At 40.6% G+C, this 124086-nt stretch overlaps 3 protein-coding genes across 3 annotated transcripts; 2 read left to right on the top strand and 1 right to left on the bottom strand.

Annotated features, from left to right (window-relative positions):
- Positions 1-38849: 38849 nt before the first annotated feature.
- Positions 38850-58451, top strand: LOC133040202 (acidic mammalian chitinase). The gene is made up of 11 exons (XM_061119955.1): positions 38850-38874; positions 40303-40332; positions 40894-41095; positions 50159-50215; positions 51185-51350; positions 55065-55189; positions 55603-55726; positions 56012-56197; positions 56928-57047; positions 57135-57276; positions 58210-58451. Exons 1-11 carry the CDS (start codon positions 38850-38852, stop codon positions 58449-58451), a joined length of 1419 nt encoding a protein of 472 aa, XP_060975938.1.
- A 16536-nt stretch (positions 58452-74987) lies between these two features.
- Positions 74988-81339, top strand: CIMAP3 (ciliary microtubule associated protein 3). Its single transcript, XM_061119953.1, has 6 exons — positions 74988-75006; positions 75266-75408; positions 76019-76117; positions 76873-77003; positions 78451-78568; positions 80581-81339. Exons 1-6 carry the CDS (start codon positions 74988-74990, stop codon positions 80647-80649), a joined length of 579 nt encoding a protein of 192 aa, XP_060975936.1. The 3' UTR covers positions 80650-81339.
- Positions 81340-83683: 2344 nt separating this feature from the next.
- Positions 83684-112497, bottom strand: LOC133040200 (acidic mammalian chitinase-like). The gene is given in 11 exon segments (XM_061119952.1): positions 83684-84018; positions 85627-85765; positions 87193-87309; positions 88277-88459; positions 88625-88748; positions 89375-89499; positions 93147-93312; positions 95038-95094; positions 95420-95624; positions 96691-96720; positions 112387-112497. Coding segments are annotated over 10 exon segments (1431 nt in total). The 5' UTR covers positions 96701-96720; positions 112387-112497; the 3' UTR covers positions 83684-83713.
- Positions 112498-124086: the final 11589 nt, after the last annotated feature.

Raw genomic sequence — 124086 nt, 5'->3', positions numbered from 1 at the left:
ATTTTTGATGAAAAATTCCATGGACAGAGGCACCTGGTGGGCTATAATCCATGGGATCACAGAGTTGGACACAACTGAGTGACTGAGTACACACATACCCATTTAGCAGAATTTCCTCTGAGCATCTGTAAGGAGAGTATTCCTCAATTAAAAATTTCCTGGCCTACAAAGAAAAATCAGTAGAGTTATTGTGGACTGAATTGTATCACTCCAAAATGCATATGTTGAAGTGCTAATCCTAAGTACCTCAGACTGACTGTACTTGGAGATAAGGCCCTTAAAGAGGTAATTGAGGTAAAACAAGGTCATTAGGGTGACCCGTAATCCAACATGACTGGTTTCCTTATGAAAGATTAGGACACACACACACAGACAAACAGAGGAAAGACCATGTGAAGACACACGGAGAAGACGGGCATCTATAAACCAAAGAGAGAGGCCTCAGAAGAAGCCAACCCAGCAGATACCTTGAGCTCAGACTTCTAGCCTCTAGAACTATGAGGAAATAAAGTTCTATTGTATCTAGACTGTGGCATTTTGTTGTGGCAGCCCTAGCAATCTCACACCAAAGGTATCAACATCTTTGAAATGATAATCATGAAAAGCAATTTTAAAGATTTCAAGCAACATTATAAAAAATAATAAAACCATACTGAAAAATCTTTATTCTTCAGAAAAATGCCAGTAACACCTTACTTAGAAATATGGCTAAGAAATTGATTGATGTTTGTGAATATATAGCAAGAATAATTTTTTAAAATTTTAAATATTTATTTACTGTGCATACATACTCACTTTTTAGAAAAAAAATCTTTGCGAATAGTTTTAACAGAACTATTTAAGTTCATTTGTATAAGCAAAACACTAAGCAAAAGTAAACGTTTCAAAAATTACATATTTCTTTTTTTAATAGGCATTAGAATTTTATTAATTTTTATTGGAGTATAGTTGCTTTTAAAAATTATGTATTTCTAATGCCCCTTTCACTCTCAAGCATGTCTGGGTTTGGATGATGAATCGTGTGAAAGGACTCAGAATTGTTGATCAGATATTCCATTGTAAACTGAATGTCCTTATAAGCTTGCAGAAAAGAAGATCCCAGATGTATACAGAGTGGGGACCCAGTCATTTTGTAAACGAACTAAAAAGGGAAAACTTGAACTTAAGTTTTTGTGGATCTGACATATTTCACAGCCATTACAGCACCTCTGGCCCAGAGATCCTCATCCCTCTGTGATCCCCGCTTTAGCCTTCTGTAATGAGTCTGGATTGCTGTCTTTATCTGGAGAGTCCACACACCACATGGCTCCTTATCTCATTGCTCTGGCTCTGCCAGGAAGGAAGTCACCCTCGGTATTCCCCCCAGAACTCTCTCCAAGTCCCTTCCTGCTGCTTTATTTATTTAACCAATATTTACATAGCACTCTATGAACAGGCCCGGTCCTCAGCACTCTAATAAACATCAAGTCGCTGGATTTCCGCGAGAACCCCCTGCGGTAGTCACGGGTGATTATTCCCACTTTACAGGAAATCGGCACAGAGAGGCTGAGAGACTTGCCTAAGGTCAAAGGGCTGGAAAATGCTTTTCAAAGCTGGCGGCATGACTCAGGTGTTCGTGATCTTAGCCCACACTCTGCTCTTTGGCCCAACCACACCCTGAGGCCACTCTTCATCCCAGTCCAGGCTCCAATCTTTGGATCACACTCAGACCTGAGGGGGAAAGCGAAGTGGGGCGGTCAGGGTGGTTAGCACTAGGTATTTTAGGACCTGGTCCCCTGACTTCAGCACACCCCTTTCAGGAATCTGAAGTCATCACGCTGCGCCTGACTGTCTGATCGCCCTTGGGGCGGGGAAAGGACCGCCAAGCGGGAGCCGGGATGGTTTGGAGTAAAATAACAGATGGTGACCCAACTGCGCTGCCCCAGGCGACCCGGCGGAGCAGTCGGTTGCCCAGAGCTGTATTGCGGAGAACCACCAGCACCCGCTCCCGCAAGGAAAGATGCACTCCGCGCGCCGGCGGGAAAGCGGCTGCCCTCTTCCCCCTCACCTCTGCCCTCCCTTCCCCACCCCCGGCCCCTGGGCGCTGGAGCCCAGACGGAGCGACCCCAAGTGGCTTCTCTGGCGAGCGCACTTGCAGGCACCTAGGCGATCTCTCCTTTCTTCTGTGTCCCACCCCACATCTTCCCTCACTCCCCTTTCGCAGGCCGAGGGGTGTGTAGGTGGAGGCCCGCAGAGCAGAGGTAAAGGGGAGAGCGTTTGTCGACTAAAAAAAGATGTACAACTTGAGAGTTGTGAGTTAAGTTTTATTTGGGGCAAAATGAGGACTGCAGCTGGGGAGGCAGCAACTCAGATAGCTTAGAGACTGCTCCAAAGCGGCAGTGGAGGAAAGTCAATATATAAGGTTTTGGTGAAGGGGGAGTTCAATACCATGAAACACTCGATTTACAAAGGGTTTTTTTGTTAGTCATGAGGGTCAGATGACACCATGAAGGGATTTAGTGCTTCTCTAGATGTGAAGAGATGCAAGGATTGAGATCATAAAATCTGTTCCTAAAAACATCCAACTAACATCCATCTAAAGACCTGCCCCACCAGATTGTCTGGAGCACAGAGTGCCTCACTCCACCCTGCACTCCCTCAGGGGTTGTTGAAGGTCCACAGCTAGAGCACCATGGGGTTCAATCTTCATAGAGGCAGGTGGCAAATGCCTTTGTTGTTCAGTCATTGGCAATGCTCTTGGTAAGTGCCAATTTGTAGCTGACAGGTTAAAGAAAGCCTGTTTGCTGTCATGGCTGCCCTGGACTGCACGCAAAGGGTGGGGGTGTTGCCCAGTGAGGAAATCCCCATCCCTGTTCCCAGAAGGAGACAAGTGACAGGGCGTTGGAGGTGTCAGTGATTTATATCTCTTGCCCTTCACAATTCTCCCAGCTACCTGCGCTCTTCATCCACAGCACTGGGTGATCCAGTGCTAAAGATTGGCAGTTCCCGCCCCAGGGCGTCGTGTGTTGGCTTGAGCTGTCAAGGTCAGAATCCAAAGGTGGATTCTTGGCTGGAGGGAGCGTCCTGTCCTGGGTCCTGCCCTGGGAAAATCACCAGGGAAGTGAGGACCCTCTCAGCTGCAGGGCCCCTGGACTCCTAAGGCTGCTTGGTTCTGGCTGCTGGGGTTCCCTTCCAACCAGTCAATTTGGGCCACCACAGACTAGCCGGAGTGAGCTGCCACCATTTCCAGCAATGAGAAACAGGTGGGCCATACCCTGGCTAGAAAGAAAGAAAGTGAAGTTGCTCAGTCGTGTCTGACTCTTTGTAACCCTATGGCCTATAGCCTACCAGGCTCCTCTATCCATGGAATTTTCCAGGCAAGAGTACTGGAGTGGGTTGCCATTTCCTTCTCCAGGAGCTCTTCCCAACCCAGGGATCGAACCCGGGTCTCCCGTATTGCAGGCAGACGCTTTACCGTCTGAGCCACCAGGGAAGGTGTTTTTTAAAAACCTCCTGGCTAGAAGCTCTGAGAACCCAGATGGAAGGCAGGAAGTCTATTGGACCAGGTGCTCAGACCTTGCCCATTATTCCTGACCATGGATGTTCACCTGCCCCACTCTTGTTCTCCTGTCTCTAGTTGCTCACTCCATCACCAGTTTTTTGTTTTTTTTAAATCAGTGTTATCATTTGGATCTGACAAGTGACTGTTCCAATCAGCTGCAGTATCTCACAAAACATGCACTGAAGAACACCAGTGGTTTGCAAACTGATAATAAACAGAACACATTTGGGGAAATGTATCCTATATTCATACTATGTGTAGGCCTCAGATTTGATTCTACATTTCTAGTAGCCAGTAAAATATAGAAAAAGAAATTAGTTACACAATATATAATGTCTGAAAGATCAGAACAAACCAACAAGACAAGTCCAACTATTTTAAATTCTAAGAACAAAAACAGGCTTCTCCCCAGGATTTTCATAAAGAGAACATTGTATAACGGGAAGATGAACATCCTCCCAGTAAACACAAGGTCTTTTTTATAGACAGTTGCCTCCTATGCTGCTGCTAAGTTGCTTCAGTCGCCTCTGACTCTGTGCGACCCCATAGACAGCAGCCCACCAGGCTCTGCCATCTCTGGGATTCTCCAGGCAAGAACACTGGAGTGGGTTGCCATAGCCTTCTCCAATGCATGAAAGTGAAAAGTGAAAGTGAAGTCGCTCAGTCGTGTCCGACTCTCAGCAATCCCATGAACTGCAGCCTACCAGGCTCCTCCGTCCATGGGATTTTTTTCCAGGCAAGAGTACTGGAGTGTGATGCCACTGCTTTCTCCAATTGCCTCCTATCGGTTCATTTCAGTTGCTCAGTTGTGTCCGACTGTTTGTGACCCCATGAATCGCAGCACGCCAGGCCTCCCTGTCCATCACCAACTCCCGGAGTCTACTCAAACCCATGTCCATCGAGTCGGTGATGCCATCCAACCATCTCATCCTCTGTCGTCCCCTTCTCCTCCTGCCCCCAATCCCTCCCAGCATCAGGGTCTTTTCCAATGAGTCAGCTCTTTGCATGAGGTGGCCAAAGTATTGGAGTTTCAGCTTCAGCATCAGTCCTTCCAATGAACACCCAGGACTGATCTCCTTCAGGATGGACTGGTTGGATCTCCTGCAGTCCAAGGGACTCTCAAGATTCTTCTCCCACACCACAGTTCAAAAGCATCAAGTTTTTGGCTCTCAGCTTAGTATCCCTCAAAAGAAGGGAAGGGCCTAAGTCGCAAATGCAATCAATCAGAGACAACCAATAGCAAGCCTGTAACATCAGAGCCAAACCTGGCCTTTCTGCTGGGCTCTCTGGAGATGGGCTGTCCAAAAATAGTAGCCATGAGTCACAGGTGACTACTCAGCACTTGAAACGTGGCTCATCCAAACTGAGATGTATATTTAAGCTGAAATACACACCAGCTTTGGAAGACTCACTAAAGGAAAAAAGAGTAAAATATCCGAGTGACTTTTATATAATTGACACAAATGAGTAGTCCCATGATAAAATGATATTATAGATCAATTATATAAAATATTGTTAAATTAACTTTACCTGTTTCTTTTTACTTTTCTAATGTGGCTATTAAAAATTTTAGAGTTATATGTGGGGCTCCCAATATATTTCTATTAGGCAGATGCAATATTACTTATACTATATTCTATATATAATGAATATAAAAATATATAATATGATATAATTATATTTAATATATATGCAGCATTTCCCCAACATATTCAACCAAAGAACTTTTTTCATCCTGAACACAACACTCATTGACACAACTCTGAAGGGCCGTTGAGGGAACACTGGCCTAAACAATAAGTCTCACAGGACTTACCCTGGTCCTCAAGTCTCTTGTGTGGCTTGTAGTTTAACTCTGAAGTCTCTTCTCTTGCTATTTCCTCCGACTAATATCTAAACCAATATTTTCACCAGATTTCAAGTCTTTATCCCAGACTTAATGAATCAAACCCTTTGAGACTACCCTTTTTATATCAGTTAACTTTTACTGCATGATAAACCTTCCTCAAATATAGTGGCTTATAATAGTGACCATTTTACATGCTACACCATGGGTGAACTTTGCGGAGTGAAATAAACCCATCACAAAAAGACAAATAATGTATGTTTTCCCTTACAGGAGGTATCTAGAGTAGTGAAAAGCGTGGACACAGAAAGTAGACTGTGGTTACAGGGAACTGTAGGGAGGGGAAAATGGGGAGTTTTGTTCAGTTGGTATGGAGTTTCAACTTGGGAAAATGAACATTCTCTAGAGAGCTGTTATGTAACAAAGTGATTATAGTAAACACTACTGAACTGGACATTAAATGTGGTTAAGAGGGTGAATATTACAGCACATGTTTTCTATCACAATTCAAAAAATTTAAATTAAAAAAAAAACACCAGCAACAATGAATTTAGTTCTCAATTCTATGAATCAATGATTTGGGCTAGGATGGGCTGGGTATTCCTTCTACTGGTCTTGGCTGGGCTGACATATGCCTCTATGGTCAGCGGACAGTCAGCAGCCTGGCCCCATTGTTGGGGTTGCCTGGCTATCAGCTAAGGCCAGTAAAGTGACAGGCCACATGTTTCTTGTCTTCCCTCAGGCTAGCCCTGCTCACATGGCAGTCTCAGCATTCTAAGATTGTGAGAGAAAAAACCACATGGCCTCTTCAAAACTAGACCAGGAACTCACATTATTATCCCTCCAGCTGCTTTCTGTCAATCAAAGCAAATAGCAAGGCCAAATCAAATCCTGATGCAAACAGCTATAAACCAGCATGGCTATTTTCACAATGGTCCACACTTGTTCTGTAGTTCCATTTTCCAGAATAATCCATTATCACTTTGTTAAGCTTCCCTTGCCCCCATCTTTCCTGGATCTCAGTAAATGCAGGATATTCTCAAGATGATCTTATCCAAATACATCTTATTGATTCCCTCTAACTACCTCTGTCCCTTTCCTTTGGAATCCTTAACTCCAGATGCAGAGCTGCCCACTCCTCAAGCTGGGCTCCCTTTTATTTGGCTCTAATAGTTGGACCCAATTAAATCCAGACCAATTTGTCTTATAGAACTTAATTCACCAGATCATAATTTTCCACTTATTTACCTATCTGTACCAGTGACAGTGAGCCCTATGTCTTGTTTACTTATATAACCAAGCATCCTCATGGTACCTGGCACAAGGTAGGCATTCGTTCAGTCATTATTAAATAAATGAACATTAATGAATAGTTTGATACAGGTACGGGCCCATGATTTTCACTGTGAGTACGGTGTCTCTCTACAAGGTTATAAGGGTTGGGAACTGCACCTCCTCCCTTTATTTCTTCCAACTTGTGACTAACCTTTTACTGGAAGAATGCCTTCTTTTAATACCTCTTACCTGGTTTCCCATATGCTCATTCCTATGGCAACACTTTCAGATTGCTGTGTACACATCTGTGAGTACCACCTGTTAGATTCTGTCTCTTTATCAGAATATTTCTTCTTTGGATGTACTTTAAATGATGGGAACTCTCTGGAAACAACTATCGCTACTCTCCTTATTCCTTCTTGTACACTTGGAAAGCATGATTGTGCGACTGTGGATACAGTGATTTATGTATGCAAATTAGGTCAAATTTATTAATAATCCACTCAGATCTAGACACTGACTTTTCTATGTTCTGTTAAAGTGGAGAGATGCTTTAACATCTCACTGTGTGATTGTGAACTGTCAATTTCTCCTTTCAGTTTTGTCATTTTATATATGATAGAGATTTTCAATTTTGATATCTTCTTGTTGGATCAATTATTATAATAATAGATCTAATATTTATTATTATTATACTAATTAATATTATATAATAATTCATAATAATTATAAAGTGTCCTTCTTTATTCTCAAAGACTACTTATTATCTTAAAATCTACTCTTTCTGATAGCAATATAGCTATACCAACTTCCTTTGGCTAGTGTTTACATTGTATTTTTTTCCCATCCTTATACTTCAGTCTTGCTGTATATTTGTGGTATGTGTCTCATAAGCAGCATACTTTTAAGCAGTTTTAAAATAAGAAAATAAATGAACAATCTTTGACTTATGCCTATTTAGCCCACTTACATTCACTGTGATTACTGATATAGTTAAGGTTTGCATGTGGCCTGCTAAGTCGCTTTAATCGTGGCCAACTCTTTGCAACCCTGTGGACTATAGCCTGCCAGGATCCTCTGTCCATGGGATTCTCCAGGCAAGAATACTGGAGTGGGTTGCCATGCCCTCCTCCAGGGGATCTTCCCAACCCAGGGATCAAACTCACGTGTCTTAGGTGTCCTGCATTGGCAGATGGGTTCTTTACCACTAGCGCCACCAGGGGACGCCCCATAGTTAAGTTATAGTTAAGTTTAAATTTGCAATCCTTGTTTTTTGCTGCTCCAGTCAACTTAAAGGAAACTTTGTTGAGACCCAAGGCTAGTGGAATACCACCCTACAGAGCAGGAGGGGTTGTAATGGACCTTCTTCTTGAGGGGCAGGTTGTTGGTACAGCTTGTAACATTTGGCAGTGTAGGTGTGCAGATGAGGAAGCCCTTGGGACAGATTACCTTGTCAAAGTGATATTTCTGGTCTAACTAGTGGAAGTAATGCCACCTGGTAGGTGAAGGAACAAGTTCAGAGTGAATTTTTTCTGGATGTTGTAGTCTGAGTGAGTATTGAAACCCTCCAGCTGTTTGCCCATGGAAATTGGAAGCTGTTGGATAGGTGGGATGCCCTCTTTGTCTTGAATTTTGCCTTTGACATTCCTTTGACACCTTTGACATGGTCACTGGGCTCAACCTCAAGATCAAAGACCCCATCAGTATCTCAAAAAGATTTGCATTTCTGCATCTTCTTACTGGCTGCCTCATTGAAGAGAAAGAGCTAAACCTACAATCTTTGTGACCCACATGCTTTATATTGTTTTCTTTCTCCATTGAGAAGAACAACAATTGTGAAAAAGGGGAAGCAAAGAAGGAAAATCTTCAGATTATAAACTTCATTTTCAGGCAGATGAATTCTAGTGGCAAGTACATAGGAAATTTGAGAATCTGGAATTTGTTCCATTCAAAAGTATTGTTAGATATTCTAGCATCAAAAGTGAAGGCACAGGGGAAAGGGAGACAGAGTGAAGCATGTTAATCTGCTTCTGGGACTATTAGTTGCTTCAGTCGTGTCCATTCTTTGCAACCACATGGATTTTAGCCCACCAGCCTCTCTGTCCATGGAATTCTCCAGGCAAGAACACTGGAACGGGTTGTCATTCCTTCTGAGAGGGACCATTGAGATAGTTTGCTACAAATGCATGAGCTAGGAAGCCAGCAGGATTAAGTGACTTCCTCAAGCCCTCAGTGTTAGTGGTAGAGGTTGCACTAGACTTCTCCCAAATTCCAAGTCCAGGATGTGTTCTCATCCATTATACCCTGTACTTGGATTAAGGGTTGTACCTGCATTTCGCCCTCCTCCTTCACCCTACCCCCATCTCCACTATAGTCCTAGTCCTTACAGTCCTTTGAGACTGCTCTAGAATCATACTCTGCTTTAGAATCATAGGCTGGCTTTACTGATGAAAAAAGGCCAGAATGAAAGAACATTAATAACCCTGTAAGGGCTTTCTCCTTTTTGCAAAATTCAGAATTAAATTGAAGAAAGTAGGGAAAACCACTAGGTCATTCAGGTATGACCTCAATCAAATCTCTTATGATTATATGGTGAAAGTGACAAATAGATCCAAGGGATTAGCTCTGATGGACAGAGTGCCTGAAGAATTATGGACAGAGATTCATAACATTGTATGGGAGGCAGTGATCAAAACCATCTGCAAGAAAAAGAAATGCAACAAGGCAAAATAGTTGTCTGAGGAGGCCTTACAAATAGCTGAGAAAAGAAGAGAAGTGAAAGGAAAAGGAGAAAAGGAAAGATATAGACATCTGAATGCAGAGTTCCAAAGAACAGTAGGAAGAGATAAGAAAACCTTCCTAAGTGATCAATGCAAGGAAACAGAGGAAAACAGAATGGGAAAGAACAGAGATCTGTTCAAGAAAATTAGAGATGCCAAGGGAACATTTCATGCAAAGATGGGCACAATAAAGGACAGAAATGGTATGGACCTAAGGAAAGGAGAAGATATTAAGAAGAGATGGCAAGAACACACAGAAGAATGATACAAAAAAGATCTTAATGACCCAGATAACCAGGACGGTGTGATCACTCACCTAAAGCCATACATCCTAGAGTGTGAAGTCAAGTGGACCTTCAGTTCAGTTCAGTTCAGTTCAGTCGCTCAGTCGTGTCCAACTCTTTGTGACCCCATGAATCGCAGCACACCAGGCCTCCCTGTCCATCAACAACTCCCAGAGATTACTCAAACTCATGTCCATCGAGTCGGTGATGCCATCCAACCATCTCATCCTCTGTCGTCCCCATCTCCTCCTGCTCCCAATCCCTCCCAGCATCAGGGTCTTTTCCAATGAGGCAACTCTTGGCATGAGGTGGCCAAAATATTGGAGTTTCAGCTTCTTTCACTTTCATCAAGAGGCTCTTCAGTTCTTCGTTACTTTCTGCCATAAGGGTGGTGTCATCTTCTTATCTGAGGTTATTGATATTTCTCCTGGCAATCTTGATTCCAGCTTGTGCTTCATCCAGCCCAGCATTTCTCATGATGTTCTCTGCATACAAGTTAAATAAGCAGGGTGACAATATATAGCCTTGACCTACTCCTTTTCCTATTTGGAACCAGTCTGTTGTTCCATGTCCAGTTCCAACTGTTGCTTCCTGACCTGCATATAGGTATCTCAAGAGGCAGGTCAGGTGGTCTGGTATTCCCATCTCTTCCAGAATTTTCCACAGTTTATTGTAATCCACACAGTCAAAGTCTTTGGCATAGTCAATAAAGCAGAAATAGATGTTTTTCTGGAACTCTCTTGCTTTTTTGATGATCCAGCAGATGTTGGCAATTTGATCTCTGGTTCCTCTGCCTTTTCTAAAACCAGATTGAACATCTGGAAGTTCACGGTTCACATATTGCTGAAGCCAGGCTTGGAGAATTTTGAGCATTACTTTACTAGTGTGTGAGATGAGTGCAATTGTGCAGTAGTTTGAGCATTCTTTGGGATTGCCTTTCTTAGGGATTGGAATGAAAACTGAACTTTTCCAGTCCTGTGGCCACTGCTGAGTTTTCCAAATTTGCTGGCATATTGAGTGCAGCACTTTCACAGCATCATCTTTCAGGATTTGAAATAGCTCAACTGGAATCCCATCACCTCTACTAGCTTTGTTCATAGTGATGCTTCCTAAGGCCCACTTGACTTCACTTTCCAGGATGTCTGGCTCTAGGTCAGTGATCACACCATCGTGATTATCTGGGTCATGAAGATCTTTTTTGTAGTTTTTCTGTGTATTCTTGCCACCTCTTCTTAATATCTTCTGCTTCTGTTAGGTTCATACCATTTCTGTCCTTTATCGAACCCATCTTTGCATAAAATGTTCCCTTGGTATCCCTAATTTTCTTGAAGAGATCTCTAGTCTTTCCCATTCTGTTGTTTTCCTCTATTTCTTTGCATTGATTGCTGAGGAAGGCTTTCTTATCTCTCCTTGCTATTCTTTGGAACTCTGCATTCAAATGGGAATATCTTTCCTTTTCTCCTTTGCTTTTCACTTCTCTTCTTTTCACAGCTATTTGTGAGGCCTCCTCAGACAGCCATTTTGCTTTTTTGCATTTCTTTTCCATGGAGATGGTCTTAATCACCATCTCCTGTACAATGTCACAAACCTCCGTCCATAGTTCATCAGGTACTCTGTTTATCAGATCTAGTCCCTTAAATCTATTTCTCACTTCCACTGGATAGTCATAAGGGATTTGATTTAGGTCATACCTGGATGGTCTAGTGGTTTTCCCTACTTTCTTCAATTTAAGTCTGAATTTGGCAATAAGGAGTTCATGATTTGAGCCACAGTCAACTCCCGGTCTTGTTTTTGCTGACTGTGTAGAGCTTCTCCGTCTTTGGCTGCAAAGAATATAATCAATCTGATTTCAGTGTTGACCATCTGGTGATGTCCATGTGTAGAATCTTCTCCTGTGACAAACAAAGCTGGTGGAGGTGATGGAATTCCAGCTGAACTATTTCAAATCCTAAAAGATGATGCTGTGAAAGTGCTGCACTCCATATGCCAGCAAATATGCAAAACTCAGCAGTAGCCTCAGGACTGGGAAAGGTCAGTTTTCATTCCATTTGAAAAGAAGGGCAATGCCAAACAGTGTTCAAACTACCACACAACTGAACTCATTTCACATGCTAGCAAGGTCATGCTCAAAGTCCTCCAAACTAGGCTTCAACAGTACGTGAACTGAGAACTTCTAGATGTTCAAGCTGGATTTAGAAAAGACAGAGGAACCAGATCAAACTGCCAACATCTGTAGGATCATAGAAAAAGCAAGAAAATTCCAGAAACATATCTAGCTTTGCTTAATTGACTGTTTAGATCACAACAAATGGTGAAAATTTCTTTAAGAGATGGGAATACCAGACCACCTTACCTGCCTCCTGAAAAACCTGTATGCAGGTCAAGAAGCAGCAATTAATACTGGACATGGAACAACAGACTGGTTCAAAATTGGGAAAGGAGTACATCAAGGCTGTATATTGTCACCCTGCTTATTTAACCTCTATGCAGAGTACATCATGTGAAATGCCAGGCTGGATGAAGCACAAGCTGGAATCAAGATTACCAGGAGAAATATTAATAGCCTCAGATATGCAGATGACACCACCCTAATGGCAGAAAGCAAAGAGGAAATAAAGAGCCTCTTGATGAAGGTGAAAGAGGGGAGTGAAAAAGCTGGCTTAAAACTCAACATTCAAAAAATGAAGATCATGGCATCCAGTCCCATCACTTCATGGCAAATAAATGGGGAAACAATGGAAATAGTGGCAGACTTTATTTTCTTGGGTTCCAAAATCACTGAGGACAGTGACTGCAGCTATGCAATTAAAAGAAACTTATTCCTCCTGGAGGAATCAACCTGCCTGACTTCAGACTATACTACAAAGCTACAGTCATCAAGACAGTATGGTACTGGTACAAAGACAGAAATATAGATCAATGGAACAAAATAGAAAGCCCAGAGATAAATCCGCACACCTATTGACACCTTATCTTTGACAAAGGAGGCAAGAATGTAAAATGGAGAAAAGACGATCTCTTTAACCAGTGATGCTGAGAAAACTGGTCAACCACTTGTAAAAGAATGAAACTAGAACACGTTCTAACACCATACACAAAAATAAACTCATTTAAAGATCTAAATGTAAGGCCAGAAACTATAAAACTCCTAGAGGAAAACATAGGCAAAACACTCTCCAACATAAATCACAGCAGGATCCTCTATGACCCACCTCCCAGAGTAATGGAAATAAAAGCAAAACTAAACAAATGGGGCCTAATTAAACTTACAAACTTTTGCACAACAAAGGAAACTATAAGCAAGGTGAAAAGACAGCCTTCAGAATGGGAGAAAATAGTAGCAAATGAAGCAACTGACAAAGAATTAATCTCAAAAGTATATAAGCAACTCCTGCAGCTCAATTCCAGAAAAATAAGTGACCCAATCAAAAATGGGCCAAAGAACTGAACAGACATTTCTCCAAAGAAGACATACAGATGGCTAACAAAGACATGAAAAGATGCTCAACATCCCTCATTATCAGAGAAATTCATATCAAAACCACAATGAGGTACCATATCACACCGGTCAGAATGGCTGCTATCCAAAAGTCTACAAACAATAAATGCTGGAGAGGGTGCACAGAAAGGGGAACCCTCTTACACTGTTGGTGGGAATGCAAACTAGTACAGCCACTATGGAGAACAGTGTGGAGATTCCTTAAAAAACTGGAAATAGAACTGCCATATGACCCAGCAATCCCACTGTTGGGCACACACACAGAGGAAACCAGAATTGAAAGAGACACGTGCACCCCAGTGTTCATTTCAGCACTGTTTACAATAGCTAGTAATGGAAGAAACCTAGATGTTCATCAGCAGATGAATGGATAAGAAAGCTGTGGTATATATACACAATGGAATATTTCTCAGCTATTAAAAAGAATGCATTTGAATCAATTCTAATGAGGTGGATGAAATTGGAGTCTATTATACATAGTGAAGTACATCAGAAAGAAAAATACCAATAGAGTGTATTAATGCATATATATGGAATTTAGAAAGATGGTAACGATGACCCTGTATACAAGATAGCACAAGAGACACAGATGTAAAGAACAGACTTTTGAACTCTGAGGGAGAAGGTGAGGGTGGGATGATTTGAGAGAATAGCACTGAAACATGTATATTAACATATGTGAAATAGACTACCAGTCCAGGTTCGATGCATGAGACAGGGTGCTCAGGGCTGGTGCACTTGATGACCCTGAGGGATGAGATGGGGAGGGAGGTGGCAGGGGGGCTCAGGCTGGGGGACACATGTACTCCCATGGCTGATTCATGTGAATGTATAGCAAAAACCACCACAATATTGTAAAGTAATTAGCCTCCAATTAAAATAAATTAATTACTTTTTAAAAAAGACACTTGTTCCTTGGAAGAAAAGTTATGACAAACCTAGACAGTGTATTAAGAAGTAGAGACATTACTTTGTCAATAAAGGTCCATAGAGTCAAAGCTATGGTTTTTTCCAGTAGTCATGTATGGATGTGACAGTTGGACCATAAAGAAGGCTGAGGGCTGAAGGATTGATGTTTTGGAACTGCAGTGTTTTGAGAAGACTCTTGAGAGTCTCTTGGACTGCAAGCAGATCAAACTAGTCAATCCTAAAGGAAACCAACCCTGAATATTCATTGGAAGGACTGATGCTGAAGCTGAAGCTCCAATGCTTTGGCCACCTGATGCAAAAAGTCGACTTGTTGGAAAAGACTCTGATGCTGGGAAAGGTTGAAGACAGGAGGAGAAGGGGATGACAGAGAACAAGATGGTTGGATGGCATCACTGACTCAGTGGACATGAGTTTGAGCAAGCTCCGGGAGATGGTGAAGGACAGGGAAGCCTTGTGTGCTGCAGTCCAGGGGGTCACAGAGTCACACATGACTGTGTGACTGAACAACAACAACAAAAGGCAAAGATGAGTCAGATAACTTGACCCTGGAAGTATAGGGAGTTCATGAAGTTACCATGGCAGAATCTATACCTGAAGCCAGGACTCTTGACCCCTACTGGATGGTTCATTTTTGCCCTGAGTGAAATTACTCCTCAGGGAGATAGCTACAGGTATTAAATAGACATACACTGTTATTCTTTCTATCTCCGTTTCCAAATGAGTAAAATGGGAGTAATGGAGTAATGATAGTACCAACCACATGGGATTTTAGCAACAGTTAATGAGTGAATTTAATTATTAATAATTTACTCAGAGCACTGCTTAGAACACAGCACATGCTGAGTAAGCATTAGTAATTGCTAATATTAGCATGTAAGGGAACTAGAGTACATTTAAATCAGAGTTTTCCAGTTTTAAGGTTTCATTTTAGCAAAAAGCATTGATTGATAAGGTTTAAAATTCCCTCTTGGAGAAACAGGGATACCTCTAAAAGATACCATCAGCCCTGAATTGCCTATAAATTACAGGTTTGCTGTAATACAGAAGGATCTCATGCAGATCCTCCCCTTCCCTCTTCAGATTTAAACAGAAAAGTTATTTGGAAATATGTGGTTTCTTAAGCAATCTGCAACTCTCCAGGGAGCTTTCTCTGTGAGAGTTTCCCACTCTGTTCCTCTGGGTAGTAGGTTCTGCCCACCAGCTGACCTACTACTTCACCAACTAGGCCAAGTACCTGCCAGGTCTGGGACACTTTCAAGCCTGGCCTCACCTCTGCCTTCATACTCATCTTATCTATGCCTTTGCTGGAACATGGGAAATGAGATCACACCATCAAAAGAAAGGATGTGAATCTCTACCAAGCTCTCATTGACCTGAAAGACACATAAATGATGAAAGGACTGTGAGTCAGAAGCTTTTTACCTTCAAGAACAGGTTGAACAAAACCTTCCACAGCAACCCCCAGGCAGAAATTCTAAACAGGCCAACAAGAAGCACACAGATTCTTAATGTTTCCAGTACAGTGATGACTCTAACATAAGGGAAATTGCTGGCTCATAGGAGGTGGTTGTCAATTGAAATACAGCTCCATCGCCAAGGAAAATATAGAAAAGTCCAAGTTCCTGTGGACTCAGATGGAAACAATCTTCCACTCAGAATCCATCCAAAGCTGGCACTGATGAAGCACTCAGTGTCCTTAGTCATGGACTTCACTCCAAGGGGAGTAATTAGAACAGTAGAGACATTGAAAAATAGCAACTTGAGGTCAGCTACTCCAACCACTCTCACAATTTAGGAAATAAGGATGAGAATAAAAAAATCAGCATGAGAGGCAGTGTGAGACTCCTGGCTTCCCCATTACTCCAACAGCTGATGTTGAAATGATCAGTCAATCTTTCTTTCCATTTGTTCTGATGCAGCACTTTGCTTCTTTTCCCTCAGAAATAGACAAATGAACATTCTCCTGGCTCTTGGTAACTGGAGCTTTGGAACCACTCCATTAATTTTTCAAGATGACTTTCTACTTTCATTTTACTACAAGGTGTTGGGGCCACCAAGTTCTTACCCTGCCTTCTTTGGGTTTCTCTTAGTTTTGCTGCCATGGTATCCACTCCTGAGAACCACTCAGACTTTTCTATTGGTTGGGTCATCAAATTCCTTCTCCACTACAAGTGTGAGGGGCTGGACTTTGGAAGCACCTTGACTCTTGTGGGAGTATTCTTTAGAATAATCATCTCTTCACTGTCCTGGTGCAGGTGAACTATGTTCCATATCATTTTGACTGGAAAGCAAACAACAGTCACTTATGAAAGATCACTGAGACCATATAGAAAGCCTAAATCCCTACAATCTCAATTGGAGATGAAGGATCTGGAGACTCCATTCTGGTGAGGATGCTGAAGAATGAAGGATGGGAGAGATCAATGTAATGTACAAAATAGTAATGCAAGTCAGCTTAGAGTTGAAATTTATAGAATTTCTTTTACTCACATACAGGAAATGTGTGAAGCTTTTGAATGGAAGGCCAAGTAGATCAACAATCCTAAGCTGATAGTCACCACTCCTGTAGTTGCTGGCATCCTCACCAGCCAGTCAGCCTATGAGATTTCCCCACCTGTCCCAGTGAGCAATAACATGTCCCATAACTTCTCTAGGTATCACTTATGCAGGAGACACTCATCTTGGGAGAGTTACACTGGAGAGATCAGCTGTCTCTACAAATACCCAACTGGAAGCAATGCCAACATCAGTGTGATGAGTCCCTGCACAGACCAAAATACAGCCCAGGGATGTTATCAATTACATGGAGATACAGAGACAAAAGGGATCATAAATTTAGTGCAAGATTAACAAGATTAACAACCAGTGCATTTTTCATCAAAGAAAATGAAGTACCATTACTCATTTTTTCATAAATTATAAAATGTTTCTCCCACCTTTCCCTTCTTCCTATTCCCTTTCTGCTTTGCCTATTTTCTGGTATTCTAATTCTTGGACATGTATGCTGTACAGACTTTCAGTCATTCACCAATGAATCATACCAGAAAAATTATGGAAAAAAAAAAAAAACCTTTTAGTTCTTCTCCCATATATTTTTGGTGGGAAGGATATATCTAAAGTCTGTGTGTGTGTGTGTGTGTGTGTTAATTGCTCAGTCATTTCCAACTCTTGGTTTATGTGGTCTGTAGCCTGAGAGGCTCCTCTGTCCTTGGAATTCTCCAGGCAAGAATACTGGGGTGGGTAGCCATTACCTTCTCCAGGGGTTGAACCTGGGTCTCCTGCATTACAGGCAGATTCTTTACCATCCGAGCCACTAGGGAAGTCCAATAGCTTTTTAGTGCTTATTTGCTGGGAGTGCTTGCTAAGTAGCTTGAGTCATGTCCAACTCTTTGTGACCTTATGGACTGTAGCTCACCAGGCTCCTCTGTCCATGGGATTCTACACACAAGAATACTGGAGTGGGTTGCTATGCCCTCCTCCGGGGGATCTTCCCAATCCAGGGATTAAACCCACGTCTCTTATGTCTCCTGCATTGGCAGGAGTGTTCTTTACCATTAGTGCCACCTGGGAAGCCCTTAGTGGGAAATTAAGCTGTTATAATTAATTAACTAGTTCTTATTTACTAAAAATTCACCAACTAATTACCCTGTACTGACAATTTTATCAGGTAAGAGACAAGAAAACAGCCAGTGCTTTTTTAATAAAAGAAAATGAAGCACAATTACTCTTTTTTTTCCCCATAAATTATAGAATGTTTCTTCCACCTTTCCCCTCTTTCTGTTCCCTTTCTGCTTTGCCTATTTTGCACCATTCCAGTTCTTGCACATGTACACTGTACAGAATTTCAGCCATTCACCAATGAATCATACCAGAAAAATCACTTAAAAAAAAAAAAAAACCAACAAAACCTGTAGTGGGGGGTCCAACTAGAGCATCCAATATGAGTGCTTATCTAGCCTCCCTGCCAAATAACCATGAGTGTCCACTGGTAGCCTCAACCACTAGTTAAATGAACTAAGTCCTTCTCTCGTGTATTTTTGGTGCTTAGGGTATATCTAAATTGTGTGTGTGTGTGTGTGTGTGTTAATTGCTCAGTTGTGTCCAACTCTTTGCTACCCCATGAACTGTAACCCACAACTTTCCTCTGTCCTTGAAATTCCCTAAGCAAGAATGCTGGGGTGGGTAGCCATTCCCTTCTCCAGGGGATTTTTCTGATCCAGGGATCAAACCAGGTATCCTGCATTGTGGGCAGTTTCTTTACTGTCTTGAGCCACCAGGAAAGCCCCAAAGCCTATATATTGGTATGTTATTGTCCTTCCAATAGTTCTTGAGGTAATCCAGCAATGGCAGGCAGCTTAGCTAGAGGCCCTATCCAGTTGATGTTCTAGTAATTAGGTATTAACCAAGCTTTTTGGTATAGCTTTACTTGCTGTACAAATTTACCTGCTATAAAATATTTGCAATGCATTTTAGAGCATCACTGATATAGCTCTTTTGAAATAGTATGCCTCTATCTCAAAAGGCTTCTTTTGCTAACATAGCCACCCTACCAAAAAGTCTAGTTAATACCTAATTATTACTCCATCAACTGGGTGGGGCCTCAAGCTAAACTGCCTGTGATTGCAGGATTACACCAAGAACTACTGGGAAGACAATGGGCCCCAGCTGAGAAGCTCATAGTTGGATTCCCAGTCTATGAACACACCATCATCCTGAGTATCCCTTGCAACCACAAAATTCATGCTCCTCCTATTGGCCCTGGCTATCCTGGGTCCTCTACTAGGCAGTCTATGTTCTGGGCCTACTATGAGGTATGCTCCTGGAAACTATAGAGAGAAGAGAATAGGTGGGTCTCTCTTAGTCCATAAATTTAACATGATAAACAATATTCAACACTTCTTGGTTCATTTAACTAGTGGTTGAGGCTACTAGTGGATACTCACGGTTATTTGGCAGGGAGGCTGGATAAGCACTCATATTGGCTGCTCTAGCTGGACCCCCCCACTAAGGGCTCTCATAGGCTGGATTCCAATTAAGAGAAAGTAAGGGAAAAAGACATCATCAGTGAGATTATATCAATTTATAGATACTTCTAAGCTATTGCCAAGGTATTCTTTGATTTGAGAACTTCTCCCCAAAGTGAAAAAAATAATTCAAATATGAGAAAGAATCAAAATCCTAAATTAGCTTTGGTATTTTTTCCTATTTCTAAAAAAAAAATGCCATTGAGATTTCAATAGGAATTACATTGAGTCTGTAGGTTGCTTTAGGTAGTGTAGACATTTTAATACTACTAATTCTTCCAATTCATGAGCACAGATGTGTTTATTTGTGTTTAATATCTTTCAGCAATGTTTTGTAATTTTCAGTGTACAAGTTAGCTTCTTGGATTAAGTTTATTCCTCAATATTTTATTCTTTTTGGTGATATTGTAAATGGGATATGTTTTTTTAATTTACTCTTCATGTTGCTTATTGTTCATGTATAGAAATGTAACTGATTTTTGTACATTGATTTTATATCCTGCAGCATTGCTGAACTGGTTTGTTAGTGCTATTTGTGTGTGTGGGGGGGGGCAGTATTTTTTGCTTCCCAGGTGCTTGTGGTAAAGAACCCACTTGCCAATGCAGGAGACAAAAGATTGAGGTTCAATCCTTAGATCAAGAAGATCGCCTGGAGGAAGGCATGGCAACCCATTCCAGTAATTTTGCCTGGAGAATCCCACGGACAGAGGAGCCTGGTGAACTACAGTCCATAAGGTCACAAAGAGTCAGACACGACTGAAGCTGCTTAGCAAGCACTCCCGGCAGATAAGTGCCAAAAAGCTATTGGACTTCCCTAGTGGCTCAGATGGTAAAAAATCTGCCTGTAATGCAGGAGACCCAGGTTAAAACCCTGGAGAAGGTAATGGCTACCCACCCCAGTATTCTTACCTGGAGAATTCCAAGAACAGAGGAGCCTCTCAGGCTACAGACCATGGTAAGCCAAGAGTTGGCTACAGTCCCATGGGATCGCAAGAGCTGGACATGACTGAAGCGACTTAGCACACAGAAGGCATGTGGAATATTTTGGGTGGAAATATTGGGTTTCCTACATATAAGATTGTGCATCTGCAAATAAATAATTTTAATTCTTTCTTTTAAATTTGAATGCTTTTATTACTTCTTTTTTTATTGAGATATCATCAACACATAACACTGTGTAGGTTTAGAGGCCAAAGAAGGAGGGATGTGTGTGGTAGAAAACCAGCAGAGTCTGGTGTCTGGAAAACCAAGGAAACAAATGTATCAGGAGAAGAAAGTGATCAATTGTGTCAAATACTACGGATATTTAAGTAAGATATTTAAGTGATATTCAAGTAAGATGAGGTCTGAGAACTGACTGTTAGATTTAACAACATCACAATGAACTGTGGAAAATTCTGAAAGAGATGGAAACACCAGACCACCTGACCTGCCTCTTAAGAAATATGTATGCAGGCCAGGAAGCAAGAGTTAGAACTGAACATGGAACAACAGACTGGTTCCAAATAGGAAAAGGAGTACATCAAGGCTATATATTGTAACCCTGCTTATTTAACTTATATGCAGAGTATATCATGAGAAACGCTGGGCCGGAGAAAGCACAAGCTGGAATCAAGATTGCTGGGAGAAATATCAATAACCTCAGATGTGCAGATGACACCACCCTTATGGCAGAAAGTGAAGAAGAACTAAAGAGCCTCTTGATGAAAGTGAAAGAGGAGAGTGAAAAAGTTGGCTTAAAGCTCAACATTCAGAAAACTAAGATCATGGCATCTGGTCCCATCGCTTCATGGCAAATAGGTGGGGAAACAGTGATTGATTTTATTTTTTTGGGGGGGGGGCTCCAAAATCACTGCATTGGTGACTGCAGCCATGAAATTAAAAGACGCTTACTCCTTGGAAGGAAAGTTATGGCCCTAGACAGCATATTAAAAAGCAGAGACATTACTTTGTCAACAAAGTTCTGTCTAGTCAAGGATATGGTTTTTCCAGTGGTCATGTATGGATGTGAGAGTTGGGACTATAAAGAAAGCTGAGCACCAAAGAATTGATGCTTTTGAACTGTGGTGTTGGAGAAGACTCTTGAGAGTCCCTTGGACTGCAAGGAGATCCAACCAGTCCATCCTAAAGGAGATCAGTCCTGGGTGTTCATTGGAAGGACTGATGTTGAAGCTGAAACTCCAATACTTTGGCCTCCTGATGTGAAGAGCTGACTCATTGGAAAAGACCCTGATGCTGGGAAAGATTGAGGGCAGGAGGAGAAGGGGACGACAGAGGATGAGATGGTTGGGTGGCACCACCAACTCAATGGACATGGGTTGGGGTGGACTCTGGCAGTTGGTAATGGACAGGGAGGCCTGGCGTGCTGCTGTTCACGGGGTTGCAAAGAGTTGGACATGACTGAGCGACTGAACTGAACTGAAGGTCATCAATAGGGCCCTTCCCTGGTGGCTCAGACAGTAAAGAATTTGGCTGCAATGCAGGAGACCTGTGTTCTATCCCTGGGTAGGGAAGATCCCCTAGAGGAAGAAATGGCAACTGACTCCAGTATTCTTGCCTGGAGAACTCCATGGACAGAGAAGCCTGGCGGGCTACAGTCCATGGGGCAGCAAATAGACACAAGGGATCTACTAACACACACACACACACACACACACACACACACACGCAGAGGTCATCAATAAGAGTCAGTTTATTACATGGCTTGGTGGCAAAAGCCTGAATAGACTAGGTTTAAGAGAGGATGAAAGTAAAAGGATAGAAGACAGAATACACAAACCTGTCTGAGTGTGTCTCAAAGGGAAGTGGTTAGAAGTAAAAGATAATGCAAACTAGAAGCTGAACTTACTGTTTTAACTCAGTTTTAGACATATGAAAGATAAAAATTTAACACTTTTTCAATAGCTCTCACCTCCCAATTTTTATGTTACCATTATCATTCAGTCAAAAAATTTTAACATCACCTTTTTATGGTAGAGCTAAAGTCATATTTGAATTAATGTGTTGTCCCCCAGGGGGTTAGCAGGTAAAGAATACACCCACCAATGCAGGAGAAAACAGGAGATACGGTTCAGTCCTTGGGTTGGGAAGATCCCCTGAAGGAGGGCATTGCAACCCACTGCACTATTCTTGCCTGAGAATTCCATGAACAGAGGAGCCTGGTGGGCTACTGTCCATGGGATCACAAAGAGTCAAACATGACTGAGTGGCTAAGCTTTCATGCATCACCAGTACTTATACTACAGCTTCTCTAATACTGAATTCTTCCTTTGTTTTGGTTTTCTTTGCCTAGAAGAAAAAAAAAATGGTGCCTTGAATGTTTTTTTGCATGTATGAAAAAGCCTGACTTTTGTCTTTTTACTTGATCATTAGTTTGTTGAACATAAAAGTTGTGGCTCACTTTTTTCCAAATTTTTTTTTCACAAGTTTTGTAAGTATTACTCCCCCACCCCCACCCCCCAGCATTACATATTGAACTAGTTCTTTGCCTATGGTTTTGTTTTGTTTTTAATTTTTGTTATTGTTGTTGTTGACTGGTTTTGCAGTGAATAGTTTTTTCAAATAGTGCTGTGGCTGCAACAGTCCTCTAGTTCATTCATATTTGAAACATCTTTCCCTTTATATATGAAAACTTTCTGGCGGAGTCCAATAAGACAGGCTAATACTTTCTTTTCCTCAAAACTATTCTCTCTACTTTACCCTTTACTTCAGCAACTCAGGCAGCAACCAGTTCTGCATAAGCTCAGTCACCTTTTGGAGTTGTAGACCTGTGTGTTGCACTTCTTGCTTCTCATCTTGGGGCTTCTCAGATACAGACTTCTACTGAAGCTTGGACAACCTAGACTTCAGAGGAGTTAATGTCATTCCTGGGGATCAGGGGACTACGTTGTCTCCATCGTTCTTCCCTGATAATCTTAAAACACATTCCATAGGACGTCTAAGGGAGTCCCAAGGGACTGAGCATCAAGCTATCCCAATTAATGGCCAACTCAAAAATATACTTTTGTATTGGCCCTCCTTCTTCCTGTTTCATTCCTCTATCTATTCCTCCTGCTCCCTAAATTCCACTTTCAAATTATTTATTCTCACATGAGCTGCTTTCAGGTAAACTTGGTTTTAGATAGTAGGTGTTGGTCCATTGTGTTCTGGCATTGAATATAGTTGTGAGGATGTTTGAGGCCAATGGATACTTACTATGCCTTTATCAATCCATATCTTCTAAATTATTAATACCTTTCTCCTTCCGGAGCCTGAGGAGTTACTTATTTATCCTTGAATTTCCATAACTCAACTAGGATACACTTTGATTAAGATGGTTCTTTATCAATTCCTCCTAGAAGATAGTTGAAAGGAAAGGGTTAATTTAATCAATACCCTGCAGTCTGGCTTCCTGGAAAAAAATTTAGCCTGCCACCTCTGAAAACCAGATGTAGCCTAGTGTTTGACACAATCTATCCTGGCAAAGAAGTGACATGTTAGACCAGGGCTTCAGCCAAGCAGCAGTGCTGTAATCCTAAGGGTTATATTACACCAAGGAAAGGCCAAGGGTTCTCGCAGTCAATCAACACTGAGACAGTGGGTAGAGCTGAAAGCCAAGGTTTTGCAACAGCATTCTGCTATTAGGTTCTATACCCTAATCTCACTAGGAAGACTTTGGTTTTTAAAAACTAAATAGTTAAAAAACCACAGCATCCAAAGTCCAGGGTCTCCCTCTTAGACCTAGATTTGCTCTCCACTAGATTGTTGTGTGCTGCCTGAGAACAAGATGGTCACAGGAGGATCAGTCATCTGCTGTTGCTTTAATCTCTGGGTTTTCTGCCAATAAAAATCAGTTCCAGAAAGCCGGTTTACATGCTGCTTGATCAATCACCCTTAATTGCTTGACAGCTGGTGCAGAGATCTGGGTTTCTGCCTTGTGGCATCCAGCATGGCCTTGTAGAAGTGAACCAAGGGACTTGGGGCTAAAAAAAATCTGCTTGGAGTATTGTGGCCCATCACAGTCAAAGTTTTTGTGGCAGTCAGAAAGTCTAGTGTCCCAAATTTGAGGATCCAGAGAGATGAAAAGAGACTATGTAGTTAAGACCACCCAGCCTAGTATTTGATGGTTGTTATTAATGATCTTGGAGGAAGTTGCTCAAAAGAGGCCTGAAGGAACCCTAAATTAGCATCTCTGATGAAATCACAACTTGAAAGCTCTGATTAGTTAAATGTGAAATGGTTTCTTATATGGCCATGTGCAGGTAGGATCAAACAAATAGGCTACTCCTCTGACTCTTTTCCTGTGACTAGTAAGGTCAGTTTAAAATGGCATGGGTAATTTGCATGCCAAGGTGCTACACACCCCTAGTTAAATGGGGACAAAGGAGGGGACAGAATTACAGCATGTGACTTATATGATTAGTTTCCCACAGCAATTGAAGAATATAATCACAAGTAGGGGAGACTGAACCAACAGAACTTCTGGGTAATTTCCTACTGATATTGTTACATCTTAGAAGCCTGTACTATTATGGCTTTTAAGTAAAGGGCTCAAGCACAATGAGTATTACGAAGGTACTGAAAGGTTGCTGCTGAACCATGAAAGACACCGGGATTCTTGCTTTCCAGAGGAGAAGAATTAACTCTGGGACCAGAGATGAGGCTTGATCGCTCAGAGCTTTTGTGTAATAGAGTGTTATTAAAGTATAAAAGAGGTAGAGAAAGCTTCTGACATAGACATCGGATGGGGGCAGAAAGAGTGCCCCCTCACTAGTGTTAGCAATGGAGTTATATACTTTTAATTAGTTATTACAATGAATCAAAAGAATGTCTGGAGGTTGTAAAGACCTTACTAGACCCACTCCCATAATTTACATTTTAAGATTACAGGATTAGCCAGAAGGTTTTTTTCCAGAAACTGTCCTCAAGCAGGATACATTATTGTTAAATAATCCTAAGGAATGTAGAGGGAAAAAAAAACGTTTGTCCTTTCTTCCTTCTTGAGAATTCCAGACCCCTCTCTCCTTGGGGACCCGCAGAGTTCTTATCAAACTGCCTAGGAATTGACTCTCTCAGTACCTATCCTAGTTTATGGAAGAAAATAGCAATTTGTCACCAAAGGGATGACTGCAACTGGGCTGATCACTTGGTGAAAAATAAGAGACACCATATCCAGAATACAGTAGTCCCTCCTTGTCTGTGGTTTCTCTTTCCATGGTGTAGTTTACTAGTGGTCAAGCATGGTATAAAGCTATTAAATGTGGAATTCCAGAAAAAAGCTATTCACAAGTTGTAAATTGTGCACCATTCCTCTTTGAGTAACGAACTCTTGTGCCTTTTCTCTTTGTCCTGCTCAGGATCCCCAACATCAACACTGTCTTCTCCTGACATCCAAACATGGACATTGTCATGGCTTTGGATTCAGGATCACCCCAAGCAGATAATCCTCTTTCTGACACATCATCAGAAGGTCAAGAATAGCCTAATGTTATTTCATTCACCACACTTTAGCTCATCAAGTAGGCATTTTGTTATCTCACACCATCACAAGAAGTATGAGTATAGTAAGATACTTTGAGAGGTCATATTTGCATAACTTTTATTACAGTATATGCTATAATTTTCTATTTCTTTAATAATGTTGCAGATCTCTTACTGTGTGTAATATAAATTAAGCTTTACCATCAGAATGTAAGTATAGGGAAAAAAACAGTATATATAGTATTGCGCTCACTTCACATGCTAGCAAGGTTATGCTCAGAATCCTTCAAGTTAGGCTTCAGCAGTACATGAACCAAGAACTTCTAGATGTACAAGTTGGGTTTTAAAGAGGCAGAGGAAACAGAAATCCAATTGCCAACTTTCACTGGATCATAGAGAAAGCAAGGAAGTTCCAAAAAAAAAAAAAAAACCATCAAAATTCTGCTTCACTGACTACACCAAAGCCTTTACCTGTGTGGATCACAACAAACTGTGGAAAATTCTTAAAGAGATGGGAGTACCAGATCACCTTACTTGTCTTCTGAGAAACCTGTGTGCAGCTCAAGAAGCAGCAGTTAGAACTGGTCATGGACATGGAACAATGGACTGGTTCAAAATTAAGAAAGGAGTAAGTCTAGGTTGTATTTTGTCACCCTGCTTATTTAGTTTCTATGTAGAGTACATCATGTGAAATGCTGAGCTGGATGAATCACAAGCTGGAACCAGTTGTGGCAGAAATATCAACAGTCTCAGATATATAGATGATACCACTTTAATGGCAGAAAGTGAAGAGGGACTAAAGAGCCTCTAGATGAGGGTGAAAGAGGAGAGTGAAAAAGCTGGTTTAAAACTCAACACTCCAAAAACTAAGATCATGGCATCTGGTCCCATAGATTCATGGCAAATGGAAGTGGAAAAAGTGGAAGCAGTGACAGATTTTCTTTTCTTGGGCTCCAAAATCACTGTGCATGGTGACTGCAGCCATGAAACCAAACGATGCTTGCTCCTTGGAAGGAGAGCTATGACAAACCTAGACAGTGTGTTAAAAAGCAGAGACATCACTTTGCAGACAAAGGTCTATATAGTCAAAGCTGTGGTTTTTCCAGTAGTCATGTATGGATGTGAGAATTTAGCCATAAAGAAGGCTGCGCACTGAAGAATTAATTCTTTTGAACCGTGGTTCTGGAGAAGACTCTTGAGAGTCCCTTGGACAGCAAGGAGATCAAACCAGTCAATCCTAAAGGAAATCAACCCTAGATATTCATTGGAATATTCTGTTGGATTGGTGCTGAAACTGAGTGGCCATCTAATGTGGCCATCTGATGTGAAGAGCTGGCTCATTGGAAGACTCTGATGCTGGGAAAGATTGAGGGCAGAAGGAGAAGAGGGCAGCACAGCATGAATGGTTAGATAGCATCAGCAACTCAATGGATATAAATTTGAGCAAGCTCTGGAAGATAGTGGAGGACAGAAGAGCCTGGTGTGCTACAGTCCTTGGGGTCACAAAGAGTAGACACAACTTAGCTACTGAGCAGCAACAACAGCAATATTTAAGATTTGGTATTATCTGCTATTTTAGACATCTGCTGGAGATCTTGGATTTTATCCCCTGTGGATAAGGGGCTATTTACTGGAAAGAATTATGAGGTATTCAAAATAATACCCTGTTTCTAAAAGATTGGTTGTAAAATGTTCGATCAAATGGAGCAGCACACTCAGGGACTGTCATAGTCAGGAATTCCCTGGCACCTCCTGACTTGATGATTTGGAGGCATTTGCTGTCTGTTAGAATTAGTGTTCATTTTATGTATCAGCATTAAAGGGATAGTTCTATTATTGCAATGTTTACTGTGACCAGAATTGTGTCCCCCTAAATTTACATGTTGAAGCTCTAAGCCTCCTATGACAGTATTGGAGATAGGGCCTTTAAGAAGAGAATTAAGGTTAAATGACGTCACAAGGGTGGAGCCCTAATCCAATAGAACTGGAAGAAGAAGAGACACCAGAGATCTCTCTTTCTCTCCACCATTCAAAGAAACAACCAGAAGGTGGCTGTCTGTAAGCCAGGAAAAGAGCTTTCATCAGAACCTAAACACTGTCAGAAACGTGAACTTTCCAGCTTCAGGAACCGTGAGAAAATAAATTTCTGCTATTTTAAGTTTCCTAGTCTATGGTATTTTGTCATAGCAGCCCAAGCAGACTAAGACAATGTCCAAACATAATCTGATGCTATTTCATGTCTTATTACCCACAGAGGATGGGGTCAAGGGAATGTGGAAAAGTTAGCCTGAACACAAACTGCTTAAGCCAGCTGTTTACTTCCAAATTGCCCAATGTTATAAATGTCCTGAATAGAGCCATCCCAGAAATAGTTGATCTATTCTCCAGCCATCTACTAGGAACCTAGGAATCCGAGGACAGGAAGCTTTCTGGAGTTGAATAATTGAAATTTGGGGACCCAACCTAGGTCTCCTTTCCACACATTCCATAATCTTTTTATTTCCCCAACACTGATTCTAGACAACTATAAAATCAGGACTGCACTCTCTGCTAAAGGGTTGGTAGAGGCTAACCTGGATTACTATCTCTACCTGGATGTTGAGGGTCTACCCAACTGCAACTGTGCCCGTTGCCTTTACCCTGCTCTGGGTCCAAAGTTTACTGTGTGGCACTGGGTAGCCATTCTTACCTGGTGCTGGTACAAATGAAACCCTTCAATTATTCCATGACTCATAGGAATGGGCAAGTGTAGATGCAGGATTCCTACCTAGGTGATGGCTCCAGGTATGGGTAAAATGACATAAATATTTATGGAAGAAGAAAACCTCTTGCTAGTTGGGAAGGAAGCATCTGAAACCTGAGCAGCTGGATGTGATGCATTCCCACTTTCACTAGATCCTCCCAGGACAATTATCACTTAGGTTGCCATGAGTTCTTTGATGCAACTCTCATAGGTTGTGGACGTCTCTGCTAATCTTTGTGATACTACATGTACCATCTAGAATACAATGCAGTCAGGGAGAGCTAGCAAGCCATTCTAGTGTCCTCTAGTGTTACTATCCTTCCAAAAGATTCTATTGGGTTACACCACTCACTACCTGCCAATATAACTGAGTGTCAGTGAAGGATCCTGTGTCCCAAGGCCAAGTAGTCCACAGAGCAGAAATTTTCTTCCTTCTGGGATAGTACTGGCTATCTGATCATTGGAACTGACATGGCACCAATGTTGTAGTCATTAGTCAGTTATTTCTTGACCTTTGTACTGCATCTTCCAATGATGGCTTTATTCAGTCCCTATAATGCTTATGTCCACTTGTAAGGAAATAGTCACTGATTGGTTGATAGAATACTGGGGTGGGTAGTCATTCCCTTCTCCAGGGGATCTTCCCAACCCAGTGATTGAACCCAGGTCTCCCACATTGCAGGCAGATTCTTTACCTTCTGAGCCACTGGGGAAGAACAATTCTGGATATATATGACAGTTTCTGTTTTATGTAATGTGCCCATCAGGGGTTCTTCCTTGTGAATGAACATCTTCCTCTATTGGCCTCAGGCAAATGAGATTTGCACCCTGCAGAAGATTCAGCCAATCATTCTTAGCTTTCCATGACTCTGTGGCCATTGTTTGTCCTGATTCAAAGAAGTCACCTTTCTGTGGGATAGAAGTCATAATGCTCCTCACCTTTTCTTGTAGCCTCATCTTTGGATGATAAAATGCGTAAGAGTTAGCTTAATGTGACGTATGGCAATAGTAATTCTAGAAGATATTAATAAGATTGAACAATGGCCCAAGAGATGAAACAAAATTAAATAATCCAAAGCTCCTGTATTTCATTTACATTAAATTGAAATCATTATACATTAGTTGATTAATTCTTTGCAAGGCCAAGAACTGTGCTAGTCACTAGAGATATAGAGATGAATAAAAAGGAACTTACCTGTCAGCAGGAGATGTGAGCTATAAACAAATGACTCAAAACATAATGCTGTGTATAATAAAATTTTGCATAAGGTTCAGTTCAGTTCAGTCGCTCAGTCATGTCCGACTCTTTGTGACCCCATGGACTGCAGCATGCCAGGCCTCCCTGTCCATCACCAGCTCCTGGAGCTTACTCAAATATATATGTATGTTCTCTGTGTTAATCTGGTGGTATCTTATTCTGTCATTAGTAGCAGAAGTCCAGTTGAGTTTATTTTATGCTTGAAAAGTTTCAAATTTGTTGGAAGGTCAATGTCTGGCTCACTACCTTTAGATGTATATGTTCAGCTTTTTCTTTAGAAATAGTTTCCTATGTAGAGAATAGCTAAAGGTACTCAGTTCAGTTCAGTCGCTCAGTCATGTCCAACTCTTTGCGACCCCATGAATCTCAGCATGACAGGCCTACCTGTCCATCACTAACTCCCAGAGTCCACCCAAACTCATGTCCATCGAGTCAATGATGCCATCCAACCATCTCATCCTCTGTTGTCTCCTTCTCCTCCTGCCCTCAATCTTTCCCAGCATTAGGGTCTTTTCCAATGAGTCAGCTCCTCGCATCAGGTGACCAAAGTATTAGTTTCAGCTTCAACATCAGTCCTTCCAATGAACACCCAGGACTGATCTCTTTAGGATGGACTGGTTGGATCTCCTTGCATAGTTATAAAAAGTCAATTTCCCAAGTACATATGAACAAGAGTCCATTTTATTTGAGTCCATTTCATATACAGGCTCCACATGAAGCAAAACTGTGGTAAAGTTGCTGCAAGAGATAATAGTCTTAGGCTGCATTAGTAAAAATATTGAATTCAGCAAAACAATAAACAAATAAGTAGAAAACACAGAACTAGGAATCAGAAGCTCTGAGCTCAAGTTCTGGATATGTATTTTACCATGTAACTTCAGCAAATTCTCTTCTCAGTTTCCCCACCCATTTATAGGAACAATAAAGAAACAATGAAGTCCAACTCTCCTCCCTACTTGCTGTTGATAGAGCAAACTGATACAATTACTTTGGAAAAGAAATGTTTAGCTAAGTAGCAAATTTTAAGATACATGTGCTATTTCACCCAGCAATCCCATTCCCAGGTGCACACACAAGAAATTTGAAAATATGTACCCAGAGTTGGATAGAGGAATGCTTACAGAAACATGTAAGGGGGGAACCTGGGTAAAAAAACACATGCTGTTCTAAACAGAAAGGATAAGAAAGTTGCAGCATATTCATATAATGAAATACCATACAACCGAGAAAATAAGTAAACAGTTTGCACATGTAACAACTTGGATGAATCTCAAAAACATAATGGTGAGCAAAAAACAAGAAATAGAAGAATATATATGATACTACTTCACTTACATAAAATTGAAATTAATGACTATATCAAAACTGAATAATAAACTAACTGTAATAATTATTATAAAACTAATTAACATATTTCTTAGGGATATATATGCATGTGTCATAAAATTATGGGTAAAGCAAGGAAATAGTTGGCATAAAATTCAGGATAGTTGCTTACTCCAGGGAAGTAAGAAGCATCTAGTGGGGAAGAACATTACAGAATAATATTCAAAGATAATATTATCTCCTTCAAACTGGGTGTTGGGGAGTTCCCTCGTGGTCCAGTGGTAAAGAATCTGCCTTTCAATGCAGAGGACAAGTGTTAGATCCCTGGTCAGGGAACTAAGATCCCACATGTTGTGGGGCAACTAGGCCCACTTGTGCCACAATTAAGAACTTGCACTCCACAATGAAGACTCAGCACAGCCCCCCAAAAAAAAAAAAAAAAAAGGAGCTGAAAAAAAGCCTGGGTGGTGGGATAGGTGTTTCATTTTAATATTTTTCTTTAAAGTGTATACCTAAACTCAAGTGTATGTTACATTGTACTATAAAGGGGGAGACTAAACATAATACAGGCTTATTAAAAAAAAACTTGAATATGAGGAAATATGCAATGCCAACACTTTTAAACCTTTATTATTCTACAAATCTTATGTTGATGGTAATTTTTTCCAACACTCAAGTGCTTAAATGGAAGGAAAGTTTGACAGAGACTCACATTGATCTCCCAAGTAGCTACTAAGAAGGGACGTTACATCTGCAGGTCTTTATACAGGGCCAGGGGAACCATATTCAATGGAAAATATCTCACTAAATCTAAACGGAGTTAGGTCTGATACAGCCAGATACTAATAGGATAAATCTGGGACTAGTGGTCTTGCTGTTTTATTTTTTGCATATCTTTGACATAAACTCAATTTGATACAGTTCTAGCTCTTCACCCCAACTATATTCCCCTGGGTACCTCATCCATAAGCCTCTTATCCTTATCTATCAGAGGGCAGACAGAAAGAAAACCACAATCACAGGAAACTAACCAAACTGATAAAGTGGATCACAACTTTGTCTAACTCAGTGAAACTATGAGCCATGCTATGTAGGGCCACCAAAGACAGATGGGTCATGGTGGAGAGTTCTGACAAAATGTGGTCAACCAGATAAGGGACTGGAAAAACCACTTCAGCATTCTTGCCTTGAGAATCCCATGAACAGTATGAGAAGGCAAAAAGATATGACACTGAAAGATAAACTCTCCAGGTCAGTAGTTGCCCAATATGCTAGTGGAGAAGAGTGGAGAAAGAACTCCAGGAAGAACGAAGAGACAGATTCAAAGTGAAAACAACACCCAGCTGTTGATGTGACTGGTGATGAAAGTAGAGTTCGATGCTGTAAAGAACAATATTGCATAGGAACCTGGAATGTTAGGTCCATGAATCAAGGTAAATTGGAAGCAGTCAAACAGGAGATGGCAAGAGTGAACAATGACATTTTAGGAATCAGTGAACTAAAATGGACTGGAACGGGCAAATTTAACTCAGATGACTGTTATACCTATTACTGTGGGCAAGAATCCCTTAGAAGAAATGGAGTAGCTCTCATAGTCAACAGAAGGTTCTGAAATGCAGCACTTGTGTGCAATCTCAAAAACAACAGACTGATCTCTGTTTGTTTCCAAGGCAAACCATCCAATACCACAGTAATCCAAGTCTATGCCCCAACCAGTAATGCTGAAGAAGCTGAAATTGAATGGTTCTATGAAGACCTACAAGACCTTCTAAAATTAACACTCAAAAAAAAATGTCCATTACATCATAGGGGACTGGAATGCAAAAGTAGGAAGTCAAGAGATACCTGGAGTAATAGGCAAGTTTGGCCTTGGAGTACAAAATGAAGTAGAGCAAAGGTTAACAGAGTTTTGCCAAGAGAACGCACAAGTCATAGCAAACACCCTCATCCAACAACACAAAAGACGATTCCACACATGGACATCACCAGATGGTCAATAACAAAATCAGATTGATTATATTCTTTGAAGCCAAAGATGGAGAAGCTCTATACAGTCAGCAAAAACAAAACTGGGAGTTGACTGTGGCTCAGATCATGAACTATTTATTGCAAAATTCAGACTTAAATTGAAGAAAGTAGGGGAAATCATAGACCATTAAGGTATGACCTAAATCAAATCCCTTATGATGATACAGTGGAAGTGACAAATAGATTCAAGGGATTAGATCTGATAGAGTGCCTGAGGAACTATGGACAGAGATTCATGACATTGTACAGAGGGAATGAGCAAGAAAAAGAAATGCAAAAAGGCAAACTGGTTGTCTGAGGAGGCCTTACAAATAGCTGAGAAAAGAAGAGAAGTAAAAGGAAAAGGAGAAAAGGAAAGATATACCCATTTGAATGCAGAGTTCCAAAGAATAGCAGGGAGAGATAAGAAAGCCTTTCTAAGTGATCAATGCAAAGAGAGAGAGGAAACAATAGAATGGGAAAGACTAGAGATCTCTTCAAGAAAATTAGAGATACCAAGGGAACATTTCATGCAAAGATGGGCACAATAAAGGACAGAAATGGTATGGACCTAACAGAAGCAGAAGATATTAAGAAGAGGTGGCAAGAATACACAGAAGAACTACACAAAAAATATCTTCATGACCCAGATAACCACGATGATGTGATCACTCACCTAGAGGCAGACATCCTGGAAGGCGAAGTCAAGTGGGCCTTACGAAGCATCACTATGAACAAAGCTAGTGGAGGTGATGGAATTTCAGTTGAGTTATTTCAAATCCTAAAAGATGATTCTGTGAAAGTGTTGCACTCAATATGCCAGCAAATTTGGAAAACTCAGCAGTGGCCACAGGATTGGAAAAGGTCAGTTTTCATTTCAATCCCAAAGAAAGGCAATGCCAAAGAATGCCCAAACTACTGCACAATTGCAATCATCTCACATGCTAGCAAAGTAATGCTCAAAATTCTCCAAGCAAGGCTTCAACAGTACATGAACCAAGAACTTTCATATATTCAAGTTGGTTTTAGAAAAGGCAGAGGAACCAGAGATCAAATATCCAACATCCGTTGGATCATTGGAAAAACAGAGTTCCAGAAAAACATCTTCTTCTGCTTTATTGACTACGCCAAAGCCTTTGACTGTGTGGATCACAACAAACTGTGGAAAATTCTTCAAGAGGTGGGAATACAAGACCACCTGACCTGCCTCCTGAGATATCTGTATGCAGGTCAAGAAGCAACAGTTAGAATCAGACATGAAACAACAGACTGGTTCCAAATCGGGAAAGGAGTACATCAAGGCTGTATATTGTCACCCTGCTTATTTAACTTATTTGCAGTGTGCATCATGCGAAATGCCAGTCTGGATGAAGCACAAGCTGGAATCAAGTTTGCCAGGAGAAATATCAGTAACCTCAGATTTGCAGATGACACCATCCATATGGCAGAAAGTGAAGAAGAACTAAAGAGCCTCTTGATGAAAGTGAAAGAGGAGAGCGAAAAAGTTGGCTTAAAACTCAACATTCAGAAAACTAAGATCATGGCATTTGGTCCCATCACTTCATGGAAAATAGATGGGGAAACAGTGGAAACAGTGACAGACTTTATTTTGAGGGGCTCCAAAATCACTGCAGATGGTGACTGGGACCATGAAATTAAAAGACACTTGCTCCTTGGAAGAAAAGCTATGACCAACCTAGACAGCATATTACAAAACAAAGACATTACTTTGCCAACAAAGGTCCATCTAGTCAAGGCAATGGTTTTTCCAGTAGTTGTGTATGAGTGTGAAAGTTGGACTATAAAGAAAGCTGAGCTTTGAAGAATTGATGCTTTTGAACTGTGGTGTTGGAGAAGACTCTTGAGAATCCCTTGAACTGCAAGGAGATCCAACCATTCCATTCTAAAGTAAATGAGTCCTGGGTGTTCTTTTAAAGGACTGATACTGGAGTTGAAACTCCAGTACTTTGGCCACCTGATGTGAAGAGCTGACTCATTGGAAAAGACCCTGATGCTGTGAATGATTGAAGGCAGGAGGAGAAGGGGACGACAAAGGATGAGATGGTTGGATGGCATCACCGAATCTATGGACATGAGTTTGAGCAAGCTCCTGCAGTTGGTGATGGGCAGGGAATCCTTGTGTGCTGCAGTCCATGGGGTCACAAAGAGTCAGACACAACTGTGTGGCTGAACTAACTGAACCTCATAGAATCTCCTTTCCCAGTTCAACCTAGGACACCAACTAAACCACTTTATATAAGGAAGCAATGCAGAGTAAATATTAAGAGATATCCATTGTGCACACCCCTAGCCTTGGCATTGAATCCAGGACCTGGTGCTTAAGATTTGTTTGATCAATTTTCTCATCTGCAAAGTTGAGGTGACAGTAATAATCCTTTCATAGGCTAAATAAAATAATGATGTGGAGCCCTCTGACAAACATTAATTTTTTTTTCAGTTATGCAGTATTCACTCTCTGTTCTTTTAGAATTTCATTTTGTGGCCAATCCAGATGGAACTTTGAATCCAAATGTCCTGTTCTTTCCTTAAGCAAAAGAGTGGCTCAAGCTCAAAGCTACACAATCAGACTATTTCTCCCAAGATTCGGATTCTTGTGTGGACTGACACATGAGTACAAAATAAAATTGGAGCTTATTGGTCCTAGGCCCACCTCCTACTTTGCTAACCTAAGAAATGTGATTTTTGCTGTTATCAGTGGCACATCCATGTTCTTATCTTTGATTCTGTGAGCTTCCTCATATTCTTCTAATATAATGTTTTGTGCTTGGTAGAGTTGGGTTTTTGGTTGCTGTTTGTTTGTTTATTTTAGTCACTAAGTCTTGTCTGACTCTTTGTGACTCCATGGACTGTAGCCCTCCAGTTTCTTTGTCCATGGGATTTCCCAGGCAAGAACACTGGAATGGGTTGCCATTTCCTTCTCTAAGGGATCTTTCTGACCCAGGGATTGAGAGGGAAACAGGCAGGAAGGCCAGGGGTCTCCAAACAGAGGAAATAAGCTGCAAGTGTCAGACATTTTTATCTCTCTTAAGTGGCAGGAGGAAACAAACTAGCAATATTTTTTTCCTTCTCTATACAAATTTAAAAGGAGGTTTCTCTTAAAATACTGTGTTGCCATAATGACACCTGGTTTCACCTCTTCTTAAACCTTGAGTTAACCAATACATTTTTCTTTTGGAAATGTTTGTCTTAAGCTATGTTAATGTACTATGCATTTACCCCAGATACTGTCTTCAAGTTGGTTCCTCCAAATGGCTCAGAACCTACTTGACAAACCAGTATGTTATACTCAGATATTGTTTCCCTAATCTATGTAAATGAAACTGTATGGTGATCTGCCCTTCTACAAGATTCAAGTCAATCATTTTATGGCCTGGGATAAGTCATCTGGTGCCATTCTGAGTTTTAAGACATTCCTGTCTTTTCATTAACAGATGGCTAGTGACTATATAACATCCAGCTGAAGACTAGCAGGGAGGTACTCTTTCTGCCCCCTTCTGATGCCTATGTCAGAAGCTTTCTCTATCTCCTTTATACTTTAATAAAACTTTATTACACAAAAGTTCTGAGCAATCCAGCCTCGTTTCTGGCCCCGGATTGAGTTCGTCTCCTCCAGAGGCCAAGAATTCCGGCGTCTTATTGCTCAGCAACAACCTTTCAGGATCAAACCCACGTCTGTTTTGTCTCCTGCATTGGCAGGTGGATTCTTTACCACTGAGCCACCTGGGAAGCCCAAAGTTGGTTTTATTCACTTGCAAAAAATAAATTCTTAATAATACAAACATCAAGCATGATCTCTGGCATATATAGGTGCTTGTAGTATTTGTTGACATTATTTTTATAACCGAAATCCCTGGCAGTGCTTCTACCAAACTTTCTTTGGTCCTATGAGTGGGAACCAAACACCCAGGACCTAATCATTACTGGGTGAACGAATACAATTATTTAGTTTCTAAATGTGATAAAAATAAAAATCAGTCTATATCTACAGTAAATCTGCTAAGTTGCCGGCATCCCATGATGGGCACTCATATGTCCACCAACTGCTTTCCAGGTACTGTCATAAGACAGCATCATGGAAGCAAGCAAGGCAGTGTGCACTAGAGGACATAAGTATTTCAGAGGAAGGAGAGATCATTGAGCTTCAAAGAGAGGATCAGACCTGGGCTTTGAAGAACTGTAATACTGAGTTAGGTGGTGAAGAGTAGGTGAAGACATTACATGTAAAGCATGGAGAGACAGTGTGAGCAAAGGCATGCAAAACATGTTGGGGACAAAGAATAGATCATTTTGGCTGAAGCAGAAATTTTTTTATAGGATAATAGTAGTGCATAATGTTTAGGAGGGTGGATTGGAATTAATTTTAAACAAAATATTCTATAAAAGGTCACAATGCAAATATTTCTATTAAAAGAAACTCTTCAATATCATCACTATCATCTCTCCACAGCACAAAATATTTTTGAAAGTTTTCTAGATGTAATGTGGACCTGTGGATTAGGGAGTTTTCACTGACCTCCAGAGGGTACATTTTGGGAACCATATGTTCTTAGATAAAATTACTATATAATCATGACTAAGGTTGCTCACATCGGGTGGCTCAGAGGTAAAGAATCTGCCTGCCAATACAGGAGACAGGGGTTCCAAACCTGGGTAGGGAAGATCCCCTGGAGAAGGACATACTTCCTTCTGGAAACCCACTCCAGTATTCTTGCCTGGAAAATCCCATGGACAAAAAGCCTGGTGGACTACAGCCCATGGGGTCACAAAGTGTCGAACATGACTGAGTGGCTGAGTACACATGACTAAGATCATTTCAAAGAACAGGTGTACATGGAATATTACTCAGCCATTAAAAAGAATTCATTTGAATCAGTTCTAATGAGATGGATGAAACTGGAGTCCATTATACAGAGTGAAGTAAGCCAGAAAGATAAAGAACATTACAGCATACTAACACATATGTATGGGATTTAGAAAGATGGTATTGATAACCCTATACGCAAAACAGAAAAAGAGACACAGATGTACAGAACAGACTTTTGGACTCTGTGAGAGAAGTCGAGGGTGGGATGTTTAGAGAGAACAGCACTGAAACATGTATATTATCTAGGGTGAAACAGATCACCAGCCCAGGCTGGATGCATGAGACAAGTGCTCAGGGCTGGTGCCCTGGGAAGACCCAGAGGGAGCGGGAAGAGAGGGAGGTGGGAGGGGGGATCGGGATGGGGAATACATGTAAAACCATGGCTGATTCATGTCAATGTATGACAAAACCCACTTCAATATTGTAAAGTAATTAGCCTCCAACTAATAAAAATAAATGAAAAAAAAAAAAAAAAAAGAACAGGTGTGGGTAGAATGTTCATAAAGTAGCACCTAATAAGATGAAAGTTCCTTAGACCCTGATTGTACAAGTTATGTAAGACTAATGCTACAAAGAAAAAATATTTAAGAACAGCTAATACCTTCCAAGGATTTTTAGTGTTTACTTTCCAATAAATACATGCTTTGATGCCAGGCACGAAATATCCACAGCATAAATACCTAATCATAATGTTTAAATGGATGCTTATCAGCCCTGAGAACTGCCAAAAAACCTATCAGGCTTGTACTTTTCGTGGTGATGGTCTCTACCACCCTGTTAGGAGACATGATGTTTTGTCCTTATTAAGCAGAGGAGGTGGTGGGGGAGTGCAGGTTGGAGGTCCATGAGTGGTTGTTTGCAGGGTAGGAGATTTGTTGACTTACTGATTAGCTATATACACATCTGGATTAGATGCTCCTTTGTGATGACCTGGTAGTCAGATGGTATAAAAGGCAAATCCAGGCTCTGCAAGAACAATACTGACAGCAACCATGGCAAAACTTATTCTCCTCACAGGTGAGTCTGTAATTGGAGATGGAGCCTTATTCTTTTTTTTTTTTTTTGGAGCCTTATTCTTACCTGATTTCTTTTCCTCTCTGGATCTGAAAGGCATGAAGTAGTCTTCACACATAGCTCTATATTTTTTTATTCTTCTTTCATCATTTCAAATTTCCAAGGGCATCCTGACATGCACAAATATGTCTGCTTCTAACTCTCTTCTCAATTGACTATGGCAGCATTTCTATCTTCACTGATGCCATAAGCACAGTCCTGAAAGAAAGGTTAGTTTTCTCCCAATGTTTGTCTTACTCTCCCATCTCTTGTTGGGTTGTTTCCTTTTCTCTATTCATCTTTCTACACCAACTCATTTTAATTGGTATTATTTTTATTTACATGCTTGTGTTTTCGGTCTATCTTTTTCAGAGGTGGAAATCAGTAGAAACTGAGATACAGTTATGCAAGTTGTCTTTTTTCCTACTGTTTTCAGGATTATTCCTCTTTTATCCCTTACTGTTCTACTATGCCGCTGATATATTATAAAAATATCATAAATTCAATCATTTAAATGCGTAGTTTCAGTACCTTGTTTAGAGCCAAGTAGTATCCACAGCTTATTAGTTGCTCTAGAGCTGAGATTTACCAACTTTTTATAGCTTCAGCTTTTCCAGATGAGACCTCCAACTCAATTTATAAAACAATCAGATCAAAAGTGCTCTGGTAGAAGCCAGGGAATGCCATCTGGAATCTTGCCTCACAGTTCCTAGTTCTTCTCTTCTGTTATAAGTATTCTTAAACTTGGTTTAAATAAATCCCAAGGCTCCCGGAGATACTGAGTTCACTGATTTAGAGGATGCTTTGTGTGTGAAGGCTGTATTCATCCAAGTTAAGGACAGTGAAACATGGATGGGTGTGTGGTCACTGAGTAAATTTTGAATAGTTTCAGTAAGTAGATCTTCCATAGATAGTAGACTTTCAACTCTGCATTCAATAACGTTTGTTACTGACATGGAAGTGGAAGAATAGGGAGGCATGCTCATTTTTGACTAAGAGAAAGCAAGTGCAGCTTTATTGTTTGTTGTCATTTAGTTGCTAACTTGTATCCTACTCTTTTGCAACTCCAGGGACTGTAGCCCACCACACTCCTGGGTCCTTGGGATTTCCCAGGCAAGAATACTGGAGAGGGTTGCCATGCCTTCCTCTAGGGGATCTTTCCAACCCAGGGATCAAACCCGTGTCACCTGCATTGGCAGGCAAATTCTTTACCATTGAGTCACCAGGGAATCTCTTTGCCTTCCTTAAAAAGCCTACTATTTGGCATAACCCCTGAGTGCCACTTGGGTTGTAAACATCTGTGACCTGTAGCATTGTACCCAAGGCCTCAGAATTATATTTGGCAAGATATAGATAACTGGTTCAGAATTCATGTTGTTTCTTTCTCTCTAGGTCTGGCCTTTCTGCTGAATACTCAGCTAGGTAAGTCATGGACTCCATATTTTATTCTTGACATAATGTTTCCCTACCATAGACCTCCAATCTCTGTAAATTACACAAAATGCAATTTTTGTCTGCTTAATGTATTAAATGTTATTTTTTCATATCCCAATATTACTTTAAAAAAATATGCCAAGAGATAAGCTGTACTAGGGAAAGAAAGTTACTGTCTTCTTCACAAACAGATGGGTTTGATGCACTGGCTGCTACTGCTATCCTATTTGGCATGACCACCTGAGTTATACATTAGTATTCACCGGGCTTCATAGGAGGACTACCGGGCATCTTTTCTTAAGTGGTTCTCCAGCTTAGCCAAGATCACAAAGTGAATCTGTTAAAGTTCAAAATAACCAGCCTCAAGTCAGTGACTGGTTCCCACATTAGAAGCTTTGAACTCATTAGTGAAAATGTTCCTACTAACCAACCCTGCACAGAGAACAAGCATCTGAGGCAAAGGGAGGCAAACAGAGGCAAAGGTAACACTTACAGCACATTTCAGTGGTACCTAACTCAGGCCATGTTCTTACTTCTCACTATCCTCAGGTTCTGCCTACCAGCTGGTATGCTACTTCTCTAACTGGGCCCAGTACCGTCCAGGCCTGGGAAGCTTCAAGCCTGACAACATCGACCCCTGCCTCTGCACTCACCTGATCTACGCCTTCGCTGGGATGAGTAACAATGAGATCACCACCATTGAATGGAATGATGTGGCTCTCTACAGTTCTTTCAATGACCTGAAAAAAAAGTAAGAGAAAGGGGAGATATCTGAGTTAGTATCTTCCAGGCCAATGCTTCCCAGACATTAATTAATGTGCAAACAAGTCATTCTTAAAATGCAGTTCAGGTTCAGTGAGTCTCAGGTGGACACTGTATTTATAACAAGCTTCCCAGTGATGTTGATGCTTCTTGTCCAGGAACTGAACTTCAAGTATTGAGACTATAATAACATAAAACATTGCCTGCTTTAGATAGTATTAAAAAATTAGTTCTGTTTCTCCCTTCCTTTCTCTATCAATATTTTTTTTAATTGCTCCTTTCAAGGCAAGTTTTTTGTTTTTGTTTTTGTTTTTTCAATTGGAGGCTAATTACTTTAAAATATTGTGGTGGTTTTTGCCTGACATTCACATGAATCAGCCATGGGTGTACATGTGTTCCCCATCCTGACCCTCCCTCCCACATCCCTCCCCATCCCATCCCTCTGGGTTATCCCAATGCACCAGCCCTGAGCACCCTGTCTCATGCCTCAAACCTGGACTGGCAATCTGTTTCACATATGATAATATACATGTTTCAATGCTATTCTCTCAAATCATCCCACCCTCGCCTTCTACAGAGTCCAAAAGTCTGTTCTTTATATCTGTGTCTCTTTTGCTATTTCACATATAGGGTCATTGTTACCACCTTTCTAAATTCCATATATATGTATTAACATACTGTATTGGTGTTTTTCTTTCTGACTTACTTCACTCTGTATAATAGGCTCCAGTTTCATCCACATCATTAAAACTGATTCAAATGCATTTTTTAATAGCTGAGTAATATTCCATTGTGTTTATGTACCACAGCTTTCTTATTCATTCATCTGCCGATGAACATCTAGGTTGCTTCCATGTCCTGGTTATTGTAAATAGTGCTGTGATGAATATTGGGGCACACGTGTCTCTTTCAATTCTGTTTTCCTCCGTGTATATGCCCTGCAGTGGGATTGCTGGGTCATATGGCAGTTCTATTTCCAGTTTTTTAAGGAATCTCCACACTGTTCTCCATAGTGGCTGTACTAGTTTGCATTCCCACCAACAGTGTAAGAGGGTTCCTTTTTCTCCGCACCCTCTCCAACATTTATTGCTTGTAGACTTTTTGATAGCAGCCATTGTGACCATTGTGCAACAGTACCTCATTGTGGTTTTGATTTGCATTTCTCTGATGATGAGGGATGTTGAGCATCTTTTCATGTGTTTATTAGCCATCTGGATGTTTTCTTTGGAGAAATATCTGTTTAGTTCTTTGGCCCATTTTTTGATTGGGTCGCTTATTTCTCTGGAATTGAGCTGCAAGAGTTTCTTGTATATTTTTTAGATTAATTATTTGTCAGTTGCTTCATTTGCTATTATTTTTTCACATGCTGAAGGCTTTCTTTTCACCTTGCTTATAGTTTCCTTTGTTGTGCAAAAGCTTTTAGTTTAATTAGGTCCCATTTGTTTATTTTTGCTTTTATTTCCATTACTCCGGGAGGTGGGTCATAGAGGATCCTGCTGTGATTTACATCAGAGAGCTTTTTGCCTATGTTTTCCTCTAGGAGTTTTATAGTTTCTGGTCTTACATTTCGATCTTTAATCCATTTTGAGTTTATTTTTGTGTATGGTGTTAGAAAGTGTTCTAGTTTCATTCTTTACAAGTGGTTGACCAGTCTTCCCAGCACCACTTGTTAAAGAGATTGTCTTTTCTCCATTGTATATTCTTGCCTCCTTTGTCAAAGATAAGGTGTCCATAGGTGCGTGGATTTACCTCTGGGCTTTCTTTTTTGTTTGTTTGTTTTGTTCTTTCTTTCTTTCTTTCTTTTTTTTTTTTTTTTTTACATTTATTTTTATTCGTTGGAGGCTAATTACTTTACAATATTGTAGTGGTTTCTGCCATACATTGACATGAATCAGCCATGGATTTACATGTGTTCCCCATCCTGATTCTCCCCTCCCGCCTCCCTCCCCATCCCATCCCCCTGGGTCTTCCCAGTGCACCAGCACTGAGCACTTGTCTCATGCATCCAACCTGGGCTGGTGATCTGTTTCACCCTTGATAGTATACTTGTTTCAATGCTATTCTCTCAGAACATCCCACCCTTGCTTTCTCCCACAGAGTCCAAAAGTCTATTCTGTACATCTGTGTCTCTTTCTCTGTTTTGCATATAGGGTTATTGTTAGCATCTTTAAAAATTCCATATATATGCATTAGTATACTGTATTGGTGTTTATCTTTCTGGCTTACTTCACTCTGTATAATGGGCTCCAGTTTCATCCATCTCATTAGAACTGATTCAAATGAATTCTTTTTAATGGCTGAGTAATATTCCATCGTGTATATGTACCACAGCTTCCTTATCCATTCATCTGCTGATGGGCATCTAGGTTGCTTCCATGTCCTGGTAATTATAAACAGTGCTGTGATGAACATTGGGATGCAAGTGTCTCTTTCAGATCTGGTTTCCTCGGTGTGTATGCCCAGGAGTGGGATTGCTGGGTCATATGGCAGTTCTATTTCCAGTTTTTTAAGGAATCTCCACACTGTTCTCCATAGTGGCTGTACTAGTTTGCATTCCCACCAACAGTGTAAGAGGGTTCCCTTTTCTCCACACCCTCTTTAGCATTTATTGCTTGTAGACTTTTGGATAGCAGCCATCCTGACTGGCGTGTAATGGTACCTCATTGTGGTTTTGATTTGCATTTCTCTGATAATGAGGGATGTTGAGCATCTTTTCGTGTGTTTGTTAGCCATCTGTATGTCTTCTTTGGAGAAATATCTGTTTAGTTCTTTGGCCCATTTTTTGATTGGGTCATTTATTTTTCTGGAATTGAGCTGCTTGTATATTTTTGAGATTAATCCTTTGTCTGTTTCTTCATTTGCTATTATTTTCTCCCATTCTGAAGGCTATCTTTTCGTCTTTCTTATAGTTTTCTTTGTTGTGCAAAAGGTTTTAAGTTTAATTAGGTCCCATTTGTTTATTTTTGCTTTTATTCCCAATATTCTGGGAGGTGGGTCATAGAGAATCCTGCTGTGATTTATGTCGGAGAGTGTTTTGCCTATGTTCTCCTCTAGGACTTTTATAGTTTCTGGCCTTACATTTCGATCTTTAATCCATTTTGAGTTTATTTTTGTGTATGATGTTAGAAAGTGTTCTAGTTTCATTCTTTTACAAGTGGTTGACCAGTTTTCCCAGCACCACTTGTTAAAGAGGTTGTCTTTTTTCCATGGTATATCCTTGCCTCCTTTGTTGAAAGTAAGGTGTCCATAGGTGTGTGGATTTATCTCTGGGCTTTCTATTTTGTTCCGTTGATCTATATTTCTGTCTTTGTGCCAGTACCATACTGTCTTGATGACTGTGGCTTTGTAGTAGAGCCTGAAGTCAGGCAGGTTGATTCCTCCAGTTCCATTCTTCTTTCTCAGGATTGCTTTGGCTATTTGAGGTTTTTCAAATTGTGAAGTTATTTGTTCTAGTTCTGTGAAAATACCGTTGGTAGCTTGATAGGGATTGCATTGAATCTATAGATTGTTTTGGGTAGTATACTCATTTTCACTATATTGATTTTTCTGATCCATGAACATGGTATATTTCTCCATCTATTTGTGTCCTCTTTGACTTCTTTCATCAGTGTTTTATAGTTTTCTATATATGGGCCTTTTGTTTCTTTAGGTAGATTTATTCTTAAGAATTTTATTCTTTTCGTTGCAATGGTGAATGGAATTGTTTCTTTAATTTTTCTTTCTGTTTTCTCATTGTTAGTATATAAGAATGCAAGGGATTTCTGTGTGTTAATTTTATATCCTGCAACTTTACTATATTCATTGATTAGCTCTAGTAATTTTCTGGTGGAGTCTTTAGGGTTTTCTATGTAGAGGATCATGTCATCTACAAACAGTAAGAGTTTTACTTCTTCTTTTCCAGTCTGGATTCCTTTCATTTTTTTTCTTCTCTGATTGCTGTGGTCAAAACTTCCAAAACTATGTTGAATAGTAGTGGTGAGAGTGGGCACCCTTGTCTTGTTCCTGACTTTAGGGGAAATGCTTTCAATTTTTCACCATTGAGGATAATGTTTGCTGTAGGTTTATCATATATGACTTTTATTATATTGAGATATGTTCCTTCTGTGCCTGCTATCTGGAGGGTTTTTTTTTTCTTAATATCATAAATGGATGTTGAATTTTGTCAAAGGCTTTCTCTGCATCTATTGAGATAATCATATGGTTTTTATCTTTCAACTTATTAATGTGATGTATCACATTGATTGATTTGCAGATATTGAAGAATCCTTGCATCCCTGGGATAAAGCCCACTTGGTCATGATGGATAATCTTTTTAATATGTTGTTGGATTCTGTTTGCTAGAATTTTGTTAAGGATTTTTGCATCTATGTTCATCAGTGATATTGGCCTATAGTTTTCTTTTTTTGTGGCATCTTTGTCTGGTTTTGGTATTAGGGTGATGGTGGCCTCATAGAAAGAATTTGGAAATTTACCTTCCTCTGCAATTTTCTGGAAGAGTTTGAGTAGGATAGATGTTAGCTCTTCTCTAAATTTTTGGTAGAATTCAGCTGTGAAGCCGTCTGGTTCTGGGTTTTTGTTTGCTGGAAGATTTCTGATTACAGTTTCAATTTCTGTGCTTGTGATGAGTCTGTTAAAATTTTCTATTTCTTCCTGATTCAGTTTTGGAAAGTTATACTTTTCTACGAATTTATCCATTTCTTCCAAGTTGTCCATTTTATTGGCATATAGTTGCTGGTAGTAGTCTCTTATGGTCCTTTGTATTTCTGTGTTGTCTGTTGTCATTTCTCCATTTTCATTTCTAATTTTATTCATTTCATTCTTCTCCCTTTGTTTCTTGATGAGTCTGGCTAACGGTTTATCAATTTTATTTATCTTCTCAAAGAACCAGCTTTTAGCTTTGCTGATTTTGGCTATGGTCTCCTTTGTTTCTTTTGCATTTATTTCTGCCCTAATTTTTATGATTTCTTTCCTTCTACTAACCCTGGGGTTCTTCATTTCTTCTTTTTCTAGTTGCTTTAGGTATAGAGTTAGGTTATTTATTTGATTTCTCTCCTGTTTTTTAGGTAGGTTTGTACTGCTATGAACATTCCCCTTAGCACTGCTTTTACTGAATCCCATAGGTTTTGGGTTGGTGTGTTTTCATTTTCATTGTTTCTATGCATGTTTTGATTTCCTTTTTTATTTCTTCCATGATTTGTGATTATTCAGAAGAGTGTTGTTTAGCCTCCATGTGTTTGTATTTTTAATAGATTTTTTTCCTGTAGTTGACATTTAATCTTACTGCATTGTGATCAGAAAAGATGCTTGAGATGATTTCAGTTTTTTTGAATTTACCAAGGCTAGATTTATGGCCTAGGATGTGATCCATCCTGGAGAAGGTTCCATGTGCACTTGAGAAAAAGGTGAAATTCATTGTTTCAAGTTGAAATGTCCTATAGATATCAATTAGGTCTAACTGGTCCATTGTATCATTTAAAGTTTGTGTTTCCTTGATAATTTTCTGTGTAGTTGATTTATCCATAGGTGTGACTGAGGTATTAAAGTCTCCCACTATTATTGTGTTACTGTTAATTTCCCCTTTCATACTTATTAACATTTGCCTTACATATTGTGGTGCTCCTATGTTGGGTGCATATATATTTATAATTGTTATATCTTCTTCTTGGATTGATACTTTGATCATTATGTAGTGTCCTTCTTTGTCTCTTTCCATGGCCTTTTCTTTCAAAATCTATTTTATCTGATATGAGTATTTCGACTCCTGCTTTCTTTTGATCTCCATTTGCATGAAATATCTTTTTCCAGCCCTTCACTTTCAGTCTATATGTATCCCTAGGTTTGAGGTGGGTCTCTTGTAGTCAGCATATTTAGGGGTCTTGCTTTTGTATCCATTCAGCCAGTCTTTGTCCTTTGGTTGGGGCATTCAACCCATTTACATTTAAAGTAATTATTGATAAGTATGATCCCGTTGCCATTTACTTTGCTGATTCAGGTTCGAGTTTATAAACCTTTTCTGTGTTTCCTGTCTAGAAGAGATCCTTAGCATTTGTTGGAGAGCTGGTTTGGTGGTGCTGAATTGTCTCAGCTTTCGCTTGTCTGTAAAGCTTTTCATTTCTCCTTCGTATTTGAATGAGATCCTTGCTGGGTACAGTTATCTAGGTTGTAGGTTTTTCTCTTTCATCACTTTAAGTATGTCTTGCCATTCCCTTCTGGCTTGAAGAGTTTCTATTGAAAGATCAGCTGTTATCCTTATGGGGATCCCTTTGTGAGTTATTTGTTGTTTTTCCCTTGCTGCTTTTAATATTTGTTGTTTGTGTTTGATCTTTGTTAATTTGATTAATTTGTGTCTTGGAGTGTTTCAATTTGGGTTTATCCTCTTTGGGACACTCTGGTCTTCTTAGACTTGAGTGGCTATTTCCTTCCCCACCTTAGGGAAGTTTGCAACTATTATCTCCTCAAGTATTTTCTCAAGGCCTTTCTTTTTGTCTTCTTCTTATGGGACTCCTATGAGTTGAATGTTGGGGCTTTTAACATTGTCCCAGAGATCTCTGATGTTTTCCTCATTTCTTTTAATTCTTTTTTCCTCTCTGCTTCATTTATTTCCACTATTCTATCTTCCATTTCATTTATCCTATCTTCTGCCTCAGTTATTCTACTGTTGGTTGCCTCCAGAGTGCTTTTGATATCAGTTATTGCATTATTCATTATTGGTTGACTCTTTTATTTTTTCTAGGTCCTTGTTAAACTTTTCTTGCATCTTCTCAATCCTTGTCTCCAGACTATTTATGTATAATTCCATTTTGTTTTCAAGATTTTGGATCATTTTTACTATCACTATTCTGAATTCTTTTTCAGGTAGACTCCCTATGTCCTCCTCTTCTGTTTGGTTTGATGGGCTTTTATCATGTTCCTTTACCTGCTGAATATTTCTCTACCTTTTCATCTTGTTTAGGTTGTTGTGTTTGGGTGGCCTTTCTCTATGCTGGAAGTTTGTGGTTCTTGTTGATTGTGGAGGTTCCCCCCTGCGGGTGGGGTTGGACGGGAGGCTTGTCAGAGTTTCCTGGTTAGGGAAGCTTGCGTCAGTGTTCTGGTGGGTGGAGCTGGATCTCTTCTCTCTGAAGTGCAATTAAGTGTCCAGTAGTGAGTTTTGAGGTGTCTATGGGTTTGGTGTGACTTTTGGCCGCCTGTATTTTTGTGCTCAGGGTTATGTTCCTGCGTTGTTGGAGAATTAGCTTGGAATGTCTTGCTCTGGAACTTGTCGACTCTTGGGTGGTGCTTGGTTTCAGTGTAGGTATGGAGGCTTTTAAATGAGTTTTTGTTGATTAATGTTCCCTGGAGTCAGGAGTTTTCTGGTGTTCTCAAGTTTTGGATTTGAGTTATGATGTGTGTGTGCATGCTAAGCTGCTTCAGTCATGTCCCACTCTTTGTGACCATATGGACTATAGCCCACCAGGCTCCTCTGTCCGTGGGATTCTCCAGGCAAGAATACTGGAGTGGGTTGCCATACTCTCCTCCAGGGGATCTTTCCCACCCAGGGACTGAACCCACATCTCTTATGTCTCCTGAATAGGCAGGCAGATTCTTTATCACTAGCACCACCTGGGAAGCCCAAGCCCTTTCAGAGTGGTATTTCTTAAACTGTGATCTATTATTGATCTTGCATCAAAATCACATATGAGGCAGTTGATAAAAATCAGTCCCTAATCCAACTGAATCACAGTCTTTGAGAAAGGGGCTAAACACCTGAAATTTTAATGTTATCCTTCAACTCTGGTCCTTGTACTCTATTCTTATCTAATCTGATGCTTGAGAACCACTAGTCCAGACAATGTTCATGATTCTAAGCCAATTGATTCATATTCATGATCACAGAGTCTGAGAAAGTAATTATGTCCAAGCAACACTTACCATTTTCAGCTGATAGGATAGAATGTAAGAATTCCCAGTACAATCCTATTTTTAAAAGACCTAGTCCTATGGAACAGGAACTCATAAATGAAAGTCTTAAAGAGCTTAACCATGAAGAGGGGGAGAATTTTACAAGACATTTACTTGCTGCGGTTTAGCCTAGGAGTACTGGAAGCAACTTCAGATGCAAATGGGCTTCCAACCTTAGGCCCGAGAGGCAGAGAAGGAAGAGGAACTTTGAGAGCTTGAAGCAGGGATAGCTGTAGAGAACTTCCAGGACAAGATCCAGGAGATCCTGCTCACCCATCAAGTGCTGCCCTGAAATATCCATCCCAAGCAAAGTGTTTGCCCTAATAGTGTTAGTTGCTCAATCATGTCTGACTCTTTGTGACCCCCCTGGACTGTAGCCTGCCAGGCTCCCCTGTCCATGGGATTCTCCTTGGAAAATTACTGGAGTGTGTTGCCATTTCCTTCTCTAGTGGATCTTCCCAACCCAGAGATCTAACCCGGGTCCCCTGCATTGCAGGCAGATTCTTTACCTTCTGAGCCACCAGGGAAGCTCTGTAGTTTCATAGCATCAACCTATTTTTTTTTTTCTCAGTCTTTTACTATAATATTTTAAACTATAGTATGCTTATATGTCTCTTCTATATGCTAAGTTGCTTCAGTCGTGTCCGGCTCTTTGCGACCGTCTGGACTGTAGCCTGCCAGGCTCCTCTGTCCATGGGCTGCTCCAGGCAAGAATACTGGAGTGGGTTGCCATTCCTTTCTCCAGGAGGTCTTCTCTACCCAGGGATCAAGCCTGTTTCTCTTATGTCTCCTGCATTGGCAGGCAGATACTTTACCACTAGCACCACCTGGGAAGCCCATGTTCCTTTTAACTCATGGATAAACTGTTCTTTTATTCTCAAGGGGAAAAAAAAAAGTCTTCTAATTTAGATTTCTCTAAAGAACTCTGTGCATTCATAATGACAATACAAATAATTTTTATAAGAAAGTGTTCTGTAGTGACGGGAAATTGTTCTACAGAGTATCTTATCAAGACAACATTAAAGTTTATAATCAGGCCCGATACAAAGCATTATTTTTAAATTGAGGGATTCATGGATTTTGAAGTTTTTCTTTTCTCTACTTTGTTTTATAGGAACAGCCAGCTGAAAATTCTCCTGGCCATTGGAGGCTGGAACTTTGGAACTGCCCCGTAAGTCCTCTATGAGAGAGCTTGATGTTCATTTAATTTGCTATGGATAACAGGTTAGCCCAGTGTGACCCATGTCCCTTCAGATTTCATAATCCGCCACTGCTGCTAAGTTACTTCAGTCGTGTCCAACTCTTGTGTGACCCCATAGATGGCAGCCCACCAGGCTCCTCTGTCCCTGGGATTCTCCAGGCAAGAATACTGGGGTGTGTTGCCATTTCTTTCTCCAATGCATGCATGCAGGCTAAGTCACTTCAGTTGTGTCCGACTCTGTGTGACCCTATGGACAGCAGCCCACCAGGCTCCTCTGTCCACGGGATTCTCTAGGCAAGAATACTGGAGTGGGTTGCCATTTCCTTCTCCAGATTTCATAACCTAAGACAGGGTATTAAGGATGTACATTAAGCAAATATGCTACTTAAATAAATTACTACACCAGAATCTCAATACTAAATAATCACAATTTATTGTATATGTTTACATTTATATGGATATTCTAGGACTCCATTCACAGAGATTCAGTTACTGAGACTTCAAAACAATCTCTTCTTAAAGTATTTCAGAAGCACAATGCCTGAGAAGAGTGTTATAGCACTTTTCTCCATTTACCTTCTGGAAGAAAGAAAGAGAAAGTCATGAAAATAAATATGGAAACTCTTTTAAAGGCATATGAACTTCAGAGACCATTTAGAGAGACAACACATTGAGCCAAAGTAGACAGGCATTCGAAGCAACAGGTCCAACTTGGAAGAAAAATCAGAGTTGGGTGGATAATAAAGTAAAGAGAACGTTGAGGTACCATGGCTGGCAGAGTAGTTATATAAAGAAGTACAGGAGAAAACCAGCAATAAACTTTTATCTGGGCTTTGGGTCCTAGTGAAAAACTTTGAGGCAAAAATATAGGAGTTTGACTTTCCAACAAGATGTTGTGGCCACCAAGACCTCACTCTGCCTTCTTTGAATCTCTCTCAGTTTCACTGCCATGGTTGCCACTCCGGAGAACCGCAAGACTTTCATTTCTTCAGTCGTCCAGTTCCTGCGCCAGTATGGATTTGACGGGCTGGATTTTGATTGGGAGTACCCTGGCTCTCGTGGAAGCCCTTCTCAGGACAAGCATCTCTTCACTGTCTTGGTGCAGGTGAGGAGGAATGTGGCAGCATCGAGCCCAAGAAAATCCAAAGAAGAATTCTTTGCAAGGAGAATATGGTGGTTCCAGAATGAAAGTAAACTGGAGTTTAGATTTATAGGATCTTTGCATCACAAAGATTCTTGGATATCATGCCTATATTCCACAGCCTTTGATAACAACAACAACATTACATGGGTTATGTGCCAGGCACAATTTTATAAGCTGTTTTTAAAGTTATAGCCCATTTCATCTTCATATGTACCTTATGATAAAGATACTATAAGTATAATAACCTTTATTTTACAAATGAGAAAACTAAAATATGAAGAGTTTAAGCAACCTAACATTAAATAACTAATAGGTGTCATAACTACCCATGTAGTCTGGGTACTACATGGGTACAAATGAGTACTAATTTTTTTAAGGATTTTTTAGTAATCTAGAGATATGGCAAAACTCATGTTTTAGAAGGATTACTCTGACTTTAACCATGGAGGATGAATTAGAAGGAGGTAAGGAGACAGGGAGAGAGTTAGGATGCTATTACAATAACTCAAGCCAGAAAGGCTGAGGACCTGAACAAAGATCCTAACAGTGAGGACAGAAAGAGGAAGTATACAAGAGATATTAGGAGGGTAGAATCAATAGGATTTGGAGACCAAATGGAAGTAGGAAAAGAGAGAATTTCGTTTTCTGTCCTTGAGAATTGATTTGACTCTGGTCCTCTTAACTAAGATGGTAAATACAGGAAGAAGGTAGATTTGAAACAAGAAGAAAAACTCATTAATTTGTCTTTGAACATGATGAGAGAGAGGAATTTGTAGGGCACCATAAGAATGCCCAATCGACACTGGATGAATAGATATTGGATGAATGACAAACGGTTGTTCAGGACAAGAACTTGCTTTGATATATTGTATCGACATCATCAACAAAGTTAAATAATTAAGAGATCACCGAGGAAAAATGAATGGAGTGAGAAAAGCAAGGATGGCTTTAGATTTCAGTTCAGTTCAGTCACTCAGTCATGTCTGACTCTTTGCGACCCCATGAACTGCAGCACACCAGGACTCCCTGTCCATTACCAACTGCAGGAGTCCACCCAAAACCATGTCCATTGAGTCGGTGATGCCATCCAGCCATCTCATCCTCTGTTGTCCCCTTCTCCTCCTGCCCTCAATCTTTCCCAGCATCAGGGTCTTTTCAAATGAGTCAGCTCTTCGCATCATGGGGCCAAAGTATTGGAGTTTCAGCTTCAGCATCAGTCCTTCCAAAGAACACTCAGGACTGATCTCCTTTAGGATGGACTGGTTGGATCTCTTTGCAGTCCAAGGGACTCTCAAGAGTCTTCTCCAACACCACAGTTCAAAAGCATCAATTCTTCGGTTCTCAGCCTTCTTTATAGTCCAACCCTCACACCTATACATGACCGCTGGAAAAACCATAGCCTTGACTAGAGGGACCTTTATTGACAAAGTAATGTCTCTGCTTTTTAATATGCTGTCTAGGTTGGTCATAACTTTCCTTCCAAGGAGTAAGTGTCTTACAATTTCATGGCTGCTGTCACCATCTGCAGTGATTTTGGAGGCCAAAAAAATTAAGTCTGACACTGTTTCCACTGTTTCCCCATCTATTTGCCATGAAGCAATGGGACCAGATGACATGATCTTAGTTTTCTGAATGCTGAGCTTTAAGCCAACTTTCTCGCTCTCCTCTTTCACTTTCATCAAGAGGCTCTTTAGTTCCTCTTCACTTTCTGCCATAAGGGTGGTGTCATCTGCATATCTGAGGTTATTGATATTTCTCCTGGCAATCTTGATTCCAGCTTGTGCTTCATCCAGCCCAGCATTTCTCATGATGTACTCTGAATACAAGTTAAATAAGCAGGGTGACAATATACAGCCTTGACATACTCCTTTTCCTATTTGGAACCAGTCTGTTGTTTCGTGTCATTATAACTGTTGCTTCCTGACCTGCACACAGGTTTCTCAAGAGGCAGGTCAGGTGGTCTGGTATTCCCATCTCCTTCAGAATTTTCCACCATTTATTGTGATCCACACATTGGCATAGTCAATAAAGCAGAAATAGATGTTTTTCTGGAACTCTCTTGCTTTTTCAATGATCCAGCAGATGTTGGCAATTTGACTCTGGTTCCTCTTCCTTTGCTGAAACCAGCTTGAACATCTGGAAGTTCATGGTTCACATATTGCTGCTGAAGTCTGGCTTGGAGAATTTTAAGCATTACTTTACTAGTGTGTGAGATGTGTGCAATTGTGTGGTGGTTTGAGCATTCTTTGGCATTGCCTTTCTTTAGGGTTGGAATGAAAACTGACCTTTTCCAGTCCTGTGGCCACTGCTGAGTTTTCCAAATTTGCTGACACATTGAGTGCAGCACTTCCACAGCATCATCTTTTAGCATTTGAAATAGCTCAACTGTAATTCCATCACCTCCTCTAGCTTTGTTTGTACTGATGTTTCCTAAGGCCCACTTGACTTCACATTCCAGGATGTCTGGCTCTAGGTGAGTGGTCACACCATTGTGATTATATGAGTCATGAAGATCTGTGTATTCTTCTGTGTATTCTTGCCACCTCTTCTTAATATCTTCTGCTTCTATTAGGTCCATACCACTTCTGTCTTTATTGAGCCCATCTTTGCATGAAATGTTCCCTTGGTATCTCTAATTTTCTTGAAGAAATTTCTAGTCTTTCCCAATTTATTGTTTTCCTCTATTTCTTTGCATTGATCACTGAGGAAGGCTTTCATAGATTTACCCTCCCCCAAGACAGACATTTTTCCTATACCATCCGTTATACCAGATTGTCTGCCAGTATCCAATAATTTCAACATTAAGTAATTCATTGGTTGAAAAATCAATCCACTTACTTGTTGATCAGCTCTAGTGATCAAAAAGAACATCTATATTCTTAGTCAAGGCATACTTCTAGTCACAATTAATAACTTCCAATCATTGGTTCTAGCTCTGTTCACTGAACTAACAAAGAATAAAGCTTCTCGCTTTGGGAATATATCAGTTGGTCCAATATTTGAAGACAGCTATACTATCTTGTTAATAATTTTTCATCTTCTAGTTAAATAACCTAGTTCATTTAATAAGTATACGTATGACAATCTTTAGACACATTCTTCACTGGAGCACACTTTGGTACACCCTAATGATGCAGTTATGAAAACTGAATTCAGTACTCAGGATGAGATTAGAGTCACTCAATAAAGATGGGTTAACCTCTAGCATTGAGTGGGAACCTATCACCTGGCTGTTAATAGTTTCCCCATTGACCAATTGAACTTTTCATTTGTTGGGATGTCAGTCCAATAAAGTAGCTCATTTACTGGACAAAGGAAAGCAAATTTCTGTATTGCTAAAACCTGGATATAAATTATTACAGCAACTATAACTTCATAGTGCAGTGATATAAGTAGAGCTCTGACTGATCATCTGGGGACCTGGGTTTTGGTCATGACCTGGCTACTAACTTGCTGGGAGACTTTGGTGAAATAATCTAACTTGTACACATATTAGCTATAAAATTAATACCATCAATCCTGTCTACTTTATAGGGGTATTGAGAAACCAGAAGTAAGATAAAATATGTGAAAGCACTTTGAAAAAGTAAAGCATTATACAAATATAAATTTATTAATAGTTAAGGAGTTGAAATCAGTTTCATAGATGCTTTACTATACTTCATTATTCTATAGGAAACACGTGAAGCTTTTGAACAGGAAGCCAAGCAAACCAACAAGGCCAGGCTGCTGGTCACCGCAGCAGTATCTGCTGGCATCTCCAATATCCAGGCTGGCTATGAGATTCCCCAGCTATCCCAGTGAGTGACTCACCTTATCCTCAAACCTCTTGCAGGCATCACTCTTGCAAGGTAGACTTGTCCTTTGTCTTGTTACCCAGGGACTTTGTTTAGCGTGTTTTGGAAGTGGTATCTTTTGCTCACTTAAATGTGGGATATAACTACTGTTGTTATTTAGTCACTAAGTCATGTCCAACTCTTTTGGGACCCTATGGACTGTAGCCCACCAGACTCCTAGGTCCATGGAAATTCCCAGGCAAAAATATTGGAGTGAGTTGCCATTTCCATCTCTAGGGGATCTCTCTACCCAGGTTCAGAACCTGTGTCTCCTGCGTTGGCAGGTGGATTCTTTACTGTTGAGCTACCAGGGATGCCCACAGAAGTGTGGGAAATAGCCATGGGAAATGCTTTACAACCCTTTATTCTAACCTCAGGTACCTGGACTTCATCCATGTCATGACCTATGACCTCCATGGCTCCTGGGAAGGCTGCACCGGAGAGAACAGCCCTCTCTACAAATACCCAACTGACACTGGCAGCAATGCTTACCTCAATGTGGTGAGTCTCCACACAGATGCAGATGCAGACCAGAGATGTTGTAAATTACATGCAGATTCAGGGACAAAACAAACATAAACTCTGCAAAAGTCTCATTTGGATAACTCTCCTAAGTGACCAATTTTATCTCATTAACTATAACCACACCAAAATATTTTTGAAAAAGTACAAACTAATCTATGTCATGAGCGTCATTAAATTTTACCTGTTAGGTCAGTCGACTAGCATAACAAAGCGTGGGGTCTTCAGCTGGGTGGATCTCTAAGTCACCTGCTACCTTTTCAGGAATACGCCATGAACTACTGGAAGAGCAATGGGGCCCCGGCTGAGAAGCTTATCGTTGGATTCCCTGCCTACGGACACAGTTTCACTCTAAGAGAGGCTTCCAACAATGGCATTGGTGCCCCCACTTCTGGCGCTGGTCCTGCTGGGCCCTATACCAGGGAGGCTGGGTTCTGGGCCTACTATGAGGTAGGTATGCTGGGATGTACAATTGGAATTCTAGGAATGCCATGTTCTGTGCTGCACAGTAGCCTTAGGGCTAGAACCTGCAAGAAACTTGAATGTTCATTCTGTCCACTATTTACAAACTTTAACACAAATATTATTCCAAACGCTTCAGGTGTGTAAGTAACCTATTCATTTACCTAATCCACTATGAAGATTCATAGTGTGCAATATCCCTTCAAAGTACAATTGTTGTTGCTTGTTGTTTAGTCGCAAAGTCATGTCTGACTCTTTTGCAACTCCGTGGACTAGCCTGCAAGTCTCCTCTGTCCATGGGATTCTCCAGGCAAGAAAACTGGAGTGGGTTGCCATTTCCTTCTCCAGGGGATCTTCTCAACTCAGGAGTTGAACCCACGTCTTGTGCATTGCAGGTGAATTCTTTACTGCTGAGCCACCAGGGAAGCCCATTCAAACAACACACTGCATACTTAAGGTCATTTATATTAACACAGGGGATTAAGTAACTATCTCCCATACTGATGTGGGTTCCCAAAATCAAGCACTAAGAATAAGGCTAACATCTGAGTATTTAAAAAACAACTTGTTCCTATTTACTGCAGGTAAAAGGCCATAATTAGAAACTTGTGGACCCCAATTGGAGACACGACAGGAAAAAAAATCAGAGAGTAAGGTGTATGTTTTATTTTTCATAGGAGTCATATTTAAAGGATTTTAATCTCTTGGCTTTTTAAAGATCTGCACCTTCCTGAAAGATGGAGCCACTGAGGTATGGGATGACTCTCAGGAAGTGCCCTATGCCTACAAGGGCACTGAGTGGGTTGGCTATGACAATGTTAACAGCTTCAGAATCAAGGTAAGGTCAGCCCCTCCAATGTGCTGTCAGCTCAGCCCAGAGTCTCAAGAAATAAAATGATTCCTGGTGTCCTCAATCCTTAAATAGGCTCAGTGGCTTAAGGAGAACAACTTTGGAGGTGCCATGGTCTGGGCCATTGACCTGGATGATTTCACAGGCACTTTCTGCAACCAGGGCAAGTTCCCCCTGATCAACACCTTGAAGGATGCTCTTGGCCTGAAGAGTGCAAGTAAGTGACAGTAGGGGAATGCCCAGGGTGTATAGATGCTCCTTTTCCAACTCAAGACAGCCTAACATCTTCCCATTCCCTTTGCCCCCAGGAGTCTCCTCATTGCTGTTGCCTGGCTGAGAGACAGGCACTTAACATTCTTTCCTCCTTAGCAGTTGTATGCTCTAACGAGAAACCAGGTCTGCTGGGAGGGTTTTCCAGGTCTATTAAGTGTTAAAGGTGTGGAAAAGCCTCAAGAAATTAGGCTGGCCTTTAATATTAGCATTTACTTTTCTACAAACCCCTTATTAAAAGTCTTATTCAGCCTGCCTGGGGAGACTGAATAACAAACCCTAAGCAGTACTGGGGTGGGTTTAGGGTTTAGTCGTTGTGTCCAGCTCTTATGACCCCATGGACTGACTGTAACCTGCCAGGCTCCTCTGTCCATGGAATTCTCCAGGCAAGAATACTGAACTGAGTTGCCATTTCCTTCTCCAGGGGATCATCCCGATCTAGGAATCGAACCTAGGTCTCCTGCATTGCAGGCAGATTCTTTACCAACTGAGCTAAGAGGGAAGCCCATACTGACATACTTCTAAACCTGTAATTCAGGGGAAGTACTAATTCTCTAAATTTTGTCCAGATTTTCTCTTATCTGTTCACCACTTAAACCCAAATCCTAGAAAAGCATTTTGCATATACTGGATGCTCAGTAAAAATTTTTAAAAATGATTTTAGCATCTTAAGAGAGAACTTTTAAAATTTAAAACCAGTCTGGCTTGAAATTAGGGCTGCTCTTAATTCCTAAGTATGGAGTTACCTTGTGAGCTTCTCAGGTGTCAGGACCCAGAGCGAACAGCAACCCATCTCCAGACCTCCCCTCAGGCCTGCTAGTTCTTCACCTCTAGGTGAAACTGGGAGCCTCTGCCAGGTCTGCTCTTTGTGCTGTTTCAGCCTGTAGCGCCCCCACTCAGACCAGTGAGCCCAGCAGCAATCCTGGAAATGAAAGTGGGAGTGGAAATGAGAGCAGCAGCTCTGAGGGTAGAGGATACTGTGCCGACAAAGCCGATGGCCTCTACCCAGTGGCGAATAACAGAAATGCCTTCTGGAACTGTGCCAATGGAATCACATATGAGCAGAACTGCCCCCCCGGGCTTGTCTTTGACACCAGCTGTCATTGCTGCAACTGGGCATAAAGCTGACCCGTGTCTCCATTTCCTAGGGTACAAGTCTCCTTTGCCTAGCACACCTCGTTCCTACATATAGAGTTCTGCAATAAAACGCATCAGTTAAAACATGAGTGTCCTTGGTTTTAAGTGATTTGGGTAGAGACCTTTCTAGATGTGAAAATATAGGCTGTGCATGGGCTTGGAGTGGCAGAAGAGTGTGTGTGAGGAAGTCATGGCACCAGCAACCTCACAAGTCTTTTATTTGCTTAGGTTGATCTTTATGAAGGTTGAAAGCTGTCAGAAGGAAATTTATGCATATTTGGAGTTGGCAAGGGATGAAGTCATGAAGAAGATAGGTCTCTAGTTTGGTGAGTGTCCTCGGTAGGGAGCCAAAGTGATTCTGGGAGTCTTAGGGGCACAGGCCTATTGACTTGCTCAAGGGACAGAAGGCCAGAGCATTCTCTCCATGCCTGCTGAAGTCCTGGAGCTGGTCCAACCCTCTGAATTGTCAGCATTGGGAAGGTCTGTGCAGTGGACTCCTCTGGGGATATGTGCTTTTCTCAGGAGTGAAAGAAGAGGTCCCTTCTTTGAAACCATATATAGTGGTCATTTGCGGCTATAATTGTACTGCATCACAGCCTCCCCTGGCTTGGCTGATTGATGGGGGTAGACATCAGACTCACAAGGGCTACTCAGATTATCACCCCTTGGAATCTACAACAGAGAACAACGAATGGCTGTCAGTGTCTGTGAGTGGCTTTGCCTATAATATGTAAGTTCAGGCTCTATAGAGGGAAGTCGAGGAGAAGGGAAAGTTGCTGTGGATGCAGAGCAAGAAGATTAAACAGTGGGGGGGGGGGGAGTTATGGAGAAAATCCATGATGAGAGATGGAGAGAGAACATTTATTGATGGCTTTCCAACTCTTGATTCTATCTCTTTCCTGAGGCCTAGAGGAATTCCTGCCTTTGGGTTCTGTGAAACACCTCTATAACTATATAATAAATTTCTTTTTGCTACATAAGCTGGCTCGTTTGTTTCTTCATTTGCAACTAAAAGGATCCTAACTAATAAAATAAGAATATAATGGCTCCTATTTTCTGGCATACTTGCTGAAAGTCAAACTCTGTTCTAAGTGTTTTACATGTATTTTATTATTTAATTCTCCCAACAACTTAGTGAGAAAGAAAAGGTAACATTAATCTAAAACTGAATAACCCACCCAACATCTCACTTCTCATTAATTGCAGAGCCAGATTCAAAAGAAGTCACTGTCCTAACTATTATATTTCACTGCCTCCTTCGACACAGACCTCAGTGTTCTCAAGGCATACAGCAGTACTGGTGTTAATGATGAGGCTCCTGCAGCTTTCTGGGTAATGAGTATTCATTTATGAGTCTACAACAATTCTTTATTATTATTATGTGCCAGATAATGTTCTAGGTACTAAAGACACAGTGGTAAATAAGATAAAGAGTTCATCTTTATGGGGATTATACTTTGCTGATAGGAATCTTAAGCAATAAATGAGCTAAAAAATAAAAAAGAGGAAAACAAAACAGTAATAGAAAGTGACCAAGGGAAGAGCCAACTTTAGTCTGAGCAGTCCAGGAAGGCCTCTCTGGAGAGATCCCATATGAGATAAGCCTTGATATTACAGGAGAACCAATTGTTTTGAGATCTGGGAAAAGTGCATTTCAGACAGAGATGCACCAAGTACAAAGTCCTTCAGGTGTAAATGGAGATGAATGTTAGAAAAAGGATCAGGGATGACGTCAATATCATGGTGATATGAGATACTCCAGTTCATCATCACTAAACCTGCCTTACAAGAGATATTGAAAACAGCTCTTCTAACTCAAACAAAAAGGCAAAAGAATTCAAAACTTTGAGTAAAGTGGTAAATAGAATCAGAAAATTGCAACTTCAGAACAGATTGTTAAACAGTTATAGAGTAAAAGTTAAAGGGAAAAAGCAGTAAAATTACTATACCTACTTTAATTTGGTAATGAACTCACAATTTTAAACGGGTTAATTTGAGACAACAAAAACTTAAGAGAGGAAGAGGAAAAGGACGGAATCCATAGAGGCAAATAAATTGCTATTAGCAGAAAAAGGACTATTTTACCTATGATATGTTTTATACAAACCTCATGATAACCATAAAACATCTAGAGCAGAGGAACAAAATGTAAGAAAAGAGGAAACTGAGAAACACGTCATAAAAAACTATCAAGCTAAAATGGCAGAGAGAAACACAAGGGAAAAGAAACAATGGAGATACAGATCAACCAGTAAACAAAAGATTAAATGGCAGGACTAAGTCCTCATTTGGCAGTAATCACCTTAAATACAAGTGAATTAAGTTCACCAGTTAAGACACAGAGTGGCTGGATGGGCTAAAAATCAAGATCCAATTATATGCTGCCTCTGGGAGATTCAACTATTCCACTTTGGGGTACTTATCTGAAGAATACAAAAACATAATTTGAAAAGATACATGCACGCATATGTTCACTGCAGCACTATTTACAATAGCCAAGATGTGGAAACAATCTGAGTGGCCAATGACAGATGAATGGATAAAGAAGGTGTAGTATATGTATGCTATATGAAATCGTGCTCTACCATTAAGCAAAAATGAAATCTTGCCATTTGTGAAAATATGAATGAAACCTAAAGATATCAATCCAAATGAAAAAAGATGGAGAAAGACAAATGTATGATTTCACTCATCGTGGATATAAAAATCAAAACACATACACACAGAGAGCAAATTGGTGGCTACCAGATGGGAAGAGCAGGAAAGGGAGGTAAAAATGGGTAGAAAGGGTCAAGTGTGAGGTGATGAATGGACACAAGACTTTTGGTGGTGGGGATGCAGAAGTATACACAGATGTCAAACAATAATGTCATACACATGAAACTTACATAATGTTATAAAGCAATGTCACTTCAGTTAAAAAAAAGGGGGGGGGGTGGAGACCAGTGTCGCCAGGGAACAACTAGGCAGTGGTCAGATCATGCGAGGTGTTGAAACATGGTTAAAAGTTTGGATTTTGTTGTAAGTGAACTGTGAAGTAATTTGAAGGTTATGTCATGATCTAAATGGAGCTGAGATATGATTATAGTACATGGAAAAACAGCACTCATAATGATCGTAGCTGAGCACTTGCATGATCTGCCTTGGAGATTGAAGACATTGATATGGGGGACTAATGTCCTCAATGAGACGGTAAAGGCAAAAACCAGTAAAATTTGGTTATTAATGTAATTATATTTCCAGCCAAAGATTGATAGAGCCTGGAATAAAATAGAACCTGATATGGAATAACAGACTGATTCAAAATTCTGAGAGAAGAATGAAAAGGATATGTATTGTCACTCTGCTTATTTAACTTATATGCAGAGTACATCATGCAAAATGCTGGACTGGATAAATCACAAGCTGGAATCAAGATTTCCAGGAAAAATATGAACAACCTCAGATATGCAGATGATACCAATCTAATGGCAGAAAATGAAGAGCCTCTTGATGAGACTGAAAGAGGAGAGCGAAACAGATGACTTAAAACTCAACATTCAAAACACTAAGATCATGGCATCCAGTCCCATCATGTAATGACAAATAGAAAGGGAAAAAGTGGAAGTAGTCATAGATTTTCCTTTCTTGGGCTCCAAAATCACTTTAGATGGTGACTACGGCCATGAAATTAATAGATGCTTGCTCCTGGGAAGGAAAGCTATGACAAACCTAGACAGCACATTCAAAAGCAGAGACATCACTTTGTTGACAATAGTCTGTATGGTCAAAGCTATGGTTTTTCCAGTAGTCATGTACAGATGTGAGAGATGGACCACAAAGAAGGCTGAGTGCAGAAGAATTGATGCTTTCAAAGTGTGGTGTGTTGGAGAAGACTCTTGAGAGCTACTTGGGCTGCAAGGAAATCAAATCAGTCAATCTTAAAGGAAATCAATTCTGAATACTCATTGGAAGGACTGATGTTGAAGCTGAGGCTCCAATACATTGTCTACCTGATGCGAAGAGCTGACTCATTGGAAAAGACCCTGATGCTAGGAAAGATTGAAGGCAAAAGGAGAAAGAGGCAGCAGAGGATGAGATGGTTGTTAGATAGCATCACTGACTCAATGGACATGAAATTGAGCAAACTCTGGGAGATAGTGGAGGACAGAAGAGCATGGCTTGTTGCACTCCATGGTCCTGCAAAGAGTCAGACACAACTTGTCAACTCAAAAATAGCAAAAAAGAACACAGGAATTTTGGGGAGTCTTTTTGGAAGGAGTTTCCTATAATACTGAGGAGGGGATGTGAAGATGTGGAGCACTAGACTTGGTGAAGAGCATGTAGTTCAGTTCAGTTTAGTTGCTCAGTAGTGTCTGACTCTTTGTGACCCCATGGACTGCAGCACGTCAAGCTTCCCTGTCCATCACCAACTCCCCAAGCTTGCTCAAGCTCATGTCCATTGAGTCAGTGATGCCATCCAACTGTCTCATCCTCTGTGGTCCCCTTCTCCTCCTGTCTTCAATCTTTCCCAGCATCAGGGTCTTTTCAAATGAGTCAGCTCTTCTCATCAGGTGGCCAGAGTATTGGAATTTCAGCTTCAGCATCAGTCCTTCCAATGAATATTCAGGACTGATTTCCTTTAGGATAGACTGGTTTGATCTCCTTGCAGTCCAAGGGACTCTCAAGAGTCTTCTCTAACACCACAGTTCTAAAACATCAATTCTTCAGTGCTCAGCTTTCTTTAGAGTCTAACTCTCACATTCATACATGACTATTAGAAAAACCATAGCTTTGATTAGATGGACCTTTGCTGGCAAAGTAATGTCTCTGCTTTTTAATGTGCTGCCTAGGTTGGTCATAGCTTTTCTTCCAAGGAGCAAAAGCCTTTTAATTTCATGGCTGCAGGCACCATCTGCAGTGATTTTGGAGCTCAAGAAAATAAAGCCTGTTTCTCTTTCCATTACTTCCCCATCTGTTTTCCATGAAGTGATGGGACTGGATGCCATGATCTTCATTTTTTAAATGTTGAGTTTTAAGCCAGCTTTTTCACTCTCTTCCTTCACTTTCATCAAGAGGTTCTTTAGTTCTTCTCTTTCTGCCATAAGGGCGGTGTCATCTGCATATCTGAGGTTGTTGATATTTCTCCTGGCAATCTTGATTCCAGCTTGTGCTTCATCCAGCCTGGCATTTCACATGATGCACTCTGCATATAAGTTAAATAAGCAGGGTGACAATATACAGCCTTGACGTACTTCTTTCCCAATTTGGAACTCGTCTGTTGTTCCATGTCTGGTTCTAACTGTTGCTTCTTGGCCTGCATACAGATTTCTCAGGAGGCAGGTAAGGTGGTCTGGTATTCCTATCTTTATAAGAATTTTCCACAGTTTGTTGTGATCTACATAGTCAAAGGCTTTGGGGTAATCAATAAAGCAGAAGTAGATGTTCTTCTGGAACTCTTTTGCTTTTTTGATGATCCAACAAATGTTGGCAATCTGATCTCTGGTTCCTCTGCCTTTTCTAAATCCAGCTTGAACATCTGGAAGTTCACAGTTCGCATACTATTGAAGCCTGGCTTGGAGAATTTTGAGAATTACTTTGCCAGCGTGTGAGATGAGTGCAATTGTGTGGTAGTTTGAATATTTTTTGGCATTGCCTTTCTTTGGGATTGGAATGAAAAGTGACCTTTTTCATGAAGAGCATGACAAATACTGCTGAATTTGAGGAAAAGCATTTTTGAACAACACAACAGCTACTGGCTAGATCAAAGTGGTTTCTTTCTAGACTAATGCTTTTTTCTAAACAGACATTTCTCCAAAGAAGACATACAGATGGCTAACAAACACATGAAAAGATGCTCAACATCACTCATTATCAGAGAAATGCAAATCAAAACCACAATGAGGTACCATTACACGCCAGTCAGGATGGCTGCTATCCAAAAGTCTACAAGCAATAAATGCTGGAGAGGGTGTGGAGAAAAGGGAACCCTCTTACACTGTTGGTGAGAATGCAAACTAGTACAGCCACTATGGAGAACAGTGTGGAGATTCCTTAAAAAACTGCAAATAGAACTGCCATATGACCCAGCAATCCCACTCCTGGGCATACACACTGAGGAAACCAGATCTGAAAGAGACACGTGCACCCCAATGTTCACTGAAGCACTGTTTATAATAGCGAGGACATGGAAGCAACCTAGATGCCCATCAGCAGACAGGAAGGTAGCTGTGGTACATATACACCATGGAATATTACTCAGCCATTAAAAAGAATTCATTTGAATCAGTTCTAATGAGATGGATGAAACTGGAGCCCATTATACAGAGTGAAGTAAGCCAGAAAGATAAAGAACATTATAGCATACTAACACATATATATGGAATTTAGAAAGATGGTAATGATAACCCTATATGCAAAACAGAAAAAGAGACACAGATGTACAGAACAGACTTTTGGACTCTGTGGGAGAAGGCGAGGGTGGGATATTTCGAGAGAACAGCATGTATATTATCTATGGTGAAACAGATCGCCAGCCCAGGTTGGATGCATGAGACAAGTGCTCGGGCCTGGTGCATTGGGAAGACCCAGAGGGATCGGGTGGAGAGGGAGGTGGGAGGGGGGATCGGGATGGGGAACACATGTAACTCCATGGCTGATTCATGTCAATGTATGACAAAACCCACTTCAATATTGTAAAGCAATTAGCCTCCAACTAATAAAAATAACTGAAAAAAAAAAAAAAAAACAAAGTGGTTTCCTAGACTAATGCTTTTTCAGCCACTATTTTCCTGCAAGGATTAATCCTGTCACCATTTCCAGAATGCAGAAATCATGGCAACCTAAAAAATTGGTTTCTCCCCTATTTTTGTGCTACATTTATGTATTAATTAGTTATTCAAATTAATGTTTACTGTATACCTAATATGTGCAAGAAGAGGACAGGCAGAACCCAGCACCCATGACCACTCTAATCTCACCTCCTTTGATTATTCTTATTCCCTATACTTCAACTATGTTGATATCTGTGCTGTTTCTCCAATAGTCCAGGCTTGTTACTGCTTCAGGGTTTTTGCACAAACTGAAATATTCTTTTCTGAGATTTCCATTTGACTTTCTACCTCACTACCTGTAAGCCTTTCCTCGAAGCTACCTTTCACCATTCCTGGCCATGAAACTCCCTTTTTCCTTCTTCCCTCTGATTCCTCTGTTTTTCCTATCAATACCTGACATCACATGCATTTTATCATTTTTATTGCCTTCACTGCTAGAATTAAGGTCAATGAGGATTAACCTCTTTGAGCCTTTGATCATGGCTATATTCCCAATGCCTAGAGCATATTATAAGAGTTTAGTAAGTACCTACTGAATGAATAAATCAATGAGGGCAGGAAGGGAGATGGTGAACAAGTTAAGTAAGCCAAGCACTGGACTGGGTACTTTATATAGGTTATCTCCTGCATGGTGAATATTGTCCTGGTGTTACAGGTGAAGAAATTGAGGGAAAACTTGTCCAAGATGATAAAGTTATAATAAATGGCAGTTTATTTTCAAAATTGGGCCTTTCTGGCTTCCTCTACACCATAATTTTGCCTTGTAGAAAGCACTGTCACAATGACTTAAAGAGGTGACTTCCAGGGTGGGGCTGTTGCTTAGCAGCCAGTCTGAGTTACACTGTCCAAAGTCTTGGTTAAAGTCCACTTATAAAAGTTGTCACTAATGGAGTCAATACATGAGAGAGTCAGAAATTTTGAAAGTCCCTATAAGGAAGAGTTATGGTCCGGAGCTTCTCTGAGATTCTCAAAGATCATGCCATCTGGCTTATCCAGGAGCTTGAAGGAAAACATTATGCTACAGATCACCCAGCCATTCCTTTGGGACTTTGATCATGGTAATCATATTCTTGAACTCTAGCACATATATGAAAACTCATTCCTTCAGTATTGGAGTCTAATTGGAAAGCAATGGGGTAGGAACCTTGATCCCAGTGGGGACGGGGTCAGTGCTCCACTCAACAAATCATGAACCTTGACTAGGGGTGAGACCCATCCAGATAAAAGGGTACCACTAAAAAATTTGCACAAAGGTACCCTTGGAGTTAGATATAGCCCTGGCATGGGGGTGGTAGGTTGAAAATGAATTAATGTTTGTTAAATGTCAATTTTAGGTTAGTCTCTTGCTGTCATATGATCCAGCAAGTCCACTTCTGGGTATACAGTCAAAGAAAACAAAAATACTAATTCAAAAAGACACAGGTTCATAGCAGCATTATTTACAATAGTCAAGGTATGGAAGCAATACTATGCAGCCATGAAAAATAACAAAATGTTGCTATTTGCAAGAACATGGATGGAGATGAGGCGGTATTGTATTAAGTGAAATAAGTTGGATAGAGAAAGACAAATGTATGATATCACTGTATGATATCACTTAGATGTGGAATCTAAAACATAAAATAAAATAATGAATATAACAAAAAAAGAAAAACTGAGATACAGAGTACAAACTAGTGGTTACTAGTGGGGAGAGGGAAGGGGGAGGCACAAAATAGGGGTAGGGGATTGGGAGATACAAATTACTATGTATAAAATAAATAAGATACAAATATATGTCATACAGCACAGGGAATACAGTCAACATTTTAAAATAACTATAAATGGAGTATAATCAATAAAACTTTGAATCTTATGTTGTACACATTAAACCAATATAATATTATAAATCTGCTATACCTCAATTATGACCCAGATAATCATGATGGTGTGATCACTCGCCTAGAGCCAGATATCCTGGAATGTGAAGTCAAGTGGGCCTTATGAAGCATCACTATGAACAAAGCTAGTGGAGGTGATGGAATGCCAGTTGAGCTATTTCAAATCCTGAAAGATGACGCTGTGAAAGTGCTGCACTCAATATGCCTGCAAATACGGAAAACTCAGCAGTGGCCACAGGACTGGAAAAGGTCAGTTTTCATTCCAACCCCAAAGAAAGGCAATGCCAAAGAATGCTCAAACTACCACACAATTGCTCTCATCTCACATGCTAGTAAAGTAATGCTTAAAATTCTCCAAGCCAGGCTTCAATAGTATGTGAACTGTGAACTTCCAGATGTTCAAGCTGGTTTTAAAAAAGGCAGAGGAATTAGAGATCAAACTGCCAACATCCACTGGATCATCGAAAAAGCAAGAGAGTTCCAGAAAAACATCTATTTCTGCTTTATTGACTATGCCAATGTGTGGATCACAATAAATGGTGGAAAATTCTGAAGGAGATGGGAATACCAGACCACCTGACCTGCCTCTTGAGAAACCTGTATGCAGGTCAGGAAGCAGCAGTTAGAACTGGACATGGAACAACAGACTGGTTCCAAATAGGAACCAGTGGCAGAAAGTGAAGAAGAACTAAAGAGCCTCTTGATGAAAGTGAAAGAGGAGAGTGAAAAAGTTGGCTTAAAGCTCAACATTCAGAAAACTAAGGTCATGGCATCCAGTCCCATGGCAGATAGATGGGGAAACAGTGGAAACAGTGGCTGACTTTATTTTTTTGGGCTCCAAGATCACTGCAGATGGTGATTGCAGCCGTGAAATTAAAAGACACTTACTCCTTGGAAGGAAAGTTATGACCAACCTAGACAGCATATTAAAAAACTGAGACATTGCTTTGCCAACAAGGGTCCATCTAGTCAAGGCTATGGTTTTTCCAGTGGTCATGTATGGATGTAAGAGTTGGACTATAAGGAAGGCTGAGAGCCGAAGAATTGATGCTTTTGAACTGTGGTGTTGGAGAAGACTCTTGAAAGTCCCTTGGACTGTAAGGAGATCCAACCAGTCCATCCTAAAGGAGATCGGTCCTGAGTGTTCATTGGAAGGACTGATGTGGAAGCTGAAACTCCAATACTTTGGCCCCATGATGCGAAGAGCTGACTCATTTGAAAAGACCCTGATGTTGGGAAAGATTGAAGGCAGGAGGAGAAGGGGACGACGGAGGATGAGATGGTTGGATGGCATCATCGACTCGATGGACATGGATTTGGGTGGACTCCAGGAGTTGGTGATGGGCAGGGAGGCCTGGCGTGCTACAGTTCATGGGGTGGCAAAGAGTTGGACACGACTGAGTGACTGAACTGAACTGAACTGATACCTTAATTTAAAAAGAAATGGAACATTGCTTTCACTCCAAGTGTTCCTCAAGTTCCCTTTTAGTTATTCCTTCCACTGTCCTTTACAAAGCTACCCCCACCCTGACTTCTAACATATAGATTAGTTTTGCCTATTTTTGAACACCATGTAAATTTGCTCATACAGTGTGTAAATATTCATGTCTGAATTATTTCATTCAACTCTGTGAGATTAATCTATATTATTAAATGTGCAGGATTTTATTCATTTTTATTCCTGTATAGTATTCATTTACATGAGTATAGCACAACATATTTTTCCGTTGTAATGTTAATGGACATTCTGTTGTTCTAGTTTGGGGAGTATTATCAGTAATGTTGCTTTTAATGTTCTTGTAATGTCTTTGGAACACAACTGTATGCATTTCTGCTGAGCAGATACCAAGGAGTAGAAATTATTAGATCATAGAGATGTCTATGTTCAGCTTCAGTAAATACTACTTTTCAAAGTGAATGTATCAATTTACACTTATACTAAAAGTGTATTAAAAGTTTCTAGCTATTTCACATCCTTAGCACTCTTCTCTATCTTTATAATTTTAGCCATTAGGTGGGTATGTTATTGTGGTTTTAATTTGCATTTCCTTTTTGACTGTTGATATTGAGCAGTTTTTAATATGTTTACTAGTTATTTGGATATTCTTTTTGTCTATAGTGTGCATTCAAGCATTTTACCAATTTAAAAAAAATTAGGTTGTTTTTCCCTATTGATCTGTAAGTGCTTTATTTCTAGAGATCAGCATTATCCAATGGAAATACAATTCAAACAATGTGTTTAAATTTTCTAACAGTTACATTAAAAAAAGCAAAAAGTAGAATATGAAGTTAACTTAAATATCTGTTTATTTAACCAAATATTATTTATTATTTGTATATATGTTTATTTAACCAAATAACTATTGTCATTTCAACATGTAACCAGTATAACACTTAAATCATAGTTTGTACATTTTGTTTTCATTCTAAGCTTTTAAAATCTACTTTGCATTTTATACTTTTACTTACATCTCAGTTTGGACTAACCACATTTCAAGTGCTCAGTAGTTACATATGGGTAGTGGATAATTTATTGTACATTGCAGATTGGCAACCCACTTCAGTTTTCTTGCCTGGAGAATTCCATAGACAATAACCTGGTGGGCTAGAGTCCACGGGGTCGCAAAAAGTCAGACACAGCTGAGAGGCTAACACTTTCACTTGCTTATATTTTCTCTCATATCTTGGCTTCCTTTCTCACCCATAATTATACATACATATTTTCAGCTATTATTTTGAAAGTTTCAAATCTAAAGAAAAGCTTCAAAACAGTACAAAGAATTCCCTCAGCCCCATTCACCCAAATTCCTCAACTGTTAAATTTTGCTTCTATTTCTTTCCATATATATATATATACATACATATATATATATCTTTTTTTCTGAAATGATTCCCCATCCCCTCTAAAAGCTCCACTGTTACCTTCCCTGAGATTCTCATAAATCATGATCAGAACAGCTCTTTCAATTTGAAAATCAGATTGATACACTATTCTTAAATCCACACACCCTATTCATATTCGTTGTCCCAACAATGTACCTTTCCTATCTCGCACAGGATCTTATCCAGGATTAAATGTTGTATTACATTGTGTTCATCAGTATACCTTAATCTGAAGTATTTGCTCACTTTTTCTATGTCCCTCATATCCTTGGTACACATACATTAACTTTGTTTTTGTTAGTCTTCATATGGAATATGTATTTCAACCTTTTACTGTTATTTATTTAGCACTTAAAGATACTATTCCATTGTTTCCTAGTTTCTCTTGTTTCTCTTAAGAATTCATCCTCCAGGCTTATTGTTGCTTCTTTAAAAGTAATCTACCTTTTTTATCTGCTGCTGCTGCTAAGTCGCTTCAGTCGTGTCCGACTCTGTGTGACCCCATAGACGGCAGCCCACCAGGCTCCCCCGTCCCTGGGATTCTCCAGGCAACACTGGAGTGGGTTGCCATTTCCTTCTCCAGTGTGTGAAAGTGAAAAGTGAAAGTGAAGTCGCTCAGTCGAGTCCGACTGGTAGCAACCCTGTGGACTGCAGCCCACCAGGCTCCTCTGTCCATGGGATTTTCTAGGCAAGGGTACTGGAGTGGGGTGTCATTGCCTTCTCCGATCTAGCCAATCTCAAATTTTTCTCTATTTTTCATACGTTTCACTATGATATGACCAAATGAAATTTTCTTTGTATTTATCTTGCTTTAGACTTGTATTTGTTAAATTCTGGTTAAATATTTTTCATCAGTTCTGAAATATTCTCAGCCATTATCTCTTCAACTCTAGCATCTGCCACATTCTCTTTCTCTCTCTCGCTGAAGTTCCTTGTGGAACTTCAAATACATGTGTTAGAACTTTTCACTGTTTCTCCTCTGCCTCTGTATTTTCTATCCTTGCCTCCTCAAGCTTCAGTCTGTATACATTCTTCTGATTCATTTTTCATTTCATTAATTTTTTTTTAACTTTTATAATCTTCTGTTCCCCATGTATTCAGTTCTTACTTTTGGTGATGGCACTTTTTATTTCTACAATTTTTATTTGCTTTTTTCTTACTGTTTCTAAAATTCTCCATCTTTTTGTTTAGTTTCTTAAATACAATGATCATTTTTACCATTTACTGAATTGATATAATACCATTAAATCCAATATGTTTTAAAATGAGAAAAAATATATTTAAAGCATTATACAAATGTTGAATTACTTATCCCCATTCAATTAGACCACTTCAACAGAGGAGGTGGTTTCCTAGAATTGTAATTCTTATTAATACAATGGCCTCATACATAGTCAAATGAGGAAAGCAGATAACTAACTCATAAGTCTATAACAGTCTCCATAAGCATCAGGCATCCCTTGATGCTATCATCATAGTTAGAAATGTACATGACAAGACCTGCTGAATTCTCTAAAAAGTCTTCATCAAAAGTGGCTACATATAAAATTTTGTCTATTATTCTGTTCCAAGCAGTCACCTGCAAAGTTTCATTTACACATGATCATCATTCAAAAAATCCATCATTTAAAGATTCAATAATTCTTGACAATCTTTAGAGCTACCTGAAATTCTGTTTAACTTCTCAATTTTACCATCACACAATTAGTAATACAGGAAATACAGATAAAATACAGTCTATCTTTGTACTATGTCTGGATTGGCTTTAATGAAAAGTTGATAAATTTGCATCAATCTGGATGTATGTGGACACTCTTGTGTGTTATATTAGTAACATAAGCATTAAGATTGGCGGGGAAAATTTTCTCTTTCCCTAAGTACACTGTAGTCTTTATTGACTCTGTTTTTAGAGTGTAATCTATATTTTTATTTTAGCCTCTTACCTCAGAAGCCAAGAATCTGCTTCATGATCACAAATTTCCTTGCTTTTCTTTTTTTTTTTTTGCTTCCTATGTTCATGCTACAGTCTTCAGCCTTCTTGTAAAACCTGAAGCCAAGTACAGTTAAAGTCCACTCTTGATACTCCAATCTCTGGATTCCTTTTGGGTTTATATCTACCTAGGTGTTTTGTTTTGTTTTGGTATGAGAGGTTGCTTTATATTGAATGCTGAACATTTTGCTTAAAAATTATACAAATTATTTGGGGCTCAAATAATGCTATTGTACAAGATTATTTACTTTTGTTTTAGGTATGCAATAAGGGTAAAAATAGATTATCTTAATGGAGCTGGGGACTAGAGTTGATACAAAACTGAATTTCAGGATTTTGTTTTATTTTTTTGAGAGCTCTATTTATTTACTTTTATAGCTGAGTTGTATCTCTTTAGACTCCTAACTAAAAATCCAGGGTGTTTTCCAGTCTCTCCTCTGCCATGGTCAGCCTAACTTTTGCTCCCCATTTTCAGAAACTGTCTGATCAAAGTTCTGCTCAAATTCTCTGCTTCTCAGTGAGATTTTTAATTAGGGAATGTTCAAAGGGAACAACAGCACCAACTGATGGGTTCACCACTCTGGACTGCCCTCTCTCCAGGGTCTTGGCCCTTCAGAGTCTTTTTTCTTTGCTATATCTCTGATATCTTGAAATATGTATGTTTTATATGGTATTTCTATCTATTCTTAGCTGGAGAATTAGTCTGAAGCAAACCAACCTACCAATGAAGAATATATTATAATTTCAAAATACAACTGTTTCATGTTACCAATAATGTAAACACTAATTTCCAAGAAACACTGTGGGTACTACAAATATTAATATTCCTAAAGACAGTGAAAGTAATCAAATTAATACTATATCTATTTACATTTTGTTTACTATCATTGTTACTGCAATTATATTTTGAATAGAAAGGAGACTTGAAGCAAATTGTTCAACAATGTTGAGACCATATCGTTATTCCAGTTTTGTTTCTTTTAAGACCTTCTCCTATATTATTGGGCTTTCTGCATTACTTCTTAAAAAAAAGAAACTGTCTTTTTTGTATATATGTGAAATATAATTATTTTTTTCATAGAGGTCAGGAAGACATTGGAGTGTTATATGGGACTTAACACAATTCACTGTGCAATTGCACAATGAACTACAGGTATCTGGCCCTCCTGGTCCATTGACCAGGAGCATCACCTCAATAATGTTTAGCAAGGAAAAGGCTTCTGTGCTGTCATTTCCGTCATGTCCGACTCTTTGCAACCTCAATGGACTGTAGTCCACCAGGCTCCTCTGTCCATGGGATTCTCTAGGCAAGAATACTGGAGTGGGTTGCCATGCCCTCCTCTAGGGGATCTTCCCAACCCAGGGATTGAAGCCAGGTCTCTTGCGGGGAGCCGGCCTGCTCAAGGCCCAAAAAGGCCCTGGGAAAGCCTTGAAAGAGGCCATTCCCTGTCCCGCCACCCCATGATAAAGTAGTAAAACATTTGCTGGGTCTCCTTTGTTCTTCCTTGAGAAAAACATAGTAGTGACCTTCACTTAGTAGTTTATCTTGGAATGCCAAAAACAAGATGTAAGCTTCTGCAATCACTTAAGACAAAGAATTGTATTGATATGACAAACACCAGATGGCATTTTTTATGAACTGTTTTCTGCTTGTACTAGTATAAAGGTAACTGTTTTACTCAATAAAATCACTGACTTGCCTAAAGAGCATTTCAGTCCTCTCGACCCCATTCTTTACTTTCAGTTCTTCTTTCTCAGGCTTCTGTGCCATTGCGGTCGGGACTTGTTCTCTTTGCCGGCTGGTCCCGGCAGTCTCTTGTGTCTCCTGCATTGGCAGGCGGGGTCTTTATAACTAGTACCACCTGGGAAGCCCAAAAGACTTCTCTAAGTTTCCAAAATATCCTCTAGGACTCAGGATCAATTCTCTTGTAACCCTACATTAGAGCTATAAAATCACACCCGTACACAGTGCTAACCCTGGGTGTGTGTGGATCCCAAGACCATTCTTAGAAGCCAAAGACAGAACGTACCAATCACACTGTGCTTTCTGACAACTCTGAAAGTTATCCTAAAATCAAGTGAGAACAAGTTAGGGCTAACATCTAGGACAAAGGTAAAGAAGTCATCATACACCCCGACATTTCTTCTTAGGTTAGGTGGGAGTACTCCTAAGCTGGCTAGATACTGTTGCAGTAATAAAAATCTCTCCTATTGTGACCTACCAAGCACTAGGCAATGACCCTCTTTAATCCTGTTTTCTTAACCTTCTCAACAACCCTATAAAAAGGAATTCTTGTTCCTAATTTAGAGATGAGGAACCTGAGACCCAAACATTTAAGTGACTGCCTCCAAATTTAAGCACTTCTTTTATTCCATTGTACTCTTACTGTTCTGCTTCAGGATTCCAGACCCTTTAAAGACTTGAGTCCCTCTTAAGGGTATAACGGGGGTAACCTGATGGGAATGCCTTGAAGAAAAGGAAAAATGGGTCTAAAACAGGCCTAACACAGAACTATCTAGGCTCCATTAGGTTCCCATCTCCCTTCTTCTGGGCATTGCCCAGGAAGCCCACCTCCATAGATCATCACTGCAGAGGCTGTGTTTTTCTACATTCCGGATCCTAGTAGCCTGGATTTCAGGGTATCCTGCACGTGGAGGAGTCCATCTTTCCTCAGTAGTGCATTTCCAATGGCCCAGCTTTCAAAGCTCCTCAGCCTAAAACTTGGATCCAGCAAACCCCCTACCTCCTGCTCAGCTTCAGAGTTCTCACTAGCCTGGGTTCCTGGCCTGGGAGGTGCAGTTCCTGCCCCTAAGCGGCTCCGCAGGAATCCCCTCTGCTGAGTAGGCTAGCTCAGAGCCCCTCCTCTCTGGGAGCTGGGCGGCTGCGGCTGCCGGCCCCGCCTCTGTTTCTTGGGCAACGCAGTACACAAACTCTGGGCCTGGTGGCGCTCCTGAGATGTGCTTCCTTAAAGCAGGTGAGGAGGGCCGTAGTAGGGGAGTCTACAGGAGAGGCAGGAGGAAGAGTAGGAACGCTGGGAAAGGAGAAGGGCAAAGGGAGGGGGAAATGCAGTTCATCCCTTTACATAGATTTGAGCTACCCTTTTCATGGACTTTTCTTAAGGGTCTGCCCTTAAGAGCTCTGTCCCACGGCCCACCCCCTACTCGCCCTGAAGCTCTCACTTAGACCAAAGGGCCTTTCCTCATGTGAAGTTTCTCTTCTTTCTCTATCTGCAGAGCCGCTGCTTAACTACTCCTTTGGAACATGTCAACATAGGAAGATCTTTCCTAACTTCCATCCTCCAAACTTGTTGGGAAACAAATTTCCCCCTATTAGAGGAGCTCCCAACAGAGGGCCTGGATGTTACATAGCAGAAGATGTGAGTATTCACCTTCCTTTCAATGGGTGTCAGTTCCCAGACTATTATCTAAGGAAACCCAAGTTTTCCCAAAGAAAAGCCCTATGGGATTTGTGACCATCAGGGTCCCAACATGAGAAAATGCCCTGGTCCTCTACAATCAGAAAGTAAAGGACCACTGTTCCCCTTTGCCATCCCCACCAAATGCAAGCCTTGGCCTCATGCAGTTCCCAGTATTGTTCCTACGCTATTCACAGTCACAAAGACCAGTGACTCAGTATCTCCTTAGTCCAAACCTGGACTGTGGCTATGCTGATACGTAGTTTATGAAATTGTATAATCATACTGATAGTTGAATTAGAGCAGATTCAGCTCGGTGGGACCCAGAAAACTGGATTCACTGGAATGCATAGAAATGGCATTCACTCTACCTATCTAGCCACATTCCTTTGTAGGAATGCAACTGTTTGTGTTACTTATGTAATTGTGTGGTCATGATTTAGAAGAATCAAGAAAGAAAGAATAACTTTGGCAGAGAAGATTCAGAAATACTTTAAGTTCAGACTGTCTTAATAACTATAATGTTCTCTATATGTTTTTTCTTTGATTGTTTTCTACATAACACCTGAAGAAGTATGGCTTTGCATACAACCTCTCTAAGATCCCGACCAGTAAAAAAGGATACACCCTTGGCGCCAGAACAGCCATGAGGTTTAAGCCAGTTAGCAAGGTTAGACATGGCTGAATGTGCTTAGATTTCACTGTGATCCATGTTGCTGAATGTATTTGCATTGGGGAGCATAGCTGGAGGCTACCTAAAGAATATGCCCAAAATTCAAGACAAAAATGTTTTTTGGGCAAAAGCTACTAAAAAACCTATCTTAAAAGCATGGATGTTAACATGGCAAATGTGTGTGTGTGTGTGTCCTGGGAGAGTGGAAAATAATTCTAAGAAGAAATAATACCAAAGCAAGGTTTTAGTCCTGAGACACTTGCTTGTAAAATACTAGAAGCTTTGTTTATACTCATCATACAATTATATGTAATATGTAGTATAATATCTTATCAGTTAAAACACCAATTCCAACTTCTTCATTCATTTGTATAACTGGATTTATAGTTTTAATTATCGTCTGTTAATCTCTTGTTGGACTTTCTCATGACACTTAAGCTCAGGGAGAGGGATACTGGCTCCAAAAGAATCTGAGTGAGATGGTGGGATGGTGGGGGTAGTAACTGTAATAGGTTACCATGGCTCTCTACCTTCATAGGTTTGTTTCTACAGCCTAAGCCTTAGGTACCTTTACGTAGCTGAACCATACACTTATCTTGGTTTTCTACCTACTGTAGGCCATTTCTATAGATTGAGGTAGTTAAACCATAGCTGATACATGAACAGGGAGAGGATAATTTTGTTTTTTCTAATTAAAAGGCTTTACATGTATATATCACCCTCTAAAGTATTGATCTTTTTCTTGGAAACAGGATGTGACACCTTACCCAGGCATGTACCAGACAGTCAATGTTCGAGAGCAAACACACAAGCCAAACTTTGCTCCATTTAATGCCTTGTTGCCTCGCTTTCGGACTTACTCAAAGGACTCTTATTATCCTGGGTATGTGCCCCTTTTTCTGCTGCACTTCAACAAAGAGCAATAGGAAAGGAAGTACAAAAAGGGGTTTCATCCCAACCATGCTGCCTAAATAAGAAACCATCTAGCTTTAAAGATTCAACCTGTTGCCTTCTAGGTCTCTAGAAATTATAGAGTGGTAGAGTGTAGGGGTTCATTCAATAAATATTTATAAAAGGCCAAGCAGTTTTGTGGGTTCCAAAGATTTTGCTTTAAACCCATCATGCAAGATTCCTTATTTCTTGGAGCTTACATTCTAGAGTCCAGACAGATGAGAAGCAAATAAACAAGAAAATATCAATAGTAATAAAGAGAGTGACTATATAATTTATTAGTCAGCACATGACACTTCTGAGACTTGAAATGGAGTCTTATTAATAATTATACCAAGACAGTAGCCATTAGCTGGGGCTGTCATAGACACACTAGGAAGTAAGGTGACCTGGTGTTGGGCTGAATGAAACCAAAGAAGATGATGATATGATACAGAGTGGTGGGCTAGAATTTATATACTTTGGCAAGGATTGTCAAGATAGATCTTTTAGGGAAATGACACTTGATCTGAAATCATTATGACAAGAATGAGCTGGCCCTGTGAAAATGTAGGCCCAGAGTTTCCCAGGCAGAAGGAACTTCAAGTACAAAGGCTGTTGTTGGGAAGGAAATTGGTGTGCAGAAAAAAAGAAAGAAGGCTAGTGTGGCTACAGTATTGTGGGCAAGGAGGAAGTGAGAATGGGGTGGGGAAGGTGGAGGTGTTGGTGGCTATAGTACATAGGCCAGCAGATCAAGGGAGGCAGTCTCATTGCTTTAGGAAGCTGTTGAGAATGTGTGGAATGGTAGGGCATGGGGTCAAGGTCTTTTTTTTACTGGTGAGAATTTCAAAGATCAGAGAGTGAGTGTAACTTTTTCAAGGTTACAGTAAGGAATAGAGATGTTGAATCTTGATTCTTATGTCCACTTTACATGTTATTTCCATAGCAAAGAGTTGATACCAGAAGAATGTTATGAACAAAGGCTATAATTAAATAATCCCATTGTCAAGGAATTTTACATGGTTCTATTTTACTGACCCCAGATCATTGATACTTTAAATTAGCACTTTACTTTCTTCCTCAGTTTTACGTCATGAGCAGTACTTATGCATCACTGTGTTAACTTTATTTTATCATCCACCATTTCTGGGATCTTTTGATCTCTCAGATAAGGAGACTGAACTTCCAGAAATATTTTAAACTGGAGTTGATTTTTTACTTTGTCAAGACTAGATACCTTGAACACTGAAACTTAATTAGAAATACTTTAGCAGGCAAAGGAATCCTATGTGAATCAGTAGACTGCCTTTTCCCAAAGGGTTAGGACTCTAGATCAGGGGTGGAAGGTTATATATGATCACTAACTCATTACACATAATGTTCTGTATTTTTATTTCTAGCCCTACCACATACAACCCAGAGATAAAGCCACCCAAGAGAGTCAGATGGCCAATGAAATTTGGATCTCCAGACTGGGCTCAGGTTCCATGTCTACAGAAAAGAACCCTGAGAGCTGAGGTAATAGGACTGGACTTCTCTGGAGTCCTTTACCTAATACTTCCATGTGTATCAGTGATTCTTAACCAGGAGTCTGTGAACAAGCTTCAGTTAAGTCCTTGTTCCCCTGAAATTACTAGCACAATTTTGTGTATATATATATGGGAAATTTTTTGGAGAGTTACCCAATTTCACTAGATTTTTAAAGGTGAGTGTGATGGAACAGAAGTCACGTTTTATTATTTAGTCCTCAAATAATCTTCTGTGGTTAGTCCAAAATAATTATCCTCTGTGATTGAGGAGGAAACTGAGGCTCAGATGGATTAAGTGGCTTGTTGAAGTTGCTCAGATAGAGCCTAGATCTGGTGGCTCCTAAGCCACAGCTCTTCCCATCACACCACTTAGTGTTAAATCATCAAGAGCTGTGGATCATTCTGCCAAGAACATGGATTTTAGGAACAGACTGCCTGGGTTCAAATTCTAGTTCCATATTTGCTTGCTGTGTGATTTTGTCTAATAATCTTACTTTTCTAAGCATCAGTGTGCTTAGTTTTATTTTTTTTTCCTTTATTTTTATTACTTGGAGGCTAATTACTTTACAATATTGTAGTGGTTTTTGTCATACATTGACATGAATCAGCCATGGATTTACATGTATTCCCCATCCTGCTCCCCCCTCCCACCTCCCTCTCCACCCGATCCCTCTGGGTCTTCCCAGTACACCAGGCCCAAGCACTTGTCTCATGCATCCAACCTGGGCTGGTGATCTGTTTCACCATAGATAATATACATGTTTCGATGCTGTTCTCTCAAAACATCCCACCCTCGCCTTCTCCCACAGAGTCCAAAAGTCTGTTCTGTACATCTGTGTCTCTTTTTCTGTTTTGCATATAGGGTTATCATTACCATCTTTCTAAATTCCATATATATGTGTTAGTATGATGTAATGTTCTTTATCTTTCTGGCTTACTTCACTCTGTATAATGGGCTCCAGTTTCATCCATCTCATTAGAACTGATTCAAATGAATTCTTTTTAATGGCTGAGTAATATTCCATGGTGTATATGTACCACAGCTTCCTTATCCATTCGTCTGCTGATGGGCATCTAGGTTGCTTCCATGTCCTGGCTATTATAAACAGTGCTGTGATGAACATTAAAATGCATATAATAATAGACTCAATCTGATAAAGCTGTAAAGATTGAGATATTGTAGAAAAGTATTGGTGCCATACTTGCAGCATAATAAATGCTCAGTCCATGTCCGCTATCATAATTCCGGAGGTGCCCTTTATTCTCCAGTGGGGCTTGGGATTAATTCTGCAAGTATGTATGAAATGCCAAATGTATTAACATCATTATGCTAGGGCCTATGGGTAACATTCAAGAATTAAACATATAATTTTTCTTTTCAAGAAGTTTACCAGCTATACTTTTAAAATAATTAATTATTTATTTATTTTTCATTGTGCTAGGTTTTCGTTGCTGCGCGTGGGCAGGCTTCCTTTAGTTGCAGCAAGCAGGAGCTACTCTTCTTGCAGTGCTCTGGCTTCTTAATGCAATGGCTTCTCTTGTTGCAGAGCACAAACTCTAGACACACAGACTACAGAAGTTGCAGCACATGGGCTCGGTAGTTGTGACTTGCGGGCTCTAGGGTGTGGGCTCAATAGTCGTGGTGCACGGGCTTAGATGCTCATGTCATGTAGAATCTTGCTAGACTAGGGATGGAACCCATGTCCCCTGCATTGGCAGATGGATTCTTATCCACTCTACTACCAGGGAAGTCCTACCAGCTATACTTGACAATTTACCAAGTAGAAAATAATTCCTAGTATGACATTTCCAGAGTAAGATGACAAAGAGTAGATGTACAGAGCAATGCTGAGAGACTCAGTGAGGCTAGGTTACTATGGGGTTGAGGTTTAGCTAGGCCACAACAGGTATAACATACATGCCTATTTCGCACAGCCAGGAAGACTAGAGGCAGTGGGTTCTCATTTGAATATTGACCTAGATAATGTTCTTTCATTGCAGCTGCCCACAGACAAAGACTTTAGAAAGCATCGGAACCGTCTGGCCTACCTAAGCCTGTACTATGGCTGAGAAGCTGTGACTCCCTTCACGTGCTCCTCCTGACCACAAATTCTCCAGGACAGAACAATGCAGAGCACAGAGGTGCTCTTGTCTTTCTGCATTGCTCTGACCTTCCTGTCTGCCAGCATGCGGCACAGGGAGGGGCAAGGGCCTCATAAATACTACATGACTGTGTAAAGACTAGTTTAGAATGCTCTTTCTCCTTGTGCTGGTTTGTTGTGTATTCATGTAGAAGGGTTAGAGGAGTTCCTACTGAGTGCTCAGTGGGGTGGCTTCACTTGACTGAAATATTATACTTGTGGGTCCTCGCCCTCTAATTCCCAGCCCCAAGTTTTATGTTTTCTACCACTAGCCCAGGTCTTCCCTGGTGGCACATCAGTGAAGAATCTGCTTGTGATGCAGGAGTTATGGCTTCAGTCCCTGAGTTGGGAGATCCTCTCCTCTGGAGAAGGAAATGGCAGCCCACTCTAGTATTCTAGCCTGAGAAATCCCCTGGAAAGTGGAGCCTGACATGCTACAGTCCATGGGGTTGCAAGAGTCAGACACGACTTAGCAACTAAACCACCACACCACTAGCCCTGGTGATAGGAGACTATTTATTGTTCTATACATGTCAAGGCTTTGGATGGCTTGCTAAGTCTTGTTTTGGGGCTTTTTGGATGCAGAGGACACTTAAAGGCAGAGTAAATGTTTTAGGAGTGCTTCAAAGTGTCCGAATTTCCCAGCATGGAGTGGGAAGGTCCTGATTTGATTGCCTTTCTCTGTGCTGTGCTGAGCCAAGTCCGACTCTTTGTGACTCTGTGGACTATAGCCAGCCAGGCTCCTCTGTCCATGGGATTTTCCAGGCAAGAATACTGGAGTGGATTGTTGATTTGATTGCCTTTCTCAGGTCCTGATGCTGGGGAAGATTGAGGGCAGGAGGAGAAAGGAATGACAGAGGATGAGATGGTTGGATGGCATCACCGACTCGATGGACATGGGTTTGGGTGACTCCGGGAGTTGGTGATGGACAGGGAGGCCTGGTGTGCTGCGGTTCATGGGGTCACAAAGAGTCAGACACGACTGAGCGACCAAACTGAACTGAACTCAGGTTCACATAAAACTCAAAGAACCAATAATCCACCCTCCTTTCTTATTACATCGTCTATTTAGTCTGTCAGTCATCATCATACTGAATTCCAAACATACATCAGGCAGAGTGGCAAGCCCTGGGGATGCAGTAGGAATCAGAATAGACTCATCTACTGGCTCCATGACCCTGGACTGAAATATGAGAAGGACTTCCCAAGGAGGCTAGTAGATTGGATCTGCCCCCAACTTCCAGTTTGAATGATACCCTAAAGCCTCACAAGTTGCTTAGGTGTGCCAAGGTCAGAAGTCATGAGAGCCACGTTCAAAGTACTTATCTAGACATTGCCTGGTGTGTGTTCATTTGCTCAGTTGTGCTCCCACTCTTTGCGGTCTCATGGACTGTAGCCCAGTGGGATTCTCTGTCCATGGAATTTTCCAGGCAAGAATACTGGAATGGGTTGCCATTTCCTTCTCCAGGTGACCTTCCCCATCCAGGGATCGAACCTGCATCTCCTATGTTGGCAGGTGGATTCTTTACTACTGAGCCACCTGGGAAGCCCAGACATTGCCTGGAAGACAGGCCTTTTATTTCCAACACAAACCTTAATAACTGAAGTGTGGTTTCTTCAGAATGGGCATTAAGTATATTCTAGCTGCTTGTATTGGGAAGGTCCTTCTATGCCCACTTAGCCTTCTTATTTATTCATTTATTTGGCTGTGTTGGGTCCTAGTTGTGGCACAGAGGGTCTTCATTGTGTCATGCAGGATCTTTCTTGGCAGTGCATGGACTCTCTAATTGTGGCATGTGGGCTCAGTAGTTGCAGCGTGTGGGCTCCAGAGAATGTAGGCTTCAGTAGTTGTGGAACTTGGCCTCTCTAGTTGTGGCACATGGCCTCCAGAGTATGCAGGCTCAGTAGTTGCGGCACACAGGCTTAATTACTCACAGCATGTTACCCACAGGATAACATGTGAGTTACTCACATGGATCTTAGTTCCCCTATCAGGGATTGAACCCGTGTGCCCTGCATTGCAAGGCGGATTCTTAACCACCAGACTACCAGGGTAGTCCCCTACTTAACCTGATGGCAAGACTTCATGTGTTTGGATAACAAAGAGTGAGATGCTGCTAGTGCCTCAGAAAACTATAGCTTGCTGTACTCTTCAAGGCCATCCCATGGTGTTAGCTGGTGAACGAGGCACTGGAAGGTGAAATCTACTAAATTGTGCTGAGGGGCCTAATTCTTTAGGGGACAAGATCCTCTGAAGAAAATAGTGAAATTTCACTGGAATTCAACTTAAAATATTCAGATAATGCTAGATACCTCAGCCTAAAAACATTTACTCCATTTAATCTGATGATTTAAAGATTTTTATTATCATGTTAAAAGTATTTTTATGACTTGAAATTAGTCAAGATTAACCTTTCTCACCTCTCTCACACACATCCCTTTCTTTTCTCCTTTAGAACCATACACATGCAGCTTTTTTCAGAGGTGGTAATTTAGCATTTATTATTTTTCTGACACAGGGTCTTGGGCCCCTTCTTTGGAGGTGTTGGCAAGAGTGAGAGAATTTTTTCACACTGTTGTTTGGTTCACACTCTCAAGGCTTTTGCCAGGGAAGGAAACTCCCCTTTCTAAAACAGTAGTCTGATTTGATAAAAAGTAAAATTTTAGCTTCAATAAAAATAGCTTCTATTAACCTTCAGGGTCACTTGAAATGCTGAGCTATATATACAAGTACGTAAGAAAAAATACAGACGATTATAAAAAAATAAAACATGCAGTGTCATATTTATTTTACATATGGATTTGGTTCAAGGTGTTTATAGTTTTTTTAGGTTATAATGGAGTAAAACCTAATCATAATGGTGTTTTAGTAAGGTAGGGCTTCAAAATTGACAGATAGACTGATATAATATGTAGACAACATGAGTATTGGAAGATGGAGTTTGACATGCAGCATGAGAAAATCTGAAACAAAGTAGAGTTTTTCCAACATTTTAAATTGAAGGCCAGTTACAACATGAGCGGGTTTGGTCGAACACCAGGCCTTGGTTACACTGGAAGTAGAAGGTCCTGCCTCCTGCACACTGGTAGAACTTGGTGTTATCTTCAGGATCGCTATAAATGCCATCTGCTTTACCAGTGCAGAAACCTCCATCTCCTTCACTGCCCCCATCACTGCCACCTTCTCCACCACTGTCTCCATCACCACCTCCTTCTCCACCAATATTGGCACAGAAACCTTCACTTCTGGGTATCACTTGTTGATGATACCAAGTCTTGGTGGCTGATGGAGTGCATTCTAAAAGAACAAGAAGATCACTTCAGAGCATCATCATAAGCTATCTCTGAGCAGAAGCAACAACTTTAGACCTCCTCCTATGTTGGCTTTGTTCTCCAAGAACTTGAGCCCCATGAGAGTTCCAAACTGTGGCTGGCAACAATGTTACAAGGGGACAGATGTCCAAGCAAGGAGGAAGGGAGAACAGGGCCACTGGAGTCCTAGCAGTGGTCCAAGCAGTCATTGGCTTCTACTCTGTTTCCACTCAGGGGGAATGAACACAGCCCTGTAGTGACTGGATCAAGGATTTTATGTGGGAGGCTAATTAACACTTGTGTTAGCTGGGGAGGCTTATCTGTCCATTTTTCTGTCATAAGTAATACATCTGCATTTTTGTCATCTTGTTAACCTTAAGTGCTATATTTTGATTTTTGTCATCTTGTTATGTTTTGTTTCTTAGGCTTTATTTTTTGCTTGTTTCCTTTCAACATTGCCCTTTTGCTGTTTTTTTTTTTTTCCCCTCCCTCTGGCAATTCAGACATTTTATTTTTCATTTTACTCTATTGCTAGAACACTCTCCAACACTACAATTTGCTGCCTCTTACTCCCTCACTCTATAATTTGAGCCCATCTTTTTTTAAAATTAATTTTATTAGTTTCTTTAGGCTGTACTGAGTCTTTGTTCCTACGTGTGGGTTTTCTCTAGTTGTGGCGAGCAGGGTTACTCTCTGGTTATGGGGCTCTGTCTTCTCATTGCAGCGGGCTTCTGTTGTTGCAGGGCACAGGTTGTAGAGTGCGTGGGTTTCAGTAGTTGTGGCACATGGGTTTAGTTGCCCTGCAGCATGTGGAATCTTCCCAGACCAGGGATTAAACCTGAGTTCCCTGGATTGGCAGGCAGATTCTTAACCACTGGACCACCAGGGAAGTCCTGAGCCCATCTTTTTGTAATTATCTTTTAACAGGTTTTACAGTTAAAATAAACAAACAAACAAACAATGACTCTGTGAATTTCCTGAAAGCAGAGACATAGGGAACCCTATATCTTCTACTTCTTTACCTCTACCTCCACCTTTAGGCTTTCTCCAGAGATGCTTAACCAAGGAACATACAAAGTCACACACTACTGAGTCAGCAATGTGAGTCTTTACCCCTGTTCTTCTTCAAGACCTACCTCCAACCCTCACCACTAGCAGCCAAAGACAGTATCCGCCTTTAAGGCAGGTGGGAAGTGGCTAAGCCAGCCTGCCTATTTCTAAGTTAGGCTATGGTGTACAGAACTGAGAGAGATGCAGTTTACTTTAGAGCAAATGTTAGCACATGCATCAGACTCACTTTGAAGGTATCTGATTCTTCCTCCCAGACAAAGTTTTCCTGAGAAGAAAAGCCCATCTCTGAGGTATAAGGTATATTCAAATCCTTACCCACATAACTACTGAACTTAGACTCGCCTCTTTGATTGAAGAATGCATTTCTAAAAAGCTTCTTCCTGTAAACCTGTCCCTTTTTCACATGTGAGGGTCTAGATGCTCTGTGGCTGCCTCATGCACTCTTCTCCCTCTGCAGTTGCCATTCTTGCAGCTTGACCTGCATCATCTTTGGAACAATGTGGTGAACTCAGTAGTGACCCACCTGAGGACAGGCCCAAGAGTGACTGCAGCTTGCGTATGAGTGGATATTTGCCCTCATTGCAGGAGGAGCCTAAGAAGTCATCCAGGTCAATGGCCCAAACCATGGCCCCACCAAAATTGTTCTCCTTAAGGAAGTCAACCTGTGGACAAAGAGAGCACTTGGCAACCGAAATCAAATGGCATCTACACAGCAAACAGTGGAGTACAGGGCGACAAGGTGACATTAGGGAGAAAAATATGGTGGGTTGAAGCCCTGTCGGTATTTCTTTTATGAAAGGATGTGATATGCACTTTGTGAATTCAAGGTTTGATGGGCTATCTCAACTCCATTCTTGTTTTCTTCCTCCAGTTAATAAATTCTTGCTGCTGCTGCGCTTCAGTCATGTCAGACTCTGTGCGACCCCATAGACGGCAGCCCACCAGGCTCCCCCGTCCCTGGGATTCTCCAGGCAAGAACACTGGAGTAGGTTGCCATTTCCTTCTCCCATGTGTGAAAGTGAAGTCGCTCAGTCGTGTCTGACTCTCAGCGATACCATGGACTACAGTCTACCAGGCTCCTCCATCCATGGGATTTTCCAGGCAAGAGTACTGGAGTGGGGTGCCATTGCCTTCTCTGAATAAATTCTTAAGTATATATATATATATATATACATATAGTATATTAATAGTATTAATATACTAGTATATTATAGAATATTAATAGTATATTAAATTAGCTAATATATACATAGCTAATTTAATATATTATTAAACTAATACTACTATTCTAGGCTAAGCTACATTTCATTTTAGCTTTCATTACTTGCTTAATCTTTACAGGAACTACTAGGTAGATCTTATTATTTCACAGGTTTGTGGGAACTCATCCTGTCTTTTGGGGCTTGAGGACCAGGTATATCTGACACCAAAGTCTAGATTCTTAACCATTGCACCTTACAGCTCTTTTTCTCCTCCATTCTGACCACCTTCTCCTGACCAGGATTCAATAAAGATGCACTGACAGAGCAGTGTTATGAAAAGAGCCTAGATTCTGAACCAGACAACATATTCAATTACTGCCTTTGCATTTTCCAGCTAAGAAACCTTGGATTAGTCACAGCATCTCTGAACCTCATCTATGAACCATCTGTAAACTGGAAAGGCTATTTCTTACTTCACTGGATTGTGTAAAATCAAGTTAGGTGATGGTTGTAAAGCATTTAGGTAAAAATGTAAAAGATATTTTCATTATTGTCCATGAAAATGTTGGTCTTAAGCCTGGCTTATAACCATTTCACGGGAGTTAGTATAGATTAATCCTGGACAAAAATTGGGGAAATAAATTTTAACCACATTAGAATATTATACTATATGTTAGTGTATAGTAGTATATGCTGTACACTGGATCATTAAATCTATATTTAATCATATCATTTGCTCTGTCTTGAGGGAAAGGTAAATCACAATGAGGTTGATTTATTCCACTTTGTACATATTTATAACTTTGAAGCCACAGATCTTAGAAAAATGGGCTCGTGATGAACTTAGGATTTGAAGCTAGAATTGCATTTTTTTACACTGCTCATACCTTATATTTGTAGCTCTTAATATTGTCATAACCAACCCACTCAGTGTCTTTATAAGCATATGGAACTTTTTGGTCTTCAATCCAGGCAATTGTGGCTTCACTTAGGAATGTGCAGATCTATGAAGTGAAGGAAGAAGGCAATGTTGAGCATGTCACAAATTATGTCATGTATTGCAGGAGGAAGGAGGGGAAAAATAGTAAGAAATGGAAGAGGGATGGAAAAAGTGGCATTGTGAAATATCTACATTAATTTCACATATTTCTCTAGAAAGTAACTTTGTATCATAAAACAAAGATACAAATTCCTATGAAACCAGGTACAAAGAAGTGAAATTCCAATTCTATAACCACAGTTTAGTTGGGAAATGGTAAGCATGACCATGAGTGCTAAGGTCATTCTTCTGAAAACACTTGAGTCTCTGGCAAAAACTGCTAGCTATTCTATAGGTCTGAATTTTTAACACAAGATTTGAGTAGTTGTTGTTGTTTAGTCACTTAGTCATGTCTGACTCTTTGCAACCTCATGGCCTGCAGCATGCCAGGCTTCTCTGTCCTCCACTATCTCCTGGAGTCTGCTCAAATTCATATCCATTTAGTCAGTGAGGCTATCTAACCATCACATCCTCTCCAGCCCTCTTCTCATTTTGTCTTCAATCTTACCCATCATCAAGGTCTTTTCCAATAAGTCGGCTCTTCACATCAGGTGGCCCAAGTATTAGAGCTTCAGATTTGAGTAAATGCAATCAAATCAGATTTGAAAGAAGATCCAATTATTTGCCATCGCTGAGCTAAATTATTGAAATCCTTCTCCATCTATTTACATGGATGTAATAGAATTAAGTATAGCTTTGAGCTATAGAAAAGATGGTCCCATATACTTCTAAACCCAAAAGGAAATTCACATTGACTTTTTTTCAAGTGAAAAGTGTTCCTAAGCCATCAACCTGCCTTTCCACAGCCTATGTGCTCAGAGCTATGAGGAGTCAGGGTATAGGATCTCAAGAACAGAAGGATAGCAAGATGACTTGGAGAGTAGAAGAATTTTCCCCAGGGCATTTTAGCCTGAATTAGCCATGGTGGTTACCTCATAGTAAGCCCAGAAGCCAGCCTCACGTGTGTAAGGACCAGATGACCCTGCTCCAGAGACTGGGGCACAGACTGAGGTGTCAGAAGTGCTGAGCCGGAAGGTCCTCCCATAGGTAGGGAATCCCATGATGAGCTTCTCTGAAGGGACCCCACTGTCTCTCCAGTACTTCATGGCATATTCCTGCAGAAGCAAAACAGACATTATTCCTCACGAGTGTTTGTCCCACATGATGAAAAAAGTCTAGCTAATTGTCCCACAAAGAGAAAGCCTGTTTTCCAACAACCAACACTCCTAATCTCTTCCCTGTCTTTCTTCTGCATATGATTAGAGGTTTTTCTTTCTTACACAGTTGAAGTAACGCATGTTGCCTTGATCCTTGGATCCTGAGTGCAGAGGACTGTTGTGTCCTGTACATGAGTCCCAGCCACCATGGAAGTCATAGGTCATCACGCTTATGAAATCAAGAAGCCTAGAACAAGAGAATTTGAGCCATCATGATACGGGCGCATTTTTTAATAGACAATTTAAGAGCAAGAAATGATAGCAGTGGAAATTCATGATGTCAAGTAGATATCCATATGATCCCATTAGTGTGGCTTCCCAGGTGTCTCCTGGTTATCTCCTGTGACTCCCGTGAGGCTAGACAGAAAGTCTCCTTTACTTCCTTGAAAGATTATGGGCACACCCAGAGCAGAAGATAAGGAAATATAGTTGTTAGTGTATGTGTCTCAGAAACACATGTCTCTAGGATTATGGGAACTGCAGGTGGAAAGCTCACCTATTGTTTTGTCAATAATAGCTTTCTCGATTTTACAGCTTTTCAAAAGAAACTGTCAGTGAAAATTGCTGCTATATATAAAGATTTTCCAAGGTCTTAAATCTTATTTCTCTTTCCCCTAAAGCCTACCATAGTGACAATATAAAGGGGTCACCACCTTTTCCCAGAACCACTAAATATTCAAACATTTTTGGCAATTGATGGTACCAACCTTTTCAACATTATGTTTACATAACTACTGGGAATGCTTTCTACTAAAATGTTTAGGGAATCTCTGCTCTGGGATGTAGAGGCCCTGCGAGGCTCATCGCACTCACTTTCCAATCTCTGCAATTTCATATCCTGCATCAATGGTCTCTTTGCCAGCAGACACAGCTGCTGTGATCAGCAGTCTGGGTTTTCCTGTTTCTTCAGCCTCTTCTTCAAAAGCCTGTAGCATTTCCTGGAGAGAGAACAGAGGGTGGATTTTAGAGGTTGTCTTCATTATCTATTCCCTGTGGTGACTACCTCTTGAGATGGTTTCCAGCCCATAACAATTCCCTATTTCTTAAGATAGCTCCTGAAATTTAGGGATAGAGTCTGGTAAGGTATAACTTGGAATAAATTGATTCAAACATGGAGTCCTTGAATCTAAGTCTCATTTAATGACGATTCTACAGAAAAAGCCCAGGAATTCCTGGCAGAGGATCTAGGAGCTGTCCTCTCTATTGTGACTTCACCATCCCTCTTAAAGCTCTATTCTCTGCATTTGTGTATAGCCAGGCTAATGTCTCTCCTGCCTCTAGGCCTTTGCAAATGCTGTTTGTTACCACATCCTTAGAAAATTCTTCCCATTCTTTGTATTCCTGGTTCCTTTTACTTCATATTGCTGCTCAAATGTCACTTCCCTGAGAAGACTCCCCTGAGCATCTGATTTTGCTGTTATCATTGCTATTACCACGTTTGACATTTATTTGTTTATTTAGCTCCATAGTCTCCACTATGCTGTAATCCCAAGAGCAGGAATCACATTTATCTTGCTCACTGCTCTGTATCTAGTGTGTCTTGATCACAGAAAGCACACAACACTTGTTGAATGAATGACATAGTGAAATTCCTTCTTCCTGATTCAAAACTTTATTTGAAAAGAAGATTCAAGACGGAAGTGTAGAAAGACTCCGAACTGATTCCTTTTATGGGCACAGCAAATCTACAACTATATATATATATATAAAAAATCCCCTGAAAAGGACCTGAAAACCAGATGAATAATGTTCTATTGAGACAGGTAGAAGAAACAGATATTCAGTCACTCCAAGGAAAAGCCACACTCCAGCCACAGTGGCCCACAGTTGAGAAGTGTAAGAAAGGTACAGTTACCTGAAATTAACATGACATTGTAAATCAACCATACTCCAATAAATCTTTTTTAAAAAACAAAGATAGTTATTTTCCCTAAGGAATGAAAGTTTCACGTTCCACATCATGCAAACCATCCCAAAGCTGCTTCTCAGGAGATAAAAGCACTCCCCTCCCCCCCAAAAAAGAAAAAAATAAATAAACTAGTTTGAAGACCAATATGAAATACTCCCAGGAAAACTATAGAACTACAGGGGAAAGAAAGCTTGTTTTTAAAGGGTCCAGTTTCACTTGATTAAAAACCTGTATAAAATCACCAGATTGAAAAGTACGTGGAAGATAGATGAAGGAGCCCCACTCACTAATCCTGAAGCAGCTGCTAGAAAGTAAGGAGCAGTGGGATGATCCCTAGGAACTGAGACCCTAGTAAGAGCCGTTTTTGCCATCTCAGGCCACCTTACTAATAACGGCACTGGTGGCATCATATTGGAAAGCTCCATCTAACCTGTGGGTGCACATGGCCAAGAGTCCTGCCTACCCCTGTGCCTCAGCAGCGCCTCACAGTTAGCCAGGAAGTAACCTTGCTGGGCACTGGTGGGTAGGGGCCCACTGCAGTTCTGAGGTGCAGACCTATCTCCCAGCACCTGGCATCCACTGAAAACAGACTGTGCAGCCATTAGCGGGGCAGCCCTGCCCACAAGCCCCTAGAAGCCACCATGGATGAGTCTCACAGCCATTTGGGGGCCAGCTCACCCACTAGTTACTGCCAGCCCACCATGGCATTCCAAGATCCACCGCTGACCACCAGCATTCAGCAGCCACTGTGGTGAGACCCCAGAGGCATTCTGCAGGGCCAGCTTTGCACACCGGTGTGCTGTCACCGTAGCTGTGACCCCACCAAAACAGGAGAACATACACAGCCCAGATGGGGCACATGGCTTGTGCACATTGCTCTGGTGGCCAGGTAGGATAGTATGCCTGAACCCCACAGGATATCTCCCACTCATCAAGACTGGGAGACGTGGCTGCTTTACCTAATGCATCAAAACAAACACAGAGAATTAGGGAAAAATGAGGAGACATGTTCCAGTCAAGAGAAGAAGACAAAATCTCAGAAAAAGAATGAAATGAAATGGAGATAACCAATCTACCTGAGAAATGATCATAAAGATACTGAACTTAGGAGGAGAAGGGAAGAACACAATGACAACATCAACAAATAGCTAGAAAATATTAAAAAAAAAAAAAACTAAACTAAACAGAAGTTATAACTGAACTGCAAAATACCCTATAGGTGTTCAACAATAGATTGGAAGAGGTAGAAAAATCAGTGAGCCAAAAGACTAAGTAATGGAACTCACTCACACAGAGCAGCAGTTTGAAAAAAGAATTTTAAAAAGTGAAGATACTTTAAGGAATCTGGTACAATATCAAGTAGAACAGCATTCCCATTATACAGTTCCAGAGGTAGAAGAGAAAAGGGACATAAAATTATTTGAAGAAATAGCAGCTGAAGACTTCCTAATCTGGGGAAGGAAATAGACATCCAGGTCCAAGATGCTTAGAGAGTTCAAAATAAAATAAACCCAAAGAGACATGCCCCAAGACACATTGTAATACAAATGGTAAAATTTAATGAAAAAGAATCTGCTGCTTTAAGGAAAGCAGAAAGGGAAAAATAATTTGTTACTTAAAAGTGAAATCCCATTAGGCTATCATTAGATTTTTCTGCAGAAACCTTATGGGCCAGTAGGAAGAGGCATATTCTTACATATTCTTAGGCTACAAAGAAAGAAAGGGGATGAAGACTAAGTCCTGGGAGGAGGGTATTAGTTTCTCTTCCTATATATGAGATGACAGGGTTTCCCAGGTGGAGCTAGTGTTAAAAAAATCCGCCTGCCAATGGAGGAGACACAAGAGACATTAGTTCAATCCCTGGGTCAGGAAGATCCCCTGGATAATGAAATAGCAACCCACTCCAGTATTCTTGCCTGGAGAATCCCATGGACAGAGGAGCCTGGCAAGAAGCAGTCCATAGGGTCACAGAGTCAGACACAACTGAAGTGACTTAGCACACACACACACACACACACACACATACATATGTTTGTCCTAAAAGTCCATTTGGATCTTTCCATAAGATATTATAGGAATTCTACTCAGCCTTAAAAAAGAATGAAATCCTGCCATTTGCAACCACATGGATAGAGGTAAGGGTATTTTGCTAAGGGAAATGAGTGAGAGGGAGAAAAACAAATACCATATTATATTAATCATATGTGGAATCTGAGGAGAAAAAAAAAAACCCAGCAAACAAATAAAATAAAACAAAAGCAAATTCATAGATACAGAGAATGAATTGGTGGTTACCAGAGAGGAAGGGGGTTGGGGGGTGGACAAAAAAGATCAAAGACATCAGCTTCATGGTGATGGCTAATAACTGGATTTATAGTTGTGATCACTCTGCAATGTATACAGATGTTAAACTATAATGCTGTGTTACCAGAAACATATAATAAAAAAAGAATTTTTTCATTGGATTCCTTCAGATACCTATATCCTTCCAGTAAATTCTCTTTTGATTTAAGCTACCCAGAGAGTCTGTCTCTATGGCTTGCAACTCCCAAACACCTTCGTAAGTGTACTTCTGAGGACAGCAGCCTTTGCTATCCCCAAGAAATGCAACTCTCACAGTCCATGAAGGCACTAGCCTCTCTACAAAAAAACACAGAGCTGGTGCTTCATTCCCACCTTAATCAAAATGGTGAATCGCTCTTTGTCCTCAGGTGGGCTTCCCCTGGACCCTGGATATTCGATATCCAAGTCAATGCCATCAAATTCATGTTGACGAAGGAAGTCAATGACAGAACAGATGAAGATTTTTCAGTTGGCAGCTGAGGAGACCATGGCGGTGAATCTAGGCAGAGAGTTTGTCTATGTTAACATCACTGATCCCTGAATCCTCCTTACACACTCGAATATCAATTTTATTATGCATTTTATAATAACTTCTGTTGGATTTTTATAGCTAAGGTGAATTCAAATTGGTAATGGTAATTAGTAGAAAAGTTTATAATTAAAATTTTATTTTCTTCAGTATACCCAATGCATATTATTTTTCTGTTTATAGGATCAGTGGTATATGTGCATTTTATTTGTTAGTGAGATCTTTCAGGGGCAGTGGTTTAGCCACCACAGTTCTTTCTTTGATCCTAAGATGTTTATTTTTCTATTTACTGTTTCCAAAATTAAAATGTGATTTATAAAATGTGAATACACTTAATGAAGCACTTCTGACCCCCAAAATATGAATATATTGTGAGTCTTGTATTTGAAGGTGACTTAATATCTAGAAAAATTAGTGCCTCTGCCATAGTCAGCAATTTTATAGTCTATTAACACATATTCAAACCCTCTTGGTTAGTTCCTGATTATAAAAAGCCTGTGGTAAACACTTTGTAAACTGGATAACAACCTCCTTAATTCATCTCCTTTTTTCTTTTCTTTTTGTTTTTAGTTCTGGTATTTAATGGCTATACTTTTTTAAAACTAAAATAAATTGACTAGCACAAACTGGGTAATCTAAAAAGTGAAGGGTAGAGATATTGTCTGGAGTTTGGGGGAATTGACCTGCAAAGATTTTCTTATTTAAGTTTGTGAGCAAGGTAAGAAAAAGTTCTACTGGCAGAGTGGACTTGAGGTAAAAGAAATATTGGTCAAATGCTATATGTGAGAATTAGCTTTTTACCTGATAGGTAACCACCAGAAGTTTCACTTGGCTATTAGAGTGAGAATAAAAACATTCATTACATTTTGCTCCAACATTTTAAGCATGACTGGCTACCTCAGGAAAATTGTGGAGGGAAGGAGAGAGGGGCAACTTACTTTTCATGTCAAATAACTTTGTGCTGTCTAATTTTAAAATAATTATGGGAAGACATTGGGCTTCCCAGGTGGTGCTAGTTGTAAAGAACCCGCCTACCAGTGCAGGAGACATGAGGTATGGGTTTGATCCCTGGGTCAGGAAAATCCCCTGGAAAAGGGCATGGCAACCCACTCCAGTATTCTTGCCTGGAGAATCCCATGGACAGAGGAGCCTGGCAGGCTGCAGTTCATAAGGTCACAAAGAGTGGAACACGACTGAAGTGACTTAGCACACACAGCACACGGGAAGACATCAACATCATAATTCAAAAAGTCGTTCACCACTGACTTGGACAACTTTCAACATACAAGTCAAGTCTAACCTCATCGTCTCTTTTTCCTGACTCAGAGTCAAAAAGCCTGTGAGGTTACCACTCCTTTATTGCTGTTTCCCCAGAAAAGAGCCTATGACCCAGCCCAGGACTTATGCTCTTATGGGAGCCCAGGTGCTTCTCCGTCACCAAGCCAGTCTGTCTCACTCACCATTCTCCACCTTCTTTTGAGTGTTTTCCCATCATTTCCCCCATTCTACTGCTATTTCTCCAGGTCTGCTGTAGTCAGCCCTTCCCACCCACAGACAGTTTCTTCTTAAGAGCTGGCCTCTTTCCCCCTAGAACATTCATTTTCACCACCCCACTGGTATCTTATTTCCCCACTCCAGCTTGAGGGTTTCTTTCTTTTGCCTCCACCCTCATTTTCTGGCCATGGAAAGACTTACTTCTGAGTGCCAAAGTTCCAGCCACCAACAGCCAGCAAAGTGACCAGATCTTTGTTGCTGCAGAAAGAAACCAAGAGGCACATTTAAGTGAAAGCTCTGTGAGCTTTAGGATAATATATTGCAGAAAACAACTCTTCTATCCCCATTCTTGAGTCTCTGGGAAATGGGCAACAGCCAAGTACAAGCTCTAAAGCTCCCATGGCAAGTGCTCCTCCCATCTGCCCACATTAGTCTTTACATCATAGGTTACCATATGCATCGGAAATCTGCAAAGGACTGCCTTTCAGAATCTTATGATATTTGGAAATGAACTGGGGACAGAACTTGGGCTCTCCACTCTCCCTCACTGATTCCCATCACTTTGGATTCAGCTCCTACTGACTGTTCTTTCAGGGCTTGGAACTCAGGATACAGGACATCAATATCATTCCATTCATAGGGAGCAATCTTGTTGTCATTCATGGTGGCAAAAGCATATATCAGATGTGTGCACAGACATGGGTCCACATCTTTGGGGAAGAAGTTGGCTGGTTCTGGTCGATACTGAGACCAGTTGGTAAAGTAGCACACTAGCTTATAGGCTGAACCTGCAAGAGAAAAACAGCAGTCATTGTGGGGCAGGGCTCCACTGTCTGTGTCGCTTGCTGATGAGCTCCTCAAGGGGAAGGGGTCCCTAAGGGTTCACATGGCAGACACCTGGTAGATACTGCAGTACCCTTTTCCCTCGCCTGTGGAAGACCTGGCTAAACAGTCATGACACTTTTGTCAACAGAATCCCAGCAAGGTCTAAGCATATTTCTTGACCCAGAAAGTTTGAAATCATTTCGTCACATAAAATAAAATAAATTTGCCATCATAGCAGCAAGTGGTAAGGTTAATGATGCTCCTTGCATAATTCATAATTTCAAAGATTACTCACGTTCATTACCAATAAAACAAATATCTTTTGTAGATGGCATATGATGTGACTGACATTTTATTTAGAAGCTTTATGCAAATTGGTTTGCTTAAATTTTAATTCCCATATAGCTTAATGGGGGAAACATTCTCATTTTTAGATGAGACTTGGGACTACTCAAGGCTGAAAGTTTAAGATGAATTCCAATTCATTTATCCATTTATTCCACAAATACTGATTGTGCCTACACTATTTCCAGGCAGTCTTCCTCCAAAGCTCATGCTCTTTCCAGTCTCCTGAGATCCCATATCTGGATTTTAGTCATGTTCACATCCACAGCCAATGCTTAGTTATGAGAAATAATGTGAAGACATTTGAGGGGGGAAAAGACAAAACAAAGAAGAGTATAAACTACAAAGATAATAAATACTTTATCAGTCTTGGCATCAGAGTATAGGTTTAAGTCTTGATTCTGAACAATCAAGGACAAATCACTTCTGCCCTCTCTGCTTGAGTTTTCCCATCTATAAAGTGAATTATTCTGGATTAGATGAGCTATAGGCCCCCTCCCATTGCTGGCTTTCTGAGATCAAGCAAAACAGGCTGGGAGCTAACCCAAGTCCTGACATCAAGAAAAAGGTCCTAGTCCTGACATCATGAAAGGAGAAGGAAATTCAGAGTCAGAAGAAAGGAGGCAAAGAAGAGTAACCATCAGGAAAATTGGAGTGTGGATAGGAGGTTGTGTTACTCCTTACCTAGTTGCATCTGCAGCAGAACAGCCAAGCCTGAAACAAACAAAGAAGCAAAACTCAGAAACAAGGCATCCTTAGATGGGCTTCCCAGTTAGGACCTGGTGCTACCCAGGGGACTTTCAGAATGTCAAGGGAGGGCCTGGGAGTTTTTGGATTTATCAGTGGTATTTCCCAGGACCCCATTTCGTCATTCTCAGGCTTGGATCCCAAGTTCCTCTACACAGAAGCCAAGGCATGGGGGAATAACTCGTGTAGAAGCTTCACTAAAACAGAAGCCCACCCTCCTCTGCATTCCCAGGGACACCCCATGACGGTGGGAAGGAAGAAGAGCAGAAGAGTGGGAGACTCACAGGCCCCGAGCAACATCCTTCCCGTCGCGCCCGCGCACAGGCCACCTGGGCCGCCTCTGGGCTCGGTCTTACGTAAGACTTTTATCTCTCCGGGAAAAGCACAGTTGCCACCTCAGAGCACAGGCGCCCAAGGCTACCACGCCCGTCCCTCCACCTCTCAAGTTCACAGGAATGTAAGGGGGGGACAGTCCCAGGGATGTTCCCTCACCAGCCCAGGCCTGGGCATTCTGACAGAATCCCTTACCACTGGAGGACTTAGCTCAGCACTGAGGCCAAGTCCATGAAAGCCCAGGGAAGGAGTGAAGGGCACGGTTCTGGAGACAGGGTCCCAAGCCAGAAAAACACATGGGGGGGGGGGGGAGGTTAGTTGTGATATTGAGCTTTCCTTTAAGGAATGTGATTTTCTTCCTATAGGACCAGGCCTTATCTTAAGGACAATGGCCAGCATCCTGGAATGAACCTGATTCAGGGAAGGGGCAGGATTAGCCTCATCTTCTCCCCCTTGTCTCCTGGGGATTTTAGGGCCACAGTTCTGGGGGGAAGGATGGGGCAGACAGAGGATGCCGCAGGTGCCAGCTTTCCTCACATAGTGGGATGGGGAGAGGGCCTCAGCTGTTAGATAAACATGAACATTGTATCTCTGCCCCCTCATCTTCATTCTGGGTGGGGTGGTGGCATCAGGGTGTAAGCAACATTTTTGATCTGATTGTTTTATAGATTGGGTTAGAGATCTCATCTGGACAAACCGAAGCTATAAAAAGTTTGTAAATCTCAGCTCTAGAGCAACTAAAGAGCTGTGGATACAACTGGGCTCTAAACAATGTACTGAATCAACCCATTTAAATGATTGACTTTCTAACTGATATTTTTATAATGTATCAACAGCATAGTAGGACAGTAAGGGATTAAAAAGGAATAATCCTGAAAAGAGTAGAACAAAGGTAGCTAGCATAACTTTATCTCAGTTGCTACTGATTTTCATCTCTGAAAAAAGACCAGAAACACAAGCAGGTAAATGAAAATAATGCCAATTAAAAAGAGGTAGTGCAGGAAGATGAATAGAGAAAAGAGAACCCAACAAGAGATGGGAGAGTAAGACAAGCATTGGAAGAAAACTAGCCTTTCTTTTATGATCATGCTTCTAGCATCAATGAAGATAGAAATGCTGCCATAGTCAATTGAGATAAGAGAATTAGAAGCAGACATATTTGTGCATGTCAGGATTCCCTTGGAAATTTGAAATGATGAAAGAAGAATAGAAAAGCATAGAGCTCTGTGTAAAGACTACTTCATGCCTATCAGATCCAGAGAGAAAAGAAATCAGGTAAGAATAAGGCTCCATCTCCAATTATAGAGGGACATCTCTGATAGCTCAGTTGATAAAGAATCCACCTGCAATGCAGGGGACCCTGGTTCGATTCCTGGGTTGGGAAGATCTGCTGGAGAAGGGATAGGTTACCCACTCCAGTATTCTTGGGCTCCCCTTGTGATTCAACTGGTAAAGAATTCACCTGCAGTGTGGGAGACCTGGGTTCGATCCCTGGGTTGGGAAGATCCCCTGGAGAAGGGAACAGCTACCCACTCCAGTATTCTGGCCTGGAGAATTCGATGAGCTGTATAGTCCATGGGGTCACAAAGAGTCCGACACGACTGAGTGACTTTCACTTCAGGCTTCCCTAGTAGATAAGACAGTAAAGCATCCACCTGTATTGCAGAAGACACAGGTTCGATCCCTGGGTAGGGAAGATCCCTTGGAGAAGAAAATGGCAACTCACTCCATTATTCTTGCCTGGAGAATTCCATGGACAGGGGAGCCTGGTGGGCTACAGTCCATGGGGTTGCAAAGAGTTGGACACAACTGAGCAACTAACACACATACACACCAATTGCAGACTCACCTGTGAGGAGAATAAGCTTTGTCATGGTTGCTGTCAGTACTGGTTTTGCAGAGCCTGGATTTGCCTTTTATACCATCTGACTACCAGGTCATCATAAAGGATATCTTCCAAGCAGAGAGCATATAACCCAGATGTGTATATAGCTAATCAGTAAGTCAACAGATCTCCTCTCCTACAAACACCACTCGTGGACCTCCAACCTGCACTCCCCCATCACCTCCTCTGCTCTATAAGGACAAAACATCTCCTAACGAGGTGGCAGAGACCATCACCATGAAAAGCACCAGCTTAATACGTTTTTTTTTGCAGTTCTCAGGGCTGATAGGCAGCCATTTAAACATTATGATTAGATTCTTACACTGTGGACACTTAGTGCCTGGCATCAAAGTATGTATTTATTGAAAAGTAAACACTAAAAATCCTTGGAAGGTATTAGCTGTTCTTAAACCTTTTTTCTTCATAGAATTAGTCTTATATAACTTATGCAATCAGTGCCTAAGAAAAGCTCATATTTAGGTGCTACTTTATGAACCTTCTACACCTGTTCTTAGGAATGTATGTGCTCAGTTGCTCAGTCATGTCCTACCCTTTGTGACCCCATGGACTGTAGCCCTCTGTGGGATTTCCCAGGCAAGAACGCTGGAGTACTGGAGTGAATTATCATTTCCTCCTTCAGAGAGGAAACCCAAGGATCGAACCGACATCTCCATGTCTCCTGCACTAGTAGGCAGATTCTTCATCACTGAGCAATGTGAGGCAACCTTAGTCATGATTATACAGTAATTTTATCTAAAAACATATGGTTCCCAAAATGTACCCTCTGAAGTTCAGTAAGAACTCTCTAATCCACAGTTCCAAATTATATCTTGAAAACGCTTAAAAATCTTTTGTGCTGCAAACAGATAGAAACGATGGTGATGCTATTGGGGTCTCTTTTAATAGAAATATTTGCAACTTGACCACTGATGGAAATTTTTGCTTAAAATTTATTCCAGTTCAGCTTCCTAAACATTATGTACTACTATTATCCTATTAAAAATGTCTGCCTCAGCCAAAATGGTCTGTTCATTGTCCCCAACAGGTTTTGAATGCCTTTGCTCACACTGTCTCCCCATACTTTGCCTGAAATGTCTTCTCCTTCTCCTCAATACCTGCCCCAGTATTACAGTTCTTCAAGGCCCAGGTCAGATCCTCTCTTGGAAGCTCGATGATCTCTCCTTATGTCCTCTAGTACATACTGCCTCAAGTATGTCCTCAAGTACATACTGTACTTGCTTCCATGATGCTGTCTTATGACAGTACCTGGAAAGCAGTTGGTGGACATATGAGTGCCCATCATAGGATGCCAGCAACTTAGCAGACTTACTGTTGATATAGACTGATTTTTACTTTTATCACATTTAGAAACTAAACAATTATATCCATTCACCCAGTGATGATTAGGTCCTGGGTATCTTGTTCTGACTAATAGGGCCAGAGAAAGTCTGGTAGAAGTGCTGCCAGGGAGGACTTCAGTTGTAAAAATAGTAATATCAGCAAACACTATGAGCACCTACTATACGCCAGAGATCATTCTGGTGTTTATATAATTAAAGAATTTATTTTTTACAAATGACTAAAACCAGCTCTGAGCTTCCCAGGTGGCCCAGTGATAAAGAACCCACCTGCCAGTGCAGGAGATGCAGGTTTGATCCCTGGGTTGTGAAGATCCCCAGGAGAAGGAAATCAAGTATGCTTGCCTTGGAATTCCCATGGACACAGGAGCCTGAAGGGCTGTAGTCCATGGGGTCACAAAAGAGTCAGACATGACTTAGCTACTGAAACAAACAACAAAAAATACAACTCTAAAAAGCACAAAAGAGCATATTGGGAGAATATGAAGAAGCTCACAGAATCAAAGATAAGAACGTAGAACCTGCCCTTGATGTGACAGAAATCACAGTTCTTGGGGAGCAATGTATGAGGAGAACTGAGGACCAATAAGCTCCAATTTTACTTTTCATTCATGCATCAGTCCACACAAGAGTCCAATTTCTGGAAGAATTAGTCTGACTGTGAAGCTTTGAGTCTGACCCAGTCCCTCACTTAGGGAAAGGACAGGGCACTTGGATTTAAATTTCCATCCAGATTGGCCACAAAATGAAATTCTAAAAGAATGGAGGGTAAATACTGAATGACTGAAAAACAATCAGAGGGCTCTACTTCATTATTTTTTTAGCCTATAAAATGGATTATTACTGTCACTTCAACTTTGTAGATGAGAAAGTTGATCAAACAAATCTTAAGCACCAGGTCCAGGATTCAGTGCCAAGGTTAGAGGTGTTCACAACAGAATTATCCTAGTATTTACACTGCATTCCTTCCTTATATTAAGTGGTCCCAGGTTGAACTGGGAAAGGCATTTCTATGCAGTGCCCAGGAGAATACAGTTGGAACAAAGAGCCAGAACTGTGCCAAATCAAGGTTAAGTCAAAGATATGCAAAAACAAGCAGTAAGACCACTAGTCCCAGATTTATCCTATTAATATTTGGACCTAACTTAATGAGAAATTTTCTATTGAATTTGGTTCTCCTGGCCCTGTATAAAGACCTGCACATAAAACATCCCTTCTTAATAACTACCTAGGATATCCACTGAGTCCCTGTCAAACTTGCCTTCCACCCGAGCACTTCCATGCTAAAAAGAATTACTATCATCATAAGATTTGAGAATAATAAATATTGAAAAATGTTGGCATTGTATATTTCCTCATACTGTCCAACTTTTTTCAATAAACCTGTACTATTTTTAGTCTTTCTCAATTTTATGGTACATGAGTTTAGGTATACATTTCAAAGAAAAAAAATAAAGTGAAACCCCTGTCCCAGCACCCAAGCTTTTATTTTCAGGTCTTTTTTTTTTTTTTGGCTGTGCTGGGTCTTTCTTGTGGAGTGCGAGTTTGTAGTTGTGGTACAAGGGGGCTTAGTTGCCTCATGGCATGTGGAATCTTAGTTCCCTGACCAGGGATTGAACCTGCATCCCCTCCATTGAAAGGCAAATTCTTTACCACTGGACCATGAGGGAACTCTGCCAAAACCCAGTTTGAAGAAGATAATATTATCTTATAATGTTCTTCCCCAGTTAGATGCTTCTCACTTCCCTGGAGTAAGCAACTATCCTGAAGTTTGTGCCCTCCATTTCTTTGCTTTACTTATAAATTTATCACATATGCATATGTATCCATAAACAATATATTAATTAGTCTATAATAATTTATTAAAAGTTGTTTCTTATTTAGTTATAATATATTCATTAGTTTGTTTTTTGTATAAGTGAAATAATATAATATATATTCTTCTTTTTCTTTTTTTTAGCCCAGTATTAAATTTTTGAGATTCATTCAAGTTGTTACAAGTAGAAACTATTTACTTACTTTCACAGCTGTATGCTATTTCATTATATGAATATGCTGTGATTTCTTTATCCTTTCTGTTTAGAAAAACATGTGGTTTTTTTTCCAGTTTCCCCCCTTACATGCTGCTGTAAGCATTCCTCTCCCCAACTCCAGGTACACATTTTCAGATTTCTTGTGTGTGCACCTGGGAGTGGGATTGCTGAGTGAAATAGCACATGTATCTTAAACTTTACTACTTAGCTAAGCACTTCTTTTCCAAAGTAGCTGTATCAATTTGCTCTATCAACAGCAATTAGGGAGGCAAGTCAGACTTCATTGTTTCTTTATTGTTCCTATAAACAGAAGGGGAAACTGAGAACGAGAATTGCTGAAGTTACACAGTAAAATACGTAGCCACATCTCAAGCTCAGAGTTTCTGACTCCTAGTTCTGTGTTTTTATTTACTTGTTTGTTTATCATTTTGCTGAATTCAATATTTTTACTAATGCAGCCTAAGACTATTATCTCTTGCAGCATCTTTATCACAGTTTTGCTTCATATGGAGCCTGTATATGAAATGGACTCAAGTAACATCTTTCTCATGTGTACTTAGAAAATTGATTTTTTGTAACCCTATGCAAAATTTTATTAGATACAGCACTGTGTTTTGTGTCATTTGTTTATAGCTCATATCTCCTGCTAATAGGTAAGTTCCTTGGAGGCAAATGCTATTTTATTCATTTCTATATCTCTAGCACAATTCTTGGTCTTTCGAGGTAATGATTTCAATTTAATGTAAGTGAAATACAGGAGCTGATGATTATGTATTTAATTTTGTCTCATCTCTTGGACCATTGTTCCATCTTATTAATATCTTCTAGAATTACTACTGCCATACATCACATTAAGTTAACTCTTCTGCATTTTATCATCCAAAGATGAGACTACAAGTAAAGGTAAGGAGCATTATGATGCCTACTCCACTGAAAGGTGACTTCTTTGAATCAGGAAAAATAATGGCCACAGAGTCCTGGAATGTTAAGAATGACTGGGTGAATCTTCTGCAGGGTGCAAGTCTCATTTGCCTGAGGCCAATAGAGGAAGATGTTCATTCACAAGGAAGAACCCCTGATGGGCACATTACATAGAACAGAAATTGTCATATATATCCAGAATCAACCCATCAGTGACTATTTTCCTTACTGATGGCATAAAAGCATTATAGGGAGTTGAATAAAGCCATCATTGGGGGATGCAGTACAAAGCTCAGGAAATAACTGACTAATAACTACAACATTGGTCCCAGGTCAGTTCCAGTGACCAGGTAGCCAGTACTATCCCACAAGGAAGAACATTTCTCCTCCATGGACTATTAGGCCTTAGGACCCAGGATCCTTCACTGACACTCAGTTAAATTGTAAGGTAATAGGTGGTGTAACAAAGTAGAATATTTTACAAGACTAGTGACATTAGGAGAGACTAGAATGGCCACTGGAACTCCCTGATTGCATTTATTCTAGATGGTAGATGTAGTATCATAAAGATTAGCAGAGGAATCCACAACCTGTGAGAGGTGCATCAAAGAACCTAAGTGGTAATTGTACTGAAAGGATCCAGTGAAAGTGAAAATGCATCTCATCCAGCTGCCCTAGTTTCAGATGCTTCCTTCCCAACTAGCAAAAGATTTTCTTCTTCCGTAAATATTTATGTTATTTTACCCATTCTTACCAGACCACCTGACCTGACTCTTGAGAAACCTGTATGCAGGTCAGGAAGCAACAGTTGGAACTGAACATGGAACAACAGACTGGTTCCAAATAGGAAAAGGAGTACGTCAAGGCTGTATACTGTCACCCTGCTTATTTAACTTATATGCAGAGTATATCATGAGAAACGCTGGGCTGGAGGAAGCACAAGCTGGAATCAAGACTACTGGGAGAAATATCAATAATGTCAGATATGCAGATGACACCACCCTTATGGCAGAAAGTGAAGAGGAACTAAAGAGCCTCTTGATGAAAGTGAGAGAGGAAAGTGAAAAAGTTGGCTTAAAGCTCAACATTCAGAAAACTAAGATCATGGCATCCGGTCGCATCACTTCATGGCAAATAGATGGGGAAACAGTGGAAACAGTGGCTGACTTTATTTTTTGGGGCTCCAAAATCACTGCAGATGGTAACTGCAGTTATGAAGTTAAAAGATGCTTGGGAGGAAAGCTATGACAACCTAAACAGCATATTAAAAAGCAGAGACATTGTCAACAAAGGTCCATCTAGTCAAGGCTATGGTTTTTCCAGTGGTCATGTATAGATGTGAGAGTTGAACTATAAAGAAAGCTGAGCTAATGAAGAATTGATGCTTTTGAAATGTGCTGTTGGAGAAGACTCTTGAGAGTCCCTTGGACTGCAAGGAGATCCAACCAGTCCATCCTAAAGGAGATCAGTCCTGGGTGTTCACTGGAAGGACTGATGTTGAAGCTGAAACTGCAATACTTTGGCCACCTGATGCGAAGAGCTGACTCATTTGAAAAGACCCTGATGCTGAGAAAGATTGAGGGCAGGAGGAGAAGGGGATGACAGAGGATGAGATGGTTGGATGGCATCACTGACTCAATGGACATGGGTTTGGGTAGACTGGCAGTTGGTGATGGACAGGGAGGCCTGGCATGCTGTGTTTCATGGGGTCGCAAAGAGTTGGACCTGACTGAGCAACTGAACTGAACTGGAGCTATCACCAAGGTGGGAATCCTGCATCAACACTTGCCCATCCCCATGGGTCATGGCATAGCTGAAGGATTTCATTTGTGCCAGCACCAGGTAAGAATGGCTACTCAGTACCTCACAGTGAATTTTTGGACCCAGAACAGGGTAAAGGTAATCATGGACATAGCTGCAGTTAGGTAGACCCTCAACATCAGGCAGAGATAGCAGTAACCCAGGTTAGTCTCCATCCACCCTTTAGCACTGAGCGCAGTCCTGATTTTACAGTTGCCTACAGTCAGTGTTTTCAGAGAAGGCAAAGGCACCCCACTCCAGTACTCTTGCCTGGAAAATCCCATGGACAGAGGAGCCTGGTAGGCTGCAGTCCATGGGGTCGTGAAGAGTTGGACATGACTGAGCGACTTCACTTTCACTTTTTACTTTCATGCATTGGAGAAGGAAATGGCAACCCACTCCAGTGTTCTTGCCTGGAGAATCCCAGAGACAACGGAGCCTAGTGGGCTGCTGTCTATGGGGTCGCACAGAGTCGGACACGACTGAAACGACTTAGCAGCAGCAGCATAGTCAGTGTTGGGGAAATAAAGAGACTGTGTAGGGGAGGGAGACCTGCATTGGGTCCCCAGATTCCAGTTATTCAACTCCAGAAAGCTTTTTCTCCTCAGATTCCTAGGTTCTTAACAGATGGCTGAGAACAGATGGACTGTTTCTGGGATGGCTCTATTCAGGACATTTATAGCACTGGGCAAGAAATTCAGTTACCCTACCACTTGGCAGTAAGCATCGGGCTTAAGCTCTTTGTCTTCAGGCTGACTTTTCCACGTTCCCTGATCCCATCTTCTGTGGGTAATAAGACATGAAATAGCCATCAGATTATGTTTGGACATTGTCTTAGTCTGATTGGGCTGCCATAACAAAATGCCACAGACTGGGAAACTTAAAACAGCCAAAATTTATTTCTCACAATTCCTGAAACTGGAAAGTTCAAGTTTCTGAGAAGGCCCAGGTTCTGGTTAGAGGTCTCTTCTTGGCTTGCAGATAGCCACCTCTGGTTGCTTCTTTCAGTGGTGAAGAGAATGAGAGCTCTCTGGTGTCCCTTCTTCTTCCAGTTCTATTGGATTAGGGTCCCACCCTTGTGACCTCATTTAACCTTAATTATCTTCTTAAAAGCCCTATCTCCTATACAGTCACATGAGGCTTAGAATTTCAACATATGAACTTTGGGGGACACAATTGTGCTTATAGTAGACATTGCAATAATAGAATTACCCCTTTAATGCTGATACACGTGGATACTAATTCTGCTTAGATAGCAAAATGCCTCCAACTCATCAAGTCAGGAGGCGCCAGGGAATTGTTGATTATGACAGCTCTCCCATGCTACCTCATTGGATCAAACATTTTACAGCCAAGCTTATAGAAATCTGGTATTACTTTGAATACTTCACCATTCTGTCCAGTAACCCACCTTGTCCACAGGGGATATGATCCAAGACCCCCAGTGGATGTCTGAAACTTCAGATAGTACCAAATCCTAAATATTGTTGTTGTTCAGTAGCTAAGTCATGTCCGACTCTTTATGATCCCATGGACTATAGCACATCAGTCTCTTCTGTCCTCCACTATCTCCCAGAATTTTATCAAAGTCATGTCCATTGAGTCAGTGATAATCTCTAACAATATCATCCTATCCCACCCCTTTCAGTTTTGCCTTCAAGCTTTCTCAGTATCTGGGTCTTTTCCAGTCAGTTGGCTCTTTGCATTAGGTGGCCAAAATACTATAGTTTGGGGTTCAGCAACAGTCCTTCCTAAGAATATTCAGGGTTGATTTCCTTTAGGATTGCCTGGTTTGATCTCTGTGCAGTCCAAAGGACTCTCAAGAGTCTTCTCCAGCACCACAATTAGAAAGCATCAGTTCTCCAGTGCTCAGCCTTCTTTATGGTCCAATTCTTATATTCATACATGACTACCGGAAAAAACATGGCTTTGACTATATGGACCTTGGTCCAGCAAAGGGATGTCTCTGCTTTGTAATACACTGTCTAGGTCTGTCATAGTTTTCCTTCCAAGGAGCAAGTGTCTTTTAATTTCATGGCTGCAGTCACAATCCACAGTGATTTTGAAGCCCAAGAAAGTAAAATCTGTTACTGCTTCCACTTTTTCCCCTCTATTTGCCATGAAGTGATGGGACTGGATGCTGTGATCTTAGTTTTTTTAATATGGAGTTTCAAGCCAGCCTTTTTGCTCTCCCCTTTCACCCTCATCAAGCACCTCTTTAGTTTCTCTTTACTTTTTGCCCAGTGTGGTATCATCTGCATATCAGAGGTTTTTGTTATTTCTCCTGGCTATCTTGATTGCAACTTATGATTCATCCAGACTGGCATTTCATATGATGTACTCTACATATAAGCTAAATAAACAGGGTGACAATATATAGCATTGATGTACTCTTTTCCCAGCTTTAAATCCATCCATTGTTCCATGTCCGGTTTTAACTGTGGCTTCTTGACCCGCATACAGTTTTCTCAGGAGACAGGTAAAGTAGTTTGATACTCTTATCTCTTTAAGAATTTTCAACAGTTTCCTGTGATCCACATGGTCAAAGGCTTTAGCATAGTCAATGAAGCAGACATAGATGTTTTTCTGGAACCCCCTTTCTTTCTCCAAGGTGAAACAAAATTTGATCTCTCCTTCCTTTGCCTCTTTAAAACCCAACTTGTACATCTGGAAGTTCTCAGTTTGTGTACTGCTGCAGCCTAGATTGAAGGATTTTGAGCATACCCTTGCTAGCATGTGAATATAATATATAATATGTTTTTTCCTATGCTTACATACCTATGATAAAGTTTAATTTACATTAGGCACAATAAGGGATTTACAACACTAACAAGAAAATAGAAAAATTATAGCAATATACTGTAATAAAAGTTATGCAAATAGGATCTCTTTCTAAAAATATCATATTGTATTCATGCTTCTTGTGATGGTGTGAGATGACAAAATGCCTACATGATGAGCTAAAGTGTGATGAATGAAATAGCATTAGACTACTTTTGACCTTCTGATGATAGATCAGAGGGAGGATCATCCACTTGGGGTGATCCTGAGTCCAAAGCTGTGACAATGTCCATGTTTGGATGTCAGCAGAAGACAGTGTCGATATTGGGGATCCTGAGTAGGACAAAGAGGTATGACACAAGAGTTCATTCTTCAAAGAAGAATGGTGCACAATTTACAACTTATGAATTATTTCTGGAATTTCCCACTTAATAACTTTAGACCAAGCTTGACCATCATGGAAATGGAAAGAGAAACACAGACAAACAGACTACTGTATTCTGGATTTGCTGTCCCTTATTTTTTTCTCCACCTAACTCCCTAAGGGGCTTTCTTGGTGGTTTAGATGGTAAAGAATCTGCCAGCAATGCAGGAGACCCAGGTTCAATCACTGGGTCAGGAAGATCCCTTGGATAAGGGAATGGTTACCCATTCCAGTATTCTTGCCTGGAGAATTCCACAGTCAGAGGAGCCTGCTGGCTACAGTCCATGGGGCTGCAAAGAGTTGGACATGACTGAGTGACTTTCACTTTACTCACTAAGTGATTAGTCCAGTTGCACTCATCCCTTTGGCAACATGTTGCTATTTTTTCACATAAACAAGGATAACTACCATTATCAATTTCATCATGTTTGAGCCCTTTATTTAACAGCCATAGTCACATAGACTTCTGAGATGTGACATCAATAGGAATCTACCCAGAAGTTCTGCTGTTCAGTCAGTCTACTTGTGATTATCTCCTTAAATTGCTGTGGTAAACTAATCACATATCACATACTGCAGTTCTGTCCCCTCCTCTGCCCCAACTTTACTGGGGTGTGTAGCACCCTGGTATGCTAATTATCCATGCCATTTTGAATTGACCTTACTTGTCACAGGAAAAGAGTCAGAGGAGTTGCCTATATGTTTGCACCTACCTTATATGGCATATGACCATATAAGAAATCACTTCACATTTAACCACAGTTTTCAAGTTGTGATTTCATCAGAGATGCTAATTTAGGGTTCCCTCAGTCCTCTTTTGAGCAACTTCCTCCAAGATCACGAATAACAGCCATCAAATATGAGGCTGGGTGATCTTAACCACCCAGTCTCTTTTCATCTCTCTGGATTCTCAGGAATTTGGGACACTAGACTTCATGACTGCCACAACAGCTTTGACTGTGATATGCCACAGTACTCCAGACAGATGTTTTTAGTCCCAGGTCCCTTGGTTCACTTCTAGAAGGCCATGCTGGATGCCACAAGGCAGAAACCCAGATCTCTGTACCAGCTGTCAAGCCATTAAGGGTGATTGATCAAGCAGCATGTAAACTAGGCTTTCCAGAATTGATTTTCATTGGCAGAAAACCCAGAGATTAAAGCAATAGCAGGTGACTGATCCTCCTGTAACCATCTTGTTCTAGGCAGCACACAACAATCTAGCAGAGAGCAAATCCAGGTCTAAGAGGGAGACCCTGGACTTTGGATGCTGGGGTTTTTAAACTTCTTAGTTTTTAAAAACCAAAGTGTTCCTAGTGAGATTAGGGTATAGAACCTAATAGCAGAATGGTGTTGCAAAACCTTGGCTTTCAGCTCTACCCACTATCTCAGCATTGCTTGATCGAGAGAATACTTGGACTTCCCTTGGTGTGATATAACAGCGTTGCTACTTGGTGGAAACTTGGCTGACTTCCTGCTCTACCATGTCACTTCTTTGCCAGGAAAGATTGTGTCAAACACTAGGTTACATCTGGTTTTCAGAGGCAGCAGGCCAAATTTCTTTCCAGGAAGCCAGCCTCCAGGGTATTGGTTAAATTAACCCTTTCCTTTCAACTGTCTTCTAGGAGGAATTGACAACCATCATAATCAGAGCATGTCCTAGTTAAGTTATGGAACTTCAAGGAATAATAATTAACTCCTCAGGCACCAGAAGGAAAAGGGTATTAAATAATTTAAAAGATATGGATTAATAAAGGCATAGTGAGTACCCATTGTCCTCAAACATCCTCACAACTATATTCAGTGCCAGAACACAATGGAGCAATACATAATATCTAAAACTAAGTTTACCTGGAAGCAGCTCATATGAGAATAAGTTATTTTGAAGTGGCATTTAACGAGCAGGAGGAAAAGATGGAGAAGTGTTACAGGAAGAAAGAGAGTCAGTACAAAAATATATGTTCAAGTTGGCCACTAATAGGGACAGCTGGATGTTCAATCCCTTGGGACTCTCTTAAAAGTCCTATGGAATGTGTTTTTAGACTATCCAGGGAAGAAAGGTGGAGACTACATGGTCCCCTGATCCCCAGGGATGACATTAACTTCTCTGAAGTCTAGGTTGCCCATGTTTCAGTATAAGTCTGTATCTGAGAAGCCCCAGGATGGGAAGAAAGAAGTGCTATACACAGGTCTTCATGAAGGTAAGTGAGCTTATGAAGAACTGGTTGTTGCCACAGTTGCTGAAGTTAAAGGGCAAAGCAGGGAGAATAATTCTGAGGAAAAGAAAGCATCATCCTGTCCTGTTGGATGCCAGAAAGTTTTCAAATATAAAGGGAACAAACAGATGTTCTCAAATATGAAAGAACTCAAGGACTGTAGTAGCCATAGCACTACTTAAAAAAACTATTCAACTGCAAAACCAGCCAACAACAACAAAAAGTAAATGAAAAAAAAAAAAAAAAAGTCAAAGAAATTGTTCAATATGTAATACCAGAGGGGGAAAAAAGAAGAAATACAAAATCTGTGCGAAAAAAACTGGAATAAAAGTGAGCCATGACTTTTATGTTCAGCAAACTAATGACAAAGTGTCAGGCTAATAACCAAAAGTCAGGCTTTTTCATACATGCAAGAAAAAGACCATAACAACATAAGCCCTTCTTGGCTAACAAAAACAAAACAAAGAAAGAATTCAGTATCAGAGAAGCTGTAGTATAAGTACTGGTGATGAAGATCACATTAATTCAAATATAGCTTTAGCTCTACTATAAAAATGTAATATTAAAAATATTGACTGAATGAAAATAATAACATAAAAATCAGGAGGTGAGAGATATCAAAGAATGTTATATTTTTATATTCCATATGTCTAAAATTGAGGTAAATCATAAGTCCAGCTTCTAGTTTGCATACTCTTTTACTCCTAACTTCTTCTCTTTAAGGTACACTTAGATAGGCTTGTGTTTTCTTTTTTCTAGTCTTTTCCTTTCATTCTCTCTTAGACCTAGTCAGGTTTTTGCCACAAAGCCATGTAATAAACTGACTCTTGTTGATGAGTTACATGTTGTTAAATCTAATGATCAATTCTCAGACCTCATCTTACTTGACTTATTAGTAGTATTTAACACAGCTGATCACCTTCTCCTCCAGAAACCTTTGCTTCCTTGGTCTTCCAGACATCTGACTCTCCTAGTTCTCCACTGCACATGTCTCTCCTTCTTTGGTCCCTAATCTTACACAGTGTTACATGTTGATAATATCTCAATTAAAAGAAAAAGAAAAAGGAATAAAAGGCATTCAAATTAGAAAGAAGGAACTAAAAGTATTTGCTTGCAGATGACAGTTTTATACAAGGGAACCCAATATAACACACACACACACAAAGAGCACTAATAAACCAGTTCAACAATGTAGCAGGATAAAAATCAATATACAAAAAATCAGTTATATTTCTATACATGAACAATAAACATGAAAAGTAAATTAAGAAACATATCTCAATACAATAGCACCAAAAAGAATAAAATTTTTTGGAATAAACTTAATCAAGAAGGTCAAAGACTCATACACTGAAAATTACAAAACATTGCTGAAAGAAATTAAAGAAGGCACAAATAAACAGACATCTGTGTCCATAAACTGAAAGAATTAGTAGTATTAAAATGTCTACACTATCTAAAGCAACCTATAGATTCGACGCAATTCCTATCAAAATCTCAATGGCATTTTTTCTTTTTTCAGAAATAGGAAAAAATAGTAAAGTTTAATCCAGGATTTTGATTCTTTCTCACATTTGGGTTGCTTTTTTTTTCCACTTTGAGGAAAAGCTCTCAAATCAAAAATACCTTGGCAGTCACTTAGAAGTATCTATAAATTGGTATAGTCTTACTGATGATATCTTTTTTCCCATGCTTTCTCTGTGTTTGGAATCCAGCCTAAAAGAGCAGAGGTCCAACTAAAGTAGCAAATATGAGTGCTTATCTAGCCTCCCTTCAAAATAACCATAAGTATCCATTAGTAGCTTCAACCACTAGTTAAATGAACCAAGAAGTGTTGAATATTATTTATATCGTTAAATCTGCAGACTAAGGAAAAGCCACCTACCCACTTCTCTCTAGAGTCTCCAGGAGCATACTTCACTGTAGGCTCAGAATCCAGACTGCCTGGTGTATGTCCCAGGAGAGCCAGGGCCAGAAGGAGCATGAATTTCATGGTTGCAAGTGTTCCTCAGGATGATGGGCTGGGAATCCAACTATGAGCTTCTTAGCTGTGGCCCCATTGTCCTTCTAGAAGTTCTTGGCATAATCCTACAAAGGCAGGCAGTTGAGCTAGAGGCTCTACTCAGTTGATGGCCCAGTAATTAGATATTAAGTAAACTTTATCATATGGTTGTTCCTAATTGCAATGTATTTTAGAGCATCACTGATACACCCTCATTTGAAATAGTATGTTTCTATCTCAACAAGCTTCTTTTAATAACATACCAATACATAGGCTTTAGATATACCCTTCTCATCAAAAATATATTAGAGAAGAACTAAGGCTTTTTTTCATAATTTTTCTTGTATGATCCACTGGTGAATGGTTGAAATTCTGTATGGCATACATATATAAGAATTAGAATAGTAGAAAATAGGCAATGAAGAAAGGGAACAGAAAGGGAAAAGGTGGGAGAAACATTTTTTGATTTATGATTAAATAAGTAATGGTACTTCATTTTCTTCTATTTAAAAAAAGCACTGGTTGTTAATCTTGTCTCCTATCTGATAAAATTGTTAGTGCAATATTAATTAGTTGGTGAATTTTTAGTAAATAGGAACTAGTTAACTAATTATAACAACTTAATTTCCCTTTAAGAAAATTACTAAATTTATGATCCCTTTTGTCCCTGAATCTCCATGTAATTTACAACATCTCTGGTCTACAGTTTGTTCTATGCAGGGACTCAGCCACTGAGGTTGACATTGCTGTTGGTGTTGCTTTTGGTATTTGAAGAGAGAGCTGCTCTCTAATGTAGCCCTTCCAGGATCCTGGAGGTCATAAGTCATGACACAGATGTAGTCCTGAAGGTACCTGGAGAAGGGTAAAGGATTTGAAACATTGCCGATTATCATTTTCCACTCCTGTTGTTGTTCAGTCATTAAATCATGTTCTACTCTTTGCAACCCCATGGACTGCAGCACACCAGGCTTCCCTGTCCTTCACTATCTCCCCAACTTTGCTTAAACACATGGCCATCGAGTTGGTGATGCCATCCAACCATCTCATCCTCTGTCGCCCCCTTCTCCTCCCACCCTCAATATTTCCAGCATCAGGGTCTTTTCCAACGAGTCAGCTCTTTGTATCAGGATGAATGTCTCTTATACAAGTGACATACAGAGGAATTACAGCACATGTTATCACTCACTGGGACAGGTCAGGGAATCTCATAGCCAGACTGGATGTTGGGGATGTCAGCAACTACCATCACTTTGGGCTTGTTGATCTGCCTGGCCTTCTGTTCAAAACTTTCACACATTCCCTATGCATGAGTAGAAGAAATTCTATAAATGTCAGCTCTAAGCTGACTTGCATTACTATCCTTCATTCTTCAGCATCCCCATTGGGATGGAGCCTCCAGATCCTTCATCTTCAACTGAGATTGTAGAGATTTAGGCTTTCCATATGGTCTCAGTGATCTTTCATAGGTAAATGATTGTGTGCTTTCCAGTCAAAATAATATGGAATATACTTCACCTGCATCAGGATAGTGAAGAGATGATTATTCTAAGGAGTACTCTGACAAGAGCCAGGTGCTTCTCAAGTCCAGCCCATCAGACACATACTGGCACAGGAATCTGGTGACCAAGGCAATAGAAAAGTCAGGTGATTCTCAGGAGTGGAAACCATGGCAGCAAAACTAAGAGAGACCCAAAGAAGGCATGGTAAGACTTCAGTGATCCCAATACCTTGTAGTAAAATCAATGTAGAAAGTCATCTTGAAAACTTAATGGAAAAGTTCCAAAGTCCCAGTTGCCAAGAGCTAGGAGAGTTTCCATTTGTCTATTTCTGGGGGAAAAGAAGCAAATAGTTCCATCATAACAAATGGAAAGAAAGATTGACTGATCATTTCAACACCAGTTGTTGGAGGGACTGGGAAACCAGGAGTCTCACACAGCCTCTCATGCTGATTTTCTTTATTCTCATCCTTATTTCCTGAATTGTGAGAGTGGTTGGAGTAGCTGACCTCAAGTTGCTATGTTTCAATATCTCTACTGTTCTAATTACTCCCCTTGGAGGGAAATCCATGACTAAGGACACTGAGTGCTTCATCAGTGCCAGCTTTGGATGGATTCTGAGTGGAAGATTGTTTCCATCTGAGTCCACAGGAACTTGGACTTCCCTGAATTTCCCTTGGCTGTGGAGCTATGTTTCAGCTGACAACCTCTTCCTATGAGGCAGCAATTTCCCTTATGTTAGAGTCATCACTGTACTGGAAATATTAAGAATCTGTGTGCTTCTTGTTGGCCTGTTTGGAATTTCTGCCTGGGGGCTGCTGTGGAAGATTTTGTCCAACCTTGTTCTTGAAGGTAAAAAGATTTTGATTCACAGTCCTTTCATCATTTATGTGTCTTTCAGGCCAATGAGAGCTTGGTAGAGTCTCATCCTTTCTTTTGATGGTGTGATCTCATTTCCCACGTTCCAGCAAATGCATAGATCAGATGAGTATGAAGAGAGAGATGATTCCAGGCTTGAAGTGTCCCAGACTTGGCTGGTACTTGACCTAGTTGGTGAAGTAGTAGGTCAGTTGGTGGGCAGAACCTATTACCCAGAGGAAGAGTGTGAGAAACTCTCACAGAGAAAGCTCTCTGGGGAGTTGCAGATTGCTTAAGAAACCACAGATTTCCAAATAACTTTTCTGTTTAAATCTGAAGAGGGAAGGGGAGGATCTGCATGAGATCCTTGTGTATTGCAGCAAACCTGTAACTTACAGGCAATTCAGGGCTGATGGTATCTCTTAGAGGTACCTCTGTTCTTCCGGGAGAGAATTAAAAACCTTGTAAATCAGTTCAGTTCAGTTCAGTCGCTCAATCGTGTCTGACTCTTTGCGAGCCCATGAACTGCAGCACACCAGGCCTCCCTGTCCATCACCAACTCCTGGAGTCTAAGCAAACCCATGTCCATTGAGTCAGTGATGCCATCCAACCACCTCATCCTCTGTCATCCGCTTCTCCTCCCGCCCTCAATCTTTCCCAGCTTCAGGGTCTTTGCAAATGAGTCAGTTCTTTGCATCAGGTGGCCAAAGTATTGGAGTTTCAGCTTCAACATCTGTCCTTCCAATGAACACCAGGACTGATCTACTTTAGGATGGACTGGTTGGATCTCCTTACAGTCCAAGGGACTCTCAAGAGTCTTCTCCAACACCACACTTCAAAAGCATCAGTTCTTCAGCACTCAGCTTTCTTTATGGTCCAACTCTCACATTCATACATGACCACTGGAAAAACCATAGCCTTGACTAGACGTACCTTTGTTAGCAAAATAATGTCTCTGCTTTTTAATATGCTGTCTAGGTTGGTCATAGCTTTCCTTCCAAATGTCTTTTAATTTCATGGCTGCAGTCACCATCTGCAGTGATTCTGGAGCCCCAAAAAGTAAAGTCAGCCATTGTTTCCACTGTTTCCCCATCTATTTGCCATGAAGTTGAGAGGGTAACATGCAGGAAGGCCAGGGGTCTCCAAATGGAGGAAATAGACTGCCAAGTGTCAGACATTTTTATCTCTCTTAAGTGGCAGGAGCAACTAGCGATTTTTTTTTTCCTTCTCTCTACAAATTTAAAAAGAGGTTTCTCTTAAAATACTGTGTTGCCATAATGACACCTGGTTTCACCTGAAGCTAACTATTCTCAAACCTTGAGTTAACCAATACATTTTTCTTATGGAAATGTTTGTCTTAAGCTATGTTAATGTGCTATGCATTTACCCCAGACTCTGTCTTCAAGGCAGTTCCACAAAATGGCTTAGAACCTACTTGACAAACCAGTATGTTATACTCAGATATTGTTCCCCTAGTCTATGTAAATGAAACTATTTGTATGGTAATCTGCCCTTCTACAAGATTCAAGTCAATCATTTTGTGGCCTGGCATGAATCATCTGGTGCTGGGAGCCACACAAGAGATCCCACCCATGACAAGATCATGAGGGAGAAAACTTGACAGGCAAGGCAGATCAGGTTTTCAGGGATTCCGAAAAGCTGCCCTCAGCACTCACCTTAAAGATGATATCTGTCTTTCTGATGCTTGCTTTAATAGACTACTCCCTAATTTCTGTGACACAGGCAGAAGGCCTTCCCCGATCTCTTCCCAAATAAGAATCAATTTAGAACTTTAATCAATAAGTTTCCTGGGTGGTGGTATTTTATGAGATTATCCAGGGTGAAAGGAGTGTTTTCATTTAAACTCCTTTGCTGGTATTTTAGTTTATTTGGCAAATGCGTTTATGCCCTTGGTACTAATACACATGATTGCTTATAATACCCTAATCATAAAATAGCATAAAGAATCTGATCATATAAAGGCCCTAATAGACAGAGCCTTTTTGAGGGGTGAAGGAGTCCTATTAGAAAACATAAGAAAATTTATTCTAAAGGTGGTTATTGGGTTGATGTTTGCTTGTTGTGTTTTGCTTGCTGTGTTTTTGCTTTTAATGTGCTAAGGTTGTGTTATAGAAACCATTGTTAGTATAGTTAAAGATCTAGAAAAATAAGAGCTTAGCCCTAGTGTGGTAACAATGAGATGGTTGTTAATTGTCAGCCAGGAGTGCTAGGCAGAAGCTGCCTCACCAAAGTCACAGAGTCAGTGTGGGGTAAACTTCTTAGATAAATGCAACTGACAACTTCTGCAGAAGGATTAATTTTTGTATTAACAAGATTATACTTCCACTCTGTACTGTTTCCCTACGAGACTGCTACCTTTCAGTTCAGGTCACCATAGAAACAGAAAATAGGTTTACATTCACCTGACTTGCATAAAATGTTAATAGGCCCCAAGGCCAGAAGATACCTCATAAACAAAGAAGTATGCAGAAAACACCCTGGTTTTGTGCAGGACAAGCTGATGTAATGTTAAACTATCTTCCCCTTAGAAATGTACTAATTTAGGGTATAAAAGAGACAGTAAAAAATAAAGCATTGCCAGACTCTGCCAGATCCTGCAAACACCCCTGCCTGGTCACTCTCTCTCTCTTTCTCACTCTCCCTTGCAGACTTGGCCCTATCAAGGCTGGCCTCACTTGTCTTCTCTCGCTGACGCCGTTCATCCCGAGGGTACCCCCTGGATCCTGCCGAGGCTGGACCCCGGCAGTCTGGTGCCAAGATGATCACAAAATGCAGCTTATGGATGAGGGGCCTGGTGCCATTCTGAGTTTTAAGACATTCCTGTCTTTTCATTAACATACTGCTAGTGACTATATAACATCCGGCTGAAGACTAGCGAGGGGGGGGGGGGGTACTCTTTGTGCCCCCTTCTGATGCCTATGTCAGAAGCTTTCTCTATCTCCTTTATACCTTAATAAAACTTTATTACACAAAAGCTCTGAGCAATCCAGCCTCGTCTCTGGCCCTGGATTGAATTCGTCTCCTTCAGAGGCCAAGAATCCTGGCGTCTTATCGTTTAGCAACAACCTTTCAAAGTGATGGGACCAGATGCCATGATCTTAGTTTTCTGAATGCTGAACCTTAAGCCATTTTCACTCTCCTCTTTCACTTTCATCAAGAGGCTCTTTAGTTCTTCTTCACTTCCTGCCATAAGGGTGGTGTCATCTGCATATCTGAGGTTATTGATATTTCCCCCAGCAATCTTGATTCCAGCTTGTGCTTCCTCCAGCCCAGCGTTTCTCATGATGTACTCTGCATATAAGTTAAATAAGCAGGGTGACAATATACAGGCTTGACATACTCCTTTTCCTAACTGGAACCAGTCTGTTGTTCCGTGTCTGTGCTTTTTGCTAAAATGAAAACTCAAAGCTGGAAAACTCTGATTTAAATGAACTCTTCCCTGCTGTCTAGGTGGTAAAGAATCTGCCTGCAATGCAGGATACATAAGAGACGTGGGTTCAATTCCTGGGTAGGGAAGATCACCTGGAGAAGGAAATGGCAACCCAACCAATATTCTTGCCTGGGGAATTCCATGGACAGAGTAGCCTGATGGGCTATAAGTTTGTAGAGTCACAAAGAGCCAGACACAACCGAAGCGACTTAGCAAGCATGCACACAATGCTTACTCAGCACTTGTCATGTTTCAAGCACTGCTCTGAGTAATTCTTAAATAGTTAAGTTCACTCATTATCTCTCACTATAACCCTATGTATTCAGTACTATCATTACTCCAATTTTACTCATTTGGAGACTGAAACAGAAAGGATAATAGTATATGTCTATTTAACATACTAGTATATGACTATTAAATAGTGTTAAACACTTGAAGCTGTTTCTCTGAGTAGTAATTTCACCCAAGGAGAAATGAACCATCCAGGAGGATCAAGAATCCTGGCTTAAACACTTGGAGCTGTTTCCCTGAGTAGTAATTTCACCCAAGGGGAAATGAACCATCCAGGAGGATCAAGAATCCTGGCTTCAGGTTTAGATTCTGCCATGATCTTCATGAAGTCCCTGTATTTCCAGAGTCAAGTTATCAGATGCATCTCTGCCTTAGTTAAGTGGTCTGTGAGATGGTGTGATATACCTTTCCTGTTCACCCTCAGAGGAAAGTTGTTTTAAAGACTCAGTAAGATGACAGATTTTAAAATGCTTAAAAAGGCAGAAAACACCATGTAAAAGCCCTGCCATCTTACTTTTTATTGTTAACAATTTTTATATTTTTTGCAATTTTATTTTTATATGCAATCATTTTTAATCAAAGTATAATTGGCTAACATAGTTGTATTAGCTCCAGATGGACAGCAAACTGATTCAGTTTTACATATATATAAACTTTTATATTTACACATGTTCTTTTTCAGATTCTTTTCCATTACACATATTACAAGATACTGAACAGAGTTCCCTATGCTATACAGTAGATCCTTGTTATTTATCTATTTTATATATAGTATTGTGTACATATTAACATTTATTTTTAAGACCCCTAGCTAGTCAGTTTCAGCTTCAGAAGTTTTATATGAGTGATCTCAATTTTTAAATTTGGCTCAGTCAGTTGCTCAGTCATATCCAATTTTTCACGACCCCATGGACTGCAGCACGCCGGGCTTCCCTGTCCATCACCAATTCCTAAAGCTTGCTCAAACTCATGTCCATAGAGTGGGTGATGCCATACAACCATCTCACTCTCTTGTTGTCCCCTTCTCTTCCTGCCTTCAATCTTTCCCAGCATCAGGGTCTTTTCCAATGAGTCAGTTCTTCACATCAGGTGGCCAAAGTATTGGAGTTTCAGCTTCAGCATCAGTCCTTACAATGAACACCCAAGACTGATCTCCTTTAGGATGAACTGGTTGGATCTCCTTGCAGTCCACGGGACTCTCAAGAGTCTTCTCCAACAACACAATTCAAAAGCATCAATTCTTTGATACTCAGCTTTCTTTATAGTCCAACTCTCACATTCATACATGACTACTGGAAAAATTATAGCTTTGACAAGATGGACCTCTGTTGACAAAGTAATGTTTCTGCTTTTTAATATGCTGTCTAGATTGGTCATAGCTTTTCTTCTGAGGAGCAAGCATCTTTTAATTTCATGGCTGTAGTCACCATCTGCAGTGACTTTGGAGCCCCCAAAAATAAAGTCTCTCACTGTTTCCATTGCTCCTCATCTATTGCCATGAAGTAAAGGGACCGGATGCCATGATCTTGGTTTTTTGAATGGTGACTTTTAAGCCAGCTTTTTCACTCTCCTTTTTTACTTTCATCAAGAGGCCTTTTAGTTCTTCTTTGCTTTCTGCCATAAGGCTGGTGTTATTTGTGTATCGGAGGTTATTGATATTTCTCCCAGCAATCTTAATATCAGTTTGCACTTCATCCAGCCTGGCATTTCACATGATGTACTCTGCATATAAGTTAAATAAGCAGGGTGACAATATACAGGCTTGACGTACTCATTTCCCAATTTGGAACCAGTCTGTTGTTCCATGTCCAGTTCTTACTGTTGCTTCTTGACCTGCACACAGATTTCTCGGGAAGCAATTCAGGTGGTCTGGTATACCCATCTCTTGAAGAATTTTTCAGTTTGTTGTAATCTACACAGTCAAAGGCTTTGGCATAAGCAATAAAGCAGAAGTAGATGTTTTTCTGGAACTCTCTTGTTTTTTTTTTTTTGATGATCTAGCGGATGTTGGCAATTTGATCTCTGGTTCTTCTGCCTTTTCTAAATCCAGCTTGAGTATCTGGATGTTCTCGGTACACGTACTGTTGAAGACTTGCTTGGAGAATTTTGAGCATTACTTTGTTAGAGTGTGACATGAGTGAAATTGTGTGATAGTTTGAACATTCGTTGGCATTGCCTTTCTTTGGGATTGGAATTAAAACTGACTTTTTCCAGTCCTGTGGCCGCTGCTGAGTTTTCCAAATTTGCTGGCATATTGAGTGCAGCTGTTTCACAGCCTCATTTTAGTATTTGAAATAGCTCAACCGGAATTCTATCACCTCCACTAAGCTTTGTTCACAGCGATGCTTCCTAAGGCCCACTTGACTTTGCTTTCTAGGATGTCTGGCTCTAGGTGAGTGATCACACCATTGTAGGTATCTGGGTCATGAAGATCTTTTTTTGTATAGTTCTTCTGTGTATTCTTGCCACCTCTTCTTAATATCTTCTGCTTCTGTTAGGTCCATACCATTTCTGTCTTCTACCGAGCCCATGTTTGCATGAAATGTTCCCTTGGTATCTCTAACTTTTTTGAAGAGATCTCTAGTCTTTCTCATTCTATTGTTTTCTTCTATTTCTTTGCATTGATCACTTAGAAAGGCTTTCTTATCTCTCCCTGCTATTCTTTGGAACTCTGCATTCAAATGGGTATATCTCTCCTTTTCTCCTTTGCCTTTAGCTTCTCTTCTTTTCTCAGTTATTTGTAAGGCCAGCTCAGACAACCATTTTCCGTTTTTCATTACTTTTTCTTGGGAATGGTCTTGATCATTGCCTCCTGAACATTGTCATGAACCTCTGTCCATAGTTCTTCAGGCACTCTATCAGATTGAATCCCTTGAATCTATTTGTCAGTTCCACTGTATAATTGTAGGGGATTTGATTTAGATCATACCTGAATAGTCTAGTGGTTTTCCCTACTTTCTTCAATTTAAGTCTGAATTTGATAAGAAGGAGTTCATGATCTGAGTCACAGTCAGCTCCTGCTCTTGATTTTGCTCACTGTATAGAGCTTCTCCATCTTTTTCTTCAAAGAATATAATCAATCTGATTTCAGTATTGACCATCTGGTGATAGTCTTCTCTTTTGTTGTTGGAAGCATGTGTTTAGTATGACCAGTGTGTTCTCTTGGCAAAATTCTGTTAGCCTTTGCCCTGCTTCATTTTGTACTCCAAGGCCAAATTTGCCTGTTACTCCAGATATCTCTTGACTTCTTACTTTTGCATTCCAGTCCCCTATGATGAAAAAGACATCTTTTTTTTGGGTGTTAGTTCTAGAGGGTCTTGTAGGTGTTCATACAACCCTTCAACTTCAGCTTCTTCAGCATTACTGGTTGGGGCATAGAGTTGGATTACTGTGGTATTGAATGCCTTGCCTTGAAAACAGAGATCATTTTGTTGTTTTTGAGACTGTAGCCAAGTACTGCATTTCAGACTCTTCTGTTGACTATGAGGGCTCCTCCATTTCTTCTAAAGAATTCTTGCCCACAGTAGTAGATATAATGGTCATCTGAGTTAAATTCACCTGTTCCAGTCCATTTTAGTTCACTGATTCCTAAAATGTCAATGTTCACGCTTGCCATCTCCTGTTTGACCACTTCTAATTTGCCTTGGTTCATGGACCCAATATTCCAGGTTCCTATGCAATATTGTTCTTTACAGCATCGGACTTTCCTTCCATCACCAGTCACATTCACAACTGGCTGTTGTTTTGGCTTTGGCTCCATCTCTTCTTTCTTTCTGGAGTTGTTTCTCCACTCTTCTCCAGTAGCATATTGGGCACCTACTGACTTGGGAGTTCATCTTTCAGTGTCCTATCTTTTTGCCTTTTCATATTGTTCATGGGGTTCTCAACGCAAGAATACTGAAGTGGTTTGCCATTGCCTTCTCCAGTGGACCACCACTTTTTTTCAGAACTCTCCGCCATAACCCGTCTGTCTTTGGTGGCCTTACACAGCATGGCTCATAGTTTCATTGAGTTAGACAAGGCTGTGGTCAATGAGATCAGTTTGGTCAGTTTTCTGTGATTGTGGTTTTTATTCTGTCTTCCCTCTGAGGGATAATGATAAGAGGCTTATGGAAGCTTCCTGATAGGAGAGACTGTGGGGGAAACTGGGCCTAGTTCTGATGGATGGGATCATGCTCAGTTCAGTTCAGTCGCTTAGTCATGTCTGACTCTTTGCGACCCCATGAATACCAGGCCTCCCTGTCCATCACCAATCGCCGGAGTCTACTCAAACCCTTGTCCATTGAGTCGGAGATGCCATCCAGCCATCTCACCCTCTGTCGTCCCCTTCTCTTCCTTCCCCCAATCTCTCCCAGCATCAGGGTCTTTTCCAAGGAGTCAACTCTTCGCAAGGTGGCCAAAGTATTGCAGTTTCAGCTTCAACATCTGTCCTTCCAATGAACACCCAGGACTGATTTCCTTTAGGGTGGACTGGTTGGATCTCCTTGCAGTTCAAGGGACTCTCAAGAGTCTTCTCCAACACCACACTTCAAAAGCATCAATTTTTCGGCGCTCAGCTTTCTTCACAGTTTGACTCTCACATCCATACATGACCACTGGAAAAACCATCGCCTTGACTAGATGGACCTTTGTTGGCAAAGTAATGTCTCTGCTTTTTAATATGCTATCTAGGTTGGTTATAGCTTTCCTTCCAAGGAGTAAGTGTCTTTTAATTTCATAGCTGTAATCACCATCTACACTGACTTTGGAGCCCAAAAAAATAAAGTCTGACACTGTTTCCACTGTTTCCCCATCTATTTCCCATGAGGTGATGGGACCAGATGCCATGATCTTAGTTTTCTGAATGTTGAGCTTTAAGCCAACTTTTTCACCCTCCTCTTTCACTTTCATCAAGAGGCTCTTTAGTTCCTCTTCACTTTCTGCCATAAGGGTGGTGTCATCTGCATATCTGAGCTTATTGATATTTTCCTCAGCAATCTTGATTCCAGCTTGTGCTTCTTCCAGCCCAGCGTTTCTCATGATGTGCTCTGCATATAAGTTAAATCAGCAGGATGATAATAGACAGCCTTGACGTACTCTTTTTCCTATTTGGAACCAGTCTGTTGTTCCATGTCCAGTTCTAACTGTTGCTTCCTGACCTGCATATAGGTTTCTTAAGAGGCAGGTCAGGTGGTCTGGTATTCCCATCTCTTCCAGAATTTTCCACAGTTTATTGTGATCCACAGAGTCAAAGGCTTTGGCATAGTCAATAAAGCAGAAATAGATGTTTTTCTGGAACTCTCTTGCTTTTTCGATGATCCAGAGGATGTTTGCAATTTGATCTCTGGTTCCTCTGCCTTTTCTAAAATCAGCTTGAATATCTGGAAGTTCATGGTTCACGTATTGCTGAAGCCTGGCTTGGAGAATTTTGAGCATTACTTTACTAGCGTGTGCTTCTGTTGCTGCTAAGTCTCGTCAGTCGTGTCCGACTCTGTGTGACCCCATAGA

The sequence above is a fragment of the Dama dama genome, chromosome 20, assembly GCF_033118175.1.
Source record: "Dama dama isolate Ldn47 chromosome 20, ASM3311817v1, whole genome shotgun sequence".
Taxonomy (NCBI): Eukaryota; Metazoa; Chordata; class Mammalia; order Artiodactyla; family Cervidae; genus Dama; species Dama dama.
Note: the sequence above shows the minus strand (reverse complement) of the source record. Positions and strands in the feature narration are given on the sequence as shown.

Bases quoted from the DNA above. Each gene is read 5' to 3' on its own strand.
- CIMAP3 (XM_061119953.1), top strand. The intron at 77,004-78,450 runs GTATGTGCCCCT...TTTTATTTCTAG, and splicing joins AAGGACTCTTATTATCCTGG to CCCTACCACATACAACCCAG. The intron at 78,569-80,580 runs GTAATAGGACTG...CTTTCATTGCAG, and splicing joins AAAGAACCCTGAGAGCTGAG to CTGCCCACAGACAAAGACTT.
- LOC133040202 (XM_061119955.1), top strand. From the start codon at position 38,850: ATGGCAAAACTTATTCTCCTCACAG. The intron at 55,190-55,602 runs GTGAGTGACTCA...TTCTAACCTCAG, and splicing joins GAGATTCCCCAGCTATCCCA to GTACCTGGACTTCATCCATG. The intron at 57,277-58,209 runs GTAAGTGACAGT...GTGCTGTTTCAG, and splicing joins TCTTGGCCTGAAGAGTGCAA to CCTGTAGCGCCCCCACTCAG.